The sequence below is a fragment of the Myotis myotis genome, unplaced genomic scaffold, assembly GCF_014108235.1.
Source record: "Myotis myotis isolate mMyoMyo1 unplaced genomic scaffold, mMyoMyo1.p scaffold_m19_p_3, whole genome shotgun sequence".
NCBI lineage: Eukaryota > Metazoa > Chordata > Mammalia > Chiroptera > Vespertilionidae > Myotis > Myotis myotis.
In genome coordinates, this window is record NW_023416335.1 from 163,128,708 (window position 1) to 163,250,603 (window position 121,896).

At 42.1% G+C, this 121,896-nt stretch overlaps 2 protein-coding genes, 1 non-coding gene and 3 pseudogenes across 11 annotated transcripts; 1 reads left to right on the plus strand and 5 right to left on the minus strand.

The window, feature by feature from the left end:
- Nucleotides 1-11,129: 11,129 nt before the first annotated feature.
- LOC118650675 lies at nucleotides 11,130-11,946 on the minus strand (annotated as a pseudogene).
- A 779-nt stretch (nucleotides 11,947-12,725) lies between these two features.
- Nucleotides 12,726-15,775, minus strand: LOC118649481 (annotated as a pseudogene).
- A 456-nt stretch (nucleotides 15,776-16,231) lies between these two features.
- On the minus strand, nucleotides 16,232-31,960 carry TMPRSS12 (transmembrane serine protease 12). The gene is made up of 2 exons (XM_036296576.1): nucleotides 31,457-31,960; nucleotides 16,232-17,655 (listed from the first exon to the last, which is right to left on the minus strand). The coding sequence occupies exons 1-2, from the start codon at nucleotides 31,687-31,689 to the stop codon at nucleotides 17,154-17,156; spliced, it is 735 nt and encodes a 244-aa protein (XP_036152469.1). The 5' UTR covers nucleotides 31,690-31,960; the 3' UTR covers nucleotides 16,232-17,153.
- Nucleotides 31,961-50,821: 18,861 nt separating this feature from the next.
- ATF1 (activating transcription factor 1) lies at nucleotides 50,822-117,553 on the minus strand. Of its 9 annotated transcripts, none has more exons than XM_036298089.1 (8): nucleotides 117,298-117,553; nucleotides 110,725-110,823; nucleotides 75,712-75,831; nucleotides 73,332-73,432; nucleotides 64,698-64,828; nucleotides 55,835-56,017; nucleotides 55,590-55,749; nucleotides 50,822-52,330 (listed from the first exon to the last, which is right to left on the minus strand). In XM_036298089.1, the coding sequence occupies exons 2-8, from the start codon at nucleotides 110,815-110,817 to the stop codon at nucleotides 52,186-52,188; spliced, it is 933 nt and encodes a 310-aa protein (XP_036153982.1). In that variant the 5' UTR covers nucleotides 110,818-110,823; nucleotides 117,298-117,553; the 3' UTR covers nucleotides 50,822-52,185. The 9 variants fall into 9 exon arrangements, with proteins under 9 accessions (XP_036153982.1, XP_036153983.1, XP_036153985.1 ...); XM_036298090.1 differs by having other exon boundaries at nucleotides 117,409-117,552; XM_036298092.1 differs by lacking the exon at nucleotides 75,712-75,831.
- Nucleotides 70,951-71,519, plus strand: LOC118650151 (annotated as a pseudogene).
- A 4,003-nt stretch (nucleotides 117,554-121,556) lies between the features above and the next one.
- Nucleotides 121,557-121,660, minus strand: LOC118652229. Its single transcript, XR_004966496.1, has one exon. It is a non-coding gene; the product is annotated as a U6 spliceosomal RNA (small nuclear RNA).
- Between the last annotated feature and the right edge of the window lie 236 nt (nucleotides 121,661-121,896).

The window sequence follows — 121,896 nt, forward strand, 5'->3', positions numbered from 1 at the left end:
CCAAGTTCCATCTTATTCTAACCACTTGTTTGCATGTAACTAAGATTTTTCTATATCATGTTGGTTTTTTCTCTTTAATGCTCAGGAGCCCAGGTATAGGGGACAGTTAGGTTCAGGGCCTCAGGTCTGGTAGACTTAAGATATATGAAGGAGTCTTTTAGGTGTGTGGTTTGATAGCTAGAGGGGTGAACTGAATCTTGCAAGAAATGGCATCTTTCTAAGTGTTGACATTGGCTGGTGCACGATATTAGGAATACATGGCTAATCCCCTCTATAGTATCCCAAATAACAAATCTCCCTCGGAGCTCATACAAGACTGTCCATGTAACAACTGAAACGCCATTACTAAGGATGTTAATCACTCAAAGCAACAAGGACATTGAGCTAACTGTTACAGTGCCTAAGAGTTAAAGACTATTTCTAAAATGTTTTCAAATTCTCTATATGTGGTAGGCATTGAATAATAATATTTTTTAACAATGGAAATGTTTTGCTTATGAATGCAATTAAATTAGATTGGACTCATTATTATTTTACTCAGCAAGGTTTTAAATATATGTTTAAATATAAATATATCAATATATGTATTTTAAGGAGAGGAAAGAGAGGGACAGAGAGATTGAATCATTGAGGACAGAGAAATATTGATCGCCCGCCTCCTCCTGGGGATCAAGCCTGCAATCCAGGCATGTGCCCTGACCAGGAATCCAACTGGTCACCTCTTGGTTCATGGGTCGACACTCAACCACTGAGCAACACCAGCCGGGCTCAGCAAGGTTTTTAAGGAAAAGGACTCAGGATGGATAAACCCTGGATTTCTAGAAATAAGAATGAGCAGGAAAAGATCAGAGCGTGGGTTATTGCTTAGGGATGAAGTGCTGATGGATTTAGAAGTACTGAAGAAAAGAGGAATAAAGAAAGTCAAAACAAAAAATAGATAAATTGGACTTCATAAAAAAATAAAAACCGTTTGCGCTACAAATGATAACATCAGGGAAGTGAAAAGACAGTCCACAGAATGAGAGGAAATTGTATCCATGATATATAAAGAATTTTTACGACTCAATAATTAAAAGGTAAATAACTCAGTTTAAAAATGGGCGAAGGATCTGAGTAGACATTTCTCCCAAGAAAGTATGCAAATGGCTAATAAGCACATGCAATGATGCCCAACACTATTAGTCATTAGGGCAATGCAAATTAAAATCGAAATGAGATACCACTTCACACAAGGATGGTGGTAATAAAACGGACAGACAAGCCCTAGCCATTTGGATCAGTAGACAGAGCCTCAGCCTGCAGACTGAAGGGTTGCAGGCTTGATCCCCGGCCCTGGGGCCCTGGGACCCTGGGGCCCAGGTTGGGCGTGTGCGGGAGGCAACCAATTGATGTGTCTCTCTCAGGTGGATGTTTCTCTCTTTCTGTCTCTCCCTCCCTTCCACTCTCTCTAGAAATCAATGGAAAAATATCCTTGGGTGAGGATTAAAAACAAAACAGACAGACAATAAGTGCTGACAAAGATGTGGAGAAATTGAAACCTTTATATTTTACTGGTAAGAATGCAAACCGGTGCAGCCACTTTGGAATATAGTTTGTCAATTCTTCAATATGTCAAACATTCACTCAGGAATTCCACCCGTAGATGAAATTGCAAGAGAAAGTAAAACATACCAACACAAAAAACATATACAGAAACATTTATAGCAACATTATTCAGAATAGCTAAAAAGTGGAAATAGCTCAAATGTCCACCAGCTAATGAATGACTAAATAAATGTGGCCCAGCCCAGCTGGCATGGCTCGGTGGTTGAGCATCAACCTATAAACCAGGAGGTCATGATTTGATTCCCGGTCAGGGCACATGCCCAGGTTGCAGGCTCAATCCCCAGTGTGGGGAGTGCAGGGGGCAGCCAATCAATGATACTCTCTCATTATTGATGTTTCTCTCCCTCTACCTTCCTCTCTGAAATCAATAAAAATATAAAATAAAATAAAATATGGCTTATTCATACAATGGTACATTATTTGGCAATAAAATGAATAAAGTATTAATATATGTGACAATGTGGTTGAGCCTGGAAAACATGCTAAGTGAAGGGAGTCAGTCACAAAAGACCACATGTTGAATGATACCATTCATATGAAATTCCCAGAATAGGCAAATCTTTAAAGATTAGTAGTTGCCTAAGGCTGGGGGTGGGTGGGATGAGAATGGAGAGTGACTCATAATGAGTGGAGGTTTCTTTTTTGGGCTGACAAACATGTTCTAAAATTAGATTATGGTGACGGTTGCACTACTCTGTAAATATACTAAAAACCTATTGAGTTGTACACTCTAAATGGGTGAATTGTGTATATGTAAATTGTACCTCAATAAAGGTGGTATTGGGAAAGAAAGGAAGAAAGATTCAGCGTAAATCAGGAAAGTAAGGATTTGGGTTGAGAAAAAAAGAACTTAGTACTTTTTTAAAGAAATTTTTAAAAATATATATTTGTATTGATTTCAGAGAGGAAGGGAGAGGGAGAGAGAAACAGAAACATCAATGATGAGAGAAAATCGTTGATTGGCTGCCTCCTGCACACCCTACACTGGGGATTGAGCCAGTAACCCGGGCATGTGCTCTGACTGGGAATCAAACTGTGAACTCCTGGTTCATAGGTTGATGCTAAACCACTGAGCCACATCAGCTAGGCTAAAAGATTTTTTGAGAGGAATGGAGAGAGAAAAATACTGATGGACTGCCTCCTGCATACCCCATACCGGGACCCAAAACCATGTGTCCTGATGAACCTGAAACCCCTCCATGTCTGGCAGGATACCCAACTGAGCCATACCGCCCACGGCAAAAATTGATAATTAAGACATCACCAGCCTTGGCTGGGTAGCTCAGTTGGTTAGAGCATTGTCCCAATAAGCCAAGGTTGTAGGTTCAAACCCAGGTCATGGCACATACAAGAATCAACCAATGAATGCATAATAAGTAGAACAACAAGTCATTGTTTTTCCCTCTCTGTGTGTCTCTCTGTATCTTCTTTCCTCTCTCTAAAATTATTAAAAAAAAAAAAAAAGGCTTTACCAGAAAGTAATCAAAGGCCTTGTTCAAGTTCCCTCTGGCTTTAGAAAATATCTCTAAGGAAAATTATTTGGTCTTACCCTGCAAGTATCAAAAATTCCATCTTCATCACCTGCACAAAATGAAGTTATAGGAATTATATTCCCATAACCCTTATCAGAATTACAAACTTTTCGAGAAATATAATGCACTTGTGCTTCCTGTAACATTCTTGTAGAATTACCTATTGACAAACAAACAAACAAAAAGCACCAATAAGTGATTTTGGAGAGCAGGCATTTTGACAGTGATATAAATTTTCATGTTGAATAGGTTTTCTTTCCAAAGTGACTGATTCAACAATAATGTAAAACTAGAGGCCCGGTGCACAAATTCATGTGTGGGCGGGGTCCAGTCCACCCACCCGATCGGGCCAATCAGCTGGACTGGCCAGGGGGAGGGGCCGCGGGTGGTTGGCCAACTGGCCCTGCCCCTTGGTCGAACTCCTGGTTGAACTCCTGGTCGAACTCCCGGTCGAGGGGACAATTTGCATATTAGCCTTTTATTATACAGTGGGGCCTTGACTTATGAGTTTAATTCGTTCCGTGACAGAGCTCGTAACTCAAATTACTCGTATGTCAAATCAAAAAGTGAACGAGTGAGACACGTGATGCTGGGCTGATGTTGTGGTGTTCACTGTGACGTTCGCTGCGCCAAGTAGCAGTGGGGTATCTGAAGCTGGCTCATAACCCGAATTTTAGCTTGCAACTCAAAGCAAAAAATCGGCCGAGAGACGGCTCATATCTCGAAAAACTAGTTAGTCGGGACACTCGTAAGTCAAGGCCCCACTGTATAGGATTGTATCAATGTATGTATGTATGTATGTATGCCTAGGAAGACTGTGGAAGAACATTCACCAAAATGTTAATGACCATTATCTCTAGACTAGAGGCCTGGTGCACGAAATTCATGCAGGTGTGGGGGGGGGGTCCCTCAGCCCAGCTTGCACTTTCTCCAATCTGGGACCCCTCAAGGGATGTCCGACTGCCCGTTTAGGCCCGATTCCCTGGTGGGATCGGGCCTAAATGGGCAGTCGGAGATCCCTCTCACAATCCAGGACTGCAGCCTCCCAACCACTCGCCTGCCTGCCTGCCTGATTGCCCTTAACTGCTTCTTCCTGCCAGCCTGATCGATGCCTAACTGCTCCTCTGCTGGCCTGATTGCCCCTAACTGCCCTCCCATGCCGGCCTGGTCACCCCTAACTGCCCTCCCCTGCCAGCCTGGTCACCCCCAACTGCCCTCCCCTGCAGGCCTGATTCCCCCCAACTGCCCTTCCCTGCAGGCCTGGGTCCCCCCCCCCCCCAACTGTCCTCCCCTGATGGCCTGGTCACCCCTAACTGCCCTACCCAGCAGGCATGATCGTCTCCAACTGCCCTCCCCTGCCAGCCATCTTGTGATGGCCATCTTGTGTGTTGGAGTGATGGTCAATTTGCATATTACTTTTTATTAGATAGGATAGTAGGAATTTCAGGTTATTTTTGCTGTCTTTGCTCTCGTGTATTCCTGAAGGTCTTACAATAGGATCTATCAATTTTACAAAGTAAAGCTATTGTCAAGGACTAAAGACATAAAGTCTGAGGCCAATCTTTCTTCTGTTGTAAGTTGTGAATACTTTTATTTAATTTTACAATGATACTAAGTATTGAAGGATGGTGCACAGGAAAATAAAATAGATTTTAATTTACGTACTCCCCTAACTTCTCCGCTCATTCCAGAACATGAAGTGGTTCTTTGCTACACAAGAAAATAGGAAAATACAGGACAACACACCAAGAACATAAAGGACAGATTGTGGAAAGATTTATCTGTAGAAAAGCTGCTGTAACAGCAGCACCGGATCCTACCAGCCCATCTCGGAGGTGCAGCTGTCCCCTGCAGGAGCGGGGTGTTTTGTGTGCCCCGCATTCTCCTTCAGCTTTCCTGGTAATGGACTTTGTCCCCTTGACTGCAGGTGGGCAGCTGTTCCATTCACAGCATTCCACTCTGCTGGTGACACTGATTGGTCTGGACTTCACTATATTTAGTACAAGGGTGACCAACTGGAATCCTTATCCAGCTATTTTTTTTTTTAACCAGGGCTGCTGGAGAAGAACGTTTCACCCTAGTCACATGACTGTTTCGCTATAAATCTAAAGCAGCCTAACTCTCTAGTTCCAGCCTTTTGAGGACAGGCAGCCTGGGGAACTACAGTCAACATACAGAGAGAATAGGAGTTGGAAACAGAAATAAAATATATCCCAGAGCATTCAGATTACTGGGTTGAGGCTTCCTGGAAGCTGGCCACATTTCTGCCCTTTATTTAAAAATAATTTCCAGTAATACTGGCTGCATATAAAGAATACATGTAACATGTAAGTGATAACATGTAATAATAAAATGAGCACCTGGGAACCTACCACCCAATTTATGAACCTGGTGCAGTGATATTAAAAAACAAACAAGAGATTTCAAAGTGAATATAAGAGGGAGCCCAGAAACAGATGCCTGGACTTTGTTCTATTCCACTGGTCACTGAGAATTTCCTTGCACAAATACAGCACTAACTCATTACTACAGCTTTAGAACAGTTTTCTTCCACAGGATTGTGTTGGCTATTCTTGGTTCTTTTAGAATGAGCTTTATAATTGTCTCAAAACTCATTAAGGTTTATCATTCCCTGGGTGGGTTTTTTTTTTTTCCAGTTTTACAGACAGAATTGACATCTTTATGATACTCAGCTTCCTATTCAAGAATAAAGTATTTCATTCCATTTACTTGGGTATTTTTAATGTCTTTTAAAAATTGTTTAGGTTTTTTTTTTTTCCATAAAAGGCCTGCAATCTTTTGTTGGATTTGTTTTTACCTACCTAATTATTTTGGTATTTTTGTAAATGTTAATGTCGCTTCACTTTTCCAACATTAAAATGAAAATTTTAATCATAAAGCAAAGATAAAAGAATTTCTCAGTGAACAGTCACATGCCCACCTCCTAGTTTCTTTAATCTATAGTTGTTTCTGCAACTTTTATTTAGCTATTATTTTAAAATTATAGAAAAGTAGCAAGAATTGTATAAAGAACTGTTAAATACCCTTTACTGAGATTCACCAGTTGTTTTTTCTCACATTTGCATTATTTGCACTCTGTGTGTTTATAATTTTTTGAATCATTTGAGGGTGAATGGCAACGATTGTTTTAGAGTGCATTAGTTAAGAAAAGGACATGCCCTTATTAACCATAGTACTTTTATCAAGATCAGGAAATTTAACGCTGGAAGTACTATTATTCAGTTCGCATTTAATCTCAGGTATTTTATCTATTTTCCAGCTATCTATCTGTTATAGATTTATAGTCTAATTTTATTATAGTTTAATTTGAACCATTGACCCACTTGTATATTTGCCTATTCTGGACATTTTCTCATATAAATGGAATTATATAATAAATGGGCCTTTGTGTCTGGTTTATTTTACTTAGTATAATGTTTTAGCATGTATCAGTACTTCATTTATTTTTATGGCTGGATAATATTGTCTGAATATACAATTTGTTTATTCATCAGTGATGGACATTTACATTTTTTCATTTTTTTGGTAGTATGAATAATGTTGCTATGAATAGCTGAGTATGGGTTTTTGTGTGAACATGTTTTCATTTCTCTTGGGTATATCCTTACATGTGAAATTGCTGAGTTGTATGGTAATTGTATGTCTAAATTTTTTTAAAAATATATTTTATTGATTTTTTACAGAGAGGAAGGGAGAAGGATAAAGAGTTAGAAACATCGATGAGAGAGAAACATCGATCAGCTGCCTCCTGCACACTCCCCACTGGGGATGTGTCCACAACCAACGTACATGCCCTTGACTGGAATCAAACCGGGGACCCTTCAGTCCACAGGCCGACTCTCTATCCACTGAGCCAAACCGGTCAGGCTATATGTCAAAATTTTTGAGGAACTGCCAAACTGTATTCCAATGCAGCTGTATCATTTTATATTCCCACTAGCAATGTATGAGGGTTCTAATTTTTCATATCCTTGCCAACACTTGCTACTGCCTAAATTTTTAATTTTTTTTTTTTATTTCAGAGAGAAAGGGAGAGGGAGAGAGACAGAAACATCAATAATGAGAATCACTGATTGGTTGCCTCCTGCACACCCTCTACTGGGGATCGAGCCTGCAACCTTGGCATGTGCCCTTGACTGGGAATCAAGCCAGATGACTTCCTGGTTCATAGGTCGATGCTCAACCACTGAGCCAACCAACCAGGTGCAACATAAATTTACATTAAGTGAATTATATCAAGTGAATGATGTTATAAATATCCAAATGGTCCTTGGCAAAAAAAAAGTTTCCCCACCCCTGTTTTAAAGTCTATTTTTATCTGATATATATATTGCTTGTTTGTTTCCATTTGCAGAAATATCTTTTTCCTTTACTTTCCGTGTCTTTTGATCTGAAGTGGGTCTGTTGTAGGCAGCATGTGTATGGGTCTTATTTTTTTATTTATTCAGCTAACTTATGTCCTTTTATTGGAACATTTAATCAATTTACATTGATTGTTACCATTTTATAATTCATATTTTTTACCTTTTCTTTAAGTCCCTGTAATATTTTTTGTAATACTCACTTGGTAGTGGTGAACTTTAGCTTTTTATGGTCTGGGAAGCTCTTTATCTCTCCTGCGATTCTAAATGATAGCCTTTATTTTCCTTAGATTCTAAAAGACTGCTGGGTAGAGTAATCTTGTTTGTAGGTACTTGATTTTCATCACTTTGAATATTTCGTGCCAGTCCCTTCTTGCCGCAGTTTCTGTTGAGATATCATTTGACTGTCTAATCATTGGTTCTCAACCTTCTGGCCCTTTAAAACAGTTCCTCATGTTGTGACCCCCAACCGTAAAATTATTTTCATTGCTACTTCATAACTGTAATTTTGCTACTGTTTGAATCATAATGTAAATATCTGACATGCAGGATGGTCTTAGGCGACCCCTGTGAAAGGGTTGTTCGCCTGCCAAAGGGGTCGCGACCCACAGGTTGAGAACCGCTGGATGAGAACTTCCTTGTAGGAAACTGCTTTTCTTGTGCAGCTTTTAAGATTCTCTGTTTGTCTTTAACCTTTGGAATTTTAATTATGGTGTTTTGTGTGGGTCTCTTTGGATTCATCTTGTTTCAGGCTGTGCATGCCCTGGAGTTGTATGTTTATTTTCTTAACCAGATTAGGGAAGTTTTCAGTCATTATTTCTTCAAATAGATTTTCAATGCCTTGCTCTCTCCTCTCCTTCTGGTATCCTTATGATGTAAATGTTATTACACTTGTTTTCCCAGAGGTCTCTTAAACTATTCCCATTTTTCTTTTTTTGCTGTTCTGATTGGGAGTTTCTGCTAACTTGTCTTCCAAATTGCTGATTCAAACCTGTCTGTTGATCCTCTCTAGTGAATTTTTCATTTATTGTATTCTTCATTTCTGATTTTTTAAAAATGGTTTCCATCTCTTTGTGTAAATTCTCACTGAGTTCATCTAGTCTTCTTTTAAGTTCATTAAATATCCTTATATCCAGTGTTTTGAACTCTGTACCTCATAGTGTTTTGACTCTATTTCATTTTACTCTTTTTTAAAATATATTTTTATTGATTTCAGGGAGGAAGAGACAGAGAGAGAGATAAAAACATAAATGATGAGAGGGAATCAACTGCCTCTTGCATCCCCCTACTGAAGATTGAGCCCATAACCCAGGCATGTACCTTTACTGGGAATTGAACCATGACCTCCTGGTTCATAGGTCAATGGTCAACCACTGAGCATACGGCCAGACTCATTTCATTCTTTTTTAAAAAATATATTTTTATTGATTTGATTTTTTTAAATTCTTATTTTTTAAAATATATTTTATTGATTTCAGAGAGGAAAGGAGAGGGAGAGATAGAAACATCAATGATGAGAAAGAACCACTGATCAGCTGCTTCCTGCACACCCCCTACTGGGGATTGAGCCCACAAGCCAGGCATATGCCCTTGGCCGTAATTGAACCTGGGACCTTTCAGTCCACAAGCCGATGCTCTATCCACTGAGCCAAACCAGCTAGGGCTATTTTTATTGATTTTAGAGAGGAAGGGAGAGGGAGGGAGAGATAGAAACATCAGTGATGTGAGAGAATTATTGATTGGCTGCCTCCTGCATGCCTCCTACTGGGAATCGAACCCATAACCGAGGCACTTGCCCTTGACCAGAATCAAACCTAGGACTCTTCAGTCCACAGGCTGACAGTCTAACCACTGAGCCAAATCAGCTAGGGATCATTTCATTCTTTTTCTAGAATTTTCCCTGTTCTTTCATTTGGGACATGTTTCTTTGTCTCCTCATTTTGGCTGTCTCCCTGTGTTTGTTTCTATATATTAGGTAGATCTGCTATGGCTCCCGGTCTTGGCTGGGTGGGCTTATGTAGCAGGTGGGACCCAGAGGGCACAGTCCCTCTGGTCTTCTGAGCTAATTGCTATAGGTAGTCAATCCCCTGTGTGTGTTGTGTGTGCCCTCCTGTTGTACTTGAGCCTTGATTGCTGTTGGCCATAACTACAACAGAGAAGTTGTTGGGTGAGAGCTGATGCCATAAAGTACGATTTGCTGTATTGGGAGTCTTGTGCCTGCTGAGTCTAACCTTTGGGTTTGTCGTTTGCAGAGCTAATTGGGTGGTGGTGTGGTGTGATCTGAAGCCAATCACTGGGTGTGTTGGTTCTGGGGGCTCTTGAGAGGGGCGCTAATGCAGGTTCAGTTCAGTCTCTGACTGTGCCCATCTTGGGGCCACCTGGTAGCAACTACAAAGTAATCTGTGGTTGGTAGATTCCTGTGCTGGGCCTGGAGGCGCCTGGGGGAGGCTATTCTATGAACCAAGACAGGCTGCCAGGCAGGGGCTGCTTTGCAAGAGCCTACTGAAGCCAGCTACTTCTTATTTGAGGTTTGTGGATCTTTCAGATTTGGGGGAAGTCCTCAGCCCAAGCCAAGGCTGGTTGTTTGTGAGGAACAGCTACTGGAAGAGGTTCAAGCCTGTGCCTGTTTTTTTGGGGGGGAGGTTCTCAGGTAATCAGCAGGTGGGCCAAACAAGGTTAGCTAGTTTTACGGAGACTCAGATTTGGCACCTTGACTGTGCCTGCAGGCTGTGTGTGTGGAGGGCCCAACAAAGGGTCAATAAGTCCTGCCAGTACTTCTGTCTAGGCCAGAGCTGCTCCTCTAGCCTTTGCCTTGAAGCCAGACGATTCAGTTCCTCCCCGTATATCCCTGATGCTTATCAAGATGCTTATCAAGATGCTGCCCAGCTCTAGCTGGTTTGGCTCAGTGGATAGAGTGTCAGCCTGCGAACTAAAGGGTCCCAGGTTTGATTTCGATCAAGGGCACATGCCCAGGTTGCTGGCTTGATCCTTAATTGGGGATAGGCAGGAGGTGGCTGATCAATGAGTCTCTCTCATCATTGATGTTTCTATCTCTTGCTCCCTCTCCCTTCCTCTCTGAAATAAATAAAAATATATCCTATATAATAAAAGTGTAGTATGCAAATTGTCCCCTTGACCAGAGTTCTTCCAGGAGTTCAACCAGGAGGCAGGCTGGCCGGGGGAAGGGAGGGAGCACCTGGCTGGCAGCCAGCAGCCACTAGGAGCCCTACCAGTGCATGAATTTTGTGCACTGGGCCTCTAGTATATGATAAAGATGCTGCCCCAGCACTGGAGCTCAGAGTGAGTGAGTCTGTCAGCCAGCAAGTCCTTGTGTTGGCCCTTTAAGAGAAACAGCTGGAACTCACACAGCTTTCGGTCTCATCTGGACAGAATTCCTGTTGATTTTCACAGCCAAAGTTGTGAGGACTCCTCTTCTAAGCATTGGTGGTCTGGGCTAGGAAACTGGGTATGGGGCTGGGATCCTGCCCTCTCCTCAGGGGGGACCTCTGCAGGCTACATATCCCTCCTGATCCTTTTATTGTAAATATTTTATTATTATACTGCTTAACAGTGGAATAAATTAATATTTATGGTTAGCATATGTATGAACATTATGAAGGTGGTGGTTTAGATTAAATTGCAGGACTTTTTAAAGCATCCCCTCCCTTTTTTTCTTTCAGAATATAGTAGTCCTTAAGGATCAATCAATTTTTGGTGGTTTCTTCAAGCAAGTCTTTTGCTTCATTTATTTTGGTTGTTAAGTATGAAGACCCATCTTAATCTGGGTGATTTTCCTATAAGCTGTTTTAATCTTGGCCTTGCCAGCAGATGAGTTTATATCCCAAAATAAGACTAGCTTCTCACCCACACATTTTCTGTTCAAATCCTCCTTTACAGTAGGATGAAAGGTTAGGGGTTGAAATCTTCTTTGCGGTCTGTGATTGTTTTAGAAGTTTCCAGATCTGATATACATAGTAACCTGCAAATGCAAAAGCTGAAACACCTTGTCCTAAAGCTACCAAGCTTCTTGCCAGTCCCTGGTCAATTTCCATGTCTGGCCATTTGGTTGAGGGCAGCGAGGATTCAGTATAGTGCAGGCCCTTGCCCACAGGGGCAACGTCAGCAAGGGCAGCCGTGGCAATGCAGTGAGGAAGGTGCTGTGTGCATTGGCACTGCCTACATGACAGACGCAGGGACAAACTATCTCTCCCGATTCTAAACCATCACACCACGGGTGTACGATCTGCCCATTCCGTGTCTCTGCCCCTCCTACCAGTCTTGACATGGTTTCTTCTTTATGTCCTTGTTAAAGAAGTTATGTTCAGCTAGTCTTCAGGTGGTTCTCAAGGGTGGTGGTCCTATAATTTAGTTGTAATTTTGATGTGATTGTGGGAGAAGGCGAGCACAGTGTTAACCTACTCCATCATCTTGACCAGAAGTTCATTCCAGCTTTCTTTTGATTAATGTTGCTATGGCGTAGCTTTTCCTATCCTGTTGCTTTGAGCATACCTCTATCATGTTTGAAGTGTACTATGTATACCTAGTATATGAACCATTTGCTGGATCAAGAGTCTGACTCAGTTTTAGAATATAGTCCTAGAGCTCCAGCTTTATGAGTCTCCCCACACACACTTGAGCAATCTTTGTTTTTCAACCCTCTCAAGGCCCATGAAACCACAGAAATCAATATTCAATGTTATCAATTTGGTAAAGACCCTCAAAATGAACGCCAACTTTGGTTATCTAAATTTCCTATCTTAACACTCAGTCCTTGACCTATGTATTTTCTGTTTTTAATAGTTTTCAGTGGGAGGTTGGTATGTGCATGTAACCTACCATGTTGCTGCAGAAACAACTTAATCCTCAGAACAATGTTCTGATAGGTATTAATACTCTCATCTTATAGATCATGAAAATGTGTGACACTGTGAGAGATTTTATAAAATAGTAGAAACAAACGAGTTTTGAGGCAGGCTGACCTGGGCGTGAATTTTGACTCCTTTCTTAGTTCACTGTGTAACTTTGGGCAATTTATTATATTAACCTTTTTTTTTTTTAGAGTTTTGTGTGTTTTATTTAACCAATTCAGGCCATAATATTTGTAACTTAAATCCCTTGTATATATTATATGCATGTACCCCAGAGGAAATAGGAAGTAATACCTGACAGGAAATGTTTCTCCATGGCTTCTTTATTAAATCCTTAGTTATTTTCTCCTTTTTATATTAGAATTGTACCTAAAGAGATCACTGGCAAGAAGCTCTTCTTTTGCATGTTGATTTTGCACCTCCATTTCCTGCCTCAAGGCCCCTTTTAATTCCATATTCTTTCGATCATGTTGAGATATTAAATCTGATCCTCCAATGGTCTGTGGAAGTTTTCTTTCAGAATTTCTTGAAATTTTTTAGTCAACCAGGAAATGTGATCTTTCAGAATTTCTTGAAATTTTTTAGTCAACCATAATCATCCTTTTCACTGGGTGCATTTCTGGAGGCAGAGTTACTAATCACCAGTGATCTAAATGTACTCAGCAGCACCTTCTTTGGAAGCATCACACCATCGTCCTGAAGCCTGTCATTGTTAGATGATTCTTTAGTTGACCTAGTAATCCTTTCTTGAGATCACATTTCTGCCTAATTTCATTTTCTTGAGATATCTTGTCACTTTCTGGTATTGTTTCATCATTAAAAGAGCCCTTTGTTTCTGTATCTAATCTTGGCCCTTTTGTAATATTGACATCTTTCTCTTGTTTTTGAACTTTCACTTCAGTTTCTAGCTCTGGTTTTGTGTTCTTGAACAATTGTTCCAATACTTCATTTTTTATGGCTAAATTGTCAATTTTCCTTTTTTTCCTGATCTTTGTTTTTCTGTAGAAAGAGACTATTTGGCAGAATTGTTCACAGTGGATTTTTAATCTATATCTATAGATGTTATCTGCCCCCCCCGCCCCCCGCCCCAGTCTCCTTCTGAGATAGCTGCTGCTCCTTTTTTTTCCTTCTTCTTCTTCTTCATATTGAGGGTGTAGCAAGTTGCGTTTATTCTAGATGAGAATGAAACATTTTCATTCTTGCTGATTTAGGTGAAGAAATTTCTCGATTTCCTTCATCCTTTTCCCTTTTCTTGGTGGATAGTGGAAGTAGTTTCTGATGGAGTTGATCAGTGGCTGCTGGGAAGCCCTATCTCTCCCTCTATTTGCACCTAGGAGCGTGGTTGGTGAAAGCTGTATTATTATCAGAGCTTATTTTGGAGGTTCCATTAGAGTAGATGTTTCCTGTGAAGATAGTCTGGATTTTTGTTCCATTCTGAAGATTTTTATTTCTTTTGACCTTTCACTCAAATCTACTCGTTTGTTTGCTCTCTGTGTCGGCTACATATGTTATGTTGACTGGGGCACTTGGCATGAGCTTCTCTTAGACTGACAAGCCTTGGAAAAGGCTCGGGACTGGAGTCATCATTCTGAATCCTACACTGGGCTGGCCCTGAGGATCACGGTAATTCTCTATAGTCATGAAAATAATTGCCAATCCAATTTCTGCTTCAGGAATAGGTCTAAGACCTTGCCTTTGCATGGATTCAATGGATCCATTTTTTCTGAGAGTCAGAAATTAAGGTCTAGGTGCCGGGGTCCGACCCCAGCAGGTCCAGGGGTCCCCAAAGGCGTGGATGGAGTCGGCGAAGAAGGAATGACATGGGGACAGCGTTCAGTTGATCAGCAGCCTAGCCAGGATCTCCAGCCAGGATCTCCAGCCAAGTTCTGGTCTGGATCTCCAGGGAAGTTCTGGTTAGGATCTCCAGCCAGGTTCTGTGTCCATGTTCTCTTGCTAGGTTCTCCAGCCAGGTTCTGTAGCCAAGTTCCCTCGCTAGGTTCTCCAGCCAGGTTCTGTCCAGGTTCTCCAGCTGGGTTCAGTCACCAGGTTCTAGTCAGGTTCTCTTGCCATTTTCTGTAGTCAGGTTCAGTCCAGGATCTTTTGCCATGTTCTCTCGCTAGGTTCTGTGTCTAGGTTCTGAGGCCAGTTTCTGTCCAGGATCTTTTGCCATGTTCTCTCGCTAGGTTCTGTCTCTAGGTTCTGAGGCCAGTCTCTGTCCAGGAACTTTTGCCATGTTCTCTCCAGCGAAGTTCTTCTGTCTCTAGAGAATGTTCTGTGTAGGTTCTGTGCCTAGGTTCCGTCTCTCCTGGTTCTGTATTCTAAGTTCTGTGTTCTAAGTTCTGTGTTCTTAGTTCTGTCTTGCTGTCTTATTACATCTGTATTTATACCAGTTGATTCAATCCTATCAATCTCTATTACAAAGGTTAGGGCGTTTCTTATCTTCATTCCAGGGAGTAAAGATTATGTAGCTTAAGCACGATTGTTCGTAGTTAAAGTGATTAATTACCCGCCTGGCACTTAGTTAAGAGGTTTTATTCCCTCCCTAACTTCAGGGGAAAATCCCTACCTGGGGAAACAACCTTTCTCAGAGACCTTGGTTAAAACACATAGTGCCAAGAAGGTGAGCAAACATATTAAGAACAGTATGCCATATATGCCAGGTCCCTTGAAACAGCAAGTATGGACCGGCTCCCGGCATCTAGGAATTTGTTATTCTACATCAACAACAAAATGTTCAGGAGCTGAAAATAAACTATCATCGCCTTCATTTTCTTCTGTTATCAACTTAGCATCTCCTCCTCCCAAAACAACTGCTGAACTTATGCTGCTTGGTACTCAGAAATACAAACGTTTTCCCTTTGAAGATGTTTTCTTTCCTGTCGTCCTGGCAGATCAATATTTTTACTTCTAATAGCTGGTTCATCATCAATAGGTGGGTAAAAACTTTCAATTCATGGCTGCTGCTTCTTAGACAGAAGTACTTTCAAAAATTCAGTAAATTGCTCTGGCCTTACAATTGGATATCCACAAATGAGTGCACGTATTGTTTTAATGATCACTTTGACTGATATCATAACAAGGTGCGTGGCGTGCACTCCTACTGTAGGAGTGTGTTGCAGTGTGTCTTGATTTAAAGCAGTTTCCCCAGAGACATCTAAACCAGAAGAGTATGCAATCAAAGACTCACACTCCACTCTCAATTTACTTTCAAACACTCCAAAGTAACTCTATCCTGTCTTCAAAGTTTGGGAAAGGCCATTCTACATTTTTTCCTCATTAACAAAGGTACCATACTTACAATTACCTTTATTGTTAATATAAGAATTTCATCTGTTTGACTAAGGTTGGTTACAGAAAAGATGGCAATTAACACAGCATGATTCCAACTGATTGATCATTTTCTTTCTTTTTTTTTTAATCCTCTCCCAATTTTCTCCATTTTCAGAGAGAGTGTAATGGCTGCTTCCCCCACGCGCCCCACTGTGGGCAGGGAGCCAACCACAACCCAGGCATGCATGTGCCCTTGACCAGGAATCTAACCCCTGACCCTTCTGTGCACTGGCCTACTCTCTAACCACTGAGAACCACTGGCCAGGGCTGATTGATCCTTCCCCTTCCTACACTGTACTACACACCCGTCAAAACTCTGTATGGTTCTTGGCTGGGCCGCAGGGGCGAAGTCAGTGGCAGGGGGGTTGGGGGGGGGGGTGCAAGAGGGAGGAGGAAGTTTCCACATGGGTCTGCCCTCAGTGTCAGGGCGACCTGCAGCCGTGCAATTACAGCTAACAGACGTGCGGGCTGCAGTGCCTGGGGACCGCGGGTGCCTAGACGTATGAGCTCCCCATAGTAACCTCTTTAAACCTCAGTTTATTCATACATATTACAGTATTGCTCATTGTACTGTTAGGGATGTTAAATGAGAAACTCATTAAAATGCTTGCCCTGCATAAATGGCAGTTGCTCCTATAATTATTCTCATTGTTAAAGATTTAATAATTGCCAGTGGCCATTAAGCTAGTACAGACTTAGGTCTGTGATTCTAAAGCCAATGCCTTCCCCCTATACCATGTTGCTTTTCTTCTCTTTCTTAGAAAGAATTAACAGAGGAAGAAATAGTAATTCACACATCTTCCATACAATTATCTCTAGTCTATCCTATCTAAATAATCCACAAATATTACAATGTCTAGGTTCCGTAAGGAATAGAATCAAAGGCTCAGTGCTTGATCTCATATATGGCTAACTGGACTTTCATTACCTCAAGAGCAGTTTGCACTGAATGTAGTACTTAAGCATTCAGGCTTTAGAATAAAAAAGACCTGGATTTGAGTCTCAGCTTCTCAACCTCTAAGATCCACAATTCCTGATCTGTTAAAAGGGAATAATAACATTAACTCCCTTATAGGAATTTTTGGAGGATAAGATAAAAATAATATATTTAGAGCAGGGCCCGAAACATGGTTAATGCTCCCAAATGGTAGCTGTTGTTATTACCAACGTGAGATACTGTTTTCTACATTTAAATTTTTTTTCCATTAGTTCAGCCAATCAACAATTAGTGCCCCTTTGTGCAATAAAGAAAATTCACAATCAGCTTGTTTGATACTAACAGAGCATTACATTTAAAAGGACACCACGTTGATTCCTTACGGCCAGAAGCTTATTAAAGACAAGCCATTCTGTCACGTAGCTGGCTCTATCACCTATGCGTCTCATCAAGGACAGAAACACTTAGATCGCCATCCTCTCTGAGGGTGTCCAGAGGTTCAGGTATCTTGGCATGTATAACCAGAGAAAGTCTTTATTTCTGCTCTGGAAGATAATTTCTCTCTCCCACAAGGAAGAAAAAAAAATACAGACAAGAAAGACGACATTTCCCTTTCACTGGTTTGTAAAGACTCATAACACAGAGAGATAAAGAAATATATAAAAGGGTTCACCCTCTCCAATAACCAGAAAAAAACAACAACTGCATCAATAAAGTTCAGACTATAATTACCTTCTTCTGTTGTTCTTCCCCAGCCACCTATGAAACACTCTGTCTTTTCATCCAGCTTTTGGAAAACATCAAAAGGTAGACAAATAGGCTGAATGTAGTTATTATACCTCACTGCTTTTTTTAGACGAAAAAGCGCAATGTCATTTACGTAAGTTTCCAAATGGAAGTTTGGATGGACGATGATTGCTTTAACCTTTATAATCTTGCCGTGTGGACGTCTCCCGTCTATATTGTTAGTTCCAAGCACAGCTCTCCATACTACAGGATCTCTGAAAGAAAGTAAATGTTCTTGTTATAAACACGTTTATTTGAGTAAATATTCTTAATCTCCCACTAGTTTTTTTCTCATGTTAATAACAAAATTTTATCCCACTTTTATGTGACATAAAGTCACATCAAATAAAAACCTAAATATTAATATGTAGGAAAAGAGAAAAAGATCTTTGGAACGGAAAGTCCAAAAACAGATTCAGAGAATTTTTTTTAAATATATTTTTTATTGCTTTCAGAGAGGAAGGGAGAGATAGAAACATCAACGATGAGAGGGAATCATTGATTGGCTGCCTCCTACACACCCTCCACTGGGGATCGAGCCTGCAACCTAGGCATGTGCCCCTGACCGGAATTGAACCTAGGACCCTTCAGTCTGTAGGCTGACACTCTATTCACTGAGCCAAATCAGCTAGGATTCAGAGAATTTATATGACTAAGGCAGCAGCACTTCTTACCAGTGGACAGAGCATGAATTAGTAAATGATATTGGGGAAACTAGCTAATTAACTAGTTTGAAAAGTGAATTAATTCTCTGGAAAACACAAAACTATAAAATAAACTCAAAATGTATTAAATAGATTTAGACACAAATATTTTAAATAAAACTTCCTATCTTTTAGAGATACATAAAGTGGTATGTCTGAGATTTGCTCCAAAATAATTGGAGGGGGAGTTGATGAGGATAAAGATGAAACAAACAAAAAAGATAAAACAAGAGGAGAACCAAGATGGCGGCATAGGTAAACACCGGAGAATGCACAACCTTGCACAACCACTTCAAAAATACAACTAAAAGACGGAACAGACATCACCCAGAACCACAGGAAAGCTGGCTGAGGGGAAATTCTTCAACTAGAAGGAAAGAGAACAGCATACCAAGACTCAGAGGAGGCGCAGTGTGGAAAATACAAAGGTGCAGAGGTGCGCGCGGAGTGGGCTGGTGGCTGAGGGCGCGGTTGTCGTTTTCAATCGGGAGGGAGGCTCAGGCCCTGAGCTCCAGTTCTGGGTGAGTATCTAGGAACCCAGACTCAAACAGGAGAAGTGGGACTGTCTGGCATCGGTCGGAACTCGAGGGAAGCTTTCTCTCCGAGGTTTGCAGCAGTTGCTGGGACTCTGAGAGGCAGAGCCTCTGGAGACGGGACCGAGAGCAGCCATAACTGCTCGTTCCGCCCGCCCTGTGTATCCCCTGGGACCCGCCCCACCCAAGCCCTGCACAGAGGCATTTGCCAGATAGCCTCAGGCAAAGGCTAGATTAGCACCTCCTCAGAGGACAGAAGTTTTCCCACTGCAGACACAGCTGACTCTCACAGCCAGTTGGCCTGGAGGTCAAATACCCCAGTATTAACTACAACAATCAAGGCTTAACTACAACAAGACTGCGCACAAAGACCACTAGGGGGTGCACCAAGAAAGCATAACAAAATGCGGAGACAAAGAAACAGGACAAAATTGTCAATGGAAGATATAGAGTTCAGAACCACACTTTTAAGGTCTCTCAAGAACTGTCTAGAAGCCGCTGATAAACTTAATGAGATCTACAAGAAATCTAATGAGACCCTCGATGTTATGATAAAGAACCAACTAGAAATTAAGCATACACTGACTGAAATAAAGAATACTATACAGACTCCCAACAGCAGACCAGAGGAGCGCAAGAATCAAGCCAAAGATTTGAAATGCGAAGAAGCAAAAAACACCCAACCGGAAAAGCAAAATGAAAAAAGAACCCGAAAATACGAAGATATGTAAGGAGCCTCTGGGACAGCTTCAAGCATACCAACATCAGAATTATAGGGGTGCCAGAAGATGAGAGAGAGCAAGATATTGAAAACCTATTTGAAGAAATAATGACAGAAAACTTCCCCCACCTGGTGAAAGAAATAGACTTACAGGTCCAAGAAGCGCAGAGAACCCCAAACAAAAGGAATCCAAGGAGGACCACACCAAGACACATCATAATTAAAATGCCAAGAGCAAAAGACAAAGAGAAAATCTTAAAAGCAGCAAGAGAAAGAAACTCAGTTACCTACAAGGGAATACCCATACGACTGTCAGCTGATTTCTCAACAGAAACTTTGCAGGCCAGAAGGGAGTGGCAAGAAATATTCAAAGTGATGAATGCCAAGAACCTACAACCAAGATTACTTTATCCAGCAAAGCTGTCATTCAGAACTGAAGGTCAGATAAAGAGCTTCACAGATAAGGAAAAGCTAAAGGAGTTCATCACAACCAAACCAGTATTATATGAAATGCTGAAAGGTATCCTTTAAGAAGAGGAAGAAGAAGAAAAAGGTAAAGATACAAATTATGAACAACAAATATGCATCTATCAACAAGTGAATCTAAGAATCAAGTGAATAAATAATCTGATGAACAGAATGAACTGTTGATTATAATACAATCAGGGACATAGAAAGGGAATGGACTGACTATTCTTGGGTGGGGGAAGGGGTGTGGGAGATGCGGGAAGAGACTGGACAAAAATCGTGCACCTATGGATGAGGACAGTGGGTGGGGAGTGAGGGCGGAGGGTGGGGTGGGAACTGGAAGGAGGGGAGTTATGGGGGGAAAAAAAGAGGAACTAATGTAATAATCTGAACAATAAAGATTTAATAAAAAAAAAAAAAGATGAAACAAGATCCGGCATGAATTGATAACGAAGCTGGGCTATTAGTATCTGGAAGTTCACTAAACTATTCCCTCTACTTGTGTAAATTCTTGAAATTTTTAGGAAACATTTAGATATTAAATTAGTGTGAGAATTATAAAAATTAAGTCAGAAAGAACATATAGGCGAATACATAATACAGTACTGACATGAGGAAGGACTTTATAAAGCACGACACTAAATATAAAAACAATGTACCTTGCCCTATCTGGTTTGGCTCAGTGGATAGAGCATCGGCCTAGAGACTGAAGAGTCCCAGGTTCGATTCCGGTCAAGGGCATGTACCTTGGTTGCAGGCACATCCCCAGTGTGGGGGTGTGCAGGAGGCAGCTGATTGATGCTTCTCTCTCATCGATGTTTCTAACTCTCTATCCCTCTCCCTTCCTCTCTGTAAAAAATCAATAAAATAAAAAAAAAAAAAAACAATGTACCTTGACAGTCTTTGAAAAACATACCAAAAAGCAAGCAAGACCCCAAACCAACCAAATGATGTTCTGTAGGACAAAAGTCAACAATTAAAATCCAAGCATTTTACAGTTGTTATACTTGTCATTGGATTGGGAAAGAAAGACTTTTACTTTTTACATGGTTGTTTACAAATGCTGAAATTCCTTTTTACTATTTAAATGGGAAAAGTGTATGTATGTGTGTGTGTGTGTGTGTGCGCGCGCATCCTATATAATAAAAGGCTAATATGCACATTGAACAGTGGAACACTTGGTCGCTATGATGTGCACTGACCACCAGGGGGAAGACGCTCAATGCAGGAGCTGCCTCCTGGTGGTCAGTGCGGTAGCCAGAAGCTGGGCTCACGGCTAGCGAGCGCAGCAGTGGTGGTGGGAGCCTCTCCCACCTCCATGGTAGCGCTAAGGATGTCCAACTGCCGGCTTAGGCCCGCTCCTCGTGGGGAGCTGGCCTAAGCTGTAAGTCGGACATCCCCGGAGGGCTCCTGGACTGTGAGAGGGTGCAGGCCGGGCTGAAAGGCCCCCCGAGTGCATGAATTTTGTGCACCAAGCCTCTAGTTTGATGATAATGCTCAGTACAGAGAGGAGTCGGAGGAATAACGGTTCTCCTATTCATTGTGGAAAGTAAAAATAGATGAGTACTTTGGTAACATATTCCAGTAGCCTATAAAACTTGCATGGTATTGCCCTGGCTGTGTGGCTTAATTGGTTGAGCATTGTCCCATGCACCCTGAGGTTGCTGGTTGAATTCTGGGTTGTGGACTCAATCCCCAGTAGGGGGTGTGCAGAAGGCAGCCAATCTCTCTCTTCCTCTCCTCTCTAAAATCAATAAAAAAAAATTTTAAAAAACCTCTTAGGTATAACCATTTCTAAAAATAAATAAATAAATGGTTGAATTGTATTTGACTCTGCAATTGTATTTTCTAGAATATATCTCAGGGAAATAGGAGATATTTAGCGCTCTCAAAAGTAGGCTAGGCAAACTCTAAAAAGTTTGTGAAAATATTTAAAGTCCTAGTTCTGTTCTGTTTTGTTTTTTAATCACTACTTTAAGCTAATTTGAAATAATGATGTTTCTTTTCTTTTCCAAACTTAATGTATGTTATTTACTTCAATTTTTTTTTTAAATATATTTTATTGATTTTTTACAGAGAGGAAGGGAGAGAGATAGAGAGTTAGAAACATCGATGAGGGAGAAACATCGATCAGCTGCCTCCTGCACATCTCCCACTGGGAATGTGCCAGCAACCCAGGTACATGCCCTTGACCGGAATCGAACCTGGGACCTTTCAGTCCGCAGGCCGACGCTCTATCCACAGAGCCAAACCGGTTTCGGCTATTTACTTCAATTTATTCAGACCATAAAATTAAAAAGCAAGTTGTATACACTGAAAATTATAAAATATTGCTGAAAGAAATGAAAGAGTACATACATAAATGGAAAGACATCCCATGTTCATGGATTGGAAGACTTACTACTGTTAGGATGACAGTACTAATCAAGATGATCTGTAGATTCAAAGGAATCCCTATAAAAATCCCAATGATGTTTTTTGTAGAAGTAGAAAAACCTATCCTAAAATTCATATGGAAAATATTAAGGGACCTCCAAATAGCCAAAATAATCTTGAAAAAGAAAAATGAAGTTGGAGAACACACAGTTCCTGATTTCAAAACTTACTTCAAAGCTATAGTGAGCTAAACAGTGTGGTGCCAGAAGGAGAGGTATATACACCAATGGGAAAGAATAGAGAGCCCAGAAATATACCCTTGCATGTGTGGGCAACTGGTTTTCAACAAGTGTTTCAAGACAATTCAGGAGGAATGGACAGGCTTTTCAACAAATTGTGCTAACAAGATTAGATACCTACATGCAAAAGAATGAAGTTGGACCCTACCCTACACCATATGCAAAAATTAACTAAAAATAGATAATGGCCAATATATGAATAAAATTATTAAAACTCTTAGAATAAAACCTTCATAATGTTGGATTTGGTAATGATTTCTAGGCTATGACACAAAAAGCACAGGAACAAATGAAAAAATAGATAAACTGAACTTCATCAAAATTAAAAAATGATAAATAAAACAAATGAACAAATAAAACAGAAACAGACTCACCAATACAGGAAACAAAGTGCTGATTAGCAGCATGGGGAGAGGTTGGGGGGTGTAGGTGAAATAGGGTGAAGGGGATTAAGAGGTACAAACTTCCAGTTATAAAATAAATAAGTCATGGGGATATAATGTACAAGATAAAGAAGATAGTCGATAATATTGTAATAACTTCATTTGGTGACAGATGGTAACTAGACTTACTGTGCAGATCATTTCTTAATGTATATAAATATGAAATCACTATGATATACACCTAAAACTAATAGAATATTGTGTATCAATTATACATCAATTTTTTAAAATTTTAAAACTTTTGTGCATCAAAGGACACTACCAAGAGAGTGAAAAGACAATCACAGAAGAAAATATCTGTAAAACATATATTTGATAAGGGATTAATAGCCAGAATATATAAAACACTCCTACAGCCTAACCAAAAAAAGACCCCCCAAACAGCCCAACTAAAAAATGAGCAAAGGACTTGAAAAGACATTTCAAAGACTTGGAAAGATGTTTAGCGTCACTAATGATTAGAGAAATGCAAAGCAAAACCACAATGAGCCACCACATTCATTAGGGCAATTATAGTGGTGTGTATGAAAGTTGTGCAAGAGATGAGCTAAGGAAAAGGAGACTGATGTTCTGGATATACTTCTAATCAGCATGGGTACTGGGGGACAGAAGAAATAAATTTAAGAGCTACTGCACAGAGAGAGTCAGCATACTCTCTGGATAGTGGAGCTGTTGGTAACGCTGTTATCTGAAAAATAGAGAAGAAAGATTTAAAAACTAACTTTTTGCAACTAATGAACAAACAAGAAACACAAATAAAAACTCATAGACACAGACCACACCATGGTGGTTACCAAAGGGAAGGAGGCTGGGGGAACAGGAAATGGTAAAGGGGGTCAAATATGTGGTGACAGAAGAATATTTGACTTTGGGTGGTGGGCACAAAATACAACATATAGATGATGTGTCATAGAATTGTACACTTGAAACTTATATACTTTTATTAGCCAATATCACCCTGACAAATTTAATTAACAAAAATTTTAATTACAACTTAAAATTTTTCATTTTTAGACTTGTTGAGAATGCAACTCCAATATATATGTGTAGTCTCAGCTGGAGAGACTTAGGAGTTACCAGTACATGGTGATTCCAAAAACAGGAGTAGATTGAGACATCTCTGGGAAAGAGTACAGATGATTAGGTCAGAGGATAGAAAATACTGCCATTTAAAAGATGACAGACTCCATCAAGGAAGCAGAGAAAAGGAAAAATGGTTGAGTAGAAAATGAGAAAAAAGATAGTTATAAGCGCAGATTTTATAGAGATCAAAAAGGATAGGATAGGGACTGAGGTCATTAGATTTGACATGGAGATGGATTTTTTAATGCTGTTTTTTGACCACAGAAATCATATTGCATTTGGGATTTTATGAGTCAATGCAGACGAAGCAAAAGGGAATCTCTCTTTCAAGGAGTCTAACAATGAAGGGAAAACCAGAAACTGGTAGGGTGTTTGTTTATTTACAAGTAACTAGAGGCCTGGTGCATGAAATTCGTGCACTGGGGGGGGGGGGGTCCCTCAGCCTGGCCTGCATCCTCTCACAGTCCAGAAGCCCTCAGGGGATGTCCGACTGATGGGGAGTGGGCCTAAGCCATCAGTCGGACATCCTTAGCACTGCAGCGGCTAAGGGCTCTGGCTGAGCAGTGCTCCCCCCAGGGGAGCACACAGACCACCAGGGAGCAGCTCCTGCGTTGAGCGTCCGCCCTCTGGTGGTCAGTATGTATCATAGCGACCAGACATTCCACCATTCAGTTGATTTGCATATTACCCTTTTATTATATAGGATAATGAAGTGTTTGAAAGCTGTAGGGAAGAAACAAGAAGAAGAAGTTGAAAAATACTAAAGAGACAATGAGATATAATGAAACAGTATAGTTTTTGAGACCTGGGTTTAAATGGGTGGGCTGCCACTTAATAGCTATGTGATCTTGGGCAAGTAACCAAATCTCTCTGATCTCTGGATTCCTCAATTGTAAAGTGGAGATAATAATAACTATCTCAGAAAGTTAGTGGGAGGGCTTTTTAAATACAGAATTATATGTAACATCCTTAGACAGCACCTAATCTCAAAGCTGGTCTTTGGTAAGTGGTGGTTATAAGAAGGAACAAGGAATAATTGATGGTGCAGGCTTTAGGAAGTGAGGGGGAACAGGAATAGAAGGTGGCAGAGTTAGTCCTCTCAGACAGGAGGAAACTCCTGGAAAGTAGATGATGCCTTCGTAATGACTACTTTCTTAGAACCTAGCCCAGTCTCTCATATATAACATATGTTCAGTAAATGTTAGTTGAGTAAAGGGGTTGCAAACATCAATAAGATGGAGTCTTTGGAACTGTTAAGTGGAATATGAACATTATCTTCAGATGCGTGGAAGGGGAATTGGGTTTGATATACTAATATATGGCTTCAGAAGGCAGAATGAAAACCAAGACACTTAGTTCAACATAAGGAAAAGCTTTCTAAGAATGAAAGCTGTAGGAAATTGAAATGAGAGTCTCCCACAGGAGCAGTTCATCATCACAGAGACTGGTTCAGGCAGAGATCCATATGACGTAATTATGGTTATGTGTGCAGGTTTTCATTCTGACAAACCTGGATTTGATTCCTGATTTTGTTGCTTCCCAGCTGTGGAACCATGAGCAAGGTACTTATGAATGCCCAGGTCTCAGGGTCTCCCTACAGCAAAGAGTGGGTGCAAAGATTAGTGGCCATTATGTATGAAAGAATGCCTGGCTCAGTACATTGAAGCGATAATTATTTCAGACTAGAGAACCCTTAGTGTAAGAAGGATTCATAATACAGGACAGAGTTCAAAATGGCTATTTGAACTCTAAGGTTCTCTGACAATATAACAAAACTGTATCGTTTGACCAAGGTCACACATCTAGTAGGTTTTGGAACCTTAAAGCCACTGCACCACTGTGCCAGGGGAAGACTATGATACAGGTATCCCCACTCCAAACTCATTGTGCGCCCCACCACGTCAGAGGAACAGATCAGTAAAGGCACATTGTAGAACTCAGTAGGCGTTAAGAGCTTTTCCAAGAATTTTCAAACCATACAAGCAGGCCTTTCCTCCCTTTGCATTAAGCCAGTGGTTCTCAACCTTGGCTGCACATTAGAATCACCTGGGAATCTTTTTAAAATCCTGATTTCTGGGCCTCAACCTCCAGAAATTCTGTTTCTTTGTTATGGGGTGGAGCCACACATTAGTAACAAAGAAACAGAATTTCCGGAGGATGAGGCCCAGAAATCAGGATTTAAAAAAGATTCCCAGGTGATTCTAATGTGCAGCCAAGGTTGAGAGCCACTGGCTTAAGGTTTGAAAGCTGCAGAAAAGCAGTTTTTAGAGACAGCATGTTAGAAAACAATTGTAAAACACCCACACTGGAAAGAGCAGAATTGACTTCTAACTCTAAAACTTTTTCTCCATCTCTTTCTGTACAATTGGTTACACCGTTGTATCTTTCCATGTTTATAATCTCTGTTACTCAAAGGCCAATTGATAGAACTAAAATCCATGTTTTAAAAATATAGTGTACACATTAAAACCTATCCAACCAGGCCAGTTCCCTCAATTGAATTTTGAAGTTATTAGTTCATTTTAAAGACTTTTCATGTCCTAGGTAGTTTGGTTCAGTGGCTAGAGGGTCAGACCAAAGGGTCCCAGGTTCGATTCTGGTCAAGGGCACATACCTTGGTTGCAGACTCCTCCCGGGTCTGGGCCCTGGTCAAGGCTCGTGCAGGAGGCAACCAATCAATGTGTTTCTCTCACATTGATGTTTCTCTCTGTCTTTCCCTCTCTTCCACTCTCCCTAAAAGCCAATGGAAAAATATCCTCGGGTGAGGATTAACAAACAAACAAAAAAGACTTCTCATTCTTCTCTAAGATTCTCTTAAAAATTAAAGACTAGCCTGGCTGGTTTGGCTCAGTGGATGGAGCCTCCACCTGTGGACTGAAAGGTCCTGGGTTCGAGTCAAATCAATGGCACATGCCTGGGTTGCGGGCTTGACCCCCAGTAGGAGGCATGCAGGAGGCAGCCAACCAATGATTCTCTCTCATCATTGATGTTTCTCTCTCTCTCTCCCTCTCCCTTCCTCTCTGAAATCAATAAAAAAATTTTTTAAAAAAATTAAAGACTAGCCTGGCTGGTGTGGCTCAGTTGGTTGAGTGTTGTCCCATGCACCAAGAGGTCCCTAGTTCAATTCCAGTCAGGGCACATGCTTGGATTGCAGGCTCAACCCCCAATAGGGAGCGTGCAGGAGGCAGCTGATTGATGTTTCTCTCAATTCGATGTTTCTCTTTCTCTCCCTCTCCCTTCTTCTCTCACTAAAATCAATTTTTAAAAACCCACATATTTTTTAAAAACTAAAGACTAAAGGGAGACTGTAAGACAGGTACCATGGTTTTCCAAAGGATTTACCTTAGAGCTTTATATATATACTAGAGGCCCAGTGCACAAAAATTTGTGCACTCGGGGGGGCGGGAGGAGTCCCTCAGCCCGGCCTGTGCCCTCTCACAGTCTGGGACCCCTCAGGGGATGGCCACCTGCTGGCTTAGGCCCACTCCCCGGGGGATTGGGCCTAAGATGGCAATCAGACATCCCTCTGGCAGCCCGGCAGCCCTCGGGGGATGTCCACTTGCCAGCAGGGAGCAGGCCTAAACTGCAGTCGGACATCCTTAGCGCTGCTGAGGAGGCAGGAGAAGCTCCCACCACCACTGCTGTACTGGCAGCCATCAGCCTGGCTTATGGCTGAGCAGAGCTCCTCCCATGTGAGAGTGCCCTGACCACCAGAGGGCAGCTCCTGCATTGAGCGTCTGCCCCCTGGTGGTCAGTGTGTGTCATAGTGACCAGTCATTCCCACTCCTTCTGCTGTTAGGGTCAGTTTGCATATTACCCGTTTACTATATAGGATAGAGGCCTGGTGCATGGGTGGAAGCCAGCTGGCTTGCCCTGAAGGGTGTCCCGGATCAGGGTGAGAGTCCCACTTGGGTGCCTGGCCAGCCTGGATGAGGGGATGATGGCTGTTTGCAGCTGGTCACACCCTCTTCAGGGTGGGGGTCCCCACTGGGGTGCCTGGCCTGTCTGGCTGAGGGGCTGAGGGCTGTTTTTAGGCTGGTGGGCGACTGAAGCTCCCAGCCTCTCCTTTTTTCTTTTTTTATTCTGGGATTTATTTACCTTCTATAGCTGTCACCGGAGCTGAGAGCTGGCTCCAGCTCTGAGGCAGTTGCTGGCTGAAAGCAGGTACCTGGGATTTGTTTAGGTTCTATAATTGCAACATAGTTGCATCCGGAGCTTAGAGCTGGGCTGCGGCAGGCGGGGAACCTTGGCTTCCTCCGTCACTGGAGCAAGCAAGCCTCATGTTCGCTTCAGCTGCCTGGCTGCCGGCCGCCATCTTGGCTGGCAGTTAATTTGCATATCTTGCTGATTAGCCAATGGGAAGGGTAGCGAAGTTACGGTTAATTACCATGTTGCTCTATTATTAGATAGGATTCTAAACCTCACCCAAGACTATGTTTTTATTGATTTTAGAGAGAGGAGGGGGAAAAAGAGAGGGAGAGAAAGAAACATCAATGTGTGAGAGAACCATCAATTGGGTGCCTCCTGTATGTGCCCTGACTGGGGATCGAACCCAAAACCTAGGTACGTGCCCAGATCAGGAATGGAACCCAAAAGCCTTTGGTGTAGGACAGTGGTCGGCAAACTGGCCCTTGGGTGTGGCTCTTCCACAAAATACAACATGCGGGTGCGCACGTACAGTGCAATTGAAACTCCGTGGCCCATGCCACGGGGCCAAAGAGCCGCATGTGGCTCGCGAGCCGCGGTTTGCCGATCACTGCTGTAGGACGACGCTCCAACCGAGCCACCTGACCAGAGCTAACGCTTCATATTAAACTAGAGGCCCGGTGCATGAAATGCATGCATGGGTGCATTCCATAGGCCTGGCCGGTGATTGAAGCACAAGCGTCTGGCGTGGAAGGGCAAGTTTCAGCTGAACTCTGGGCCCTGGGCAGCACCTGGGCCCCCGGACCCTCGCACCCCCCCCTCCGCCTGAGTCACAGCGCCTGAGTCCCCATGCGGAGATGCAGTGAGCACAGCTGGACACCGCGGGCCGGGGCGCAGTGTGGGCCTCTGGGCCGCCCAGCGGCACTGCATGGAAGCCGGGAGGGCAGTACACTCTCTCCCAGCCGGCCTCACAGACCGGCTCCTGCATGAACCCACAGGAAGCACGACCAGCCCCTTTGATCCCGGCAGCTGCGGCCTGGCTCAGCCAGAAGAGGCCGTGCGGGTGCAGGGTGGGCTCCTTGTAGGCACCTGGAACCTCAGCGTGGGGGCTTCCCTGGCACATGCCCTGGCGTCCTGGGGGAGGGTAGCAGGGGGAGTGAGAGTGAGCTCGGCGAACACCCCACATTCTCACTGCACTTCTGTCCTCGTCACCCCCACCTGCCAGGTAGCTGGCAAGAGGTCACAGCCCCCGGCCTGGGCACCGCGGGAGGTTGGTCACTGCCACCCACCCCCAGTTCCCCATCCCAGCCCAGGGCCTGGCCTTGATCGGGACATCAGGGGCTGCTGACTGCTGGTCACCATTTGCGGGGCGATCGGTGGGGCGATCAGGCCCCTGCTCACTCGCACCCGCCTTGGCCTGGCACTGCCCACTCACCTACTCCACCATCCCACCATGATCTCACTCTCATTGGGGCCCTTCAGGGCCAGCAGCGCCTTCACTGCCACCCCCTGGTGGTCAGCGCACATCATAGCAAGTGGTCAAACTCCTGGCCAACCAATTTGCATATTTAGGCTTTTATTATATAGGACTAGAGGCCTGGTGCATGAAAATCATGCATGGGTGGGATCCCTAGGCCTGGCCAGCAATCAGGGCTGATCAGGGTCAGGCTGATCAGTGTCAGGCCGGAGAAGAGGCGATGGTTGCTGGGCCAGGCGTGGAAGGAACAGACGCTGGACACCACCATCATTGGCACTCTGCCACTGCACAGTTCCCTGCATCCCCCCTCTCCTTCCCTTGCCACAGCACCACTACCGTGGTGGGCAGGTGGCGGGCCGATCAGGACCTGCTGGCCAGGGTGAGGGATAGGGCACAGGAGGTTGGCCGCCAGACGCGAGGACAGAGCCAGCCCTTGGCCCCTCTGAAAGGGGCCACGTGCGCTGCTACTCATCCCCGGTTCCCCATCCCAGCCCGGGGCCTGGCCCCAATTGGGTGATTGGAGCCTGCCGGCCGGGGGTGGAAGTAGGGGAGGGGCCGCAGGAGGTTGGCTGTGGGAGTGCACTGACCACCAGGGGGCAGCTCCTGCATTGAGCATCTGCCCGCTGGTGGTCAGTTGCATGTCATAGCAACTGCTTATATATAGGCTTTTATATATATACTAGAGGCCCTATGCACGAAATTCGTGCAAGGGGCTTGGCCCTCACAGCCACAGTGGCTTGCCTCTGCCCTCACAGCCCTGGCTTCGTCCAGAAGAACATCCAGAAGGTCATTCAGCTGTCTAGTCTAATTAGCATATTATGCTTTTATTATTATAGATAGATGGTTCTATTCCAGGGGTGGGCAAACTTTTTGACTCGAGGGCCACAATGGGTTCTTAAACTGGACCGGAGGGCCGGAACAAAAGCATGGATGGTTTGTGTGAACTAATATAAATTCAAAGTAAACATCATTACATAAAAGGGTACGGTCTTTTTTTTTTTTTTAGTTTTATTCATTTCAAACGGGCCGGATCCGGCCCACGGGCCGTAGTTTGCCCACGGCTGTTCTATTCTCACTGTGGTAAATCCTATTTCTCTAAGATTGACATAATCCATAGATTCAATAAACATATATTATGTCTCCTATAAAGTAGGCCAAGTTCTATATTAGTACCAGGAATATAAATAAAACATGTAGTCCTTGCTTTCAAATAACTCCTGACCTAAAGGTGAGAAAGACAAATACATGATTACAATATAATAATTTTAAAAGCTAAAAGAAAGTTTCATTAATTAAAGCAAGGTCCAACCAACTCCAACCCACAGGCCAAATCTGGCCTGTCTCCTACTTTCACACAGCTAATAAACAAAGAATGTTTTTTGCACTTGTAAATGATTGGGAAAAAAGTAATATTTTGTTCAAATTTCAGTGTTCATAAATATCTCTTGGATCACAGCACACACATTCAATGATGTATTGTCTATGACCACTTTGGTTCTATAGTTGCATAGTTTAATAGTTGTGACAGACACCATATGGTCTGCAAAGCCTAAAATATGTACCGAAAATGTCTCTACAGAAAATGTTTGTTGACCTCTGACTTACAGGATTCATTTCAAAAGACATTCAGTGTGGTACATATAAGGCATAATAGGCCCTTGCAAACATACAGCTTAAGTGAACAGGACTGAAGTCAAACGTTCCTCCGCGGCTTTGAGATAGCCCTAAGAGAATCAGATAGGAAGGAGTGTGTTAGGAATACGTACCGAGTGTCCCTAGTGCAGTGGGCCGCGGTGAGGACCCAGCTATTCGTCACTAAGCTTCCCCCACAGATATGAGCCATGATTTTTCCGGAGCGAATCTGCAGGCTCACTATCCAGGGCCACGCGCCAATCTGGGCGGCCGTGCCCCCGACGATCCGAGACCCTGTCAGCACGTTCACGAGCGGAGCTGTTCCACAACCTGCAAATAAAAACGATACATCACTTAGACCCAACATCTCATAACAGGCATTACCTCCTCATCTTAGCACACTGATGCAGGCTTTGAAACTCCTACTTTAACAACTGGTCAAGCGAGCTGGATGCCATATTCTGAGGGAGGAAAAAAAGGAGAGTTAAGGTAATCAGGTCTTATTTATAAGGAGAATGACATGAAATCAACACAATCCATCAATGTTTAAAGCTCTGTTGCCCAAAAGCATAAAAATGAGATGTTTTTCTGGCCAGGTGTTATGTTCTTTCCCCGGGGGAACTGGTGGAGCCAAGGGCCACAAGTTCCAATACTTGCCACTTTTATTTTTAATTGTCCTGATCTGTAGCCTGAAAAGGTCGGAATTCCCATGAGTCCTTCCTCTGTGAAACGGGAATGACGAGCCCCTCAGAGAGAGGACCTGCACATGCGCCCTTTTTGCTTTTATTGCTGCTCTTGTCGAGGTGACGGCCCGACAGCTCGGTCCGCCCGTCTTTGGTGAACGGCACCCGGGACGACGGGAAAGGGGGCCCCGAACCAGCGCTGTGGGCGCGGGGAGAGGAGGGGACGTCCGGGGGGAGGGAGGGAGGGACACATACTGCCCTTGGCGTCCGGCCTGTCCCCGGAGGGGCGCCCGCCCCCGTGCGAGAGCGAGGGGCGCCCCGGGAGGAGGAGGGCGCCCCCCAGCAGCAGCAGCGCGGCGCCCAGCGGCCCCGGCCGCATCGTGGGACTCCGGCCGGCAAGATGGCGCAGGCCGCCCACCCGCCGGCCACGCGGCGGGGCGGGTGGGGCGGGGCCAAGGCCGCCAAGGAGTGGCTGGCGGTGCCCGGTGGGTCCGCCTCGCCGAGGTGTCCTAGTGTGTGTGCACTTATTGGACAGACGCACTGAAGAGTCCCGCCCTCGGCCGGGCTCGGGGCTCCTGATTGGATGAGGCTTTCCCGGGCCAGGCCCACACACCTGCCCGGGACAGCGGGCCTGGGTGGTGGGAGGGGAGGTGCCGCCAGGGGGCTGCTCAGCAAAGGCGGCCAAGCTGGGAACCGGGAGGTAAAGGCATTGGGGGGACGCAAGTTCTGTGATACAGGTCGATCTCATAATTAATCGTCTTGCAGTAGTTTGCCTTGAGCTGATCTCAGGGCGAGCTGATACAATCACATGCAAGGACCTGCAAAGTTGAGGACGCAGCCTGACTGCAGGTAACGGCACGCCGCCTCCACTTCAGTCCCTAGCCTGAAAGATGCCTGATCCCGGCCCTGTCAGAATCCCTGAGACGCCCCCTTGCCGCTGCAAACTGTGGGGAGAGGGTGCAGAGAAGTGCCTCCAGTTAATGGATGCATTGAACAGGTAACCTTACACTCGGTGCTGTACAGGGAAATGGTATCATTTCCTGGGAAGTGTGGTAAGCCCTGTCCGTCCGACCCAGAGAATTTGGTAACTTGGCTAAGCACCCAGCCCAAGCCCGACACCAATCAGACACCAGGGAGTGGTGTGGGCTGTGGCCCTCTGGGAAGGCGCCCTGCAGGAGGGGTATGTTAGCTGGGCCTAGATTGAGGGGGAATGTCAAGAAGAGGAAGGAGATGTAGTGAAGACAGGCTAGGCTAAGGCACAGCATAAGCAAAGGCATGGAATTTTGAAAATTAATAAAGGAAACCTCAGCCAAAACTGGAGTCTGGAGGGCCTGTAGGGGGGAACGCTCACACCCTATCACTCATCATTGGTTGCCCCGAACTGGAAGAGATATGCCTTGATTTCCAGCAGGGAGATGTTTTCTACTCTAGTACCCCAACAAAAGGAAGATTTTCTCCTTCCCCAGCAATGGCAACCACTCAGAGATTGTCACAACGCAGCCAATGAGAAGTCAGTAGAGTTTGAACTCCCAGTTTTCTCCAATGGACTCTTTGTTTATAACAGTTTCTCCCAACTTCCCCTTTCCTCCACAAGAGAAAGTTCCTCTCCTTGGTTCTCCAGGCTTGACTGGTTTTGTCATCGCTCACATGCCTTGAGTTGCAATTCTCTGCTATTCCTCAATAAACCCATTTTTGCTGGTAGAATAGCTTTTATTTTTTTAAGGCCAATAATGTGTACCCATGCATTTCTCCAGAGAAATAGAACCAGTAGGACCTGTAGAGGAGATTTATTATGGGAATTGGCTCACACCATTGTAGAGGCTGGGAAGTCGCACAGCATGCCATCTGCAAGATGGAGAACTAGGAAAACCAGTGGTATAGTTCAGTCCCAATCCAAAAGCTGGAGAACCAGGAGCTCTGATGTCTGAGGACAAGAGAGATGGATGTCTCAACTCAAGAAGAAAGGGAGAATTTGCCTCTTCTCCACCATTTTCTTTTATTTGGACACTCAATTGATTGGATTGTATGACAACCACCCACATTGGTGAGGGCACATCTTCCTTACTCAGTCTACTAATTCAAATGCTAATTTCTTCCAGAAATGAACTAACAGACACAACCAGAAATATTATTTTACCAGTTATCTGGACATCCCTTAGCCAAGTCAAGTTGACACATAAAATTAACCATCAATGTGAATATTGTTTCTCGGCCTGTTGGCTAAAATCAAGTATGATGCAATGTGTGTATGTATAATTTATTATTTTTATTTCAGTTGACATGCAATATTAGATTACTGTTAAGGGCACAATATAGTGATTAGACATTTAGATAGATTATAAAGTTATCACCCTGATAAGTCTAGTATCCATCTGACACCCTATGTAGTTAATATATTGTTAACTATCTTCCCTGTCCTGTACTTGACACTCCCAGGACTGTTTTTATAACTGGCAATTTGTACTCTTAATCCTTTTCACATTTTTTACTAGTCCCCTAAACACCCCTCCCATATGGCAACCATCAGTTTTCCTCTGTATCTATGCGATTGTTTCTGTTTTGTTTATTTATTTTGTTTTTTAGATTTCATATATAAATGAAATCACATGGTATTGGTCTTTCTCTGACTTATTTCACTTAGCATAATACCCTCTAGGTCCTGCTGTGTTGTTACAAATCGTAAGATTTCATTCTTTTTATGGCTGAATAGTATTCCATTGTATATCTGTACCACATCTCCTTTACGTATTTATGGATGGACACTTAGGCTGCTTCCTGTCTTGGCTACTATAAATAATGAACATAGTGCATATAATTTTTGAATTAGTGTTTTGAATTTCTTTGGATAAATACCCAGAAGTATTTATATGGTAGTTCTTTATTTAATTTTTTGAGGACCCTCTATGCTGTTTTCCATAATGACTGCACATTTATATATTTTGAATATTAACTGCTTATTGGACGCCTCATTGGCAAAGGTCTTCTCCCATTCAATAGGTAGTCTTTTCATTTTGTTGATGGCCCTTCACTAGGCAAAAACTTTTAAATTTGATGTACTGCCATTTGCTTACTTTTTTCCTTTGTTTCCCTTGCCTGAGCAGACATATACAAAAAGATATTGCTGAGAGCGATGTCACAGAGTTTATAGCCTGTGTTTTCTTCTAGTTTTATGGGTTCGGGTCTTCCATGTAAGTCATTAATTCATTTTGAGTTTATTTTTTTTCTTTTTGAATTTATTTTTGTATATGGTGTAAGAAAGTGGTTTAGTTTCATTTGTTTCGCATGTATCCGTACAGTTTTCCCAACACCATTTATTGAAGAGACTGTCTTTACTCCATTGTATATTCCTCTCTAGTTTGTGAGTTTATTTCTGGGCTCTCTGTTCTGTTCCATTGGCCTATGTGTCTTATTTTAGTAATCAAAACAGCCAGTACCATGCTGTTTTGATTACTATAGCCTTATATTTTGATAGCAGGTAGCATGATACCTCCAACTTTATTCTTCTTTGTTACGGTTGTTTTTGCTATATGGGGTCTTTGTAGTTCTATATAAATTTTTGGTTTGGTTGTTATAGTTCTGTGAAAAATGCCATTGATATTTTAATAGGGATTGCATTAAATCTATAGACTACTTTGGGTAATATGGACATTTTAACGATGTTAAGCCTGGTATATGCTTCCATATATTCGTATCTTTTTCGATTGCTTCAAAGTCTTGTCGTTTTCTGAGTACAGATCTTTACTTCCTTGGTTAATTGAGGCATGTTCTCTCTATCCCACTTGGTAAGATTTTTTTATCTTTAAAAAAAGTTTTTTAAATTGATTTCAGAGAGAGGATCGGAGAGGGAAAGGGATAGAAACATCAATGATGAGAATCATTGATCGGCTGCCTCCTGCATGCCCCCTACTGGGGATCAAGCCTGCAACCCGGGCACGTGCCCTGACCGGGAATCGAACTGTGACCTCCAGGTTCATAGGTCAATGCTCAACCACTGAGCCAGCTGGGCGGGCTGTTTTCCACTTATTTATGCATTCCTTTGTTGACTCTTGTATGAGCCTTGACCAGTGACTAAACCCACAACCCTGACGTATTGGGACGATGCTCTAACCAACTGAGCTACCCGACCAGGACGTTTTGCTAATATTTTGTTGAGGATTTTTCCATCTATGTTCATCAGGGATATTGACCTATAATTCTCTATTTTTCTTGGAGTGTCTGTCTGATTTTGTTCATGTCAGTTGTGTTCTTCAGTTTTAACTGGTTCTTTTTTATTCTTTTGTTTCGCTTTGTTGAAGTTCCCACTGAGTTCATCTGTTCTTCCTCTAAGTTATAATCAGGGTTTTGAACTTCTGGTAGATTGCTTACCTCCATTTTATTTAGTTCTTATTCTGGAGTTTTGTCCTGTTCTTCCATTTGGGACATATCTCTTTTTCTCCTCATTTTAACCGACTCCCTATGTTTGTTTCTGTGTATTAGGTAGATCTGCTACATCTCCTGGTCCCTCCAGCCCTCACCCTGACAGAGTGGCCGAAGGTGTCCTATTGGGACCAGTGGTGCATTCTCCCTGGTCCCCTGAGCTGGGTGCTACAGGTAGTCCTCTGTGGGGGTTGTGTATGCCCCCCTGTTGTGGTTGGGCCTCTACTGCTGTTGATGCAAATGAGTGGGGTTGACCCTCAGGCTGACTGGCTACGAGGATGGCTGTGACTACAGCAGATGAGCTGCTGTGCAGGTACTGACCCCACAGAGCAGGCGCTGCTTTAGTGGGGCTCTGGTGCCTGCCAGGTTTTCCCTTCAGATGTGCTGTTTATGGGGCTAGTTGGGTGGTGCTCTGATATGGTCCAAAGCCAGCCACTGTTGATTCTGGAGCTTCTTGGGAGGAGTTGCAGTGCAGGTCAAGATCAGCCACAACTTGTGCTGGGCTTGGGAGAGGCTATGCTGCAAATTGAGCCTGGCTGCTACGAGGGCCAGGCCTAGGTCTCTTTGGTGGGTACCACAATGCAAGTTGAGCCCAGCCACCACTTGTGCTGGGTTTGTGGCCACTTAGTTGAAGCTACTTCTGTTCTAGGCCAATGTAGCCTGTTGCTAATGCCAGCCTTGGGGCCGCTTAAAGGGATTTACAGTACAAGTTGAGATTGGTCACTCTTTGTGCTGGGCTGGGGCTGCTCAGCAAGAGCTACAAGGCACGCCGCAGCTGGCTGTGCTTGTTTCCGTTTGTGGACCTTTGAGAGGTTTTAGGAAAACCCTCACTGTTAGCCAAGGTGACTGTCCTGTAGAGGAGCTACTGAGAGCTTGGGCCTGGTGAGCAAGTTGGGTGAGGTGAGGTCTCAGGGTATCATCTGGATGGGATGGACGGTGGTAATCAGGCTCATGGAGAGCGCAGATTTGGTGCCTGCCTGTACCAGGCCAGCTGGGTGGGAGAAGAGCTTAACAAAGGGACCTGCCAGGGCTGCCATCCGTAGAAAGAGTTGGCCCATTCCCTGTCCCTCCAGCCCTCACCCTGAAGTTAGTCCATTTGGTTCCTCCCCTTATATCACAAGTGCTTTCTGAGCTGTTGCCCCTGTGCTGGAGCTTAGAGCTAGTGAGTCGGTGAGCGAGTGAGTCTGTGTGGGGGTCCTTTAAGAGCAACCCTTTGATTCTAGCAGCGCTTTGTCTTTCTCGGGTGCAGTCCTGGTGGTTTTCATAGCCAGATGCTATGGGGACTCCTCCTCTCAGCACTGATGCCTGGGCTGGGGAGCCAGATGTGGGACTGGGACCCCCCACTTCTCAGAGGTGACCCCTCCAACTGAGAGATCCCTCCTGATTCTTCTTCTTCCTTTTTTTAATTCCTGTTTTAAATATACCGAGGATATATTTATTGGGTTAGAGAGAGAGAAACATCGATCAATTGCTTCCCACACATACCCCAGATGGGGAGCGAACCTGCAACCTAGGTATGTGCCCTGACCAGGAATTGAACCTGCAACCTTTCTAATGTATAGGACAATGCTCCAACGAACTGAGCAACCTGGTCGGGCTCCCTCCAGATTCTTAGCTGCCATACCATCAGTGTGGGAACTGCTGGTTCTGCATCTCCACCTGATTAGTCTCATGTGGCTTCTTTATATCTTTAGTTATAAGAGTTCTGTTCAGCTAGTCTTCAGGTGCTATTCAGTTTTAGTTGTTATAAAAGTTAGTTGTAAATTTGATGTGGTTGTGGGAGGAGGAGAGCTAGAGAGAATGTTCAAGCATAGGAAGAGGATCATAACCTCTTCCTACTCCACCATCTTGATCAGAAGGAGTTTTCCTTATTATTATTACTGTTTTGTTATCTTAGAGACTGAGGAAACCATGTCTTCACATTTTTTGACCAGGATGTGTTAGAGAAAAAAACACTAAGTTGAAGGCTTGTTCTTGGTTTTGCATTTGATTTGATTCTCTTTTGAGTCCAGAATCACCATGTATGGGCTTTCTTCCCTTTAGCAGAGTCATTTAATATGGTTTTGGGTCATGCAGTAGTAGGCCTGTCACCTGCTTCATACGTACGGTAAGGCTGCTGATTGCTCAGCATAATGAGAAGAAAATTTTCATTGTGCAAAGCAAGCTGGACAAGAGGGAGGAAAGAAGCAGGCAGCCCGCAGTCCAACGGCATGGCAGATGGCCAGGTCTGAGCCAAAAATAGGTCTGCGAGAGTTTCATCGTGGTGGGTTGACCCAGGGTTTTTAAGAACAATGAAATCTAATGTTTGGTTTTAATGATCTTATTGCTATCTTGATTTGTTCCTAAGATCGCCTCTGTTCACCCCACACCTTCATTAACAAGGGAGCAGTGTGGGCTGTGGTCGCCTGGGAGATAAGTCACACGGTGGGGAATTAAAGAAGGGGTCAGTGAAAGGACAGCCACCTGTTGCATCAACCCTCTGAGGTTGTCATGGTTGACAGCATTACATCAAAGGAGGCTATTCGTTGGGGCTTTCAGGTGAGAAAGGGATAGACGCTTAGGGCTGAGCTGAAGTCAGTGGTAGGCAGGTGATACTGGAGCAACAAGTTGCAGCATGAACTGACCGAGGGGTAGACAAGAAACACATTTCCTGTTCCCCAAATATTTTAGTGGGAGGTGATATTTGAAAGGGAAACACAGTCGGGGTGTGTGTGTGTGTGTGTGTGTGTGTGTGTGTGTGTGAGTGTGAGTGTGGGGGTGGAGGGGGATATAACCAGATCGGGTATGGCTTTATAAGCAGGGCAAGATGACGAATCTTGCTGTGACAGGTAACAGAGACACAACAGATATGTTTGACATATCCTGATCAGAAAGAGGTGTGTGCAGCCAGGCCATGAGAAGGCAGTGAAAAACACAGTGGACCGGAAACCACAAAGTCCTGTGCCTGGATTTCTTCTGCCTCGTCTAGGCCTTCTCTCTTCTCTCCTGCACTGTCGCGTCCTTTCTTTGTGGATCACCGCCATAGCAGACAAGTATCCTCTGGGGTAGTAGGTAGCCCCCAGAATGGCCTCCAATCAACCCTGTCTCCTGTATTCACAGCCTGGCTTACTCCCCTCCCCTTTACTGTTGGCTGGATTTAGCACCATGCTTCTAGCAAATAGAGTGATAGAGGTGATGGCCTGTTACTTCCAATATTAGGTTATCAAAAGATTGTGACTTCTTTTTTTTCTTTATTGATTAAGGTATTACGTATGTGTCCCTATCCCCCCGGTTGCCCCCCACGCCCCCACTCATGCCCTCACCCCCCTGGTGTCTGTGTCCATTGGTTAGGCTTATATACCTGCATACAAGTCCTTTGGTTGATCCCTACCCCTTACCCCTACCTTCCCTCTGAGGTTTGACGGTCTGATCGATGCTTCTCTGTCTCTGGATCTGTTTTTGTTCATCAGTTTATGTTGTTCATTATATTCCAAAAAGACTGTGACTTATGCTTGAACATTCTCTCTAGCTCTCCTGCTCTGAGGGAAGCGGGCTGCCATGTTGCAAATGACCGTAAGGCCTTATGGCATGGCCTCCAGCCCTACCAATGAGGAACCGGAGTCCTCAATCCAACAGCCCACAGAGAACTAACTCCTACAACACTGCACGAGTGAGCGAGCCGGGAAGCACCTCGTCCCCGGTCAAACCTTCGAATGAGACCATAGTTCTGGCAAATATCCTAACCACAACCTATGCGAGACCTTAAGCCAGGCACCCCACTGAGCACACTCAAGATTCCTGACCCACAGAAACTATGAAATAACAAATGTTTGTTGTTTTAAGCCACTGCATTTTGGAATAATTTGTTATGCGGCGGCAGAGAATACATCTTGTTTCTCCTACCATTGAAGTGTGTGGATGAAAAGGGACCACGTGCTAACCTGACAAGCTCAGGGAAGGCCTGCGTGGCGGCCTTGCCAACTCAGAGACCTAAAGTAACCACAAAGGATGGTCTGAAATGAGCACTTTCTTTTTTAAAAAATCCTCACATGAGGATATTTTTTCCATTGATTTGTAGAGAGAGTGGAAGGGAGAGGGAGAGACAGAGAGAAACACCGATGTGAGAGAGACACATTGATTGGTCTCCTGCACGCCCCCAACCAGGGCCAGGAGCCTGCAACCCGGGCATGTGCTCTTGACTGGATCGGAACCTGGGACCCTTCAATCTGCACACCACACTCTATCCCCTGAGCCAAACCAGCTAGGGCTGAAATGAACACTTTTTAACTAAAAGCAGTTTATGGTGGGTAGTCATGTCCTAGGCCGGCATCTTCCCTGACAAAGGTCAATCTTTACGCTAACGGAGTCTATTATCTTTTTGCATCTACGATAACCTATCTTTGAATGTCAAAGCAACTTTCCTTTTCCCGGACCTCTCAAAGCACTGGCACCACAAACGGCTCATTGTTGTTGAGTTGATTGCTGACTGTTCACCTTCCTATACGTCGGTAAAAGAAGTATGTGTCTATCATTTTACTTTTTACCCCATCCCAGAGATTTCCCCGCTTTGCTGTCTCCGCTTCCCTAATCTATGGCAACGGTTTCATGTAACCACATAGGTCTCCTCCTTTGATTTTAATGTATAAAATGAAGTGCAAAACTGCCATTCTTTGGAACATTATCTTAACCGGTTGAGATGTTGCTTCCCAGCATTTGTCAACAGTTTGGCTCAAATAAACTCACAAAAATTCTTCGCAGGTTTGACTGTTTCTTACACTGGCAGGTGTTACCCAACAGGCACCGGCCCCGGGCAAGTAAGTCTGCGTCGGGCCGGCCTGTGGTGTGTGGGGTCTGGACTTCATGTAGGAAGATTTCCCAGCGTGAATCCACGTGGGTTTGAGAGCACGTTTATTACAGCAGGGGACAGCGAAACAGGGAAGGGCTTAGGGTGGAAGCAGCAGCAGGGGGAGCCGAGGCGATGCTTGGCTTGGGCTGTAGAACTGTTCCGGAAAGAAGTGAGCCAAGACGGGCTGCTGTCAGCTCACGAGGAGGTCAGGGAAAAGGCGGCCTTGGAGACAGATTCAGGGGACGAGCCTGGTTGAGCTGCTGCTGCTCATTGCTCCCCTGGTTGCAAGTCTCTTGTGGATCCTTAGAGTTTAGGAAGAAGTAAAAAGTTCATGCCCGGGAAGGGACATGGGCGTGCTGGAGTGAGCAAGCACTGAGTCTGTCCTGGGGCTTTTTGTCCCCTCCCCCCTTTTTTCCTGCAGGCGAGAATCTTAGGGGGGAGTTTCGTCAGCTGTCCGGATGCGTTTTTAATATGCTGCTGTATCAAAATAGTTGCTTAGGGGAGTTTGGATTACTCTTTGGTCTGTTTTACTGTTTTATTTTTCTTAGGTCCGTCTGGCTTTAATGTTTTTTTGTTATTTGCTCCTTGACTTCACCTGTCCTTGGGCTCAGCTGGCACAAATGGCATCAGTTGGGTCTTTGTTCTGTGTTTCCCAAGCCAGGGTGGTTCCAGCTATGTGTTCTCTGGTGGGGAGGAGAGGGATGAGCCATTTGCTCTCAAATGTCCTTGGTTGGGGAAGATAAGGTCTTGCAATTCACAAGCTGGCTGCAAGCTGCCCAGACTGTTTGGCTTTGTTTAATTTTCTTGTTTTAGTTTCTCCATTACATTTGCCCAGGGATTTTGCTAGCTTCCTTCCACTGGAGGGGGGCCCCGTGTTGGCTGGGTACGTGTTCAGGGTGGGGCAGGACTGACTGGGTCTGGAGCTGGGGGAGGTTTTATTCTTTCTGCGAGTCCCCTGTCCACTTGGAGCACATCTGAGTTAGTGCTAGAAACAGATAGACTTTTAAGCCTCACCCGAGGATATATATTTTTTAAATTATTGATTTTAGAGAGAGAGGAAGGAAGAGAGGGAGAGAGAAACATTGATCGGTTGCCTCCTGTAAGCACCCCGGGGATCCAACCTGCAACCTTTTGGTGTATGGGACGATGCTCCAACCAACTGAGCCACCCAGCCGGGGCCTAGAAACCTTTTTAATAAAAATATTTTATTGCCCTGGCCGGTTTGGCTCAGTGTATAGAGTGTTGGCCTGGGGACTGAAGGGTCCCGCGTTCGATTCCGGTCAGGGGCACATGCCCGGGTTGCGGGCTCGATCCCCAGTGCAGGTGTGCATGGGACAGCTAATCAATGATTCTCTCTCATCATTGATGTTTCTATCTCTCTCTCTCTTCCTCTTTGAAATCAATAAAAATATATATTTTTAAAAGTATATTTTAAAATATTTTATTATGTAGACTTGAAGTAATAACAATATAAACATTCATGTACCTATCACTTCATTCACTATTTTTGTTTTAATAAATATTTAACCCATAGGAAGTAATATTTATAGCACAATATATGTACAGTATAAAGAATAACAATATAAGGATACCCATTTAAAAAAAATAATGTTGTTGTTACTTTTGAAATTCCCTGTATACCCCTCCCTATTCTATCTCTTTCTCTTTATCTTAGAACTAACCAATATTCTGAATTTTGTATTTATTATTCCATTGATTCTCTTTACAAACCTGGCAGTACTATATGGTAGCCACTAGGCACAGTTGACAATTTAAATTTAAATAAAATAAAAATTCAAAAATAAATAAATAAAATAAAAATGTATTTCCTGTCACATTAGCTGTATTTTAAGTGCTCATTAGGTTACCATGCTGAATAGCAAATTATGGAATATTTGCATCATTGCAGAGTTCTATTGGATAATACTGCTCTAAACAACATATTGTTTAGTTTTGCATGTATTTGAACTTTATATAAATTGAAGCATGCAATGACTTTTCTTTTGCAGCTAGCTTTGTTTAATTTAGTGTTAGGTTCTTGACATTCATTCCTGTAGTTATCTATAATTATAATTCACTTATTTTTACCACACATTGTGTATAAATGCCACAATACATTTATCTACATCAGAATTATTAATGGATGCTTAAATCATTTTAGATATCTGCTATTACAACTAATACTATTATGCATACAAGCATGAGTTTCTCTGGAATGTATCCCAGTTTGAGATTGCTGATTCATAGAGATACGCACTGTCACCTTCTCTAAAAAATGCCATATTACAGATGTCCTCCTTCCACACCCCCCCCATCACCCCCTCCACATGGTTCCTGCCCCACTCCAGGCCTTCACCACCTATTGTCTGTGGCCATAGGTAATGCATATATGCATAGAAGACATGTGGTTAATCTCTTCCCACCCACCCCAACCCCCTTCCCTCTGAGATTCATCCATCTGTTGCATGTCTCTATGCCTCTGGTTCTATTTTATTCATCAGTTTATTTTGTTCATTAGATTCCTTGTTCTTTTATTTTGATTTTCAAGTTCGGTGTTGATAGATATGTATTTATTGCCATTTTAGTGTTCATATTTTTTTAAATCTCTTCTTCTTCTTCTTCTTCTTCTTCTTCTTCTTCTTCTTCTTCTTCTTCTTCTTCTTCTTCTTCTTCTTCTTCTTCTCCTCTCCTCCTCCTCCTCCTCCTCCTCCTCCTCCTCCTCCTCCTCCCCCCCCCCTCCTCCTCCTCCTCCCCCTCCCCTCCTCCTCCTTCTCTTCCTCCTCCTCCTCCTCCTTCCTCCAGAATTTCATATAATACTGGTTTGGTGGTGATGAACTCCATTAGCTTTTTCTTGTCTGTGAAGCTCTTTCTCTGACCTTCTGAATGATAGCTTTGCTGGGTAGAGTAATCTTGGTTGTAGGTTCTTGTTATTCACATTTTGCATATTTCTTGCCACTCCCTTCTGGCCTGCATAGTTTCTGTTGAGAAATCAGCTGAAAGTCATATGGGCACTCCCTTGTAAATAACTGCATTTCTCTTGCTGCTTTTAAGATTCTCTCTTTGTCTTTAACCCTTGGCATTTTAATTATGATGTATCTTGGTTGGTCCTCTTTGAGTTCCTCTTGTTTGGGACTCTCTGCATTTCCTGGAACCATAAGTCTATTTCTTTCATCAGGTAGGGGAAGTTTTCTGTTATTATTTCCTCAAATAGGTTTTCAATTTCTTGCTCTATCTCTTCTCCTTACGGCACCCCCATGATACAAACATTGGTAAGCTTAAAGTTGTCTAAGAGGCTCCTTATACTATGTTCATATTTTTGGATTCTTTTTTCTTTTTGCTCTTCTGTTTGGGTGTTTTTTGTTTTTTTTTGCTTTCTCATATTCCAAATCATTTGATTTGATTCCTGTACTGTTGAATCCCTGTAAATTATTCTTTATTTCAGTTAGTGTATGCTTCATTTTTGACTGGTCCTTTTTCATGTCTTTGATGTTCTCACTAAAGTTCTTGAAATTCTCACTTAAATCCTTGAAAGTCCCTTGAAGCTCTCATTAAAATCCTTGAGCAACCTTATAACCATCATTTTGAACTCTGTCTCTAGTGATTTGCTTGCTTCCATTTCATTTAGTTATTTTCTGGAAAATTCTTCTGTTCTTTCATTTGTGAAATATTTGTCTCCTCATTTTGGCTGCTTCCCTGTGTTTGTTTCTATGTATTAGGTGGAGCTGCTATGTCTCCTGGAATTGGTAGAGTGGCCTTGTGTAGTAGGTGACCTGTAGGGCTTTAATGCTCTTCTCCCCTGTCCCACCCGCCACACACACTAAAACGAAGTATCAAATCACCATAGCTAAAACCCTGTTTTATCTGCTTGACCTTTCACTTAGAGAATGATATATTATTAAGGGACCATTTATGAACTTCTAAAAAAAGATACTATAATCTGACACCTTTATGGACTCGTGTAGTAAATATAAAGCAAAACAAGCAGACAAAATAAAACATGGACTGGATCCCCACTAAATTCATTGTAGTGGTTTCCTTTAGGAAGAGAAGGCGGGGGGGGGGGGGGAGTTCATCTGTGCATTTTTATTCAGAAAATGACCTGAATTAAAGATAAAATGTTAACACTTATTAATTCTGGATGGTGGGTGTACAAGATTGTATATATTTACTTGTGTACTTTTCTATGTATTTACTTTTGTTCGTAAAATTCTGTGATTTTAAAGTGGAGGTTGCCATCTAGTGGACACACTTAAATAGAACTTAAAAATCTTTCATAGCAGGTGCATAAAGGTTCAGCAGGTCCTTGAAAACTTTTTGTTCTACATTGTCTTGTTATAATGTTGATGAGATGATGTTAACTCCTTACTCTTGTTTATATGCAGAACCATTGACGTTAAAATGCGAGGACTTACTGTGCAATGGAACAGAGTGTTTCACTCTTCAACAGCACAGACAAGAAAGAAGGTACAGCCCTGGCCAGGTGGCTGGGTTGGTTGGAGCATTGCCCGTACACCAACAAGGTTGCAGGTTTGATTCCCTGGTCAGGGCACATATAGGAGGCAACTGATTGAAGTTTCTCTCTGACACTGATGTTACTCTCTCTCTCTCTCTCTCTTCCTTCCTCTTTGAAATCAATAAAAACATATCCTCAGGGGAGGAATAAAAAAATTCGAAAGAAAAAAAAAGAAAGAAGGTACATTCTGGTCTTCAATACCACAACCTTCGGAGATGACTAGACCTAGGTCTGAACCCTAGCCTTATTTCCTGTGTGCCCTTGGCGAAGTATCAAACCTCTGTGTCTTAGTGAATTTGAATCCCAGGCTCTCATTCATTTAATAGACATGGAGCACTCCCGAGAACCAGGGAGGCACTGCTCTAGAATGTGGGATATCGAAGAGCTCAAAAGAGACAGTTACCCCCTAGAGTTTTATAAAGGTGTGTTTTGGGGGTGGGCGTGGGGGAGAGACCACTATTTAAGTTGAATTGCTAGAGACCAAGTTAAAATCCCAAATCCCTAGTTTTTGTTGTTGTTTTTTTCAATTGCAGTTTATATTCAATATTATTTTGTATTAGTTTCAGGGGTATAACAGTGGTTAGACAGTCATATATGTTATAATACTTCCCTCCTGGTATTTCCAGTACCCACCGGGCACCGTACATAGTTATTACATTACTGACTCTATTCCCTATGCATCCCTGTGACTATTTTGTTACTACCGATTTGTACTTTTTAATCTTCACCTTTTCCACCCCACCCTCCACCTCCCCTCTGGCAATCATCAGTCTGTTCTCTGTATCTATGAGCTTGCATCAATTATGTTTGTTCATTTACTTGTTCTTTAGATTACACATATAAGTGAAATCATATGGCATTTGTCTTTCTCGGACTTATTTCATTGAGCATAATACTCCTTAGGTCAGCCGTGGGCAAACTACGGCCCGCCGGCCGGATCCGGCCCGTTTGAAATGAATAAAACTATTGAAAAAAAAAGACCGTACCCTTTTATGTAATGATGTTTACTTTGAATTTATATTAGTTCACACAAACACTCCATCCATGCTTTTGTTCCGGCCCTCCGGTCCAGTTTAAGGACCCCATTGTGGCCCTCGAGTCAAAAAGTTTGCCCACCCCTGCCTTAGGTCCATCCATGCTGTCGCATATGGTAAGATTTCATTATTTTTTATGGCCAAGTAATAGTCCATTGTATATATGAAGCATCCAACTTACATAAAAACTGCTGTTTGAAATTTTAACCCTGCTCTTTTGGCTTCTGTAAACGATTGCTTGCTTAAAAAGGAAAATAAGACTACCCCCCATTCCAGAGAGGCCATAAACTATGCCCCAGACAGAGTTGTCAGTGCTGACACCAGGCCAGGCCTTGAGATATAGTCTCATGGCCCCTTCCCAGCACGCAGGACTTCTTTCTCAGAAGGCCGGGAAGTCTCATTCCAAATTTGGGAGACAAAGGACTGGAAAAGTATAAATAAAGTTTCCTCCATGTTGGGGGCCCCTGAATTTGAAAGACACATTTTTCTCTGGGCCTGCGCAGAATTTAATAATAAAATGTAACTTCCTTTCTCTAAGCGTTGCTGGGTTTTTCTCTGGTCTTCTGTAACATATATGTACCAAAGCTTTTTTATCCACTCCGTGTTGATGGGCACTTGGGCTGCTTCCATAGCTTAGCTATTGTAAATAATGCTGCAATGAACATAGGGGTGCATAGATTCTTTTGAATTAGTGTTTTTGTTTCCTTTGGATATATAACCAGAAGTGGAATCTCCGGGTCATAAGACAGTTCCATTTTTTAATTTTTAAGGACACTCCGTACTGTTTTCCATAGTGGCTGCACCATTCTGCATTCTCACCAACAGTACACTAGGGTTCCCTTTCTCCTCATCCTCACCAACACTTGTTGTTTGTTGGGTTTATTGATAATAGCCATTTTGACAGGTGTGAGGTGATACCTCATTGTGATTTTAATTTGCATTTTTCTGATAAATGACATTGAGCATCTTTTCATATGGCTATTGGCCATCTGTATGTCCTCTTTGGAAAAATGTCTATTCAGGTCCTCTGCCCTTTTTAATTGGATTGTGTGTGGGGTTTTTGGTATTGTGTTGTATGAGTTCTTTATTGATTTTGGATATTAACTCCTTATTGGATGTATTAGTAGCAAATATCTTCCTCTATTCAGATTGCCTTTTCATTTTGTTGATTTCCTTTGCTGTGCAAAAACTTTTTAGTTTGATGTAATCCCATTTTTTTTTTCTTTTGCCTTTCTTGCCTGAGATATATCAAATATTGCTAAGAGGTGTCAAGAGATTTTGCTGCCTGTTTTCTTCTAGGAGTTTTATGGTTTTTAGTCTTACATTTAAGTGTTTAATCCATTTTGTGTTTGTTCTTGTATAGGGCATAAGAAGGTGGTCTAGTTTCATGTTTTGCATATATCTGCCGTTTTCCCACCACTATTTATTGAATAGATGTCTTTACCCCATTGTATATTCTTACCTCCTTTGTCATATATTAATTGGCCACATAGGTGTGGGTTTATTTCTGGCATCTTGATTATGTTCCATTTTTCTGTATGTCTTTTTATGCCAGTACCATGCTGTTTGATTGAGATAGCCTTGTAGTATGGTTTGATATCAGGTAGCATGATACCTCCAACTTTTCTTTGAAATAGCTATCAAGTCCTTAAGTCAAATTTCACTCGATTTACAGCATCTTCTCTGGGAATGTGAATTGCCATTATGACAACTTATTCCAAACCAGAATACGTATTTTTATATCCTATGTCCACATATTTTAACTGGAGAAAGAACAGGTTTAACCAGCAATCTCATCTAATAAGGCAGGAATATGCAAATTGACTGTCACAGTTTAACACAAGATGACTGCGCCCACAGTGGAGGCTGAGTCCCCATAGCAAGCCTTAATGAGCAATCAGCAGGGACCTGAGGCTGCGTGGCGCTGGGCCGGGGCAGGGACCTGAGGCCATGCACCCTCACCCCAGCACTGGGCCAGGGCAGGGGACCTCAGGCTGTGCCCCCTGCCCGGCAGGGCTTGATGGGGGACCTCAGGCTGCACCCCCCCCACCCCAGCGCTGGGCGAGGGGACCTCAGGCCATGCTCCCTGCCCAGCATGGCTTGATGGGGGACCTCAGGCTGCACCCCCCACCCCAGCGCTGGGCGAGGGGACCTCAGGCCATGCTCCCTGCCCAGCAGGGCTTGATGGGGGACCTCAGGCTGCACTCCCCCACCCCAGTGCTGGGCAAGGGGACCTAAGGCCGTGCCCCACTCCCCAGCGCCGGACCGTGGGACCTGAGGCCATGCACCCCTGCCTGCGGGGCTTGACGGGGACCTCAAGGCATGTCCCTGCCCTGGACCAGGCTGCGGGGACCTCAGGCCACACCCCCACCCTGGCACCAGGCCAGGCGACCTTAGGCCGCGCCCCCTACTCGGCGGGGCTTGACGGGAGTGGGGCTGGCCAGGTCTGGATCTAGCTCAATGGGGGTGGGGCTGGCCAGGTCTGGGTCTTGTGTGACTTCAAGGCGCACGTGGGTGGGCGGACTCTTGACTCTGGTTCCCGTGGTGCACCCCAGACTCTGACAAGAGGAAGATTTTCATATACATTTTACTAATTTTCTTTCATCTCTGACACTTCTATTATAGAGTAAGGGCAAACAGCAATATTAAAATATTTCCTCTAATTAATTCCCTTTAAATGTGCACAAATTTCATGCACCGGGTCACTAATTTTGATATAATTTCTGGGTAAATAAGATAAATGTAGTAAGATTTCTGAAGCTCTAGCACATGCCCATTCTTCATGCTCTGGTCAATAAATTTGTATGCTCAAGACGTATTCATGGGCAAGGTATTTCCATCAATATAACATATAAATAAATAAATTGATAATACATTTATATAAAACAGTGTTCTGAGCTAAGAAAGTAATTGCACTAGTCTATTGAATTTTTGAATTCTAATTCAGGTTCGGATTATAATCACCTTTAAAATTCCATTAGCTTGGAATTGGATTCAAATTAGAAAAACAGCCCTAGCTGGTTTGGCTCAGTTGATAGAGCACTGGCCTGCAGACTGAGGGGTCCCAGATTCAATTCCAGTCAAGGGCACATGCTCAGGTTGTGGGCTCGATCTGCAGTAGGGGGTGTGCAGGAGGCAGCCTATCAATGATTCTCTCTCATCATTGATGTTTCTCTCTCTCCCTTCCTCCCTGAAATCAATAAAAAATATTTTTTAAAAATTAAAAAAACATCTAAAATAACATGGTATGCACTTAACAGAATCCTCAGTGTCTTTCCCATGTCTGTTACATACAGCAAGACTAAGGTAACTTGATCTAGTGAGCAAGGCCCTACACCAGAAGTCTGTAGATAGCAGAGAGTTTACAAATATTTATGAATGTCCAACTGTTAAGGCACCATGGACTACATTATCTTAATTACAGCCAAGCATGACATCTATCCAATATATAATCTTTTAAAAAACTCTTTTAACTAGAGAAAGAACAGGTTTAACTAGCAATCTCATCTAATTAAAAAAAAAAGGAATATGCAAATTGACTGTCACATCATAACTCAAGATATAACCCAGTGACCCTACCTCCTCCTATTCTTCAAGCTAATGGGCCACTAGTTTAAGACTCTGGCTTTACAAGGTAGTGATAAAAGTAATCCCACTGGTAATCAAACTTTTTTTCTTCTCATAAGCTGCTGCCAACTAAATGGAGTCCAATTTTAAAAGATCTTATTAATAAAATACTTCATTAGGGTTAAATACAAACTTATCAACTGTGTTAATATTTCTGTGTAACAGGCTTCTTAACCATGTCCTAAACACTTGTAGAACAAAAAACTTCATTAGTTTATTGTAACTGATTCTAAATAAATCAAAACATACATATTCCCTCTTAAAATAGGCTATGGAGACCAGAATTGTAAATTGATCCTCATTTTAAAACTAGAAATGCATTATACTTAGTATAATTGACAGAATGGCTATCAGGAGCTTGTAATTTATATATCAAACAATGTATTCTACATTCAGCAAACTTAATTTTATCAAATGTCCTTTAATTTCATAGACAACAATATGATACATATTGTATAAGAAGCACACAATAGTTTTGCAGTACAATTTCAAAGTGTATAGAAATTGGAATACAGAAGTTAAACACTGACAGCATTTGTGAACTCTGGAAAAACTGTATATAAAACTTAGAATCCAGAGATTAGCCAATCTGAAACTCCCCATAATATAAAAATGATACTTTGAGAGGCAAAATATTTTTTTTACTAAACAAACTATATAAACATTTAAAATAATCATTAAAAACTCAACTTTAGAATTTATAAAGATTAGCTATAAAAATATATTGACAGTCACTTTTATAAATGTACCATTCACTACATTACAAAATAGTCTCTAGCATAAAATTGCTTTAATAACTGTACTATTTTAGAATCTGATAAACCTTGCATTAAATCAATTATAAAATCCTCTTGGAAAACTTTGGTATGCATCTTCAGAAGTTTTTCTTAAAAAATACTCTAATATCACCTCAAGGGCCTGTAAACATTCCATTCTATTAAAGCACAACAGAATAAGTGATGTATATTCAACTGCTTACAGAATATAGAATCAAAAAAACAATCTGCTATATATTTGTAGAAAATCACCATTCCCAGAATTACCCCCAAAAACCAACTATTTAAGAGTGTGAAACTTTTAAACAGTTTTCTTTCCATTCTGATAATAAATGTACAAAAACACTACACCCCATTCATGTACCTTAGATGCCTGTTAGGACAAGGCCTCAAAAATATTTTAATTCACTCTTCAAGATGCTGTCAAGTCCAATAAACAAACTTAAAACCCATTTAAAAGACTTGACAATAGAACAAGTGTATGTAATCAGAACACATAATTATTTATATCTGGTTATGTATTAGTTTTTCTTTTGGTAATTTAGAATTTATTGGCAGAAATAAAATACACACACACACACACACACACACAATTGAAAAAAGTAAATTTTAGGAAACAGTATATGAAATGCAGACCTATAGGGTAAATAGATTTAATTTTGAAAATTTACCAAATTTCATCTTATCTGCCATTTTTGGATTATTGACAACTACTGTTATTTAGAAAATTCAGATTGGTGAATGTTCGCTTCCTGCTTCTTTAGTATGCTTTTTCCAGTTTCCAGTTGTGCCAGTATCTTCCTTGAGGTCATTTGCCACTTTATCCTCTGTCACCAGTTCTCTTGCATAACTTGCATACGACATTTATCTTTGAGTTGCAAAAGCCTAAATAAAAGCTTCATTTTTGACCTTTTAATTTATAAAACTCCACTAAAAAGAAAAAAATCCATTTAATTTTTAGGCAAGTCCACAAAATATTTTCTTAAATATCAAACACTTTTATGGGAATAAAGATCCTTCAAAGTCTTTAACTCCTCTATTAGAGTTTTATTTTGATTTTCCAGGACTGCAACTCGGTTTTCCAGGCATTTCACGTATTCTTTCTTCTTCCTGCGACATTCGCGAGCAGCTTCTCTAAAATAAGCATAAAAACCACGTCAGAAAACACTCACCTTCTCTAAAGCGGTAAATGCCCTGTAGCAATTTCTCTGCTCATCTTTTCCTCATTTAAAAAGTTAAGTTCTCACCTATATACAATGAAAGGTAGATCTCAAGCGTAGAATTCAGCTCGTTTTGGCAAATGCACATACATACACCTTTATAGCCCACACACCTACCAAGGCCAGAACATTTTTATTGTTCCAGAAAGTTCTCTCATGCCCGTTTCTGGTCAGTTCTCTCCTCTAGCAGCTGCTGCTCTCATTTTATCAGCATCAATGAAGATGTTCCTGATCTAAAACTTCATATAACAGTTACACAATAGGTATACACCTGTGCGTGGTCTCCTTTAACTCAGTATGTTTCTTTTTTCTCTTAATCCTCACCTGAGGATATTTTTTTCCGTTGCTTTTCAGAGAGTGGAAGGGAGGGCAGGGGGAGAGAGAAACATGGATGTGAGAGACACATTGACTGGTTGCCTCCTGCATGCACCTCAACTGGGAGTGGGGAATGAATCCAAGTATTTACAGGAATCAAACCTGTGACCTCTGGTGCACGGGTCGAAGCTCTAACCACTGAGCTGTTAATCCTCACCTGAGGATATTTTTGCCATTGATTTGTAGAGTGAGGAGGGGAGGGAGGGTGGAGAGAGAGAAACATTGACGTAAGAGAGACATCCATCAGTTGCCCCAACCAGGGCCAAAGAAGGCTGGGGATCAAACCCACAACCCAGATACTGGGGTGGACAATCCAACCACTGAGCAGCAGTGGCTAGGGCTTATTCAGTTTCTTTTTAAGGCTCATTCATGTTGCTGTATGCTGGTTTGTTCCTTCATATTTTAGGGCATATTTCATTGTATGAATATCACTACAATTTGTTGATCCATTGTGTTGGCCTGCTTCTAGTTATAGTTGCTGTGCATGTTCTTGTGCCAGTCTCTTTGTAAATATGTCCTATTTCTCTTGGATTAATACCAAGGAGTGAAATTTGGGGGTCCTCTGCTTAATTTTTGACCCACAGATTCTTTAAATTAATTTTCATATTTTATTTTTCAAATTAATTTTCATTTGTTGAATAAAAATAATTTTTCAATACATTTTACTGTAATAAATACAATGATTGATACTCAGTTTTGTACATGTCCTCTTAGAATATTTCTATCAAGTCACATATAAGTTTTATATATATGGATAGAAGTAAAAAGTATTACTTGAGTATACTATGTACTGTAGATATTATCTGCCACTTGATTTTTTAAAAATGTATTTTTGTTGATTTCAGAGAGAGGAAGGGGGATAGAAACATCAATGATGAGAGAGAATCATTGATTGGCTGCCTCCTGCATGCCCTACACCAGGGACTGAGACCGCAACCCAGGCATATACCCTTGACAGGAATTGAACCCAGGACCCTTCAGTCCACAAGCCGACGCTGTATCCATTGAGCCAAACCAGCTAGGGTTCTGCCAATTCATTTTATGCCTAAACTGTTTTAATGATGTTTCTATGTTGGTACATAGATTTTTGCCATGTTGTTTTTGTTAATTTCCATTTTCCTCATTACTAATGAGCTCGAGCATTTTTCAAAACTTTTATTGGTCTTCTGGATCTGCTCTTATGCAAATTGCCTATTTATATATACCTTTGTCCCTTCATACCTTCGGTCACGTTACAGTGAGAAGTTATTAGAAAGACAAACAACCTAGGAACTTCCTGTTCATTCTACATATTAATCCTTTAAATGTTCTTACATTATTTTGTAATCTACCATTTGGCATCTCATATTTTTATATCTCCTGCCATAAATGCTCTTTAGTCTCTCTTTTCCTTGGCTTAAATTAAAATGCATGCACTACATATTTCTAAATTTCATCTTAGAAATTTTATTGCTTAATTTTCATAAGTCTTTAATTCATCTAGAATTATTTTTGTTCATGGTATAAAAAATAGGAATCCAATTTAATTTTCTTTCAAATGTAGAGTTGATTGAATATCTTTTATTAAATAAGCCATCCTTCACAAGTGTACTTAACTAGCACAGGCGATTTCTGGCCTCTCTTTGCCATCTGCTAATGTTATTGTCTGCCCTCTTCACTGATACCAAGTTATGATTACAATGGCTTTTTAGAGTATGCTTTAATGCCTAACAAGACAAAGTAACCTCTTTCTGTTCTTGACCATTCCTGAATACTTATTTCTTCCTTGTAAACATTTAGCTTATTTTGTCCAATTCTATAAAGATTTACAAAAATTCTAATTTAAACACATTCCATTTATACGTGAATTCTGAAAAAATATACTTATTATGGCTTAATCAAAGAACATAGTATTTTCTGTTTGTTCAGATACTGTTTTACCTCTCAATAAGATTTAAAAAATGTGGATTCTATGCCTTTCCTGTTAAATTTATTAAGTATTTTATGACTTTTGTCACTAATTTGAATGTAATATTACTTCCATTATTATTTTCAAGATGGCAAGTCATAGGAAATAAAACACCTTACTAAGTTGCCTTCTAAATTACTGTAGTTTAAAACATTTTTATGAAGTAGTACACACAGATGTGATGTAGATATAAGTTATGAAGCATAATAAATGAACGAATGTAAACCCAACACCCAGCTTACTGTGCAAAAATGTTATCTACCCTGTTGAAGGGCCCTCTGTGCTATCCCTGATCACATCCATACCCCTGCCTCTTGCCCAGAAGCAATTGCTAACGTCAATCTTTGGTTTATTTTTATAGTTTTAGTGCATATAGCAATGTTTAAAATACATTTAAAATAAAAGTAAATGTTTCTGGGGGTTAAATTACTAATCTATTTTCATGTCAAAATTCATTTTTAGGAGCATTTCTGTGTCAGTAATTAAACTAGGTATTGGGCAGAATCCCACTAATTCTTCTTGCTGTGGCAAGCAGCAGATTACTCTTTTTATTTAACCATGTCAGCCCAACAAGAACAAAATAGACTTTTTGAAAAGCTTTGCTTAACAGTGCTAGCCAAAGGGTATAATAACAATAAAAGAACTCTAGGTCAATATATTAAATAAAGAGATTGAGCAATGGGACTCACTGATCCATTGGAAATAAACTAGACATAATCAAACACTCAGTAAAATAAAGCTGATATAAACCTCTCTCCTTATTTCCTATAAACAATTCCAGTTAACACCTGGTTATATTTTGAGATTTGCAAAAACATTACCATTTTGACAGTATAATTTCACTACCCACCTGTTTTTCATCAACCTTATTTCTCTTTTCAACTGGGGGTCATCTGTCTTAGTTGTCGGAGATGTAAGACTCACGGGAGATGTCATCACCACAGTCTGTGGCAGCGAAGTTGCTGAAGGTGTGGTACGAATCTGATATGTCTGCATATCTCCTGACGCAGCTGGGTGGTCAAAAGAATGAGTTAATTCATAAGTGTCTTTAAAAGAACTTTGGGATACATTCCATAGGTACTTAAACATACTTACTTTGTACAACCACCTGGTTGCTGGGCACAAGTATTTGCTGTCCATCAGAGGTCTGTGCATACTGGAGAATTGTTGTACCTTGTTGAGTACTGCCTGAATTTGTCATGGTTAGTGTCTGAAGTCCCTGTACTCCATCTGTGCCTGGACTGGCCAGCTGTAAGGCTCCATTAGGGGCAATAGCAACTTTAACCAAAGAGAGAACATAGCTATTGTAAGGCTACACAATACACGAATTACAAAGAATTCATGAAAAACAAAAAAGTAAAACAGGCTTGAAAGCAGTTCTACCAGACAACTGTTGACCACTTTGGGTGAACTATATGTACAGGAAATAAAATGGCATTTCTTTATAAAATTTTATAGTTTAGATGCACTAGTCTTAATCTCAATTTCTACAATAGAAATGGTCAAGGCACATTTTGGGCTCTATGGACCACTCCATGCTAACTGCTAATGTCACAGCAGTTTAGAATACTGAGAGGGCACTGATGGCTCACTTTTGAAGGAAAAATAATTAGAAGGAAACATTAACACAGCTTGTAATTTTTTCCAAAAGAATCATAAAAGAGATTGTAACAAAATATTTTTAATAGGTAAGTGTGCACATAGAAAACATCAAATAGGATAAAAGATTACATAATGAAAAAGTAAATCTTCAAACTCTGTTTCTTAGCTCCACTCTCTAGTGGTAACTGCTGTTAGACATTAAATGTTAAGTGATATTTAAAAAATATAATTTAGTCACTTCCTAGCAAAAATCACCAATAAATTTAAGTCATCAGAAAGCTACCATAAGATCACACTTCTAAGCTCCCCACAAGCATTTCTCACTGAATTATACTTAACCAGAAGCCCAGTGCACAAATTTGTGCACAGGTGGGGTCTGACCAGCCCGGCCCAATCGGTCCAATCAGGCCAGGGGGAGGGGATGCAGGAGGTTGGCTGACGGGCCCCGCCCCTGATCGGGGTGTGGGGGGCAGGTTGGGGGTGGGATCCGCGGGGACGAGGGGGTCCAGGCAGTTGGCGGGCCGGCCATGCCCCCTGATCGAACTCCGGTCAAACTCCCAGTCAAGGGGACAATTTGGATATTACCCTTTTATTATATAGGATTATATAGGATGTTAATGCTTTCCCCTAAAACCTTAAATGAAATGCCCATGATGCATGAACAAATAGAAAACAACTCAGCATTTTGCAGTTCCCATATAATAAATCCCCTTCAGAATCTAATGCCTCAGCTCTATACCCACTTTTCAGATTATAATTATGTAACATTTTCCCCTTTTACGCTTTGCCTACCATTAGGCCAAAATACATATGTCAGTGTGTGAATTTTAAATAAAAATACTTTTTGCAGGAGTTTCTAATTATCCCCCCCCCCCCCCGCCACTACCACACAACAAATATTCCCACATACTTTAATATATAACTTTAGAAGACATTAAAATTGTTTATATGCAGGGAATTGTTTAAAATTTTATTAGCAATTACTTTCAATCTCCTTCCCTGCAACACATATTATATACTCCCCCACATATATTAATATAAATATATAAATAAAATAAAAAGTAAACATCCCATTATCTATCTCTATTTATTCCACTGGCCAACCCTTACTCCCACTACCACCATTATTTTTGATGCACATCCTTCCTAATCTTTTTTTATGCTCACATGGACTGATATACAATTGACCCTTGAAAAACACAGTTTTAGAGTGTGGATCCACTTATATGCGGGTTTTCACTAAAAACATACAGTACTACAAATATATTTTCCTTATGCTTTTTTTTTTTGTAGCTTACTTTATTGTAAGAATACAATATACATTATGCAAACATACAAATTATGGGTTAACTGACAATTTATGTTGCTAGTAAAGCTTCTGGTCAACAGTAGGCTATTTATTAGTAATTAAGTTTTTGGGGGAGTCAAAAGTTGTATGAAGATGTTTGACTGCATGAGGATCAGCACCCCAAAATCCCTGTTGTTTAAGGGTCAACTGTATTTGTATGAAAATGTGAAATTATACTAACAAATGTATAGATATATACATCATTTGATGTGAAATATATGTGAAAATAAATATGCACCCCTATGTTCATAGCAGCACAATTCACCATAGCTAAGATGTGGAAACAGCCTAAGTGCCCATCAGCAGATGAATGGATTAGAAAACTGTGGTACATCTACACAATGGAATACTACGCTGCGGTAAAAAAAGAAGAAATTCTTACCATTTGCAACAACATGGATGGAACTTAAGAGCATTATGTTAAGTGAAATAAGCCAGTTGGAGAAAGATAAATATCACATGATCTCACTCATTTATAGAATATAATGAATAACATAAACTGATGAACAAAAACAGATCCAGAGACAGAGAAGCATCGATCAGACCGTCAAACCTCAGAGGGAAGGTAAGGGAGGGAGGGGGTAAGGGGGGGGGCGATCAACCAAAGGACTTGTATGCATGCATAAAAGCCTAACCAACGGACACAGACAACAGGGGGGTGAGGGCATGAGTGGTGGGGATGGGAGGGTAATGGAGCGATAAGGACACATATGTAATACCTTAATCAATAAAGTAATTTAAAAAAAGAATTGTTTTTATTTTTGCAACAGATCTTCGTATTCTTGTTGAACACGTGTAGTTACCTGGTGACCCCATCCTTCCCAAGAGGACTTCACCCCACTGTTGTCTGTGTCCATGGGTTATGCGTGTAAGTTCTTTGGTTGATCTCTTTCCTACCCCCTGCCTTTCCTCTGAGAATCCTCAGTCTGTTGCATGCTGTCATGGCTCTGGACCTATTTTGAAATCTATTTTGTAGGATATGAGTATTGCTACCCCAGGTTTGTTTTTTTTAATTCCATTTGCATGGAAACTTTTTTTCCATCCCTTTACTTTCATCTTGTGAATCTTGTTCTGAAGTTGATCGCTTGTAGACAGCATATACATGGGTCGTGTTTTCCTCATCCATTCAGCTACCCTATGGTTTTTGATTGGAGCATTTAAGGCATTTACCTTTAAGGTATTATTGATAGGTACTTATTTGTTGCCATTTTTGTTCTTGATGCCTGTGTTCCTCCCTCTCTTTCTATTTCTTCTTACTAAAATCCCTGTAGCATTTTTGCAGTGCTGGTTTGGTGGTAACAAACTCCATTAGCCTTTTTCTGTCTGCAAAGCTACTAATTTCATATTAAATTTGAATGATAGCCTTGCTGGATAGAGTAGTCTTAGATTCAGTCTCTTATTTTTCATTACTTTGTATACTTCATGCCATTCTCTTCTTACTTGAAGTGTTTCTATTGAGAAATCAGATGACAGTCTAATGGGAACTCCCCTGTAGGTAACTTTGTCTCTCTCTTGCAACCTTGAAGATTCTTTAACATTTGCCATTTTAATTATGATGTGTCTTGGTGTGGGTCTTTTGGGGTTCATCTTTACTGGAACTCTCTGTGTTTCCTGGACTTGTGCGACTTATTTTTTCATCAGGTCAGGGAAGTTTTCTGTCATCATTTCTTCAAACAGGTTCTGTATTTGTTGCTCAGATTCTTCTTCTGGTGCCCCTATTATGCAAATGCTGTTATGTTTCATGTTGTCCCAAAGCTCCCTTAAACTCTCCTCCTGCTTTTTTTCCCCAGTTGCTGCTCTGAATAGATGATGTTTTTAAACTTATCTTCTACTTTGCTACTTTGGTCCTCGGCTTCTTACAGTCTACTTTTGAATCTTTCCAGGGTGTTGTTACTTTAGCTATCTCATTCTTCATTTCCGATTGATTTTTATTTATTGTTTTAATCTCTCTTTTCATGTTGTAGTTCTCATTAAGTCCCTTATAATGCTCACTAGAGCCCGACCTGAGCTCTCTCGCAATCCAGGACCCCTCGGGTAGGGTTCTAGGCCTGGCCGGTGATCAGGGCCTATCAGGGCTTTCCTTCCTCTGGCTGCTGGTAGCTGCCCCCCGCCCCCCCCCCACTGCTTGCCATCTGTGTGGTGCTGTCTACCCCCCCCCCCCCCCCGACCAGTCACCGCCCTCTGTGGGCAACAGGTGTGAGGTGTGATTCCTTGGCTGGCCTGGGTCTCCCTCTGTGGGGCGATCACTGGCCGGCCGTGCACACCTGCCACAGCATCGCTGGCCAGTGGCCTGGGCCTCCCTCTGTGGGGCGATTGATCCCCCTCATCGACTGCCCTGCAGGGGGTGGCCTTGGCCTCACTCTGCAGGCGATCATGGGGCGATGGCTGGCTCTCTGACCAATTGCATCGCACCCACCTTGGCTTGCCTGGCACCAGTGCATGTCATAGCGTGATCATCTGGAAGGTTGTCTGGACGGTCATTCTGCTGTTCGGTTGATTTGCATATTACATTTTTATTATTTTAAATTTAGGTTGTTTATAGTTCTCACTGAGTTGTTTGATCACCCGATGACCAGTACTTTGAATTCTTTACCTGACAAACTGCTTGCTTCGATTTCATTTAGTTTCTTTTCTGGTGATTTCTCCTTTTCTTTCATTTGGGGGGGTGTTTTTTATCTCCCTATTTTAGCAGCCTAGTAGTCTGGGGCACCAGGAAAGGCTGTTGGAGTCACGGGAATGGGTCTGTGTGTCCAGAGGTTATTGGTCATGTGGGGTCACAGTAGTGGGTCTGATTTTCTGGAGACACCAGGTTAGGTGTGCTCAGTCACTGTGGCAGGTCCAGTAATCCCAAGGTGTCAGGTCACTTCTACCAGGCAGTCAGGCAGTGGGGCCTTTTGTCCAGGCACAGGGGGTTGTGGTGGCATGTCTGTGTCTGGTGGCGTTGGGTCATGCTGGCAGTGCTGGGTACACCACTTTAAGGTGGTGGGGCCAGCTGTCCAGGAATACCGGGTTGGGCGTGTTGGGTTTGGCAGCAGGACCTGTGTCCATGTGAGCAGCTTGTCAAGGTGGTGGGGTAGGTGGATGCTGCTCCACTAATGCAGGGAGCAGATTGGGTGCCCTTCATCTGGTGTGGGGGTGAGCTAGGCAGGTCCCCCACACATTCTCCCTTGCACTCAGCCACTCACTCTGGTCCTGCCCATTGCCATATTGGGGCTCCTTTTTTTTTTTTTTTTTAATAGGTTTTTATTGATTTTTGAGAGAGGAGAGGAGAGGGAGAGAAACACTGATGATAGAGAAACATAAATCAGCTGCCTGCTGCAAGCCCCCTACTGGGGATCCAGTCCACAACTCAGGCATGTGCCTTGACTGGGAATAGAACTGGCAACCTTTTGGTGTATGGGACTTCTCCCAACAAACTGAGCTACACTGGCCAGGGCTCACCAGCCACATTTCAACTACTCAATAGTCAAACACGGCTTAGTGGTGACTATACTGGACAATGCAGATATAGAGCACTTCCATCATTAAGAAAGTCCTATTGGATCATGCTACCGGAAATAATAGTTTACTGTATGTATAGAAAAACCATGTTACAGGAGTTGGCACTATCCATGGTTTTAGGCATCCATTGGGGGTCTTGGAACATATCTCTTGCAGACAAGGGGGAGGGAGGTACAACTCTATCATAATTTTTAACTTGCAAATATGTTATCTTTAAAATTTTGGGGGGATGGAATGCAGGGAACAAATTGATAATGGCCAGAGAGGAAGGCGTTTTGGGGACTGGGTGAAAAGTAAAGGGATTAAGAAGTAAAAATTGGGCTCAGCTGGCGTGGCTCAGTGGTTAAGTGTCGACCTATGAACCAGGAGGTCACGGTTCAATTCCTGGTCAGGGCACATGCCCGGGTTGGGGCTCAGTCCCGACTGGGGGGCAAGCAGGAGGCAGCCGATTAATGATTCTCTCTCATCATTGATGTTTCTACCTCTCTTTCCCTCTCCCTTCCTCTCTGAAATCAATAAAAATATATTCAAAAACAAAAGAAGTACAAACTGGTAGTTACAAAATAGTCATGGGGATGGTAAAGTTCAGCACTGGGAAAATAGTCAATAATATTATAATAACTATGTATTCTGTCAGGTGGGTGTAATACTTGAATTACCAGGGGGAACACTTTGTAAATTATATAATTATCTAACCACTATGCTATATGCCTAAAATTAATATAAAATGATACTGAATGTCAATGGTAGTTGAAAAATAAAATTAAGCCCTAACTGGTTTGGCTCAGTGGATAGAGTATTGGCCTGTGGACTCAAGGGTCCCGGGTTCAATTCCGGTCAAGGGCATGTACTTTGGTTGCGGGCACATCCCCAGTGGGAAGTGTGCAGGAGGCAGCTGATCGATGTTTCTCTCTCATCGATGTTTCTCTCTATCCCTCTCCCTTCGTCTCTGTAAAAAATCAATAAAATATATTTAAAAAAAAAGAAAATTAAAAAATATTTTTTTGGGGGGAGTAGTAATGCATGTATATGGTAAAAAAAAAAAAAATTTCAGTTTTGTTCAAAATGCAAGTGAACCTCCCAACTGCTTCTGATGTCTGCTCCCAAGTTTCCTTCCTCGCAATCATTATTCCCAGTTTCTTACATTTCCTCAAGGAAGTATTCTATTTTTATTCTTTAAATCACTTATTCATAACAAATTTTACTCAACGCCTACTATGTGCCAGGCCCTATATGCTAAGGATACAAATGTGAATAAGACAAAGTTATTTCCCACAAGGAACTTAACATAGATTATCTCATAAATTAGCGAACAGATAATCACATAATTGAACTATGTAATTCTTTATTTTGAACTATGTACTTTTTAATAATTATATATAAACTAGAGGCTCAGTGCACAAATTCGTGCACCAGTGGGGTCCCTCAGCCTGGCCTGCAGGATTGGGCCAAAACTGGTTCTCTGACATCCCCTAAGGGGTCCTGGATTGCGAGAGGGTGCAGGCCAGGCCGAGGGACCCCACTGGTGCATGATTGGGGCCAGGGAGGGAATGCAGGAGGGCTCTAGGGCAGGTCTGGCCCGTCTTGCTCAGTCTTGATGGGCCGGACCCTAGCAGCAAACTAACCTACCGGTTGGAGTGTCTGCCCCCTTGTGGTCAGTGCACATCATATCGACTGGTCGACTGGTTGACTGACTGCCCTCTGGTGGTCAGTGCACATCATAGTGAGCAATTGAGCGGCCTTAGCATATCATTAGCATATTACACTTTGATTGGTTGAACAGCTGACCAGATGACCAGACACTTAGCATATTAGGCTTTTATTATATAGAATGGTATAAAAATATTAGAAAATACAGAAAACTAAAAGGAGCAGTGGCATATTTTAAAAAAGAGGAGTCTCTTTGTCCAGCTGGTGTGGCTCATTGGCTGACCATCAACCTATGAACCAAGTGGTCACGGTTTGATTCCCAGTCAGGGCACATGCCCAGGTTGTAGGCTCGCTCCCCTGTGCGGCGTGCAGGAAGGCAGCCAATCAATGATTCTCTCTCATCATTGATATTTCTATCTCTCTCTCCCCCTCTCCCTTCCTCTCTGAAATCAATAAAAATGAATAAATAAATAAAATAAGAGGAGTCTCTTTGAGGAGGTGACACTTAAGCAGAGCAGAAGTGAAAATACAAGCCAGGTGAAGATCTTGTAGAAGAACATGCCAGGCAGTGGGATGACAATGACAAAAATCCCGAGAAACAAGTTTCTTGTATTGAAGGAATAGCAAGAAAGTCTGTGTGGCCAGAATGCCACCAAGTGGCAGGAGATGAGATCAGAGTGGCAGGAAAGGCCAGATCCTGAAAGCAATGCCTTGTAGGATTTGTTCTAAAGTGTGATGGAACATCACTGGAAGACTGTGAGCAAGAGTGATGTGATCTAATTGACATTTTAAATAGATCACTTTGACTGCAGTACGGAAAACTATTAGAGTAAGTATGGAAGCAAGAAAACCAACTGGATGCCCACTGTAGTAATTCAGACATGTGTGCACCAAGGTGGTGGTAGTGATTGGAGATGGTTAGATGGAATATATATTTTGTGGCAAGAACCAGTTAGACTTGAAGAACAGTGGTTAGGAGTAAAGGAGAGACTATTTAAAATGGATGGTCCAGCCCGGCGTGGCTCAGTGGTTGAGGGTCAATTTATAATCCAGGAAGTCATGGTTCAATTCCCGGTCAGGGCACATGCCCAGGTTGTGGGCTAGATCCCCAGCAGGGGGCATGCAGGAGACAGCTGATCCATGATTCTCTCATCATTAATGTTTTTATCTCTCTCTCCCTCTCCCTGCCTCTCTGAAATCAATAAAACTATATTTAAAATAAAAACTAAAATGAATGGCCCAAGTGAATTTCTTGAGGCGATGGACTATATCTTGTATTTTTTTAAATCTTCACCTGAGGATAAGTTTTATTAATTTTAGAGAGCAAGGGGGAGGGGGGGAGAGAAAGAGAGAGAGAGGGAGGGAGGGAAGGAGGGAGGGAGAGGGAGGGGGAGGGAGAGAGATAAACATTGATTGGTTGCCTCCTGTATGCACTCCAACCAGGGATCTAATTATGTTCCCTGACTAGGAACTGAATCCACAATCTTTTCATGTATAGGACAATATTCCAACCAACTGAGACATCCGGCCAGGGCTGATGGACTATATCTTAATAGTGGTGGTGGTTAGATAATTCCATGCATTTGTCAAACATACTTTTACCCCAAACTAAGTGTATCATTTATAAGCTGTATGACTACTTTAGGGACATTATTTAACTCTATAAGCTTCAGTTACCTCATAAATTGATAACTACCTACCTCATAAATTTTAAGGAGCTAATGCTGAAAAGTAGTTTGCATTATTTCTGGCTCAATAGTCATCACTACTGAAGTATGACAGTCTTTCTACACACCTTCTTTACATGGAAAGGTTAGTTTTATGTGTCTATCAGGTAGAAATTTTTCCTATACATACTGTACTGTCCGGTGCTAGTCTGATAGATGGAAGTTGGAACAGACATAGGAGTGACAGCAGAAACTCCAGGATTTTCTCCGTCTCCTTTTCTGCCCCGTGTATCTTCAGAAGATAGATCTTTCAAAATTTTTCTGTGAAAAATAGAACTCTATTAACGTTGGTAATGTGGGATTACTTTATAAAAAGAAATTGCTAAATAAACCTTTTTCAATCTCTGGTTAAAAGTACAGTAATCTACCAGACACCTAAAATGTGTCAAGGAATTCTTTTGTCTAACAAATACTTTTTTTGACGTATTGCAGGCTAGTTATACTTTAGTTTATGACTATGTGAAAAGAGATGCTGAACAAATACTCATACAGAGTGCCTTTCCATGTACCAGGCCCTTGTAGAGGTATAAAATGTCACTATCCCCTACAGGATGGCTCCACTGTGAGGGACTTCATTAATTAACATTTTCTAAATAGTGTCAGTGACCTTCTTTTAAAAAGATCAAATCTAATTTCTCAACCTTCAACTCTATAGTGGAAGAGAAGCCCACAGTTCTCAGAAAGAACAAGATTAGAAATACTATAAAAATGCAGAGTATCAGTGATTTTTAAAAATGTTTATTTTAGCAAGAAGAGGTAAATAAGATACCAGAGGTATCCCTCCGACTTGATAAAATGGGAATCATTTTATCAGAAATAAGATGATGAAAAGAGATTACTTATTAAAAAGAAAGGTTTCCCAAAATACAATTGGGGGAGGAAGGAGAAATAAGCAGTTTATTTCAGGGGGGGGGGCGGGGGGGGAGGAGAAGGGGAGGTTTTACTCAAGAATTCCATGTTCACTATAGAAAAACCAGAAAATGGAAATGTACTTGTGTGAAAACAATAACAAAAAAAGAACCACAAAGGGAAAACACCCTTGGCATTAAAAGGGATTTTTCATGTTACCTATGCCAACCTTCCAGTCCATGTAGGAATTCCTTCTCTACATTCCTAACAGCCTCTATTTCCAGGAATAAGGCATCCACAATTTCCAAAAAGCAAACCATTCAATTATTGCACAGTTAGAGCCTTTGTTAGACCCCAAACTGGTTCCACCCAGTGAAGCTAGAGAAATTTAAGTTTCAAACCTAATTCTATATCCATGCCCTCCTTTGCAATATTTGACAACTGCTACAGATCTTGTTTTTTCAAGGCCAAAAAATTTTAGTTCCTTCAGCTGCTCCTATATAACATGTTGAAAATCATTTTCCAGCTTAGTCTCCTTACTTTGAACAGTCTTCCCACCAAGAGCTAATACAATCATAGTCTGTATTTCCAGAAGTTTCATATAGGACACAGGAGGTGGCAGTCCCTGTGTTGAGCATTTGTAGAAGTCACAGTAGTTCCTAAACCTGTTTATGTATCAGAATCATCTGGAGTTTTTATTGAATCCAGATTCCCATCTGGTATCCCTAATGATTGAGTGGACAGGATAGAGCTCCAGAATCCATTTAACGAGCTGCCTACATGGTTTCATGCAGCCAGCCTATCATGAGACTGTGGAATACTGTACCCATTTCTTTTCCATTTTAAGTTACGAAACATTTTGAGCACAAAGAAAAATAAATAAAACCACCTATGTACCATATACCAAGAACCAATAGATGCTAATATTTTGCCGTATTTGTTTCAGAAATCTTATTTAATAAGAATTAAGTTACAGATACATCAATGTCACCCATCCCTTTCCTTTTTCTCCCCATCAAAGAACATCATAAAATTGTGTATCATTCCCATATATTACTTTATTTTTACTACATAGCATTTAGAGATAGTTATTGTTTTGTATTCTTCCTCATCTTTTAAAAAATATCTTTATTGTCAACAGTATCACAGATTGCCCCCTCCTCTGCCCCCATGGCCCTCCTCCCACCTTGTATCCCTGGAATAAATCCTACTTGGTCATAGTGTATGAACTTTTAAATATATTGCTAGATCTGATCTGCTAATATTTTGTTGATGATTTTAGCATCTACGTTCATCAGGGATATTGGTCTGTAATTCTCTTTTTTTGTAGTGTCTTTATCTGGTTTTGGAATTAGGAGAATGCTGGCCTCTCCAAAGGTGTTTGGAAGTGTTCCTTCCCTTGGATTTTTTGGAATAGTTTGAGGAGGATAGTGAATAGTTATTTGAATATTTGATAAAACTCCTGTGAAGTCATTCAGGCCAGAACTTTTGTTTGCTGGGAGTTTTGTTTCTTGATGAGTCTGGCTAAAGGTTCCTCAATCTTGTTTATCTTTTCAAAAAACCAGTTCTTAGTTTCATTGATTTTTTGTATTGTATTTTAAGTCTGTCATTTATATCCACTCTGATCTTTACTATTTCCTTCCTTCTACTTACTCTGGGCTTTTGTTGTTGTTCTCTTTCTGAGTCTTTAAATTGTATGGTTAGATGGGTTTTTAGAAGTTTTTGTTTGTTTTGTTTTTTTTACATAGACCTGTGGTGCTTTGAAGTTCCCTCTCAGGACTGCTTTTGCTGTGCCCCATAGATTTTGGCTTGTTGTGTGTTCATTTGTGTCCAGGAAGTTTTTTATTTCTTCATTGATCTCATTGGTAAGTCATTCATTGTTTAATAACATGCTATTTAGCCTCCATGTTTTTGAATTTTTTGAGTGTTTTTATTGTAGATGATTTCTAATTTCATGCCAACATGCTTGCTAGGATTTCAATCTTCTTGAACTTGTAGATTTGTTTTGTGTTCTAACATGTGGTCAATCTTTGAGAATGACCCATGTGCACTTGAGAAGAATGTATATTCTGCAGCTTTGAGGTGAAATGTTCTATAAATGTCAATTAAATCCATCTGATCCAGTGTGTCATTAAGGGTTTCTATTTCCTTATTGATTTTTTGTCTGGAAGATCTATCCAGTGATACGGTGTTAAAGTCCCTTATTATGATTAAATTGCAGTTGATATCTCCCTTAAGGTTTTCCAGAAGTGTTTTTTATATATTTGGGTGCTCCTGTATTGGGTGTGTATCTGTACAACAAGGTTATAGCCTCTTGTATAAGTGGCCTTCCTTGTCTCTTATTATACCCTTCATTTTGAAGTCTATTTTGTCAGGTATCAGTATTGCTACCCTGGGTTTTTATTTTTTTTTCATTTCTATTTACATGGAAAAAATTTTTCCCCACCTCTTCCCTTTTATCCTGTGAGTCTTGTTCTGAGGTTGGTCTCTTGCAGACAGCATATATATGGGTCATGTTTTCTTATGCATTCAGCTACCCATGTCTTTTGATTGAAGCATTTAAGCCATTTACATTTAAGGTTATTATTGATTGATATTTGTTTGTTGCTGTTTTTATTCTTTGTGCCTGTGTTCCTTTCTATTTCTTCTTCTTATAACAATCCCTTTAGCATTTTTTGCAGTGCAGTTTGGTGGTAATAAACTCCTCCAGCCTTTTTTCCCCCCCAAAAAATTCTTTATTTCACCTTCTATTTTGAACGATAGCTCTGCAGGATGGTCTTGGATTCAGTCCCTTGCTCTTCAATTACTTTGTATACTTCATGCTACTCTCTTCTAGCCTGAAGTGTTTCTATTGAGAAAGCTGCTGACAATCAAATAGGAATTCCCTTTCAGGTAACTGTCTATCTCTCTCTAACAGCCATTAAGATTCTGTCTTTAATGTTTGCCATTTTATTTTTTATTTTTAAAAATTGATTTCAGCCCTAACTGGTTTGGTTCAGTGGACAGAACGTCAGCCTGCGGACTGAAGAGTCCCAGGTTCAATTCCGGTCAAGGGCATGTACCTTGGTTGCAGGCACATCCCCAGTAGGGGGTGTGCAGGAGGCAGCTGATGTTTCTCTCTCATCTATGTTTCTAACTCTCTATCCCTCTCCCTTCCTCTCTGTAAAAAAATCAATAAAATATATATTTTTTAAAAAACTGACTTCAGAGAGAGGAAGGGAGAGAAAAATAGAAACATCAGTGATGAGAATCATTGATTGGCTGCCTCCTCGGCATTCCCCACTGTGGATTGAGCCCACAACCTGGGCATGTGCCTTGACCTGGAATCGAACCCTGACCACCATTAACCACCATTAACCAATGAATGAGCTACACCAGTTGGGCTTTAATGTTTGCCATTTTAATTATGATGTGTGTTGGTGTGGGTCTTTTTGGGTTCATCTTGTTTGGGACTCATTTCCTGGACTTCTATGACTTCCCTTCACCAAGTTAAGGAAGTTTTTTTGTCATTATTTCTTCAAACAGGTTCTCTATTCCTTGTTCAGATTCTTCTTCTGGCACTCCTATGATGGGGATGTTGTTAGGTTTCACATTAATTATTTTTCCAATTGCTGCTCTGAATGTTTTTTTTTTCTACCTTGTCTTCTAATTTGCTTATTCGGACCTCAGCTTCTTCTAGTTTACTGCTAATTCCTTCCATGGTATTCTTTATATCAACTATGTAATTATTCATTTATGCTTGTTGTTCTAAGTTATTTGAGCACTCTTATAACCTTTCCTTTGAATTCTTTACTTGACAAATTGTTTGCCTTCATTTCATTTAGTTCCTTTTCTGGCAATTCCTCCCTTTCTTTCATTTGGGGATTGTTGCTTTATCTCCCCATTTTAGTAGTCTGGTAGTCCAGGAAGAGGGGCACTCCTCTGATCAAGGGGGTCAGGCAAGTCAGGCAATCTGCTATCCAAGAAGGCTCCACAGGTCAAGGGGGAAGGGCAGCCTGGTTCTCAGCTTGATGAGGGGGTGGGTCGGGCACTCTGATGATGGAGGAGGTGGGGCAGGCACTCTGCTGGTCGAAGGGGCAGGCCCAGAGAACTGGGCTCTGTGTTGGCCTAGGAACAGGGCAGGCCTCTCCGGGGGCCATACCAATCAGGATACTGGTTTGCTACAACCCTCCCCTGGGTCTGGGGGCATTGGGTCCCAGCAGTGGGGCTTTGGGTGCCTGTATGTGACGTAGGGGTGCTAGGACATGGCTGCTTCTCTGCCAAGCCTCCACAAAGGTTTGCTCTCCAATCTCAAGCAGAGAGCAACTCCACAGTTCCTCCATCAGGAGCACCCAAACTGCCTGCCTGCAGTTCCCACACTGACCAGCAGATGCCCGCCCACACGCTCACTCACACTTGCCTGCAGCCATGCTGGTTTTGTTGGTCTGTTCTTGATAAGACTGTGAAAGGTTGTTCTTTACCTTTTAAGTAATCTGCCTAGTAAACAAAGGATTCTGAGTTTAACAAAATGCCTTTAGCAGGTCTTTGATTACTTTTTAAAAAATGGAGGGTTCTCTATTAAAAGAGTTAAGGTTTTTAAAAATAACTATGTTATTGCCCTAGCTCAGTGGTCGGCAAACTGCGGCTTGTGAGCCACATGCAGCTCTTTGGCCCCTTGAGTGTGGCTCTTCCACAAAATACCATGTGTCGGCGCGCACATACAGTGCAATTGAAACCTCGTGGCCCAGGCGCAGAAGCTGGTTTCTGGCCTGGGCGAGTCTATTTTGAAGAAGTGGCATTAGAAGAAGTGGGGGTACATTCGCTGAGGTCGACCCCTCATATTGAGGACGTTTTTAGCAAAGGCCAGCTTAGGAGTACCCTAATTAAGTTAATAACAATGTACCTACCTATATAGTTTAAGTTTAAAAAATTTGGCTCTCAAAAGAAATTTGAATCGTTGTACTGTTGATATTTGGCTCTTTTGACTAATGAGTTTGCAGACTACTGGCCTAGGATATTGGTCCCAGGTCTGGAAATGGGCAGAAACCCAATACATCCCTATAGATCAACAGCTCCTACCAGTGTACACAGCTCTCCTCCAGGTAGAGCCTCTCATAAAGGAATGACATATCATGGTAAGAACTTCCGTTCCAATCTACAGCTGGGTTTTGAGAATACATTCATCTCACCTCTGCCATGGCTCAAACCCCCACTGTGAGTAAGTGGCACATCTATTTGCAACAGAGGAGCACTGTGCCTGCCAGCCCTATGTCTCTAGAAATGTGGGTGCTACTCTGTAGAATATATAGATCCTCCAAATGCTCCCATTCCTGTACCTGTGGGTGCCCCCTGAGGCCTGTAGAGAGGGAATGAGGGGGATTCCTGCTGACACCTGGTATACTGATGCCTTTAAATAGGAACAAACTGTAGCAGCCACAAGCTGAACTCAGAGCAGTTTGGCTGGTGATCACTCGTAAGTAAGGGTATATGTGACTGAACTCAGTTCAGGCTCCTCCATGAACTTTCAAGAGCTCTTTGCCACATCTACTGCAAGGATGAAAACCATTCTGGGCAATCAGACTGTGGACATCACTCTGAAGGGACGCACAGTTATTGTGAAGGGCTCCAGAGGCACCCTGCAGAGGGACTTCAACCACACCAATGTAGAGCTCAGTCTCCTTGGAAAGAAAAAGAGGCTCCGGGTTGACAAATAGTGGGAAAACAGAAAGGAACTGGCCACAGTTTGCACTATCTGCCATCATGTACAAAACATGATCAAGGGTGTTACACTAGGCTTCTGTTACAACGCTCACTTCCCCATCAACGTCGTTATTCAGGAGAATGGTTCTCTTGTTGAAATTAGAAATTTTGGGGGCGAAAAATACATCTGCAGAGTTTGGATGAGGTTAGGTGTTGCTTGTTCAGTATCTCAAGCCCAGAAAGATGAGTTGATTCTTGAAGGAAATGACATTGAACTTGTACCAAATTCAGCTGCTTTGTGCAAGCCACAACAGTTAAAAACAAGGATATCAGATAATTTTTTGGATAATATCTATGTTTCTGAAAAAGGAACAGTTCAGCAGGCTGATGAATAAGATCTAAGTTGTCCAGCTATAGAAACACCGGGATGCCGAATGATTTGTCACACTTGTTTGTGAAACTTTACTAAGATGTATAATAAAAGCCTCATATTGAAAAAAAACCAACTTTCAAGATTCTGGTGGGCAGGTGGAAGATCTACTCATTATGTAGCCACTTAAGAAAAGCCCCTTAAGTAAGTTCCCTTGCTTATTAAACCTCCCACCTACTAATGTGGAGTGGTCTACCTCTTTCTTTGGTCTCTCTTTGCCCTCTGTATCCAGGGGCCAATTTGCAAACTAACAGACCATTCCTGTCTTACATGTTTTTGCCTCGTATATATATTTCCATTTTGTGATAAGGTTCTAAGTAAGCTGATTGCAGTTGACCTTTTTTTTTTATAAACCTCTGCTTCCTCCCTGCACATTAAATTTCCAATTTTCAGAACAGGCCAATCTATTTTTTATCATACAACCTACCTTTGATTACACTTCCCTCAGCCTAAAAAGCTCTTTTCCCGCCATATATCTCACAAAATTTATCAGATTGGTGGTGATCTAAATGACATCTTTTATGAAGTATTTCCCACTCATTCCACCAGGCAGGAATGACTACACCATACTTGTAGTTCTCTCATAACATCAAACATCTTACTGCAGCCTAGAGGGGGCTCAGTGGTTGAGTGTCGACCTATGTACCAGGAAGTCACCAGGTTTCAGGCTTGCTCCCCAGTAGGGGGCATCAGGAGGCAGCCAATTGATGTTTATGTTTCTATCACTGATGTTTCTCTCTCTCTTTTCCCCTCTCTCTAAAAAAATCAATATTAACAAGAATCTTACTGCATATGTTTCTGTTTCAAACACAGCGTTTCACCCTGTCTCCTATTCCTCCTACCCATCATCTAGTCATTAGTTCTGTCAGTTCTACCACAAACTGTCTCAAATACATCCACTCCAAAACTATCCCACTTCTCATGTGAAATCACCCATATCATTCCAACAGCCTTCTGTCAGCTGGTTGTACTACTTCCAGTTTTCCATTCACTCAACAATTAATGATACTAATCTTGTATTGTCACTTTGCTAGGCCCTTGGATCAGAAAAAATAATACATGGGCCGTGCCTTAAATAAACTGGATTTCTTGCCAGGCCAGTCAGTGTAGCTCAGTGGTTGAGCACTGACAGTTGACTGATGAACCAGGAGGTCATAGTTCAATTCCTGGTCAGGGCACATACTCAGTTTGGGGGCTCGATCCCCAGAAGGGGCTTGCAGAGGAGCCAAACAATGATTCTCTCTCATCATTGATGCTTCTATCTCTCCCCTCCTCTCTGAAATCAATAAAAAAATAAACTGGATTTCCAACAGGATAAGTACTGTAACAGAGGGTCAGTAAAAGGATGCCACAGAAGAAAAACTTAACCTAAAGTCTCGGGGTAGGGGGAGAGTTGGAGAGAAGGTAATTAGGTCAGAGAAGGCTTCCAGGAGGAAGTGGGGACTCAAGTATATGAAGGAGTTATGCAGAATGTAGAACAATGTGTTTCAGCAAAGGGACACATAGGAACAAAGGCCCAGAGTTAGGAATTTAAAATTCCTAAAATCTATAGTCCTCCTTTCATATTGCTATTAAAGTTAACTCTCTAAAGGTAAATGTGGAAATCTAATACTTTGTCAAAAGATAGGTCTAAATTCTTCTTTAGCACAGCAACTTGGGCCCTTTATAATCTGGCTCCAACCTGTTTTAATAATCCCCTTCTTATATACACACATGCTCCCTCTTTATATAGTTTGTTTTTACACAGCCCCACTTGAAATCATTTGGTATTATAGCGCACGCAGGGTTTGATATGAAAGGACTCACCTATAAGATGGGCGTCTTGCTAGGATCCCGTGGGCTTTCTGTGAGGAGCCTATGCTATCAGATGAGTCCTGAGATTCTTCACTTTCTGATAAAGATGATACCTAAAAAACAGAACTAGATTTACTATGATGAACAATGCAGGTGGAAAAGAATTTGATTTTCACTTTTAGAAACAATGATTTAGTCTCCTACTACCCAAATTTACTTGTCAATTAATCTAAGGCCTAAAAGAAAGAAGCAAAAGGAAATGGAAAGGAGAAAGTTTATTTCAAGAAGCCAAACTAATTAAGGGAACATATAGTGCAACTAAAGAACTAAGAAGAACGTCTATCCCAAAATAAAGCAATGCTATTTTACTAGAGTTGTAAAGACCAATCTCTTATCTCCACCCTATTTCTATACTGTTGCACATTACTCAGAGGTGTTTTATTAAACATGCTATCTGACTTGGATTTTGGACATGTTAATTTTGAAATACTATTAAGTATCCAACTAATATCTCACTATTAGGTAATGACATTGAGGAGATTGCTGAATGTGCAAACCTGAGTAAGGGAACAAGTCTGGACTACGTATAAATTTGGAAGTCACAGCTCTTTAGATAGTCCTTAAAGCCATTAAAACTGGATAAAAGCTCAATCATGGAAAAATATAGAGAAGAGGACCAAGAACAAAATCCAGGAATACTAACTGGAAGAAGGGAAGGAACCAGCAAATGAAACAGAACAAGCCATCAGTGAGGTAGGAGGAATACTCAGTGAGTGAGATGTCCTTAGAAAAGTGGAGAAAACGGTGTAATGAGGAGGAAACAATGATCAACCATGTCAAATGGTCCTAACAAGTGGAGTAAAACAAGGACTGAAAACAGACCATTAGATTTAGCAAGGTGGAGGTCAATGGCAAGGGCAGGTATAAACATGTGCTACTTTAAAAAATCTGTAATAACTTTACCTCACTTCACAGTTAAATGAGTTAGTAATACATGTAAAGCACTTAGTGCATGGTACACAGCAAGCACACATTAAATGTTAACTAGTATTAGTAACAAATCCTTTAAAACTGTGTCAACACAATAATCACATGCAAGTTTTAACTTACAATAATATCTACAATTAAGAAAACAAGTTATTTTCAATTTTTAAAATGTATTAAATTTCCCAACACTTGTCCAAATTTGCATCGTTATATCTGACTTCACCTTCATTTAAAAAAATAAAATAATCCAAACAGGCTTCTAGAAAGGACATAACAAATTTACTATCTACAGAAAGTCTTCCCTAATTATTTAGACTTAGATCTTAACTTTCCAGAGAAGCTTGTTTTACATTTTATAGTTATTAAATACAAGTTCTAGTGTACAACTACTTATTTATATCTTACATTAATTCTTATTTTTTTTTTATAGAAAAGAAAGAACTGGTCACAACTTATAATAATTAAGAACTAATAAGAGTAACAAATAACAAAGTAATGATTAGATTAAGACAAATCTCACTTTTGTGTTTCCTTAAGCATCATGGATATACCATTTTTAATCTAAACCTTTAACTGTTTTCACTGTCCCTAAGTTTACTCCAAAGCCTCTCACTGAACTCAAGTAAGAAAATAATTTCTAAGACTAAGATTAAGTATTTCTCTTTAATGACAGCACTAGTAAATAAGAGTAAAACCTTCATACAAAAACTCAAAAATCCAATCAGCAGCCACCTTTCATGTACAAAAAACACATAAAAATGCAGCTCCTAGAGCTGACAACATTGCCAGACACCATATATTCAGAAGGGAAAATGAGCATTTTTTATAGGACAGCTGCTTCTAAAAATGAGAGATGTCCAAAGGCATTATGGGATTCACAGGAGCCATAAGATAAAATAGGGAGAAAGAATAGAAAGAATAGGAGCCCAGGATGGCTTTTTCCTTCCTACTGTTGTCAGGTGTTAATATGAAGGTAGATGTAAATAAGAACTTTCCTCTATTAAGAGAGAACTTTCTTTTATCTGACCTCCATAAAGCATAAGGTAGGTACTTTCTTACTTTATAAGATGAGTGCTAACATTAACAACCTTGCTTCAGAATTCTCATTTTTATAAAGGATAGATACCACTACTGATAATTAAAAAAAAAGGTGCTTTTCCTGAAGAAATTAATTTCCTTAAGTTCTAAGCAATAATTTCCCCCAAAATTATCTTCTGTTTTCACCAGATAGTATATATATGAAACTATAAATTCTAAAACTTTTCTATTTGCTTCATTTGTTTGTCTAATTTCCTTGACTTTATATCTTGGTTTATAATATAGTAACTACACAATTTCGATGTGTCTGAAGACTCAGGGTATAAAAGTCCCCTCTCTCAACCACTAAGTCTTTGAATTTCTGTACCGTTTGCACGTGTGGTGGGTGAATTACAGAAGACTGAGCTGTCTGGATGACCCCCTGAACCTGTACTTGCTCTCCCGGAAGAGGTACAATTGTCACTGGCGCAGATCCTCTTAGTGACATCTAAGAACAAATAAAAATTCAATTAACAAAATATATACTGTACCTATGCACATAAGATAGCTGAGTTCTTAACACTGGAAAACACATTTGAGAGCTTATTATATTTAACCACACCTACTAACCGAACATTAGGTGTCTTCTATGGGCCGGAGACTGCACTAGGGGGTTAAGAGTACAAACTAAGTACAACCATCAGAATAAGAGCTATCATATAAGAGGAAAAATGAAGAGTACTGTAGTGTGGGAGCAAAGAAGACATGGTACTTCATCTGGGTTTTGAAGGATAAACAATTCCCTGAAGGTGTGTATGGTGGAGAGCATGGGAAGGTATTTTGGACAGAGGAATTGACTGTGCAAAAACACAGAGGCTTCTTTAGAATTTGTTATTCTTAAGAGCGCTGTTTGAAAACCAACCAAGAGCCAAAATGGAGAGAAATACCAACTTTGGGCAATGTCTTTAAAGAAAAATAAGATATTTCAAGTAAATAAATGAATCATGAGATCATAATTTATTTCTGGAAAAATTAAATGGGGTTTCATGGAAATACAATAAAATGCTAAATCAAGAAAAGCCCACCCATTATCTCTCAAGGCTTTCTTGGACAGATTCCTCTTTCAAGAAGCTTTCTCAGATATTAACAAAGATCTCTCGCCTTCCTCTGGACTACCCTGGCCCATACCATTCATCTTGGACTTAAAAATCACAAAAAAACCAAGTTGCTTCTCAGGTCCTGAAAGTCACCTTCCCCGACTGCTCCCGTCTGTATCAGGTCCCCAAACTATGCCTTATTCTCTTTCTTTTTTCTTTTTTTTTTCCTTTTTTTTTTTTTACAAGTAAACGTTTATTTAGAAAGTCATGGAGGTAGAAGAAGTGAGCCATGGAAGAAGTGAGCCAGCTGGGCTGCATGGGCTCAGGAAACAAGTTACAGATGCAAACGAAGGGCCCTTGAAGCTCAGGAAAAAGAAAGGCAGAGAGGACATGCCTGGGGAAAGGAGAGGAAAAATGCATGGGCATGCTCCAGAGAAAGAGAGAAAGAGAGAAAGAGAGAAAGAGAGAAAGAGAGAAAGAGAGGGGGGGGAGGAGGGGGAGGAGGAGCGGGAGGAGGAGGAGGAGGAGGAAGAGGAGGAGGAGGAGGAGAAGGGGGGAGGAGGGGGGGGAGGGGGAGAGGGAGGGGGGAGGGGGGGGGGGAGGAGGGGGAGGAGAGGGAGGGGGAAGAGGAGGAGGGGGAGGGGGAGGAGGGGGGAGGGGGAGGAAGAGGAGGAGGAGGGGGAGGGGGAGGAAGAGGAGGAGGAGGGGGGAGGGGGAGGAGGAGGAGGGGGAGGGGGAGGGGGAGGAGGAGGAGGAGGAGGAGGAGGAGAGAAAAAGAGAGAGAGAGGGGAGAGAGATGGAGGAAAGAGAGGGAGGAGAGAGAGGGAGGAGAGGGAGGAGAAAAAGGAGGGAGAGAGGGAGGGAGAGAGAGAGAGAGAGGGAGAGAGAGAGAGAGAGCTGGATCCTCAGTCTTGAGGGTTTTTATCTGCTCTCTAAAGGTGGGGATCTTAGGGGAGGTCCCGGGGAGGGATTCCAACAGAATATTCATCAGTTTTCCAGGTCTGTCCTTTCAGGGTCACGGTTTCTACTGATTTGCTTGCACTAGGGAAGGGTCGCCAGTCACCTAGCTGGTCCTGATGTCAGCCATGCATCACCCTGCCTGGCCTTGCGGCATTCCTGGGCCTGGAGGTGAATCACAGTGATGCTCTCTCTAGTTTGACCAAAATGCTATCTCGAGGCTTTGCTCCTAAGATTATTTGATGCAGGTCAGAACCTCATTGTCCTGGGGGCTTACTGCTTAGGGAGAGGCCTGCAAGGACTTATACGGGGCTAATCTCTAGCCGCCTTGTTTGGCCTTCACAAGAGTCTACAGCGTGATAGTGATATGAAAGGTCAGTGACAGGAAAGGTCAGGGGGTGAGGTCATTTGTCCGTTGCTAGGCACCCAGCTTTTCGCTCTGGTGACCTTCTGTCCTTCTACACCTGGCCAATCTTCCCTACTCTGCTCATGTCTGTCTAACTGCCTACTACAATTTTTTTTTTAATTAAATCTTTATTGTTCAGATTATTACATTTGTTCCTCTTTTTCCCCCCCATAACTCCTCTCCTCCCAGTTCCCGCCCCACCCTCCGCCCTCACTCCCCACCCACTGTCCTCATCCATAGGTGCACGATTTTGGTCCAGTCTCTTCCCGCATCTCCCACACCCCTTTCCCCACCAAGAATAGTCAGTCCATTCCCTTTCTATGTCCCTGATTCTAAAATAATCACCAGTTCATTCTGTTCATCAGATTATCTATTCACTTGATTCTTAGATTCACTTGTTGATAGATGCATGTTTGTTGTTCATAATTTGTATCTTTACCTTTTTCTTCCTCTTCCTCTTCCTCAAGGATACCTTTCAGCATTTCATATAATCCTGGTTTGGTGGTGATGAACTCCTTTAGCTTTTCCTTATCTGTGAAGCTCTTTATCTGACCTTCAATTCTGAATGATAGCTTTGCTGGATAAAGTAATCTTGGTTGTAGGTTCTTGGTATTCATCACTTTGAATATTTCTTGCCACTCCCTTCTGGCCTGCAAAGTTTCTGTTGAGAAATCAGCTGACAGTCGTATGGGTATTCCCTTGTAGGTAACTGAGTTTCTTTCTCTTGCTGTTTTTAAGATTCTCTCTTTATCTTTTGCTCTTGGCATTTTAATGATGATGTGTCTTGGTGTGGTCCTCTTTGGATTCCTTTTGTTTGGGGTTCTCCGCGCTTCTTGGACCTGTAAGTCCATTTCTTTCACCAGGTGGGGGAAGTTTTCTGTCATTATTTCTTCAAATAGGTTTTCAAGCCTTATCTCTTTCATTAAAGACCTTTTCCCCTTCCCAGGATTGGATTAAATTCCAGTCTATCATTACCCCAAAATGCCCAAGTCATGAAATTCTGAATATAAAATTTTACCTAGCTACTGAGAAATGCAAGTTCTCAGCACAAATGAATCCATCCTACCCCAACACACACAATAAGGACATGACCAAATTCTAGCACAATGTCTATAAGCTCAAGGTCATGTCCCTAGGATGACCACCAGCCCTTTAAAATGCAGGCCCAAGAAAGTTCAATGCTGCAAAAGAATTTACTGTTTGTTTTAGCCAAAACCTGACTATAGGCCCTTGACCTGATTTTCCTTAGACCATTTACTTTAGAAAACTTGCAGTTATAAATCCTTTCTCTGATCCTTAACAGGAAATCCTTCTGCAACCCAGATATGTCTTTCTCAAGGATTTCGGGACAATCCCTTGAAATGTAATCACCAGGAAGGATAGGGCTCTTGTCTCCCTGTCTCTGTGGGAGAGTAGGAGTCTAACTTTGATAAGCACCAATTAGTAAAACAGATGCCTTCATCACAAAGACCAACTTCCCTACCTAACACCTAGCACACTCCAGTGTTTAAAAAGGCTCCCACCTTTTGATTCAGCAAAGTTGAGCTCAATTTATAATGGAGTCTTTCTTCCCTACTACACTAATCTGAATGAAATCCATCTTGCTGTCTTTAACAAGTGTCCAGCTTTGTTTCGCTTTGATAGTACTCCATAGGGGGCTACAGAAACCAAAGGGTAAAAATAAACAGAATTCACAAATCTTAAGGGTCCAAATCTAAAAACAAAATAAAACAACAAAGAAAAACAACAATGAAAGAACAACAAACAAGAGTCCCCTTACCTTTCAGACTCCAACTGAAGCCACTCACTAAACTAATGGGGAAAACCTTAATGGGATTAATTTACATTTCTAAAAGAATAAAAGCAATAATTTCTCCAGGTTTCTGGCAGTCTTAGTGATTTTTGTGCAGACTATGCGTCTGGCAGGCAGAAAGGGGGAAAAAAGCACCAAATTTTATTTTAGCTTGCAGTTATCCTTCCCCCTTACCACTGTTCTAACCTCAAAAATACAAAATGCTCATTACTCAGGCTCCCAAAGCCTGGTGTCTTCCTACCCTCACTCTCAAAGTTGATCATCTAAATCCTGAGATTTCTCTCAAAGGAGCACGAAACACAGATGACTGCCTCCACTCATCACTTTTCAGCACTAACCGAGCTTTCTGCAATGATGAAACTATGTCCGAACTATCCAATATGGTAGTCAATAGCCACATGTGAGTATCAAGCATTTTAAATGTAGCTAGTGTGGCTGAGGGACTGATTTTAAATTTTATTTAATTAAAAATTTGCCAAAACCGGTTTGGCTCAGTGGATAGAGCGTCGGCCTGTGGACTGAAAGGTCCCAGGTTCGATTCCGGTCAAGGGCACGTACCTGGGTTGCGGGCACATCCCCAGTAGGGGATGTGCAGGAGGCAGCTGATCGATGTTTCTCTCTCATCAATGTTTCTAACTCTCTATCTCTCTCCCTTCCTCTCTGGAAAAAATCATTAAAATATATATTTTTTTTAAAAAAAAGAAAAAATAATAATTTATTTTTTTAGAGGGAGGGAAGTTGGGAGGGAGAGAGAAGATAGATAGATAGATAGATAGATAGACAGACAGACAGACAGACAGATAATCAGTTGCCTCCCCTACATGCCCTGACAGGGAATGAACCTGCAACCTTTTGGTGTATGGGACGATACTCCAACCAACTGACCACATATCTAGGTTATAGGTTCAATCCCCAGTCAGGGGACATATGGGAGGTAACTGATGTATGTTTCTCTTCCTCTCTCTCTCTAAAATCAATAAACATATCCTTAGGTGAGGACTAAAAAAAGAAAAAGATTCAAATGACCCTTGGACATCCAGGAATTACACATAATAAACCCTTAAAATGTACTATAGTAAAGAATTCACACTCGCCCTAGCTGGTTTTGCTCAATGGATAGGGTGTCAGCCTGCAGACTGAAGGATCCCAGGCTTGATTCCAGTCAAGGTTACATGCCCAGGTTGCGGGCTCAATCCCCAGTAGGGGGCGTGCAGGAGGCATCAGTGATTCTCATCATTGATGTTATAATCTCTCCCCCTTCCTCTCTCTGAAATAAAATTTTAAAAAAATTCATACTCAACAGCATGCTTTTAGGAGAATCACAAAACCATATTATCTCCTATACAATTATTCACTTATTAGTAAACTCAAAAGTACTTAAAAAGAAAGCCTTAGCCCTAACTGGTTTGGCTCAGTGGATAGAGCGTTGGCTTGCGGACTGAAGGGTCCCAGGTTCGATTCCGGTCAAAGGCATGTACCTTGGTTGCGGGCACATCCCCAGGAGGAGGTGTGCAGGAGGCAGCTGATCGATGTTTCTCTCTCATCGATGTTTCTAACTCTATCCCTCTCCCTTCCTCTCTGTAAAAAATCAATTAAAATATATATTTTTTAAAAAAGAAAGCCTTATTTTACTATAAAAACCAGTACCACTTGCCATAACTACATGGTTAACTATAAAAATGAGAGGAAAAATGTTTTTATTAAATATTACTTTTTTAATTTTAAAACCAATAATCTAAAAACTCTTACCCTGGTTTACACAAATCCCTGCATAGAATGACTGCTTCCTATCTCCTGCTTCATCTGAAACCATGTTCCCTTAGTTCTGCCCACAGTAGAGAGTGATAGTCCCTTCTACTTTTCATGCTCTTTCCCACCACAAGGTTTTGGCATAGATATTCCCTCACATGCCAAGAAAGGTCTTCCCTTACTTCCTGGAAAGTTAGCAACTACTTATCCTTCAGATCACAACTCAAGCATAACTTCCTTAGCAAGGCTGTCTTATTCCCAACAGGTCAAATTCCCTGTTATAGTCTCTCATTCTATCCTATGTATTCTATGTACAATCCTTTGTAGCACTTCTCATAGTTAGTTTCGCATCTTGGTGAATATCTGGCCTATGTCCTGTCTCCTCCACTAACAGCAAGTGCCATGAATGAGGAACTTGCCTCTTTTTGCTCCACACTGTATTCTCAGTCCGGTTGTTATCCCAACTGGCACATTAGATCCTAAATAAAGCATTGAATTAAAGAAATATCTCCCAATTTTGGACATTATAATTTCGTGGAGTTATTCCTATCATTTATTCTGGGTATATCTTTGACTTTTCTAAATTGAATTCTGTATTTCCTCACTTCAGTACATCTGACCAATTTTCTTATTTCCAGCCAACCAACCAACAATAAGGGGTAAGGCGCAGGAGATAATGTCAACCTTCCCAGATTCCTCAGGCCAGCATGACCAGGGAGAAATGTTTTCTCTCTCTAAATTTTCTCATTGTTGACAATCCATCTTGTTTCAGCCAATTTCCCAACTTTCAAATAAGAGATATAATGTCTTTGAATTCAACACAATAAAATAGAAATATGCATCCATCTATCATTATCTAAAGAGATCTGGAATACCACCAATGATGGGGAATGTATACCATGTTTTGAGAACTACTACTCTAGAGTACTGGAGTGGGGATAGATTAGATAAGCAAATCTAGGCACTATTATATTTTGAATATGAGGACTAAGATTCTGGATTAAACAGATAATAAAACTCAATAAATGTTACCTACAGGCCAGGTGCTATGACAGGCCTTCAAGATAAAAAACAAACAAAAAACCCAGATAACAGCCATAGTTACTGCCTTCTATGCCAATCACAAAGATACTAATTAAAAAGTTTTAAGTATACTGTTTCTGTACACACATCTTAACATATGGCATTTATTTGTTCTTAAAAACCTGTCTGAAAAGCAAAATTTCACACCAAACAAATCTATGCGAGAGTGTATGGGAGGGTGTGTGTGTGTGCAAAAAGAAGGGGAATATGTATGGCAAAAGTAAAAGAATAAAATCATCTAGTTTGCTGTCATCTAGAAAAAAAATGTTGGGAAGACAGAAACAGGGAGAGGGTGGGACAAAAAGGAGATATATTGTTACATCCTTCTGGTTGAAAGACAATTCTCTAAGGATGTTTCTGTGAATATTCTGAGAAGAGGCACTGACAACTTTTGTTCTGGACTATCTTTTCAAGGATGTTGACATGGTGAACAACTTTGGGTGACAAATTAGATTTCCTTTCAAGGCAAAGGGCAAATTTGTTTGCTTTCCAGAATAATAAAGGTAAGTCTTCTTTGAGGATAAAGGTTGGACAGGTTTGCTAACAGCTCTCTTTAAAAGTTTGGTGTCTCCTAAGCTTGGAGTCCCACTCAGCAATGATACAAACCCACTCCAAGTACAGCATCTGAACCACTCTGCATTACCCCATGGAACTGGGAAGGAAAGGGGAACGGAGCAAACATGAAGCTCATGCTGTTTGCTGTGCAACAAGTTATAAAGTCAATTTTCTCTGAACCAGGATTCTCATGTCTTCTGCCAGCATCCATGAGAGGCAATCTAGCTTATTAGCTTGCAGGGTCAAGTCTCAGACACTTGACATTTCTTGACACTTCTCTGTCCTGTGCTTCACTTATATTCTAAAGACTCTATTCTAAATTTCCAGGCCAAAATCTGAGCTAGAGCAAAAACAAGTAAAGTAAACAGAATCACTTATCAAGGCAGACCTGAATTGTTCTCAAAAGAGAGAGGGACCCAAAGACCAGGGTTTTCTCTAGATCAGCAGTTCTCAACCTGTGGGTCGCGACCCCTTTGGCGGTCGAACAACCCTTTCACAGGGGTCACCTAAGACCATTCTGCATATCAGATATTTACATTACGATTCATAACAGTAGCAACATTACAGTTATGAAGTAGCAACGAAAATCATTTTATGGTTGGGTCACAACATGAGGAACTGTATTTAAAGGGCCAGAAGGTTGAGAACCACTGCTCTAGTTAGATAGGAGATCCCTATTAAACTGGAACTTCCAAAGGGCCACGCACTCAGAGTAAGGTAACAGAAGGAAAGTTGTGTGGGTGTGGGGGAGGGAAGGATTGAAGAAGATTTAACTAGCTCTCCAGCAGATTTACAGCCCAAGTTAACATCACTATGGACCAAAAAGACAAAAGCCTCAAACCCTAAAATAGTTCCTCAGGTATGAGGAATAGTAAATTCTTCTGGGAGAAAGGCACTCTCGTCCTTGGCCACAAAGAACTCCCTTTCAATATTTCAAGATTAATGGACAGTTAAAGAATAAAAAATACCCAGTCACAGAAGGCACCTGAGCATGAAGCAAAAATAATAGATAGCAGAATCAGACCCTAGTGATTTTAGATATTGACATCATCAAACAGATTAAAGAACAACTAGAGGCTCAGTGCATGAATTTCATGTGGGGAGGGGGGTTGGGGGGGCCCTTCAGCCCGGCCTGCATCCTCTCGCAATCCAGGACCCCTTGGGGGATGTCGGGTCTAAACTGGCAGTCGGACATCCCTCTCACAATTCAGGACACTGCGTGCACCAGTGACCATACTTTTCATACAGGTGAAAGGCATCTTGCTGTTGTATGGGCAGCTACATTTTTTTGCCCTGATTATAAAAAGTAGTACGTAACACAATCCTTCTGAGGCAGTAGTACCATTTTCTCCATCTTATGGGTGGAAAAACTGAAGCAGAGAGAAGTTAAGTAATTGGCTTTGTCACACAGTTATAAGTGTCAGAATCAGGGCTGACCACAAAATGTGCAAGCCAGAGTCCATGCATGTCATCACTGCATCATCCTGTTTTTTCAGTGTTAGAGTAGCCTTGCCAGGTTTTATTTATTTATTTATTTTTTAAATTTCTTTATTGGTTAAGGTATTACAAATGTGTCCTCATTTCCCATTAACCCCCAACATCCCCGCCCTACCCTGCCCCCCCTCATGCTACCTTGCCAGGTTTTAATTTTTAAATCTAAGAGACTGTTCGCAATATATAGGGTAGGATCCCTAGGACTGGCTGGTGATCAGGGCCCGCTGTGGGGCGACCGGGGGGCAGGGCGATCGGGGGGCTCCCACTGGCACCCACCTTGGCTGATGGCCTGGCGCCGCCTGCTGGTTGGCCCCACTCTTCGCTGCTGCCACCAGTCGCCTCCCTCCCTCTCAGGGGGCAGATGCTCAATGCAGGAGCTGCCCCTACCAGAGGCAGCTCCTGCATTGAGCGTCTGCCCCTTGTGGTCAGTGTGCATCATAGCAACCGGTCATTCTGCTCTTCAGTCAATTTCCATATTAGGGTTTTATTTTTTGGATTATGCTTACTGTGTTCAAAAAACCCCCAGTAGATTCTCTTATTTTAAGACAAACTTTAAAATATCTTCAGGAAACAGAAAACTATAATAGATATGAAAAAGAACCAAACAGATGTTCTATAAATAATGATAAAATACTTGAAATTTAAAAAAACCTATTGTTCAGATATACCAGCAGTTTAGACAAAGCCAATGGGAGAATTAATGAGCTGGGTGACAGGTAAGAAGAAATTATCTCCCAGGCAGACAAATAGATGGAAAACATATGATGGGTTAAGAGATAGAAGATAAAGTGAGAAGGACAAAGAGTGGATCAGGGGCAAAATTTGAAGAGATAATGGCTGAAAATGTTATAGAAATAATGATAGACACCAATTCATAGATTCAAGAAGCCTAATAACGCCCATGTGGAATAAAAAAAAACTTCCATACCTAAACATAACATAATGGAAGTTGTAAAAGTAAAGAAGCTTAGGAATGAAGAGCAACAAACGTGATAAATATGTGCGGGTGGGGGAAAGCAATGCTGACTAAATAAGATAAATATGATGTTTTATGGGATTAAAAGGTAAAAAGATAAAATTAAGTCCTAACAATGATAATAAGTTAGGAAGTTCTAAGATCACTGGATCATCTGAGAGGAGACTAAAATATTCATTACTTTCAGACTTTACTACGTAGGCATGCTATAATTAGGATAATCAAGAAAAAAGTAGTAGTCTTGCCCTGGCTGGTGTGACTCAGTTAGATGAGTATCGTCCCATGAACCGAGAGGTCACTGGTTTGATTCCCGGTCAGGACACATGCCTGGGCTGCGGGCTCAATCCCCAGTAGGGGGCATGCAGGAGGCAGCAGCAGATTAATGTTTCCCTTCCTCTCTCTCTAAAAATTAGTAAAAACATATTTTTTTAAAAAAGAAACTAGAAAAAGATAAAATAAATCCAAAGTGAGCAGAGGGGAATAAAAATTATAAGAGTAGAAATAAAAAAAATTAAAAACTAGAAAACAATAGAAAAACCAATAAAACAAAAAGCTAGTTCTTTAGGGAACAATCATTAAAATCTATAAACCTCTGAGGAAACCAAGATGGCGGCATAGGTAAACACCGGAAATTGCTGCCTCCCACAACAACTTCAAAAATACAACGAAAAGACAAAACGGACATCATCCAGAGCCACAGGAAGGCTGGCTGAGTGGAAATTCTACAACTAGAAGGAGAGAGAAAAGCACACTGAGACTCAGAGGAGCTGCGCAAGTAAAGTGCAGAGGTACAGAGGCTCGAGCACGCGCGGAAAGGGGCTGGCACCTGAGGACGCAGCTGTCTTTTTGAACTTTTTGAATCGGAAGGGAGTCACAAGCTCCCGACTGCTCTGAACTCTGGTTCCAGGGAGTCTCTGGGGACCCAGACTCATACGGGGAGAAACTGGATTGTCTGGCAGCGGGCAGAACTCAGAACTTGAGGGCGCTTTCTCTCAGAGGTGCTTGCAGCGATTACCCGGACACTGAGACACGCGACCCCTTAGGGCAGGGCTGAGGAGCAGCCATAGCTGCTTGCTCCGCCCTGTTGATCCCCCTGAGACCCTGCACCACCCAGGCTTTTGCATATGAATGCCCTGGCTCTTTGCAATCTGAAAATTACCTAACAAACTGAAGCTGGGCCAGACAGACCCAGAACTTTCAAGAGAAGGCCCAAGGCCCCACAAAAGCCTGCATTGCTTCACAGCTGGGCCTCATCTGGGCACCTCCAAACCCCAAACAAGGAAGGGGAATCTGCAGATCTCTTTGTAGCTCCTGCTGGGTAGCCTCAGGCAGAGGCTAAATTAGCACCTCCTTAGATCCAAGAGCCAGTGTACCCAGTGGTCAGAGTGGGACCATCCAGATTACAACTCCTCAGATCCATAAGGGACACACTCAAAGGGCAGACTCAGTGAGCACCAAAGCCCTATTGAAGCAAGTCTTGCCCCAGTAGGGTGTCTTCAGCATAGAAGTTCTCCCACTGCAGACACAGCTGATTCTCACTGCCAACTGGCCTGGAGGTCAATTCCTCCCAGTGATACCTACAACAATCAAGGCTTAATTACAACAAGACTGTGCACAAAGCCCACAAGGGGGTGCACCAAGAGTGTCCACCTCAGGTAATTGGGGAGACTGAGCCACTGGGCCCTAAGGGACATCTAGCACACAAAGCCACTCTATCAACACAGGGAAGCAGCCAAATTGCGGAGACAAAGAAACAGGACACAAATGACAGAAATGGAGGAAAGCAAACTACTGGATATAGAGTTCAAAACCACACTTTTAAGGTTTTTCAAGAACTTTCTAGAAACTACCGACAAATTTAGTAAGACCCTCAAATAGACAGGTGAGACCGCCGATAAAAGTAGTGAGATCCTCAAGAAATCTAGTGAGACCATCGAGGGTATGAAAAAGGACCAACTAGAAATTAAGCATACACTGACTGAAATAAAGAATATTATGCAGAGTTCCAACAGCAGACTAGAGGATCGCAAGAATCAAGTCAAAGATTTGAAATTCGAAGAAGCAAAATCACCCAACCAGCAAAGCAAAACGAAAAGAATCCAAAAATATGAAAATAGTGTAAGGAGCCTCTGGGACAGCTTCAAGCAAACCAACATCCGAATTATAGGGGTGCCAGAAGAAGAGAGAGGGCAAGATATTGAAAACCTATTTGAAGAAATAATGACAGAAAACTTCCCCTACCTGGTGAAAGAAATAGACTTACAAGTCCAGGAAGCACAGAGAACCCCAAACAAAAGGAATCCAAAGAGGACCACACCAAGACACATCATAATTAAAATGCCAAGAGCAAAAAACAAAGAGAGAATCTTAAAAGCAGCAAGAGAAAGAAACTCAGTTACCTACAAGGGAGTACCCATATGACTGTCAGCTGATTTCTCAACAGAAACTTTGCAGGCCAGAAGGGAGCAGCAAGAAATATTCAAAGTGATGAATGCCAAGAACCTACAACCAAGATTACTTTATCCAGCAAAGTTGTCATTCAAAATTGAAGGTCAGATAAAGAGCTTCACAGATAAAGGAAAAGCTAAAGGAGTTCATCATCACCAAACCAGTATTATATGAAATGCTGAAAGGTATCCTTTAAGAAGAGGACGCCGAAACCGGTTTGGCTCAGTGGATAGAGCGTCGGCCTGTGGACTGAAAGATCCCATGTTCGATTCCGGTCAGGGGCATGTACCTGGGTTGCGGGCATATCCCCAGTGGGAGATGTGCAGGAGGCAGCTGATCGATGTTTCTCTCTCATCGATGTTTCTAACTCTCTATCTCTCTCCCTTCCTCTCTGTAAAAACTCAATAAAATATATTAAAAAAAAAAAAGAGGAAGAAGAAAAAGGTGAAGATACAAATTATGAACAACGAATATACATCTATCAACAAGTGAATCTAAAAATCAAGTGAATAAATAATCTGATGAACAGAATAAACTAGTGATTATAAGAGAATCAGGGGCATAGAAAGGGAGTGGACTGACTATTCTTGGGGGGAAAGGGGAGGGGATGTGGGAAGAGACTGGACAAAAATCGTGCACCTATGGATGAGGACAGTGGGGGGTAGGGGTGAGGGCAGAGGGTGGAGTGGGAACCAGGTGGAGGGGAGCTATGGGGGGAGAAAAGAGAAACAACTGTAATAATCTGAACAATAAAGATTTAATTATTTAAAAAAAAATCTATAAACCTCTTCTGGCAATACTGACAAAGAGAAAAAAGAGAAGACACAAATCACCAATATAAAAAAGAAAAAGGGAAGCCCTGGCTGACATCGCTCAGTGGTTAGAGCATTGACCTGAGCACAGAAGGGTCACAGATTTGGTTCACAATGAGTTGCAGGTTCAATCCCTCACTCTTGTTGGGAGGCAACCAATCCATGTATCTTTCTCACATCGATGTTTCTTTCTCTCTCTCCCTCCCCTTCCTTGCACGCTCTCTACATCAAGGGAAAAAATATCCTTGGGTGAGGTTTAAAAAAATAAAGAAACAGGGAATATCATATCAATATAAGTCCCACAGTCATTAAATGGGAAACAAGGGAAAACTATATTTATAAATTTGACACAGAAGAAATGCATCAACTTCTTGAAAACCACAAACTGCCAAAACTTAAGTAAGATGTAATAGCCTGAATAACCCTTTCAAAAAAACTTCCAGGCCTGAGTTTCACTGGAGAGCTTTACCAAACATTTTCAGTAGAAAAATGACTTTGTATAATCTTTTCTAGAAAAGATAAAGGAATATTTTCTAGCTCATTTTATGAGGCCAATGACATTAGAAAATAAGAGAACCATAGACCACCATATTTCTTATGAATGCAGATGCAATAATCCTCAACAAAATATTAGCAAACAGAATCCAGCACATATAAAAAGAATGTAACACCATAACCAAGTGCTATTTCAGGTATGTAAGGTTGGTTTAACATCTGAAAATCAACCAATGTAATCCACATTAACAGGTCAAAGAAAAAAAATCATACAATGACAACAATTGATGCAGAAAAAACATCTGACAAATATAACATCATTTCATGAAAAAAACTCTTGTAAAATTAGGAATAGAAGGGAACTTACACACACTCACAAAGAGCATCTATTAAAAAAAAACCTGCCGAAACCAGTTTGGCTCAGTGGATGGAGCGTCGGCCTTCGGACTGAAGGGTCCCAGGTTCGATTCCGGTCAAGGGCATGTACCTGGGTTGTGGGCACATCCCCAGTGGGAGATGTGCAGGAGGCGGCTGATCGATGTTTCTCTCCCATCGATGTTTCTAACTCTCTATCTCTCTCCCTTCCTCTCTGTAAAAAATCAATAAAAAAAATATATTTAAAAAAAAACCTACCATAACCCTGGCTGGTGTGGCTCAGTTGGTTGAACACTGTCCCATGCACGGAGAGGTGGCTCGTTTGATTTCTAGTCAGACCACATGCTCACGTTGTGGACTCAATCCCCAGCAGGGGGTGGCTGTTCAGTTTCCCGCTCATTGATGTCTGTCTGTGTGTCTCTCTCTCTCCCTTTCTCTCTCTAAAATAAAATTTTAAAAAGACTGCATAAAAAAATAGTTAACATCAGACTTAATGATAAAAGAATGAATGCTTTTCCTTTAAAATTAGAAAAAAATAAAAGATATCTATTCTTACAACTCTATTCAACAGAGTTCTGGCCAGCACAGTAAGGCAAGAAAAAAAATATGGAGAAACCAAGATGGCGGCATAGGTTAATGCTGGAGTTTGCTGCCTCGAACAACCACTTCAAAAATACAACTAAAACACGGAACGGACATCATCCAGAACCACAGGAAGGCTGGCTGAGTGGAAGTTCTACAACTAGGAGGAAAGAGAAAAACATACCGAGACTCAGAGGAGGCGCAGTGCTGAAGTAAAATACTAAGGTGCGGAGTGCATGCGGAGCGGGCTGGCGGCTGAGGGCGCGGTTGTCTGTTGCAATCGGGAGGGAGTCTCAGGCTCTGAGCTCCAGATTCAGGCGAGTCTCTAGGGACCCAGACTCAAACGGGAGAAGCGGGACTGTCTGGCTTCGGCACTCAAAGGCAGCTTTCTCTCTGAGGGGCTTGCAGCGATTACCGGGACATTGAGAAGCAAAGCCTCTGAGGGCAAGACTGAGAGCAGCCATAACTGCTCGCTCCGCCCGCCCTGTGGATCCCCTGGGACCCGCCCCGCCCAAGCCCTGCAGAGGCATTTGCCAGATAGCCTCAGGCAAAGGCTAGATTAGCACCTCCCTAGAGGACAGAAGTTCTCCCACTGCAGACACAGCTGATTCTCACAGCCAGTTGGCTTGGAGGTCAAATTCCCCCCAGTATTACCTACAACAATCGACTTAACTAAAACAAGACTGCGCACAAAGACCACTAGGGGGTGCACCAAGAAAGCATAAAAAATGCGGAGACAAACAGGACACAAATGTCAGAATTGGAGGACACAGAGCTCAAAACCACACTTTTAAGGTCTCTGAAGAACTGTCTAGAAGCGCCGATAAACTTAATGAGATCTACAAGAAATCTAATGAGACCCTCGATGTTGTGATAAAGAACCAACTAGAAATTAAGCATACACTGACTGAAATAAAGAATACTATACAGACTCTCAACAGCAGACCAGAGGAGCGCAAGAATCAAGTCAAAGATTTCAAATGCGAAGAAGCAAAAAAACACCCAACCGGAAAAGCAAAATGAAAAAAGAATCCAAAAATACGAAGATAGTGTTAGGAGCCTCTGGGACAGCTTCAAGCGTACCAACATCAGAATTATAGGGGTGCCAGAAGATGAGAGAGAGCAAGATATTGAAAACCTATTTGAAGAAATAATGACAGAAAACTTCCCCCACCTGGTGAAAGAAATGGACTTACAGGTCCAAGAAGCGCGGAGAACCCCAAACAAAAGGAATCCAAAGAGGACCACACCAAGACACATCATAATTAAAATGCCAAGAGCAAAAGACAAAGAGAGAATCTTAAAAGCAGCAAGAGAAAGAAACTCAGTTACCTACAAGGGAATACCCATACGACTGTCAGCTGATTTCTCAACAGAAACTTTGCAGGCCAGAAGGGAGTGGCAAGAAATATTCAAAGTGATGAATGCCAAGAACCTACAACCAAGATTACTTTATCCAGCAAAGCTGTCATTCAGAATTGAAGGTCAGATAAAGAGCTTCACAGATAAGGAAAAGCTAAAGGAGTTCATCGGAACCAAACCAGTATTATATGAAATGCTGAAAGGTATCCTTTAAGAAGAGGAAGAGCCAAAACCGGTTTGGCTCAGTGGATAGAGCATCGGCCTGCAGACTGAAAGGTCCCAGGTTCGATTCTGGTCAAGGGCATGTACCTGGGTTGCGGGCATATCCCCAGTAGGAGATGTGCAGGAGGCAGCTGATCGATGTTTCTCTCTCATCGATGTTTCTAACTCTCTATCTCTCTCCCTTCCTCTCTGTAAAAAATCAATAAAATATATTTAAAAAAAAAAAAGAGGAAGAAGAAGAAAAAGGTAAAGATACAAATTATGAACAACAAATATGCATCTATCGACAAGTGAATCTAAGAATCAAGTGAATAAATAATCTGATGAACAGAATGAACTGGTGATTATAACAGAATCAGGGACAGAGAAAGGGAATGGACTGACTATTCTTGGGGGGGAAAGGGGTGTGGGAGATGCGGGAAGAGACTGGACCAAAATCGTGCACCTATGGATGAGGACAGTGGGTGGGGAATGAGGGCGGAGGGTGGGGTGGGAACTGGGAGGAGGGGAGCTGTGGGGGGAAAAAAGAGAAACAAATGTAATAATCTGAACAATAAAGATTTAATTAAAAAACAAAGAAAAAATATATAACATGCATACAGATTAGAAAAGACAAAATAAAACTATTTTCAGGTGACATGACAGTCTATATAGAAAATCCCATAGAATAGTAAAAACAAAACAAAACATCTCTTCTAGAATGAGTTCAGCAATGTGCAAGGTACAAGATCAATAAACAAAAATCAATTGCCTTTCTAAATACTAACAACAAATAAAGTACAAAATCAATAAAACATAATCCTATATAATAAAAGGCTAATATGCAAATTGTCCTCTCAACCAAGAGTTCCACGGGAGTTTGACCAGAGGGCGGGGCCTGCTGGCCAACTGCCTGTGGCCCCTCCCCCTGGCCAGCCCAAAAGGCCCAGATCGGGGTGGGCCTGCTGGACCCCACCCGTGCACTAATTCATGCACCGTGCCGCTGCTGGCTCAGTGGAGAGAGTGTCAGCCTGTGGACCGAAGGGTCCCAGGTTTGATTCCGGTCAAGGGCACATGCTCGGGTTGTGGGCTCGATCCCCAACAGGGGACATGCAGGAGGCAGTCAATCGATGATTCCCTCTCATCATTGACTAGAGGCCCTATGCAAAATTCGTGCAAGTGTAGGCCTTCCCAGCCCTGGCTGCCTTGGCTCTCGCAGCCCCAGCTTTGTCCGGAAAGTTGTCCAGAAGGACATCCGGATGGTCGTTCCGCTGTTCAGCCATTCGGTCAATTTTTATATTATGCTTTTATTATTATAGATGTTTCTATCTCTTTCTCCCTTCCTATCTGAAATCAATAAAAATATTTTTAAAAAATAACTTAAAATGAATCATGGACTTAAATGTAAAATATAGAACTTTCAGGAAAAAAATAGGAGAAAAGAATCTTTGAAATATAGGACTAGGCAAAGAGTTCTGAGATACCAAAAGCACAATCCATAAAAGGAAAAACTGATAATTTGGACCTAATCAAAATTTAAAACTTTGGGCGCTGTGAAAGACCTTGTTAAGCAAATAAAGAAAAATTATTCTTCTACTTCCCTATACCATCTTGCTGGAAACATCCAAATAAATTCACCTAGATTTCTAAATCACTCTACAGGAGGATCTGTCTTTACCAAAAAGTAAAACCCAGATGACCAAGAATATCCAAGACATTAGATGGAGAATTTCCAGGTAAGAAACGATTACCAAAAGCTCTGTTGCACACAAACACATTCTTAGCATATCCCTGGACAAACCTTGGGTTAAATTCTCAAGTCAAAATTATTATTTTTAAAAACATATATTTTATTGATTTTTTTACAGAGAGAAAGGGAGAGGGTTAGAGAGTTAGAAACATCGATGAGAAAGAAACATCCATCAGCTGCCTACTGCACACCCCCTACTGGGGATGTGCCCCAAACCAAGGTACATGCCCTTGACTGGAATCAAACCCTGCCCTTGACTGGAATCAAACCCTGGACCATTCAATCCGCAGGCCGACGCTCTATCCACTGAGCCAAGCCTGTCAGGGCTCAAGTCAAAATTATTAATGGAATGAAGATCAATCTGTTTTAAAAATGTTTTAGAGCTCCCCAGTCGGCATGGCTCAGTCGACCTATGAATCAGGAGGTCATGGTTCGATTCCTGGTTGGGGCATTGCCCAGGTTATAAACTCAATTCCCTGTGGGGTGTGCAGGATGCGGCCGATCAATGATTCTCTCTCATCATTGATGTTCCTATCTATCTCTCCCTCTACCTTCCTCTCTGAAATCAATTAAAAAAATATTAATGTTTTGGAGTCAAGTCCATATGTAATTTCTTTAACTATCCTCACTTTCCTCATCCTCTGCCTCGAAGAAACAAAGGACTGGTGATTACAGACTCTGGAGTTGTAGGAGACACTATGATATATTTCTCAGACCCCCTTTCACTAGTTAAAGACTTATTTCCCAGCTGCTGGCAGACAGTGTTCAGTTGTCAGTTCTCTTTGGAACTGCCCTGGATGATGAGAGTCACCTTGCTCGAGGTTGCACATTCCCCCCTTCTCAAGATCCAATGACTGATACATGCAGGGATACAAAGACCTGGCTGGCTCCTTACCCCAATTCTTAAAGAACTATCTTAGCTAAAGATATGGGGTTAGTTGAGGCCTTCATTGAGAGTGAATCCTCCCTCTGCTCAATCCTGAATCCTGGTTCCTTTTCTTCCTTTCTTTCCATTCCAAAGGTGGTAATCCCTAGAGGACTCCCCAATAAAACTTCTGCATGCTAATCTCCATCTCATAATCAGCTTCCTAGGAAAACCAAACTGTGACAGAAGTCAAATGGCTGAAATTCAGATTTTGTCTCTAGCTTTACTGGTTGTGTGACCTCTAAAATGGGAATTATAAAAGCAGGTAGGGAGGCTGATATGAGGGTTGAAGACATTACAGCATGTAAAATGCTTAGAAATGCACCCGGCAAACAATGGACACTCAATAAATGTTAGCTGTTTCTGCCATCATCGTCACATGGTTCAAGTATACAAATTCACCTACAACATGAGAATTACTGGAAGTTATGAGCTGGATAAGACCTTTGAGTTCATCAAGTCTGATGCCCTTAATTTCCAGACGATGAATATCAAGTCTAAATAAGTTAAGTGACCAATAAATAAATAAATAAATAAATAAGTTAAGTGACTTGGTCAATGTTCCAGAGTTACTAAGTAACAAAATCACCATTCAAACCAGAGCTGATTGCATCCATTGTTGTGTCCATAAAGCAAGACTGCCTCTCAATCTACATACACATTGTAATTAAATGAAATTTATTAAGAATTGAGTCCCTCCCCTTCACGTTCTTGCCATAACTGAACCTTAGCTCTCCACTGATGAACACTGCCTCCCTTATGGCTCTCTCCTGCACTTATCTACCATGATCCTATAGATAGGGTGGGTGTTTCCTTTGCTCTTCATTGCTACTCTCAGAGCACTGTCCATTCAAATTCCTTCCAGAAAACTCTTAAATTTGAGACTCATAGCAGCAGACTGTAGTGTCGTGTGCCCTCATTTCTTTAAGACTTTAGTACCCTAATCACTCTATTCTCTCCAATACTACTCTTGATACAATTTGTGGTGATTTCAATATGCAACATCCACTATCCTTCCATGCCCAAGCCTCTGTTTTTGATTCCTCTCCTACAAAGCCTGTTTTTGATTCCTCTCCTACAAAGCCCAGTCTTCCACCTTCCTCAGCCACCCACTCTGATTGTCATAAAGAGACATTTCTCAAATGTCTGTTTAGAAACAATTCTTCCATGTACAGGAATATCTTGCTCAATGCAAAGCATTTAGCATCTCTGCCCCTGTCCATGAAATACCAGTGGCAACCCATCCCTACCCCTACAAATTTCTGGACATCTTGGTGGGGGATCAATACCACTCCAGTTGAGAACCACTTACTTAAACCTTATCATTACCAATAAATGCAACTCTTCATAATCTCAAATTCAAGTATCCTCTCTCTGAGTATCACTTACTTCTAACTCACTACCTCTACTATTGGACTCTTAACAATTCCTAGACTCCATAGGAACTTATCCATTGAGCCTACCCTTTTCCCTGCTCTTGACCCATCAAATCCCGACTTCCTTATACAGCTTAAACCTCACAGTCCAGTATTACATCTGATACACCTCCAATATCCTTGTCTTTTCCTGCTTCACTGTAGTTCTTTGACTAAGCAACAATCCTGCTACCTCAACTACTCTATGCCTGTAACCTGTATGCAAATACCTGAATCTGGAGAAAAACACACAACTAAACTTAATCTCTTTAAATCTGTGGATGAAAGGGGCCACATGCTAACCTGACAAGCTCAGGGAAGGCCTGCATGGCAGTCTTGCAAACTCAGAGACCTAAAGTTAGCACACAGGATGGTCTGAAATTAAACTTTAACTAAAAGCAGTTATAGTTACATTCTAGGCCGGTATCTTCACCAACAAGGTCAACCTTTACCTTAACTGAGCCTGTCTTTTTGCATCTAAGATAACATACCTTTGAAATGTCTGGGTAACTTGTAACTTCCTTTTTTCTGGACCCTCTTGGGGCACAACCTAATGTGCCTGGGGCTTCAGGACAGATACCACAAATTCCTTCACCCACCTAAGTATGTGTCTATCATTTTACTTTTTATCCAATCCCAGGGTTTCCCTGCTTTGCTTTCTCCCACCTTTCTAGTCTATCACCAATGGATTTCATGTAACCCACCTACCTCCGTTTCCTTTGATTGCAATGTATAAATACAGATGTAACCCGCCATTCTCCGGAGCATTATCTCAATTCGTTGAGGTTCTGCTTCCTGGCATATGTCGACAGTTTGGCTCAAATAAACTCACAAAAATTCTTTACAGGTTTCAGGGTTTTTTATTTTTGTTTTTTTTTGTGTTTTTTTTTCAGGGGTTTTTTTACGTTAACAAATCCATGATCAGTAACCTCAAGTGGACTTTAATGCTCTCCAGCAATCCTACTACATATCCCTAGTCCACTTATGTCCCTACTGTCCTAGCAGACTATTTCATCCTTTCTCCTTCATCTGTACCTTCTCAAAATATTTTATTTCACTGAAAAACAAAGACGCCATCAAAAGAAAACTTTAGGGTATCTTATCTCAAATCTACCTGCCTAATCTATTTACTTTCTTTCTTATTATGATGTGCCTGTGCTCATACAAAACAAATTTTTCTACTAATTCTCATCTTCCCTCCTCAAGGACATAATTGCAGGATTGCCCTCTCTCTCCTGTATCATCAAATGTTTCCCTTCTACTTTATCATTCCCACTGGTTTACAAATAGTCTATTACTTCCATCTTAAAAATAATAAAAACAAAACTTCCATAACCTACAACCCCTTCCAGAAACTTCACTTTTTAGCTCTATTTTGTAGCAAAAAAAATCCTCAAAGATGTTGTCTATCCATCTTGTGGTCAATGAGTTTATCTACTCGTTTTCTTTATTTTTCTTTCTTTCTTGTGTCTACTCATTTTCTCTCCTCTCTTTTTTTCATGCACTCTTGGATCCAATTAGATTTTCATCCCCACTCAAACTGAAATAGCTCTTATCGAGATTATCAATCAACTAACTCCCTGTTGCCAAATAGAATCCATTCTTGTGATTTGTGGTAGCTATGTTCCATAAAGTCACCTTGTACACTGAACTGACAAATTCTGAACCACTGCTCCCAGGGAAAATACACAGCCAGCTTCCTGCAAACCTGGGCACATTTTCACCAACTGGTCAATATTTGACCTTGTTTTATGTTTAAAGACACATTATTATTTTTTTTTAAAGGGGAGAATGATGATTTTTATTTTTTTAAGTATATTTTATTGATTTTTTTACAGAGAGGAAGGGAGAGGGATACAGAGTTAGAAACATCAATGAGAGAGAAAAACACCGATCAGCTGCCTCCTGCACACTCCCTACTGGGGATGTGCCCGCAACCAAGGTACATGCCCTTGACCAGAATGGAACCTGGGACCCTTGAGTCCTCAGGCTGATGCTCTATCCACTGAGCCAAACTGGTTAGGGCAAAATACACATTATTTAAATACATACATTATTAATTCATTAACACTGAACTCACGGTCAATAGCACTAGAACTCATGCCTGAAACTAATTTAACCCATGTATTTTAACCTTATGTAGATAAGATATATCACAGTCTTTTTGCAGTTAGACAACATTCACTGCTATGCCTAAAGGCCATTTTAAACAGCAAAATCACCAACAAAAAGTACAAAAATGCAAAAAAAATGGCACTAACTAGAACACAAAAAGAACTGTTTACAGAATGAGAGCTAAAGCCGAAACTGGTTTGGCTCAGTGGATAGAGTGTTGGCCTGCGGACTGAAAGGTCCCAGGTTCGATTCCGGTCAGGGGCATGTACCTGGGTTGTGGGCACATCCCCAGTGGGGAGTGTGCAGGAGGCAGCTGATCAATGTTTCTCTCTCATCGATGTTTCTAACTATCTCTCTCCCTTCCTCTCTGTACAAAAAAAATCAATAAAATATATTTAAAAAAAGAAAAAAAAAGAATGAGAGCTAAAATAAGACAGAGCACTGTCTTTTCAACCTCAGCTGGGAAGGTGTACATCAAGTGATTAAAATTTTTCACCATTCTGTGCATCTCCACTAATGACCACAAAAGCGCTGTGAGTTTTTATTTGGAGGCTACAAATAAGTTGATCAAGTATGTGAATTTGCAAATACAGAATCCTTGAATAATGAGGCTCGACTGTGTAATAGTTATTTTTTACTCCTCATTTTACCTACCAGCACCATTGTACAGTTGACCATCACCTCATTCTTAATTTCCAGATCCCAATTTCTCTCGATTTTCATCTTACCTCACTGACCACCCCATTTAATCTCCCCAAAATCCAAATTTACTTATTCTAAAAAAAGTTTTTTGTATTGATTTCAGAGATGAAGGGAAAGAGATAGAACATCAATGAGAGAGAATCACTGATGGGCTGCTTCCTGCACACACCCTACTGAGGATCCAGCCCGCAACCCAGGCATATGCCCTGACTGGAAATCGAACCTTGACCTCCTGGTTCATAGGTCGACGCTCAACTACTGAGACAGGCCCAGGCCCAAACGCCAAATTTAGAAAGCCTCAGAGCGAAATCTATTAACCTCCTTCTCTCTGATTATATTCGTTCTACAGTAATCTCATCTAGCCCCGTGATTTTAATTATATTTCTGTTCAATGGATATTGTCCCACAGCTCTGGGATGCTCTGTTGTTGTTCTCCCCACATTTTTTTCTCTTTAAGTTTGGATAATTTCTGTTGACCTATCTTCAAGCTCACCAATTATTTCCTTGGCTGTGTCAAGTCTACTAATAAGCCCCCAAACATACTCCATGTATGTCATACTTTTTATTTCTAGCACTAGAGGGCCAGTGCATGAAATTCATGTACAGGTAGGGTCCCTAGGCCTGGCCGGCGATCAGGGCTGATCAGGGCCTTCCTTCGTTCTGTGCTGCCCTCTGATGGTCAGTGCACGTCATATTGAGCGGTCAAACTCCCGAGGGGACAATTAGCATATTAGCCTCTTATTATATAGGATTTCCAGTTAACATACAGTTTCTATTCCTCGGCCGAAACTTACCATCTATCCATACATGTCCATCTTTTACACTAGAGCCTTTAATATGTTATTCATTGTTATTTTAAATGTACTCTCTTTTTGTTTTAACAGTTGGGTCATCCTGAGTTTTTTATTATTCTTACTTTTGACAGTGGGGTGTGTGTTTTTTTGTTTTGCTTATCTGTACATGTTTCATAATTTTTGCATGAGTAGTAAAAATTCTTCTACTAGCTTTAGTGCGGGAGGGGGGTAAGAGAGGGTAGGGATTGAGTCAATCTATTTAGATTGAGTTGGGTTTTAGTTTTCTTGTTATGATTACCTTAAATGCACCTCCAGCTTCAAATTCCTCCCCTGTAACCTACTGTTTAGAGTGGAGGCTGGTTTGCCAGAGAGTTTTTCTCCATGTTCTTACTCCCCCCTCAACTTCAAGCTTTCTCTGTGCACTTGCCCCAGAGTCGCTCTCCATATTCTTGCCCCTCCCCAGGAGTAAACTGCTGTTGATTTACTTGCTAGCAGGGGAAAGGTGCTTTGTTATTCTGACCCAGTCTCAGGCCCTACAACCCTGAGTTTTAGTGGATGCGGCTTGCTTCCAGTAGGAAGAAAATTAATGGTCTGAACCTAGGATAGTTTCCTGCCCTTCCCTCAGGGTTTATGGATTTTCTTTATCTTTTCACATCTGCCAGTCACAATGGAAAATGGGATTTATTCCCTTCCCCTATTGCTTAAAGCTGCTTTCCACAGGGAAAAGGGGTCCAGGCAGGCCTGTACCACCTAGTGAGGCTTCCCCTGGTCTCCTTTGCTTCTCCTAATCTTCCTCAGGAGCAACTGTTGAAGGTCCTTGGAGAAAAGCCTACAAGTAGGTGTTATCTATCCTAGTGTCTGCAGTTCCCAAGGGTTCTATTCCCATGCTAGCCTACAATTAGACGTTAGCAATTCATTAAAAATTTAGCTGAACTGTTCTTTCCCCGTATGACAGACCTGCCTTCTTCCTGCCCTCTACTACAGGTAAGCCATGACCATATCCCATCTCTGATGGATTGAGAGAAGTTAGTTTCTTCTGATTTTAGGGCAATATCAATACTCTTTCTTTCACCTGGCTGTGAAAGAAACTCACTCAATGGTTGAGCACTGACCTATGAACCAGGAGTTCATGGTTTGATTCCCTGTCAGGGCACATGCCTGGGTTGCAGGCTCAATCCCCAGTGGGAGGCACGTAGGTGACAGCCGACTGATAATTCTCTCTCATCACTGATGTTTCTCTCTTTCTCTCCCTCTCTGAAATCAATAAAAATATATTTATAAAAAATACTTTTTCACTCTGACCGGTTTGGCTCAGTGGATAGAGCGTCAGCCTGCAGACTGAAGGGTCCCAGGTTCGATTCCAGTCAAGGGCATGTACCTTGGTTTGGGGCACACCCCCAGTAGGGGGTATGCAGGAGGCTGATCGATGTTTCTAACTCTCTATCCCTCTCCCTTCCTCTCTGTAAAAAATCAATAAAATATAGTTTAAAAAAAATACCTTTTCTTTCTACATCCTAGTGGAAGCCAGAAATCACCCTCATGAGTTTAAATACCACTTATATTTCCACAACTCCTAAATTTACATTTCTAGTCTGGACCTCTCCCCTGGACTCCAGACCATATATATATCCAACTGCCGACTGGACAAATCTACTTGTTTGGTTTGGCAGACAAACTCCAAGGTGGCCCCCATTATCCCTTCCTCCTGGTGTTCATGTCTTTGTGTAATCCTCTCCCCTTGAGTTGTGGGAGGGTCCTATGACTTCTAACCAACAGAACAAGGCAAAGATGATGGGATACCATTCCCATGATTACGTTATGTTTTATGGCAAAGGAATGGGATATCATTCCCTTGATTATGTTATATTACATGACTGTCTTGATAGCAGACTCTCTTCTCACTCTCTTGTTGGAATAAAAGAAGCAGGCTACCAGACTCAGAGAGCAGGGTGACAGCTGGGAGGGGGGGCAAGAGAGGGAGGCAAGGAACGTGGAGGGATTGAGCAACAAAAGAAAACAAAGAACTCAGGGACAGGGACAACAGAGGTGATTGTGGGGTGGGGGGGAAGGGAGGTGAGAAGGTATGGAGGGCTAAATGATAATGGGGAAAATATATATATATATTTTTGAAGCAGGAGCCTGGCCAGTGTTGCTAAATGGTTAGAGCATCAGCTGGAGGACCACTTCTGGGTCAAGCACATGTACCTCAGTTGCAGCCCCAGTAGGAGTGCGCATGTGGGAGGCAACTAATAGATGTATCTCTCTCACGTCGATATCCGTCTGTCTGTCTCTCCCCAACCCCTCCGCCCTCCCTTCCACTCTCTCTCTAGAAATCAATGGAAAATATATCCTCAGGTGAGGATAGAAAAAAAAAGAAGCAGGCTGCCATGCTATGAACTGCTTATGGAGAGGGCCACATGGCAGCAAACTGCAAATGAACTCTTTTGTGTGTGTGTGTGTGTGTGTGTGTGGTTCTATTTTTTATTTTTTAAAAAAAAGCAAAACAAAAAATTTTGTGCATCTATTTAGAGCAGTGAAACTATTCTGTATGATACTATTTTTTTTTTATTATTATTAGTTAAGGTATTACAAATGTGTCCTCATCCCCCCCATTAACCCCTAACCTCCCCCTCCGCCCCCCACACTCATGCTCCCATCCCCCTGTTGTCCATGTCCATTGGTTTGGCTTATATACATGTATACAAGTCCTTCGGTTGATCTCTTCCCCTTACCCCCGCCCTCCCCTACTTTCCTTCTGGGGATTGATAACCTGATCGCTGTTTCTCAGTCTTTGGGTCTGTCCCTTTTCATCAGTCTATGTTGTTTCTATAATCCACAAATGAGTGAGATCATGTGGTATTATGCCTTTTGCAAATGAACTCTTAAGAGTTGACCGTGGCCTCCCATCAACAGCCAACAGAAACCTGAAGCTCTCAGTCCTACAGCTGCAACAAAATGAATTCTGCCAACAACCAGAGTAAGCTTAGATTGTTCTCCAGTCTAGTCTCCCGATATGAACCCAACACTAGCCACCTTGCTTGTAACCTGGTGAAACTCTGAAGCAGAGATCCAGCTAAGACATGCCTGACTCCACAGAAACTGTGAGATAATAAATGTGTTTTAAGCCCTAAATTTGTGGTAATTTGTTTTTGCAACATAGAAAACTAATAGATAGTATCACAAACTTTACAAGCCAAACTCCTAACTGCCAACATCTCCTTAAAAAAGAAAAGAAAAACATGCCCCAGTGTTGTCTATGTCAATAAATGCCAACTCCATTCTTACAGTTATTCAAATCAAAAACTGTAGTCAATCTTAACTCCTTTTTTATCTCTAAAACCCACACTGAATCTAAAAGCAATCACTGTTGCCTTTACAAATCATATGGAGATACTAACTTGATCTCAATACCACTGTCTAAGCCACTACTGTCTCCATGCACTTTGTTATAACTGCCTCCTAACTGGTTTTCCTGCTTCCACTTTCAAAAAGCAGCCAGAGTGATCATATTAAAATATCAGTCAGTTAATGTTTTTCTCAAAATACCCCAAAGGTTCCCCATCTCACCCAGATTTAAAAACCAAAAATCTTACAGTCACATATAAGGCCTACATTATCTGTTGTATAATGTAGGGAAGAGGCAACTAATAAATTTATCTCTCCCCTTCCACCCCCTTCTCTGCCTCATCTCGTATCACTCTCCTCATTCCTCCCTCTTCCACCACATCGGCTTCCTTGCTGTTCCTTATCCATGTCAAGTGCCCGTCAGTCTCAGAGTTTTACAACTATTGGTCCATATAACTGAAGAGGTATTTCCACAGACAGGACTTCTCTCGCTACCTTCTATAAAAAGGCAAGCCCATGTCCCCACCAATAACTTCCTATCCTTCCTACCTTGTTTTTCTGTCTCCACAGCATATCCTGCCAACTGATATTCACTTTATTGCCTGTCTCCCCAAAACCAGAATGTAAGTTCCATGAGAGCTGAGACTTTTGTTCACTGCTGTACTCCCCGCTAAAACTGATTGAATAAATATTGCTATATTAGATACTGTTTCCTTACAAAATTTAGAGTCTAACAGTCAAGCCACAGAGATGTTATTTTTAAGAATCATTACACAACTATTTACTACCTAGAAATGTACTTATTCTACCTCACTATAAATATGTTTCTAAGGAAATTTGGAATACATTCATAGGTAACCAAAATAACTGAGATATAGAAGTAAACTAACTGCATTAGAACATTTTTGTGAAGGGCTCGAATAAAAGAAAGGTAACTGGAAGACTCCACCTATTGTTTTTCCAGAGCCATCTGGAGAAGATACTGTTCTTCACAGATATAGCCGAATAATAGAGAAGGATGCATCAAGCTTGAAAGACTGACCCTTTAGGAGTCTGTTTCTCAAACTTTTTGGTTTCAAGACCCTTTCACACTCTTACTCATTATAAATGGCCTCAAAAAACTTTTATTTATGTGGGTTTTTATCTACCAATACTTCATGTAAAATTCAAACAGAAATTTGAAAAATATTTAAGTTCATTTTAAAATAACAACCATAACTCCATTATGTTAGTATAAATAAAATATTTTCATTAACACAACTAAATTTCTCTCCAAAATTAGTGAGAGAAATAACATTGCTTTACACATTAAAAAGACGCCAGGGAGAAACCAAGATGGCGGCATAGGTAAACACCGGAGATTGCTGCCTCGCACAACCACTTCAAAAATACAACTAAAAGATGGAACGGACATCACCCAGAACCACAGGAAGGCTGGCTGAGTGGAAATTCTACAACTAGAAGGAAAGAGAAAAGCATACGGAGACTCAGAGGAGGTGCGGTGCGGAAGTAAAATACAAAGGTGCGGAGGTGCATGCAGAGAGGGCTGGCGGTTGAGGACACGGTTGTCTTTTTCAATCGGGAGGGAGTCTCAGGCTCTGAGCTCCAGTTCCGGGCGAGTCTCTGGGGACCCAGACTCATACCGGAGAAACGGGACTGTCTGGCATCAGTTGGAACTCGAGGGCAGCTTTCTCTCGGAGGCACTAGCAGCGATTGCGGGGGGCCTCTGAGGGCAGGACTGAGAGCAGCCATACTGCTCCTCCGCCCGCCCTGTTGATCCCCTGGGACCCCACCCTGCCCAAGCCATGCATGGAGGCTTTTGCATATGAAAGGCCCTGCCCTTTGTAATCCGAAAATTACTTAACAAACTGCAGCTGCCCCAAGGCACTAGGGCAACTTGCATTGCTTTACAGCTGGCTTCTGCTGGGTAGCCTCAGGCAGAGGGTAGATTAGCACCTCCTTAGATCAAAGAGCCAGTGTACCCAGTGGTCAGACTCAGTGAGCACCAAAGCCCCACTGAAGCAAGTCTAGCCCCATAAGGGTGTCTTCAGCACAGAAGTTCTCCCACTGCAGACACAGCTGATTATCACAGCCAATTGGCCTGGAGGTCAAATCCTCCCAGTGTTACCTACAACAATCAAGGCTTAACTACAACAAGACTGTGCACAAAGCCCACAAGGGGGTGCACCAACAGTGTCCACCTCAGATAATTGGGGAGGCTGAGCCACTGGGCCCTATAGGACACCTAGCACACAAAGCCACTCTATTGACACAGCGAAGCATAAAAAAATGCCAAGACAAAGAAACCGGACACAAATGACAGAAATGGAGGAAAGCAAACTATTGGATATAGAGTTCAAAACCATACTTTTAAGATTTTTCAAGAACTTTCTAGAAACTGCCGATAAACTTAATGAGACCCTCAAGAAATCTAGTGAGACCCTCGATGTTGTGAAAAGGACCAACTAGAAATTAAGCATACACTGACTAAAATAAAGAATATTATACAGACTCCCAACAGCAGACCAGAGGAGTGCAATAATCAAGTCAAAGAGTTGAAATACAAAGAAGCAAAAAACACCCAACTGGAAAAGCAAAATGAAAAAAGAATCCAAAAAATACGAAGATAGTGTAAGGAGCCTCTGGGACAGCTTCAAGCAAACCAACATCCGAATTATAGGGGTGCCAGAAGAAGAGAGAGAGCAAGATATTGAAAACCTATTTGAAGAAATAATGACAGAAAACTTCCCCTACCTGGTGAAAGAAATAGACTTACAGGTTCAGGAAGTGCAGAGAACAAACGAATCCAAAGAGGACCACACCAAGACACATCATAATTAAAATGCCAAGAGCAAAAGACAAAGAGAGAATCTTAAAATCAGCAAGAGAAAGAAACTCAGTTACCTACAAGGGAGTAAGTACCCATACGACTGTCAGCTGATTTCTCAACAGAAACTTTGCAGGCCAGAAGGGAGTGGCAAGAAATATTCAAAGTGATGAATGCCAAGAACCTACAACCAAGATTATTTTATCCAACAAAGCTATCATTCAGAATTGAAGGTCAGATAAAGAGCTTCACAGATAAGGAAAAGCTAAAGGAGTTCATCACCACCAAACCAGTATTATATGAAATGCTGAAAGGTATCCTTTAAGAAGAGGAAGAAGAAGAAAAAGATAAAGATACAAATTATGAACAACAAATATGCATCTATCAACAAGTGAATCTAAAAATCAAGTGAATAAATAATCTGATGAACAGAATAAACTAGTGATTACAATAGAATCAAGGACATAGAAAGGGAGTGGACTGGCTATTCTTGGGGGGAAAGGGGTGTGAGGGATGCAGGAAGAGACTGGACAGAAGTAATACACCTATGGATGAGGACAGTGGGTGGGGAGAGAGCGCGGAGGTTGGGGTGGGAACTGGGTGGAGGGGAGTTGTGGGGGGAAAAAAAAGGAACAAATGTAATAATCTGAACAATAACGATTTAATTAAAAACAAAACAAGAGAGAGAACCAAGATGGCGGCATAGGTTAACGCTGGAGTTTGCTGCTTTGAACAACTACTTCAAAAGTGAAACCAAAAAACGGAAGGGACATCACCCAGAACCACAGGAACGCTGCCTGAGTGGAAGTCCTACAACTAGGAGGAAAGAGAAACGCATACGGACACTCAGAGGAGGCGCAGTGCTGAAGTCAAATTCTGAGGTGCGGAGTGCGCGGAGCGGGCTGGCTGCGGAGGGCGCGGTTGGCGTTTTCAATCGGGAGGGAGTCGCAGACTCTGAGCTCCAGATACAGGGGAGTCTTTAGGGACCCAGACTCAAACGGGAGAAGCGGGACTGTCTGGCTTCGGTCAGAGCGAGTGCAGCTTTCTCTCTGAGCTTTGCAGCGGGTGCTGGGACTCAGAGAGGCAGAGCCCCTGGGGACAGGACTGAGAGCCGCCATAACTGCTCTCTCCGGCCCACCCTGTTGATCCTGTGCGACCCGCCCCGCCCAAGCCCTGCACACAGGCATTTGCCGGATAGCCTCAGGCAAAGGCTAGATTAGCACCTCCCTAGAGGACAGAAGTTCTCTCACTGCTGACACAGCTGATTCTCATAGCCACTTGGCCTGGAGGTCAAACCCTCCCTGGAATTAGCTACAACAATCAAGATTTAACTATAAGACTGTGAACAAAGACCACTAGGGGGTGCACCAAGGAAGCATAACAAAATGCGGAGACAAAGAAACAGGACAAAATTGTCAATGGAAGATATAGAGTTCAGAACCACACTTTTAAGGTCTCTCAAGAACTGTTTAGAAGCCGTCGATAAACTTAATGAGATCTACAAGAAAACTAATAAGACCCTCGATCTTATATTGGGGAACCAACTAGAAATTAAGCATACACGGACTGAAATAACGAATATTATACAGACTCCCGACAGCAGACCAGAGGAGCGCAAGAATCAAGTCAATGATTTGAAATGCGAGGAAGCAAAAAACACCCAACCGGAAAAGCAAAATGAAAAAAGAATCCAAAAATGCGAGGATAGTGTAAGGAGCCTCTGGGACAGCTTCAAGCGTACCAACATCAGAATTATAGGGGTGCCAGAAGATGAGAGAGAGCAAGATATTGAAAACCTATTTGAAGAAATAATGACAGAAAACTTCCCCCACCTGGTGAAAGAAATGGACTTACAGGTCCAAGAAGCGCGGAGAACCCCAAACAAAAGGAATCCAAAGAGGACCACACCAAGACACATCATAATTAAAATGCCAAGAGCAAAAGATAAAGAGAGAATCTTAAAAACAGCAAGAGAAAGAAACTCAGTTACCTACAAGGGAATACCCATACGACTGTCAGCTGATTTCTCAACAGAAACTTTGCAGGCCAGAAGGGAGTGGCAAGAAATATTCAAAGTGATGAATACCAAGAACCTACAACCAAGATTACTTTATCCAGCAAAGCTATCATTCAGAATTGAAGGTCAGATAAAGAGCTTCACAGATAAGGAAAAGCTAAAGGAGTTCATCACCACCAAACCAGGATTATATGAAATGCTGAAAGGTATCCTTTAAGAAGGGGAAGAGGAAGAAAAAGGTAAAGATACAAATTATGAACAACAAATATGCATCTATCAACAAGTGAATCTAAGAATCAAGTGAATAAATAATCTGATGAACAGAATGAACTGTTGATTATAATAGAATCAGGGACATAGAAAGGGAATGGACTGACTATTCCTGGGGGGGAAAGGGGTGTGGGAGATGCGGGAAGAGACTGGACAAAAATCGTGCACCTATGGATGAGGACAGTGGGTGGGGAGTGAGGGCGGAGGGTGGGGCGGGAACTGGGAGGAGGGGAGTTATGGGGGGAAAAAAAAGAGGAACAAATGTAATAATCTGAACAATAAAGATTTAATTAAAAAAAAATAAATAAATAAAAAAATAAAATAAAAAAAAATAAAATAAAATAAAAAAATAAAAAAATAAAAAAAAAAAAAAAAAAAAAAAAAAACAAAACAAAACAAAAAGAAAACATTGCTTTACATTTCTTCAAATCTCCTTAATGAGTTAATAGAAAATGGCTAAATTCTCTTACTGCTTCTACATTAAATATGTTGCCATATGTTATTTTGGTTGAGGGGAGGAGTGTTTTAATAGTCTTTTCAGGTAATTGTAAATATTCTTCTTTGATACCACATCAAAACTTGACAGTTTGTAGTTTCTTAAAGTTTGTTTGCAAGGTACAATCTGAACTCTGTTTACTCTGCTAACATTAAAATCCACCGGTCTGTCTTGCACTCTGAATGGGTCTTGTACCCATACATGACTTTGTTAAAAAAGTTTGTAATTATTAGGAAGCTGTCAAGTTCACAATGGTGAATAAAAGTTTTCCAAAATTCTACTTTTTGCTTGAATGTTCATATCTCCCCACTGGCAACAAATCCTGCCAGTTGTTGCCCTTGAACTGGGTCAGGTGCATGGATCAGACAATTTGAAATTTAAAAACATCAGTTCTGCCCTAGCCAGTTTGGCTCCGTGGATAGAACGCCGGCCTGCAGACTGAAGAATCCCAGGTTCGATTCTGGTCAAGGGCACATGCCCGGGAGGGCTCAATCCCTAGAGCAAGAGGCAGCCTATCAATGATTCTCATAATTGATGTTTCTATCTCTTTTTCCCTCTCCCTCTCTCTCTGATATGAATAAAAATATATAAATAAATAAAAATATGAACATCAGTTCTGCAGTACACATGCCTGTCCATTTAAATCCTCTAATGAATATGACTATTTTCCAGTTCAACAAAAATATTTTCTGTATACCCACAATAAATCTATTGACCTGAAAATCTACTCCTGTAACTATTAGTCTGTTTAAATTAGTGTAATAAGCCAAATAATTTTCACTTTCTTTAGCAGCAACAAAATTGGTCTAAAAAAATCTAAATCATGCGCCACATAAAATGAAATCTACTTCAAGTTTTGAAAAGTATATACAACATTAAATATACATTGTATAAAAGAAAACTGAATGATCTTGACAAGATTTATATATATATATATGTATAAAAGACTGCGCTAGCTGGTTTGGCTCACTGGATAGAGCATCTACCTGTGGACTGAAGGGTCCCAGGTTCAATTCCGGTCAAGGGCACGTGCCCCGGTTGTGGGCTCGGTCCCCAGTGGGGGTGTGCGGGAGGCGTCCGATCGATGATTCTCTCTCATCATTAATGTTTCTCTCTCTCGCTCTCCCTCTCCCTTCCTCTCTGAAATGAATAAAAAAATATTTTTTTATAAAAGGCTAAGTATCTGTCTGACCGATAGCTATGATGAGCACTGACCACCAGGGGGCAGATGCTCAACACAGGAGCTGCCATGACACGCACTGGCCTTTTAAAAATAAACGGCACCACGGACCTGGCGGCGACAAACCAACACCCGGCTTTCCCCAAGTGGGACACAGGCCCCACCACCACCCCGGAGCTACACCAAACCAAATCACAGCCAACTCTGCCAAGACCCCATGGTGCAAAATGAAGGCCCCAGCCCAGCCCGAATGGTCACTGTGGATGCTGGGTAATGGCATCACGTAGCAATGCCCGGCTTCCTCTCCCTAGCAACTAGCCTCCTTGGAGTTTGCTTTATAGCCAGGTGCAAACATTTTACACTTTAACCAAATGTTTGTAAAGCGTTTTCACACGCCTCATCTCATTTGATCCTCACATAGGTCCTGAGTAGGTAGATAGGAGACTCAGTGGAATCCTATTTTCTTTTCATTAGCCAGAAAACGAAGATGTAGAAAGTTTAGAAACTTGACCCGACTAAAAAGAAGAAATGGTAGAGCTTGAAAATGACTTCAGGTTTTCTCACTGCGCAGAATATAGTCAAACACTACTGTAGTCAAACCCTTTGTTCGCCCTGTGTGATCTACAATAATAATGTGCTTCATGTTGATATTTACTGCTGTGTTGCTGACAATTACTTGAAAGAGAAGTTGGGGTGCTTCACTGGGCTGGAAAAAATTTAGCTAAATCAGAAAGCAGGTCTAATTAAGCAAGTTTATTCTACATATATAAAAGGCTAAGTTGACTTGCACATGTGCGATACATATAAAGCTCTTGCTGGCGCCAATCACAAGCATGTGTTCAGGTCTGTCATTGTTGATTGTGAATTTGGTTGACACTTCTATGATAGAGAAAGGGTGAATAGCGATATTAAAATATTTCTTCTAAAAAAAAAAAATATTTCTTCTAATTAATTTCCTTTCAATGTGCACAAATCCGTGCACCAGAACACTAGTATTTAAATAAAATCTACCTTCCATGTATTTCAACACTTTATAGTTTGTTTTTGTTTTTGGCTTGGTTCTTTTTAAAACATTAGTAATTAGAGATCTGAAACAACCAATTAATCTGCATATAAAATATTCCTAACTGGCTCAATATGTTGGCTGGTCCTTGCCTTACCTGTTGAGCAATATGAGAAATATGAGCTCCTTGAACTGTTGAACCAGGCTGAGATGCTGTCTCTGAAGTGTTACTCTTGTGGGAATCTTCCATAATCAACTGTAAAGAAAAAAAGTCAATTAAAAGATGCTTTCTAATCATTTTCAAAAGATCTGAAGACATTTCTTTTCTTAACATCCATACATTTTCAGAGGAACAAGACAAAGCTTTTCTATACGATGGGCTGAGCTCAATTTAACCAGACTCAATATGCTCCCACAACTCTGCTCTGGGAGTGTAGCAATCTAAGCATAGGATCTTAAAACTGGTAATGAAAAATACTGTAGCATATGTATAGTACACTGCATAGTTGTGTAAGAATTGATAACTTGGTTGCCTCCATTAAAGAGAATTGGGATGCCCTAACCAGTTTGACTGTGGATAGAGCATCAGCCTGCGGACTGAACGGTCCCAGGTTCAATGCCAGACAAGGGCTCATACTGTGGTTGTAGGCTCCTCCCCTGCCAGGGCCCTGAATGTGCCGTGCAGAAGACAATCAATCCATGTGTTTCTCTCACATCGATATTTCTGTCTTTCCCTCTCTCTTCTACTCTCTCTCTAAAAAAAAAGAATCAAATCAGTGGAAAAATATCCTTGGGTGAGGCTCTAAAAAAAGACTTTTCCTTACATATTATTAAGTACTAGAGGCCCAGGGTACAACATTCATGCACTTGGGGGGGGGGCCCCCTTCAGCCCAGCCTGCACCCTCTTGCAGTCCAGGATCCCTTAGGGCTGTGGTTGGCAAACCACGGCTCGTGAGCCACATGCGGCTCTTTGGCCCCTGAGTGTGGCTCTTCCACAAAATACCACGTGTGGGCGTGCACGTATAGTGCGATTGAAACTTCGTGGCCCATGCGCAGAAGTCAGTATTTTGTGGAAGAGCCGGTATTTTGTGGAAGAGCCACACTCAAGGGGCCAAAGAGCTGCATATGGCTCGAGAGCCACGGTTTGCCGAGCCGCAGTTTGCAGACCACTGCCTTAGGGGATGTCCTTAGCACTGCTACGGAGCAGGAGAGGCTCCCGCCACCCCTGCTACACTCACCAGCCATGAGCCCGGCTTCTGGCTAAGCAGCGCTCCCCATGGGAGCACACCGACCACCAGGGGGCAGCTCCTGCATTGAGCGTCTGCCCACTGGTGGTCAGTGTGCATCATAGCAACTGGTCATTCCGCTGTTCAGTCGATTTGCATATTAGGGTTTTATTATATAAGATGATAGTCTTCCTGTCCATGGACATAGCACAGCATTCTTTTCTCTAGCCTAAGGACAGTTTCTAATTGCACATATAGTTTTATGTGGAAAATTTGAGTAGAAGTTGAACTAACTAAATAACTAAATAAACCTATACCTAAGGAGGCTCTAAAAAATCTCGCTGATCTAATCAACTGGAGGATATGGCAGCTGGTTAAGAATGAGAATAAATGGGTTATATGAGATGGAATACGTCAAATGAAGAACTACTTAGAAAAAGACTGGTAAAAAAAACTGGGTAGAATTTAAGGTTTTTGTGGTTTTGTGCAATGACATAATAAAGAAAAAAAGAGAAGGCTAGCCTGCAAACATATGAAAGGATGCTTAATATCATATCATTAGGAAAATGCCAAGTCAAAACTATAATGAGATACCACCTCATATCCATTAGGGTGGCTAATATAAAACAAACAAAAAAGAAAATGTGTTGGTGCGGATATGGAGAAATTGGAACATTTGTGCACTGTAGTGAGAATGTAAAATATTGCAGCTGCTGTGAAAAGCAGTATGGTGGTTCCTCAAATAATTAAAGATAGAATTACTATTTGATCCAACAATCCCACTGCTAGGTATATATCCATTAGTTCTGTGAGCTATCTATCTGTTCATATTACTTGTCCATCCACCTACCAGAACTTAGTGTTTTCCTTATTAGCCTCCATTATTTCTTCACATAAATTTATTTTAATCCTCATGTGAGGACATGTTTTCACTGATTTTTTAAAATATATTTTTTATTGATTTCAGAGAGAGGAAGGGAGAGGGAGAGAGAAACATCAATGATGAGAGAGAATCATTGATTGGTTGCCTCCTGCACGCCCCCTACTGGGGATTGAGCCTGCAACCCAGGCACGTGCCACTGGGACCCTTCAGTCCGCAGGCCTTCGCTCTATCCACTGAGCCAAACCAGCGAGGGCCATTGATTTTTTTAGAGGGAGAGGGAGAAGGAGAGGGAGAAGGAAAGAGAGAAAGAGGAACATAACATTGATCGGTTGACCATGCACACAACTCGACCCCGCAACCTAGAAATGGGCCCTGACTGTGACTCAAACCTGCAAACTTAGTGTATGAGACATTGCTCCAACCAACTGAGCCACACCAGCCAGAGCTCTTCATATAAATTTTATTTCTATTATGTTGATACAAATACTTTCTCAATATAATTTAACCATGCTTATTTTAAAAAGTTTTCATATGCTTTTACTGATTTTTAGAGAGAGAGGAAGGGAGAGAAAGGAAGGGAGAGGAAGAGGGGGAGGAGGAGAGAAAGAGACGGGTTGAGAAAAAGACAGGTTGAGAGAGAGAAAGCAAGAGAGAAGACAAACATCCTGTACTGGGGATCAGACCGCAACCTTTAGGTGTATGGGACAACGCTTGAACCAACTGAGCCACACCAGCCAAGGCTATTTTAAAACTTTTGATTTTGACAAATTCATCTAGTTATTTCCTTTGTTCTTTCTTCAACTGCTTTTAAGCCTACCTAATAGTCTCTTCTTCAGGAACAGTGCCATGATTTTTTTCATCTACACTAATACAAATGTAATTCCACAAAGTAAACATACAGACAGCGCCAAAGATAGAATTACATATTTTCTACATACTATTTCTAGTGAAATAGACTTTTTTAAACACTCCATTTCAGAAGACATGGTTAGAATATAGAGTTAAGAAGAAAAACGATGTGCTAAAGCACTGAAATAAGATTTTTGAAAAGCTTGTTAAATTACTGGAAATGCTACTCTTCTGTTCGTTCCGCTGTGACTCACTGATTTTCCCTCCCTAACATTATTATGAAATCCTACATCTAATGGAAACTAACATGATCAACAAAACAACAAACATTTCCTACAGTTAGCAAATAGAATCTTGGACAATTATTATAACTATATTTCTTATGGAAAAGAAGAAAACCTATTTTCAATGATTTTTTTAAGGAGGACTCAGTTTTGGCTGGTGCCATTTTGGGGCTCAGCCCATCAGGTTTATCAGGTGACCTAAAAAATTTATAATCCCTTAAAAAAAAAAGGAAAAAAAAGAGGAATCGGCTTCTTTTCCCCCCAAAATGAAAACAGCTTTATAGTTTCATCTCATTATAAACAATCTGTATTTTAATGACGTTATCAGAATATAACCTTTATTTGTTCACTTATTTTTACTTATTATTCCTAAAACTGAGGTTGAGATAAACAATCTGTTAAAAACTTGCTCAACACACAATAAATTTTGTGTACAAAGGCACTTAAGTAAAGTAAGCCCTGGGCAGCTGCTGGAAGCTTAGATGAGACAACCTCAAGTAGGGCAGAATCACAAGGAGGCAGTGGAACAGCTTCAAAAGTACCAAGTATGTGGAGAGCTGAGAAATAGCAGCAGGCTGTGATCTTGCTGACGACATAGTGAGAAATATAAGTAAAGGCATGGTACTTTTTTTTTTTTAAAATAGAGATAGGAAGGAACAGAGAGAAACATGGATTTGTTGTTCCATTTATTTATGCATTCATTGGTCGCTTCTTATATGTGCTCTGAAGGGAGATGATACCCGAAACCTTGAAGTTGGGATGATGCTCTAGTCCAGTGATGGCGAACCTTTTGAGCTCGGCGTGTCAGCATTTTGAAAAACCCTAACTTAACTCTGGTGCCGTGTCACACATAGAAATTTTTTGATATTTGCAACCATAGTAAAACAAAGACTTATATTTTTGATATTTATTTTATATATTTAAATGCCATTTAACAAAGAAAAAGCAACCAAAAAAATGAGTTCGCGTGTCACCTCTGACACGCATGTCATAGGTTCGCCATCACTGCTCTAGTCTAAACAATTGAGCTAACCAGCCAGAGCAAAGCATAGCACCTTAGAGAAAACTTTCAAAGGAAAAAAGAACTATGTGCTAGACACCAGGAGCTTTTAAATATATTACCTGATGGATTCCCTAAATTGAGGCTCAAAAAAATTGTCATTTACTGTGGATCTCACAGTAAGATGTGAATGCAAGACCTGCGACCAGAACTGTTTTAATCCAAAGTCTATGTTCTTTTTTTCTGCATTGCCCCTCTACTCTCACATTCCCTACTTGTCCACCTGACAAACTTGTTTTCAAGTTACATCCCAAACATTATGTTCCCTATTGATCCAGGTCCCTCCTTTCTCAGTGCTTCCACGGTGCATTGCAGATATTTCTGAGGAGGTTACTTAACACTCTGAACTGTGTTTATTGGCATGTCAGTTTCCCTTAGTCTTTTTAAAAACTTTTATTTATTTATCATCACAATTTATCCCCCATACCCTCTTCCACACCACCCCCACCCCTGCCACTGTTTCCCTTAGTCTTAAGGCACCTAAGGTCAGTGCTTGTATCATGTGAATGTATGTTTTGTGCCCAGCAGAGACCCTCACATATACAGTAAATAGTAAACATCAGCAAATACAGTGTAGTACTCTCATATGATGAATGGAGAGAGTCTTAGTCCCTCACCTATAGAGGATGTTGAACTATGAGAAAGCTTGAGGCAAGGCGTCTTCTTGCTCACCTTTTCCACAACTGAATTCATGATCTCCCCTCAAAATTGCTTTAGTCATACTGAATTTCTTTCAGATCTTCAAACGTGCCTGCCTCGCTTTCTCTCACTTTCAGGATTTTATACATATTCCCTCTGCAGAAACACTATCCCCCTTCTCTCCATGTGACCTGTTCCTATGGTTATTCTTCAGGGCAAACTCTCCTACCTCCCTTAGGCTGGCCTAGCACCTCCCGCACGTTCCCCCTCTTCTCATGGCACTTATCACAGTATTTAATTGCCTGCTTTCCGTCCCACAGAATGCAAGCTCCAGGGAGTCAAAGACCACATCCTGTTCCCAATATAACACTAATACCTTATACATTTATTACTGTTGAATAAATCCATGTGTTTAGTTCGGCTTACCTACTTAAAACTGATAGAAACAATGGGTTAAATAACTATGTTTAGACAATTATCTCAACCCAGCCTTAGAAACAGGGACAATTCAGGCACAGGAAAACACTCTATGTTAGAGTTGAAAATTCATTATAAATAAATGGGGGAAGCATTTTAAAAGTATTTTTAGATGGGACTATCTCCTACTGGTGATATAGTACTGTAAGATGTATCACAGACCAAACAAAACCTTAAAAGATATCTACAAAAAAAAGATATCTACAAATAATAGAGCGAATACATTCAAGTTTAGAACAAAAGAATTATTCTGATTGAGCTAGAGGAGACCGCACGCTTTCATGTATAAGAAAAATAGCGTTTTAATAAAACGGCGTGTCTCTGTTGTGTTGGTAACGGAAGTCTCAGGATAAAACACGTTTTGCAAACGTAAGAGTACGAGCTCTCATCCCAAACGGCCAGTTTGACGAAGATCTTGCCAAGCCCGTGCCGAAAAAGCCTCGGAGGGCAAAGGCGCTCAGTGCCCGCAGCCCCCCGGCCTCGGGAGCTAACCGAGTAAGCAGACATTCTCTGACATCGACCACAATTTCGGAGCGACGATGCTGCCCGCTGCCCGGCAGCTGACGCTCTGGGATCCCTCGCTTAGATTCACGACTCGGGGGAGGACCATCACAGACGCGTCCTCGGCTTAGTCGTGGGTCCAGAGCTAACAGACGACCTTCTGCGGGTCCACACCCGCCTTCTCGCTCATCACCTGCATCTTTCCGTGACTGCTGTGTGTCTGTCTGACTATTTTACTGTCTCCCCACTCGACTGTCAAGTCTAAGAAGGTAAGGGCCGTTCCTGCCCTGCACGGCGGGCAGACCTGGGGCCTGGCACCCCGAGGGCGCCCGGTGCGCGGCCGTGGGCTCTCCGGAGAAGGTAACCGGTCCCCGGCCGCGCTCCGCCAACCGCGCGCGAACGCCAAGGCCACGCCGCCCGCCCCGGCTCCCCGCGCCAACCACCGGCCCTTCCGCCGAGGGCACGCGCCCAGACCCGTGGGAGGGCGGCTTCGGAGGCGACAGCCGCCCCGCGGCGGGAGGTCTTCGAGTTCATCTGATCGGGGGCCGCGGGGAGCGGGGGAGAGACCCGCCACTGACGGCAAACAGCGCAGCCCCGGCGCGAGAACCGGAAGCGCGCGAGGCCGGGGGACAGCGGGCGAGCCCTCCCCCTTCCGCCGAGCGCCCTCCGCACCCCTCCCCCACCGCGGCCGCCCGCGCGCGACCCCCCAGCCGGCGAGCTGCCCGGCTCGGCGTCCCCGCAGCGCGGCGTCCCCGCACCCGCCCCCCGCCAGGGGACTCGGGAGCACGCCCCACCCCCGCCCCCCGCTTACCTGTGGCTGTCGCCTCGCCGCTCTCCGGGGCGGGAACTTCCACTCCCCCCTCCCAGGTGGCTCCGAGTTTACTACCTACTTCCCCACCCCGTCACGCGGCGGGGGACGTGCCTCTCAAACGCCTGGCGGGGCGGGGAGAAGCAGTGTCACCGAACAGCCAACTGTCCTAGGCGACCGTTTCCTCGGCAGTCAGGGCCGCCACCGGCGGCATGATCTGCTCCAGGCCGGGGGCGGGGAAGGGAGGGGGGTCAACACTGAGCGAGCGTGGGGGGCGAGGTTAAGGCGGGGCCACCGCGCGGCCGCCGTCCTACGTCATCACGTTACGCATCTGACGCGCCGCCATCTTGTGCCGGGTTTGCGCGGGGTGGCGCGTTGCGCCGGTCGGAGGTGTAAACTCCGGTGGGAATGGTAGGCGCGCAGATTCATTTTCGCTTCAGGAGCTCTGCCCGCGCTCCGTCCCCACGTCTGTTTTCGGGGCCCATCACCAGTCGGAGGGTGTTGGGGGTCGTTCAGCGGCGTCGCTCGCAGCTCAGCCCCCACCGGCGGCCCCTCGTTGGGCCGCCGGGCCGGGAGCTGCCCTCCCTCGTCGTGACGCGTCCCGACCTGTCCGCTCTCGGTGGAGAAGCGGCTGGGAGCGGGGAGGTTCGTTCCCCTCGGCTCCTTAGTTTACCCAAGACGGGTTTGAAAAACAACGTCATGGCCAGTGGGCTGTGTCACTCTGGAACTCAGATTTATACCAACAGTTAAACCAGAAAAAAGTTCCATAACGGACTGTCGTAAAATAAGATGTCATACCGTCCTTTTAATACATTACAAAAACTTGTATTTTATAATGTGTCTACCTTTCTGGATATTTTTCTTTTTATCCATTTACTTGCAAAGTGTTTTTATGGCTTTATAGTGATAGTAATGATAAATGATAAACCTTTCATTTTTTAAATTTCTTTATTGATTAAGGTATTACATATGCGTCCTTATCCCCCCCACCTCCCCCACTCTGCCCTCAGCCCCTCGTGTCCGTGTCCATTGGTTAGGCTTATATGCATGCAAGTCCTTTGGTTGATCTCTCCCAATGATAAACCTTTTAATGTGTTCTTGACAAATTAAAAAGTTCCAGAATGCTTCTGAAGTTTTACTAGTTTGGGCTCTCCAATGAGGAAAGCTGATTAGAAAAATAGAGCCCGTTCTGGTTTTAACCTTTAGGGCCAGACTGTGATTTAAAGCTCAGGGATGAACGTGTGCCAGACACTCCTAGGCGTTCACCAACGTTTAGACATCATCATTCAGCAAACATTGACTACCTATTGAAAACTAAAACAGGTTGACTGCCTTTATTTAGATTTTTAAAAATTAACTCTTTACTGTTGAAAGTTTACTTATCCGCCCTTTTCCCCAATTGACCTCTTCTAGCGCCTCCCCTGCCTACCCCCCCCCCCCAGGCCTTCATTCCCCTATTGTCTGCGTCCATGGGTTATGCATATGTGCATACAGGTTCTTTGATCTCTTTCTACCCACCTACACACCCCTGCCTTCCCTCTGAGACTCCGCTGTCTTGTGTCTATCTTTCTGGATCTATTTTGTTCATCAGTTTATTTTGTTCATTAGATTCCACATATGAGTGAGATCATGTGATACTTGTCTGAGTGCCTTATTTTGCTTAGCATGATACTTTCCAGGTCCCTCCACGCTGTCTCAAAGGGCAAGAGCTCCTTTTTTTTACAGCTGCATAGTATTCTATTGTGTAAATGAACCACAGCTTTTTTATCAATTCATCTACTGATGGGCACTGGGGCTGTTTCCAGATCTTAGCTATTGCGCTGCTATGAACATACATCCTTTCTGATTGGTGTTTCAGATTTCTTAGGATATGTTCCTAGAAGTGGGATCACTGGGTCAAATGGCAGATCCATATTTAATTTTTTGAGGAAACTCCATACTGTTTTCCATAATGGCTGCACCAGTCTGCATTCCACCAGCAGGGTTCCCTTTTCTCCACATCTTCACCAGTGCTAAAGATGTCCGACTGCCAGCCTAGGCCGTCTCCCCGCAAGGGGTGGGTCTTAGCCATAAGTTGGACATCCCCCATGGGCTCCCGGACTGCGAGAGGGCACAGGCCAGGCTGGGGGGCCCCCCACCCCTGCCGAGTGCACGGTTTTTGTGCACTGGGCCTCTAGTTTTGGATAGAAGTGGTGAAAGTGGACATCCCTTGTTGGGGTCCTGCCCCAGCAGGCCCAGGGGTTCCCAAAGATGTGGACGGAGTCAGCGAAGAAGGAATGACATGGAGACAGCGTTCAGGTGATCAGCCTAGCCAGGATCTCCAGCCAGGTTCTGTGTTTTATTGTCTTGTTACATCTGTATTTATTCCAGTTGATTTTAATCCTATCAATTTCTATTCCAAAGGTTAGGGCGTTTCTTATCTCCATTCCAGGGAGTAAAGATTATGTAGCTTAAGCGTGATTGTTCGTAGTTAAAGTGATGAACTACCTGCCTGGCACTTAGTTAAGGGGTTTTATTCTCTCCCTAACTTCAGGGAAAAATCCCTACCCGGGGAAACAACCTTTCTAGGAGAGGTGACCTTGGTTAAAACAAATAGCGCCAAGAAGGGGAGCAAACATATTAAGAACAGTATGCCATATACGCCAGGTCCCTTGAAACATGCTGTGCAGATGTTTCTTCCCTGCAGCGACTGTGTCAAGCAGCAAGGCTGGACCGGCTTCCAGCAATCCCTGTCTTGTTCCTGTTCTTAGAGGAAATGGTTTTAGTTTTTGCCCATTGAGTATGATGCTCACTGTAGGTTTGTCATATCTGGCCTCTATTATGTTGAGATATGATTCCTCTTTTCCCACTTTGCTGAGAGGTTTCTTTTTAAATCAAAAATGGGTGTTGGATTTTGTCAAAAGTTTTTTCTGCATCTATTGATAAGATCATGTGATTTTTGTCTTTCAATTTGTTTATGTTATGTATTACATTTATTGATTTGCAAATACGGTACCAGCCTTGCATCCCTGGAATAAATACCACTTGGTCATGGTGTATGATCTTTTTAATATATTGCTGGATCCAATTTGCTAATATTTTGTTGAGGATTTTAGCATCTGTGTTCATCAGAGATATTGGCCTGTAGTTCTCTTTCTTTGCAGAGTCTTTATCTGATTTTGGAATTAGGATAATGCTTGACTCATAAAAAGAACACGGGAGTGTTCCTTCCTGTTGGATTTTTTTGGAATAGTTTGAGGACTATAAGTGTTAGTTCTTCTTTGAATGTTTGATAAAACTCTCCTGTGAAGCTGTCAGACCAGGGTTTTTGTTTGCTGGGAGTTTTTTTTTTTAATTACTACTTCACTTTCATCAATTGCTATTGGCCTATTCAGGTTTTCTGATTCTTCCTGATTCAGTTTTGGGAGATTGTATTCTTCTAGGAATTTTCCCATTTCATCCACATTGTCTAGCTCAGGGGTGGGCAAACTTTTTGACTCGAGGGCCACAATGGGTTCTTAAACTGGACCGGAGGGCCGGAACAAAAGCATGGATGGAGTGTTTGTGTGAACTAATATAAATTCAAAGTAAACATCATTACATAAAAGGGTACGGTCTTTTTTTTTTTTTTAGTTTTATTCATTTCAAACAGGCCGGATCCGGCCCGCGGGCCATAGTTTGCCCACGGCTGGTCTAGCTTGTCATATAGTTGTTCATAGTATTTTCTTACAATCCCTTGTATTTCTGTGGTGTCAGTTTTTACTTCTCTGCTTTCATTTCTGATTTTATTTATTTGGGCCCTCTCTGTTTGTTTATTGATGAGTCTGGCTAATGAATGGTTCATCAATCTTGTTTATCTTTTTAAAGAACCAGCTCTTGGTTTCATTGATGTTTTGTGTGTGTGTGTGTGTGTATTAGAGGCCCGTTGCAGGAAGATTCCTGCAAGAATAGGGCTTCCTGCAGCCGGAGTGAAGCCACGGAGAAGGGAGCTAAGCCTGCCTTGGCGCACTTTGCTCCCTTCTTCGCTGCCTCGGCTCCGCTCCTGTGTCCGCTGCCTCGGCTCCCCTACTGTCTCCGCTGCCTCGGCTCCCCCCCTTCTCCGCCGCTTTGCTCCCTTCTGCAGTGCTTGGCTTCCTTCTAGGCTGTCTTCAGTCTTCGCTCCGTGCCTGCATATGCAAATTAACCGCCATCTTTTCTTTTTTTTGCTCAAAAGTCAGGCTTTCGTTGAGTGCCACACAGTGTGCTTTGACTCATACCTTTTCCCAGCCCACGAGAGCGCGGTGCAAAATACGGAATGCTTCACGAATTTGCGTGTCATCCTTGCGCAGGGGCCATGCTAATCTCTGTATTGTTCCAATTTTAGTATACGTGCTGCTGAAGCAAGCACTAACCGCCATCTTTGTTGGGTTAATTTGCATGCTCACTCTGATTGGCTAGTGGGTGTAGCGGAGGGACAATCAATTTGCATGGTTCTCTTTTATTAGTGTAGTTTTTTTGTCTCTATGTCATTATTTCTGCTCTCATCTTTATTATTTCCTTCCTTCTACTTACTCTGGGCTTTTCTTGTTGTTCTAATTCTTTAAGTTGTAGGTTTAAATAGTTTATTGTTGATTTTTCTTTTTT

Excerpts from the sequence above, each read along its gene's own strand:
- ATF1 (XM_036298089.1), bottom strand. The coding sequence starts at position 110,817 with ATGGAAGATTCCCACAAGAGTAACACTTCAGAGACAGCATCTCAGCCT. Across the intron at positions 56,018-64,697 it reads GACTAGCACCGGACAGTACA|TTGCTATTGCCCCTAATGGA; the intron begins GTATGTATAGGA and ends CTTTGGTTAAAG. Across the intron at positions 52,331-55,589 it reads ATAAGGTTGATGAAAAACAG|AGAAGCTGCTCGCGAATGTC; the intron begins GTGGGTAGTGAA and ends TGCTTATTTTAG.
- TMPRSS12 (XM_036296576.1), bottom strand. The coding sequence starts at position 31,689 with ATGTTGGGTCTAAGTGATGTATCGTTTTTATTTGCAGGTTGTGGAACA. Across the intron at positions 17,656-31,456 it reads CACTGCACTAGGGACACTCG|AGATCCTGTAGTATGGAGAG; the intron begins GTACGTATTCCT and ends ACTTTCTTTCAG.